General features: G+C 40.1%; 7 protein-coding genes across 10 annotated transcripts; 1 reads left to right on the plus strand and 6 right to left on the minus strand.

The window, feature by feature from the left end:
• Positions 1-11,772: 11,772 nt before the first annotated feature.
• Positions 11,773-14,903, minus strand: LOC146378615 (collagenase 3-like). The gene is made up of 10 exons (XM_084941486.1): positions 14,774-14,903; positions 14,363-14,610; positions 14,126-14,274; positions 13,842-13,970; positions 13,570-13,731; positions 13,320-13,440; positions 13,093-13,226; positions 12,830-12,989; positions 12,618-12,721; positions 11,773-12,444 (listed from the first exon to the last, which is right to left on the minus strand). The coding sequence occupies exons 1-10, from the start codon at positions 14,870-14,872 to the stop codon at positions 12,335-12,337; spliced, it is 1,416 nt and encodes a 471-aa protein (XP_084797612.1). The 5' UTR covers positions 14,873-14,903; the 3' UTR covers positions 11,773-12,334.
• A 10,982-nt stretch (positions 14,904-25,885) lies between these two features.
• On the minus strand, positions 25,886-29,707 carry LOC146378616 (collagenase 3-like). Its single transcript, XM_084941485.1, has 10 exons — positions 29,578-29,707; positions 29,167-29,414; positions 28,930-29,078; positions 28,650-28,778; positions 28,378-28,539; positions 28,128-28,248; positions 27,901-28,034; positions 27,638-27,797; positions 27,426-27,529; positions 25,886-27,252 (listed from the first exon to the last, which is right to left on the minus strand). The coding sequence occupies exons 1-10, from the start codon at positions 29,674-29,676 to the stop codon at positions 27,143-27,145; spliced, it is 1,416 nt and encodes a 471-aa protein (XP_084797611.1). The 5' UTR covers positions 29,677-29,707; the 3' UTR covers positions 25,886-27,142.
• Positions 29,708-31,325: 1,618 nt separating this feature from the next.
• On the minus strand, positions 31,326-39,270 carry LOC146378617 (matrix metalloproteinase-18). The gene is made up of 10 exons (XM_084941489.1): positions 39,116-39,270; positions 36,824-37,089; positions 36,270-36,418; positions 36,032-36,157; positions 35,524-35,685; positions 34,370-34,499; positions 34,112-34,248; positions 33,832-33,991; positions 32,053-32,153; positions 31,326-31,672 (listed from the first exon to the last, which is right to left on the minus strand). Exons 1-10 carry the CDS (start codon positions 39,245-39,247, stop codon positions 31,539-31,541), a joined length of 1,497 nt encoding a protein of 498 aa, XP_084797615.1. The 5' UTR covers positions 39,248-39,270; the 3' UTR covers positions 31,326-31,538.
• A 10,772-nt stretch (positions 39,271-50,042) lies between these two features.
• acer3 (alkaline ceramidase 3) lies at positions 50,043-59,060 on the minus strand. The gene is made up of 11 exons (XM_084941492.1): positions 58,915-59,060; positions 56,849-56,959; positions 56,635-56,687; positions 56,445-56,497; positions 56,117-56,198; positions 55,983-56,018; positions 53,659-53,717; positions 53,427-53,528; positions 53,015-53,119; positions 52,887-52,932; positions 50,043-52,773 (listed from the first exon to the last, which is right to left on the minus strand). Exons 1-11 carry the CDS (start codon positions 59,015-59,017, stop codon positions 52,720-52,722), a joined length of 804 nt encoding a protein of 267 aa, XP_084797618.1. The 5' UTR covers positions 59,018-59,060; the 3' UTR covers positions 50,043-52,719.
• A 1,287-nt stretch (positions 59,061-60,347) lies between these two features.
• On the minus strand, positions 60,348-64,588 carry serpinh1a (serpin peptidase inhibitor, clade H (heat shock protein 47), member 1a). The gene is made up of 5 exons (XM_084941507.1): positions 64,390-64,588; positions 62,590-63,213; positions 62,404-62,502; positions 61,287-61,519; positions 60,348-61,206 (listed from the first exon to the last, which is right to left on the minus strand). Exons 2-5 carry the CDS (start codon positions 63,185-63,187, stop codon positions 60,904-60,906), a joined length of 1,233 nt encoding a protein of 410 aa, XP_084797633.1. The 5' UTR covers positions 63,188-63,213; positions 64,390-64,588; the 3' UTR covers positions 60,348-60,903.
• Positions 64,589-68,079: 3,491 nt separating this feature from the next.
• On the plus strand, positions 68,080-98,581 carry gdpd5a (glycerophosphodiester phosphodiesterase domain containing 5a). Of its 4 annotated transcripts, none has more exons than XM_084941494.1 (17): positions 68,080-68,369; positions 74,353-74,527; positions 84,057-84,160; positions 84,535-84,628; positions 84,708-84,767; positions 84,860-84,958; positions 85,795-85,888; positions 86,173-86,318; positions 89,423-89,505; positions 89,766-89,916; positions 90,198-90,428; positions 90,727-90,872; positions 92,021-92,168; positions 92,515-92,597; positions 94,038-94,052; positions 95,438-95,550; positions 96,286-98,581. In XM_084941494.1, the coding sequence occupies exons 2-17, from the start codon at positions 74,411-74,413 to the stop codon at positions 96,375-96,377; spliced, it is 1,776 nt and encodes a 591-aa protein (XP_084797620.1). In that variant the 5' UTR covers positions 68,080-68,369; positions 74,353-74,410; the 3' UTR covers positions 96,378-98,581. The 4 variants fall into 4 exon arrangements, with proteins under 4 accessions (XP_084797620.1, XP_084797621.1, XP_084797622.1 ...); XM_084941495.1 differs by having other exon boundaries at positions 90,198-90,419; XM_084941496.1 differs by lacking the exon at positions 94,038-94,052.
• Positions 98,582-98,717: 136 nt separating this feature from the next.
• Positions 98,718-109,873, minus strand: samsn1b (SAM domain, SH3 domain and nuclear localisation signals 1b). Its single transcript, XM_084941493.1, has 15 exons — positions 109,611-109,873; positions 108,385-108,519; positions 108,139-108,182; positions 108,008-108,048; positions 107,811-107,891; positions 107,380-107,456; positions 105,184-105,301; positions 104,715-105,103; positions 102,275-102,352; positions 102,027-102,152; positions 100,488-100,620; positions 100,090-100,241; positions 99,602-99,790; positions 99,343-99,493; positions 98,718-99,022 (listed from the first exon to the last, which is right to left on the minus strand). Exons 1-15 carry the CDS (start codon positions 109,632-109,634, stop codon positions 98,832-98,834), a joined length of 1,929 nt encoding a protein of 642 aa, XP_084797619.1. The 5' UTR covers positions 109,635-109,873; the 3' UTR covers positions 98,718-98,831.
• Between the last annotated feature and the right edge of the window lie 33,655 nt (positions 109,874-143,528).

Below are 143,528 nucleotides of genomic sequence, written 5' to 3' on the forward strand. Positions count from 1 at the left end.
CAGGGCGGAGCTCACCTGTGGGCTTCTGCCCTTGGTCCACGCACCTGGTCGCCATCACGCACCTGTGGCTCGTTACGAGAGTGTTCCAGCTCCTTTATAAGACGGCAGCTCTGTGTTTCTCGTGGCTGGACGGTTGCCGACCCGCATTCCCTGGACCAACCCCTGTGTTTCCTGAGTGATTGAGTGTGCGAGGAGTGGAGTACGTCATCGTGTTTTCTGTGGAGTGTGGAGAGGAGCGTGAGGAGTGGACGGAGTGCGTGTGGACTTTCAGCGTCTTTTCCCTTTGTGTGTGGACCCCCGGAGCCCGGCTTCCCCCTCACCTCTGTAAATAGATCACCTGGTGTGCTGTAATAAAGATTCTTGTGTTTCCCAACTCAGAGCCTGCGCGTGTGTCCGTTCCATCCCGCTGTGACACTTGGAGGATGACTTTTACGCTGAACATTATTACAGCATCAGGAAAAGACTCCTCACGCCGCGTTTCATTCCTTCCATTCAACGTCTCCTGATCATGTATTCACAGCCACCGAAGGCGCTGTACAGCACCGAGCACCTGAAACACGGACAGTTTGTTGATATTGTAATCAAAAATACAGCCCCGGGGGGGAGGGGGGGTATTTTAAAAATGCACCTCCCTATTGCGCATGTCCCTAAAAGGTATGGCCTTCCAGATTGCCTCAGTTGTATCGTGAGTGTAATTTCAAATAAAATAAAATAAAACTCCGAAGCGTCTGTGTTCTGTATTCTTCTTCTTCTTCTTCTTATTATTATTATTATTATCATTATTGTGATTATGCTTCATTTTTATGTACTGGGGTATCAATGACCCCCACGCTGCCGCAGCAGCTTCTGTGCGTGGCCCCCAAGTGCTACGTTTTCTTTCCCGATCCCCTGACGAACCCATTAGAATCGCTCTGGGGCACTCTTCGACCCCAAATGATCGTTCTGTTTTTTTCATTTTCATTCACCTGTCTCTACTGAGGGTGGGGTACTTTGGGACCCCCGGGGTCTGGGGCTGCCCCGAAGGGGAGCACAAGGGTTAATTGTGTTTGACTTTTGCCACCAGTGCTCACCATTATGCAACACAGGTGCATCACAATGATAATATGTTGACAAGATGTGTCTAAACAGGTGAAAAGTGCTCATGGTTGTATGGGGTGGCTGTAGCTCAGGTGGTAGAGCAGGTCATCCACTGATCGGAAGGTTGGTGGTTCGATTCCTGGCTTCCCCTAGTCTACATGCCAAATATCCTTGGGCAAGATACTAACCCCAAATTGCTCTCCGATGCATCCATCGGAGTATGAATGTGTGTGAATGTTACCTATGAAGCACTTAGAAAGATGTGCTTGTGCTTGTGTGAATGGGTGAATGCATAAGTTGTGTAAAGCGCTTTGAGTGCTCAGATGAGTAGAAAAGCGCTATATAAGAACCAGTCCATTTACCATTTACCATGGTTTGAAACAATGGATCCAAAGACATGCAAAGCAAGAGTTTGAGGAGGATGAGGAGGTCTAGGACACCAGGGAATGAGGAGGAGGTGGAGGTAAAGGAACATAATTGCCCATTGGCTTATTGTAAATGTCCCTGGTCAGCAAGGAGGGAATGTCACTCTGTGCGCAGCCATCAGCCAACGAGGGTTACTCCACTGCCATGCCATTTTAGGACCCTATAACACTATGCTTCTCGTTGCTTTTCTTGATAGTCTGAGACAACATATGTTCCAGCGGGACTGCAGGGAACCAGCACAAACCAGAGCAGCCCCACTACGTTGTTGTTTGGGATTACGTTAGCTTCGATTACATTGCTATGGTTGATGACTGGTGTTCTAACATCTTTCTGCCTGCATACTCTCCCTTTCTAAACCTGATAGAGGAGTTATTTTGGGCATGGCGGTGGAAAGTGTACGACAAAGAACCATATGTCCATGTGCACCACCTCCAGGCCGTGGAAGATGCCTACCTTGACATATCAGTATAGACCTTATGGATTTGTGTTTACTGTTTTGGGAATACGAGGCATAGTTTCAAGAAATGTGTTTAAGCAATCAAGAAAAACTGTAATCAGCTACCATCTCTCCTATGGATTCTTTAATGTCTACAGTCTCAGATCAACACAGCCCTGCCCTTCAGCACTATCAGCAGCAGGAGCAGCAGCCAACCCCTCAACAGCAACATTGTACCTAGGGCTGCCACAAACGATTATTTTGATAGTCGACTAGTCACTGATTATTTTTGATTAGTTGACTAATCAGATCATGCATCGATTGGACGTAAAACGTACAGCTTATTGCACCAGCAGCATCTGCTCTTATATAACTATCATTAGCTTACAGCTTTAAGTGTTTAAGGTATGTGCTAACTAAAAATAAAGACAAGATGATATTTCATTAAATTGTAATGAAATCTGCAGATAGTTTCGGTGAAGTTTATGAAAATATGTTAAACGTTTATTTTGTGACCCAGAAAGAATAATAAGAGTAATATTAAAACTAACTAGCTGCCGCCATTGTTGGAAACTGAGCAGGGCCGCGCTATGAATTCTGGGACACAGCTGCTTCTTCTTCAGGGTTTAACGGCAGCTAATTCTAATTCCTGAATATTCTTTTTTTTTTTTCTTTTTATGTGATGAGAAAGAAATTATTTTACATCTCATCACAGCTTTCCCTGCTTCCCAGAGAACAGATGTTGATGTTCCAAGGTCATTATAGTCTAAATATAAAGTCCACTCCTTTTATAAAATGTTGAATAAATTCTTCATCTTTGAGCAATGATGTATTAATCTCCAGTTTTTACTTGGTGGAATGTTCTTCTGATGTATTAGTGTTAAAGATAGAGGAGCATGATCGCTGACAGCTATAGGGTGTATCTCGGTGTCTGAAATGTCACTCAACAGTGAGCTGCTGACTACGAAATAATCGTGATGAGAGTAGGAGTGATGGACATATGAGAAAGTATATTCCTTACGGTTGAGGTGAAGGGAGCGCCATGCGTCGCCAAGACCAAAGTCGCTCATATACTGTTTGATTATATTTGTGGACTGCAAATTGTGCTGAGTTCCTGCTGTATTGAGCCTATCCATTTCTTCATTTAGTCCAAAGTTGAGGTTGCCCCAAGAAGTGCGCAATCTGGGTGTTCAGAGAGTGCACTAAAAAAAAAAAATTGGAAGAAGCTATGTACTTACAATACATAGCTTTTTGTTAAGTATAGATAATTTAATGATTAGGAATCTACCCTCTGGATCTATAAATGTGAGTACTGAGAAATTAATATCTTTATGTATTAAAATTGCTTCTCCCCTTTGTCTAAAGTTGTAGGAGGCGGAGAACACAGTGGGAAACTCAGGTATTTTAAGTTCATTTATAGCTGTGACAGGTCTGTTTGTGTCTTGTAATAAAACAACGTCTGCCTGTAGTTTTTTAAGCTGGTTAAATATTTTAACCTCTTTTCTCTGGAGACAGCTCCATGCACATTCCATGTGACAAACTTTAGTGCGCCCATAGTTTTATGCGTATAGCTAGTGATGCACGCTGCATGCATCGGGTGAGGACAATGGAAATACATCACTCGTTTGTAAATAGAAAGAAGAAAAATGTGTGGCGAGATGCTCCATAAGTGTCTTGAAACGGCTGTGTGCAGGCAGGAAAGGACCCAAATGCAGACTCATACACGGAGACGAGACTTAAACTCAAAACCAGCTTTATAAGAGGAAACACCTGGGAACCACGGCTGGCACAAATTACACAGACGAGACTAGGAAGAGCAAACACAACATGACGCACACTGACAAGAGACTATCAAAATAAAACAGGAAGTACTGGAGGGAGAGAGAAAACACAGAGGAGCACGAGGGAGAGAGAGGCCATGACGAGCTTGGGAAAATAGATAAACATGACGGAATAAAACAGAAGGAGGGAAAACAAGGCACAAAAGCTCACATCACTATTTAAAGACAGACACACAGAGGGAGACACAAAGGGCAAAGACACAAGGGGAAATCTAATCAACAATTCTAAACAGAACAACCCAGGTAATATAGAATAAACAGAGTGGACCTCAAACATAAATAATAAGACAAAATGACAAAAGACACAAGAAAACTCAAAACACTGGTCCATGATAATAAGTCTGATTATGTGTGTGCATATTAGCTAATATGAGCAAGTGTATACACGCTTGAGTGTGTGTCTGTGTGTACTGTGAGGCTGTTGTGGATATGCTGCCCTTGAGCGTGTGTGTGTGTGTGTGTGTGTGATTGTGCTATGTGCATATGTAGAAATGGAGGGTGTTGTTTGTGGCTGCGTAGGGAAACAGGTGATCGAAAGGAGAAGGAAAGAAACCAAGGAAAGGGTGAGCGGGAGGGATGAAAGAGAAAACTGAACAACAACAAAAACAAAACATTGTATTTAATGCATTAACGGAGAATGACGGAGTTTTATCTGCTATAAGACACTGAAATAGCAAATTGATATTAATAAGTTAAACAGGTGTTAATGCAAGAGAATATAAAAGGAAAAAAAAGAAAAATGTAGTAGATTTTTATCTGGAGTGAAGTCAATACAACCACAGAACAGTGCTGGGGTCGCGATAGATCTTGTCCGTCCACGTAGAGCCAGTCCCACAGTGATGACAGCACGGGAGCTCTTTTGAATGAAGCTGAGTCAGACTGGGGACAGGACCTTGTGTGGTTCCAGGATCTCAGGCAAAGGCCTGAAGTGGCATAGGTTTTGAGTTCTGAGTCCTCTTTACTGGAACTAGAAGGTATGATTCGATCATTGGGACAACTGCTCTTGGTGCAACCTAGGTCCCGGCTGAAGACCAGAGGTGACCGTGCCTTTGCTACTGCTGCACCCAACCTCAGGAACAATCTTCCAGCTGACATTCACACACCTGAATCTATTCAATCTTTTAAACTACAATTGAAAGCTTATTTATTTAATCTAGCATTCCTGGCTAGTTAGAGTTTTTATTAGGTAGGATTCATTGTACTTTGCAATTGCACCTATATGCAATCGTAACTTATATTATTATATTACCGGTATAATCTTCCAGTTGATATTCCCGTGTCGGAATTATTTGATCTTTTGAATTACGATCAATAACTTATTTATTTAACTTAAATTTTTTTCATCTGGTAGTGTTTTTTGCACTTCACTATCGCATCCTTATGTAATTTTAATTTTATGTAATTTTATTTTTATTTCCTACTATTGTACTATTGAGAAGCACTTTGGTGTACCTCTGGTCTTTAAATGTGTTATATAAATGAAGTTGTATTGTATTGTACTCTTCACTTCACCATACTTCTTCTTTCGTCGCGAGCCGCCGCTGCAGGCCTGGGATTCAAACAGCAGAGAAGGTGGTGAGCTGGAGATTGGAGGAGTGAATGTTGACAGGGAGAACCCTCCCATTCTGATCACCGGAGACTTGGACGAGGACCAAGCAGTTGATTCATTTGGCCAGAGTCACGTGATCAGTGACGTCATTAAAAAGCTTCATTAAATGCTTTGGTACTTGATTCAGTGGTTTATAAGGAAGTGAATCATTTGCGGGATTTGTGGAGTTTTTTGATGGTGAGAGACAGCAAACCAGTGATTATTCTGTTGAGAGATATGCAGCCAGCCAGGGTGGGAGGAGGTTCTGTCATGTGGGAGTATTTTGAGTTGATTTTGGTCACAACAGAAGCATACTCCATAATGTGTTGTGCATTATTATATGTATATTATATGCAATTTTAATCTATTGTATTTACCAACATCAAGAAGTCACAAGCAAAGAAAGACCACACCATGGCACAAGGAAAGTTTATTGATGAAAATTATTTATTAAACAAATAAACATAACAATTTCTTCACCCCCAAAAATACATGTTCAAAGCAACACAACGGTGGCCCAACATCAGATAGAACTGTTGTCAGAGTTATATTGTTGGATTGTTATATATGCTTAGAAACATATAATCATATATGCTTAGAGGTATATAATCGATTGTATAATGACAGGATGTCTGATCCTTAGTAGTCTACAAAGACTCTGTGTGCGTTCCAGAGCACTCTGGCATACACACACATCCTAAGGTCATGAGAGAGGTCGTACCTTCTTTTTCTGATTTATAGTATAGGAGGACACCTACTCTGTGTCTGTTTAGGTGAACTGTTGGACTCACAGGCGCCAGCAGATCATTCACAGGGTCACATCTTGACACACACACACACAGACACACACACATACCTACACTACACACAGACGAGGTACTCTTTGTTCACACGTACGCCTGTGTAAGATGTCATATGTTAATGAACCTATGCATATTCATGTAACCGCAATAAAAGGCAGTGCTACAGGGGAGCTGACTGAGAGTGACTGGGGTTCGAGCGGCAGGAACAGTGCTCGTCTCAGTCATCTCCCTCGTGCACAAGATCACACAAAGAGCTCTGGTGACTTGCGTCTTGCTTTTGCTAGTTGCAGTAAATTGCCTCGGCTGTTCCAGCAACAGGTTTGTGCCAACATAAACCTAACAACTGTGAACTCCACTCTGTAGCATGGGCAGTCATAATGAAGCAGTTCATTTTATTTTGTGGATTCAAGCTGCTCTTCATATTTTTGGCCACCAGATGTCACCAAAGACGACTGTGTTGAAAAGCTTTGAGTAATGAACACAAGCTTCAATGCTTCAGAAAGCTTCATTTGGCCATCACTAACACTGGGAAGCTAGAAAACTAGAAACCTGAAAACTAGAGACTAAGGACGAAGATCACAGGGCGCTCGGAGGAAAAAACACAGTACGGTAAGGGTACGACGCAACAACTAACAGCGAAGCAAAGGACTTAAATACACAAGCATGACAATGAGAGGATTGGGAACAGGTGGCAACACAGCTGGGACAAATAAGACCTAATGAGACAAGGGAAGCAAAATCAGACACACTGCACACAGGACAGGGACTATCTAAATAAAAGAGGAAACACACGACAGGCACAGAGGCACGCTCTTGACACTGAATAGGACAAACACGGAGCACAGGGACAGGAGTAACAAACTGCGACATGAGACACAACTAGGGAGCAAGAAAATAAACATGACAGAATTAAACCTACACTTAACATCAGGGGCACAGGAACAAAACCCAAGAACTAGAAATCACAAAACAGAAAAACTAGAAAGCTAGAAATACAAGACAGGAACTAAAACACTAGCAGTCATAAACCACGATGAACTCAAAGCTTATTAATAACCAGTGTTGGGTAAGTTACTTTAAATTAGTAACTTAGTTACATTACTAGTTACTTCCATCAAAAGTAACTCAGTTACTTCAAGTTACTCGTTACTTTCAAAGTAACTAGTTACTAGGGAAAGTAACTTTGGTTTTATTCAGACTTCTCTTGTTAATGTGTTGCTAACTGGATACCCAGCAAGAGTGCCAGTCTTCTAGCTTGCTTACTTGCCACAAGTGCACTGTGCCACCTAACCAAAGGAAAAAATTATGTGCATATTTCCACGAGAGAAATCCCACGCCTGGACCGTCGTTGACCACCGCCATGATTCTAGCCTACGTCACAGCGTCCTGTGCGCTTTTTACATCCAACACAAAAACTGCAGTCGTGGTGCTTTTGATTGTACTCAGAACTCAGAAATTCTGCCTTCCGAATAGGAAGATGTAGGTAACACCAGACTGCAGATGAGTTGCATACAGGGCTGGACTGGGACAAAAAATCAGCCTGGGCATTTTGACTATAGACCGGCCCACCATTATAGCAAAAATCATAAAGCCTTTGAATGAAAACAAACACTGTTGTGACAGTGATGTACACTGTCTTGATGGTATATATGTATCAATCTATCAATCGTTTGTTGTAAGACTCAGATAATTATTTATTAAAAGCTAGACATTTGAAATGAGAATAAGAAAGTATTTCTTTGTGCCCCCCTCTCCCTGTTAATACCCTACCTGCCCCCATGGCAAAACTTTGCTAGACCCGCCCCTGCACAGTTACCAGCTGTCAGCTACATAGAAAAGGATCCTGGTGTTATTTATCTCTCAGAAACAGTTCATAACTTCCCTTCAACTCATTCATGTTAACTAAAAGGTAAACCTGTTTCTCCATCACCTGTTCAGCTCTGATGATTCAGTAAGGACATCTCCTGGTTTCATCTGGTTTCCCACTCACCAGATATACAAACCAATATCATGACCAGCAGCTTTACAGCTGTGGCTCCAGCAAACATCAGCTGATAGTAGAAAGTAATATTAAATAAATTCTAACAACAGCTGATCAAACGTGCTGCTGTTGTTTAACGTGACATCCGGTGGTTTCCTCTTTCTGGCGCAAAGTGGGCGATAAACAAACAAGAGGGAAAAGCCGATCAGCTGATCATTGATCAGTTTCATGATTAAAGTAGCAACAGGAGAGGGAGGGGGAGAGAATGAGAGGAGAAGAGGCAGCTGTGCAGCGTAAACACAGAATAACTCCAGCTTTGTGTCTTTTTCATTGTAGCTGAAGTCCGGGACAAACTGTTCCTTTTCACCTAAATACGAAACGCGTAATAATTTCTCTGAATATGAGACGATTCCGTTTTTTAGGGAACGGTTGGCAACTCTAATAATTAACCGTATGAACAAAATAAAGTTCAACATCAGTAACATAGCACCACCCAGCTGTATAGAAACCCCGTCATGCTAGCTAGCACGCAGTACGAAAAAGTCAGCACAACGAAAATAAACTCCAACTAAACTTGGTTTATATCTGACCCAGATAGACTGCAGGTCATAACTTCTTACCTGAAGTTCAGTTCACCTGATACTCGGACCGGTGGCCGCCTCGGGTCTCTCCTCCTGCCTCCCCTTTCTCTCATGCACCTGCTGGCCTCCACCACTTGCTAATGTTACTGAATCTGTGGAAGCTCCGCGATAGCCACCACACGAAGTAACGAATAACGAGCCTATCTAAATCCCAGTAACGAGTAACGCGTTCCTGATTTTGGCATAATAACTAGTTACCGTGGTCGTTACCACAATAATAACGTAGTTACTGTAACGCGTTACTTAATAACGCGTTAGTCCCAACACTGTTAATAACACAGAACACAAAGCACTGGGTCACGGACCCAGGACGGTGAAATAGCTTCAGTGATAAATCTTTGTTTTTACTTGTGAACTATGTAAGCTGAGACCAATGAACTAATGATCACGGTATTCAAAATCAAAGCTGATATTTTCTGAATTTTTCTCTCAATAGTTATATGGTGCATCTATTTTTATATGATTTTACTGTAGTTCAGCCACTTCCATTATGAAATAATTAGAACTTAATTTGAATAAAAGTACTCAGAATGACTTGTAATATTTTTGGTGATCCTGTGACCTTCCCTCATCACATCAAAATGCTGACATATCATTTGTGTTAGCATGCTTGTGTACTAGCTAAAGCTATAGGGTTAAATGTGATAATTATTTTATTTTTTATATACGCTAAATATTAAGCATAATAATATGCTAAAGTCACCATTATCCATTAGCATAAAGCTGTAATAGTTTCAGGTGTAAAACTTGCAGATAGTTTTACTATTACCATTTTACTTACTTATTTTTCTTTATTTTCTGACTATCACTTCCTACATTTTTACAGAAATATCTCTATTTGTATAACTGCATTATCAAAACAGCTCATTACTTTAGGTTTAAGATATTTGAGGTGAGTTGTTTCCTGTCACTGTGCATCTATAAACACCAACTCTTTCAGTGTAGTTTGCTACATATATCTGTAAGTCAAAGGTGCAGCTGCTGTATTTTGTCTACTTATCTAGTCCAGTGTCAGGCTTCACCAGAGTCATTCATGCCTATTTAGCATCACCAATTAACCCAACTCCATGCATGTCTTTGGGCTGTTGGGAGGAATTTGAAGTACCTACAAAGGGAAAAGATCCCAGGATGGATCTAAAAATTATAACCTTCTTGCTGTGAGGCAATAGCTCTAACCACTATATCACTGTGCTGTCACTGCTGAAGTTCTGTTTTTGCACATTGTGAAGCAACATTTAAAACAAAACAAAGTATGCTAACGTTGTGTTATTCAAAGGCTGCTTGAACATAAGAGGCACTCTAGTGCAGGCTACACTTGTTAGTTTGGCGTAGCTAATTGTACTGTTGTTGGACTGATTCATAACAGCTGAAATACAGCAAAAATACAAATTGTATTCTTTTCTGTTGTGTAATTTTATTATAATATGACCAACTGTGTTTCAGTTAGCTAAAAATCACAGGTCATTTACTCACCGGAGGGTTGGTGGTTCGATCCCAAGCTCCTCCAGTCTACATGCCAAATATCTTTGGGCAAGATACTAACCCCATGTTTCCCTCTGATGCATCCGTTGGAGTGTGAATTGGAGTGAATGTCAGATAGAAGCACTAAAAACCTTAGATAATGTGCTTGTGTGAATGGGTATGATCGGGTGAATGCACCAGTTGTAGAAAGCACTTTTAGTACTCAGTGAGAGTAGAAAAGCGATATATAAGAACCAGTACATTTACCATTTAAAGTCCTTTAATTTTTTATTTTTATTTTTGAAATCGACAGTGCACCATATAATCCGGTGCGCCTTATGTATAAATTCTGGTTGTGCTTACTGACCTCAAACCGATTTTATGTGGTACACAGCGCTCAAAAATCTGTCAAAAAACATTTTAAAAAAAATGGTAAATGGTCTGTATTTGTATAGCGCTTTACTTGGTCCTAAGGACCCCAAAGCACTTTACTCTATACACAATCATCCACCCATTCACACACTGCTGATGGCAAGCTACAGTGTAGCAACAGCCGCCCTGGGGCGCATTGACAGAGGCGAGGCTGCCGGACACTGGCGCCACCGGGCCCTCTGACCACCACCAGTAGGCAACGGGTGAAGTGTCTTGCCCAAGGACACAACGACCGAGACTGTCGGAGCTGAGGCTCGAACCGGCAACCTTCTGATTACAAGACAAACGCCCAACTCTTGAGCCACAGTCGATCAACAAATTTTAGTACAACTTTGGTAAGCTACGAAGCCACACGCTTGATGGATTGTCGGAGCATTATGGCTACCGTAGTCAGGAGCCTCGCGGAGTAATCGGGGTCCTAAACTCCGTCCATTTCAGGTCCCAAAGTCAAACAAACACTGCGGCATCACTGAGAGTTAAAAACTGTCTAAATTCTTTCATCTTTAATAAAATGATCAGTGTTGCTGCTTTACCAGGCGTAACAATTAAGTTTAACATCCAGGCATCCATGAAAACAGAATTTATTAAATTTAACAGAGTTAGAAGTTAGCAGGAAGTTAGCTCGCTAGCTTCCACCTAAACATGATATAGCATGTTAAGACTGAGAGATTTCTGAAAAAATTCAAACGTACAGCTCTGTTATCACTTCAAACATAAATGAAGACAGAAAACTAAACAGCAGTGACGTTTGTAGGGTTACTGAAGTTGGACTAGCTGGCATATAATGATGTGCAAAATTATCGCTAGTGACACAGCCATGTTAGAATAACATAAACACAGTGAAGCTGGAGGATGAACGCTAACTTTTTTCCACTCGATAAAAGTTAACGTGAAGGTTCCTGATGGTTAGGGACAAATGCAATCGCATGGCAGGATGCTTTAAACGGACCAAACTTCAGTCAGGAGAACAACTGAGATAATCCATCCACAATACGAGGTTAGTCATTAATATACTGCAACAACACGGGAATAGAGCTGCTGCGACAGAATTCAGTATTAATAATTCAATGGTACAAAAGTGGAGGAAGCAAGAAGAATGAGTTGAGTAAAGTTTGACTTATCTGACTGCTTTGTTTGCTTAATGCGCCTTATAATCCGGTGCGCTTTATGGTCCGAAAAATACGATACTATTACTTGAGTAAAGAAGCAGTTCTTCAACCTTTGCAGGAAGATCTGTACTTATACTTAAGTTACCAGTGTGTGTACTTTATCCACCTGTGGTTGTAACATTGTAACACAACAGTAACACATTTAAAATGTGCTTATTGATGATGTCAATTTATTTTTACTGTACTCCATTTGACCTTTTGTGTACATAAATAGGTCAAAACACAACAATGACAATTAGCGAGCGGAAAAATTAAATAATGAGTGTGACATCAATAAAACAAAATAAAAAGTTATGGTAAAGCTTAATAAAGTTAACATAACAATAACAGTATTAAGTACATACGCTGCTGTTAACTTTTTAACAATAAAATTAAATATCCAAAAATATATTGACACAGTTACTCTTCTTTCTTTTTTTTTTACTGTGCCTTATTTAGCATTCAAAATCTTCCTTAAGCAAGTTAGAAAACTGGCTTCTCTAGTATTTGGTGCAGGGCAAGAAGTAGCTGTTGCTCAGCACACGGTACAGCCTCCCGCTCCACATGGCATACTCAAACATTTGTGGTCCACTGTAGAGGTAGGTGTACCCTGCAGAACAGAGATGCTACATGTTAGTGCTGCATAACAGACCAGAGGGATTTTTAAACATGTTAAAATAGCAATCATTCATTACATGTAAACTCAAAAGATAAAAACAGAAATATCAAAAACAGAAGTCATTGTCTCGTTTCAGTGGTCTTCAAGCCTGAATTGCTGCTCACCTCCTTGCTGCAGAGCTGCAGTCACTTTGGAGGTCATTCCCAAGAAGGTCTCATCCACCTGTTTGGGGAATCCTTTATCCATCTTCTTTGTGGCCTCATTATAACTGGGAAAAGAAAAATGTATTTAGATTCATCTAACATTTGTAATACAACTTGTAAGCTGCTGTATGGAAATCGGTTGCCTAATTTTCTCAGGTCTTAGTGGAACACACCTGTAGTATTCACTGCCTACAAAGAACAGAGTCTTCCCACTTTGTTCGTCATAGAGGGCCGCATCAACTTTCTTCACGGTTTTGGGCAGACCAAAGCTGGATATTGGTTTAGGATAGCCACTTACAAGATCATAGCCGCTGAAAGCCCACACCTTCTGACCTGTCAACAAATAAGAAGTAGACTTTATAGTAAAGCTATGTAAAGGCACAAAAATGCTGACTTCAAAGGAGTGCTGCATTAGGTGGACACTGGCAAAGCATACCTTTAAAAAGTAAGACACGGTCTGATTGTTGGCTCTCATAAGCAGCATCAATGTCAACAGGAGCATCGGGCCAGAAATTTGTGATGAGAGTTTGCTGAGGTGTGTTGCTCTGAGGGTGGTTGCGCCAGAAGAATCTGTGAAGACACACACAGAAAATGTACATTAATGTAAATGATCAGTCAGCAAATCTCAGTAGCTCAGGTATTCATGCATTTATTTTGTGATACCTGTCCTTGAAGAAGAGCATCTCTCCTCGCAGTGTGGCAACAGCATCCAAAACCATCGTTGAATCACAGGCATCAGGAGTAGTGGGGGCTGTAGGTCCAGGCATCTCTTCGTCATTTGGACCTGGAGGTAATTTAATAAATATCACACTGTTGTAAGTTGTAAAATTATTTATGCACAGGTTCTTCTAAGATTTTGGTCAACTCAAATATTTTTAATTGAATAAAACCAAAAAAAGAATTTAGCACTCACCATAGAGGGACTGGATGCCATTAACGTCATCCCGGGGAAGAACATAGGTGTCAGGGTTACTGTATGAGTACACTGGGTACATGAGAGCACCGGGGTCATTGGAGTGAGACAAGCCCAGAGAGTGACCAAATTCATGGGCAGCAACCATAAAGAGGACGTAGCCTGAAGTAGAAAACACAGAATGACAATTGGTTACAGCTAAGGATAACTCAGGTCGCACGCTACAGAGTAATAATTTGGACACCACAGTTCATAAAAGTAAACAAACTTACCTGTGTTTGAGCGGAACGTGAACGTTTCATCTTCATCAAAATGGGCATCCCCTCCAATGCCAGCACCGGGAGCAAATGCGTGGGCGAGAGTGCCATCAGGGCCATCAAAGGGGTAATAATCACCATGTGCTGTTAGAAGATAGTAGTTTCAGAGTTGGCCAAACAAAACACAGACACTAAAAAAGCTTAGTGTTCCTGACTGATAGGTGGGATGGTCATGTCTTGTGCAATAATACAATAAAAACGTTCAGTGATTATATTACTTAGTGTGTTTTTAGACTCACCCCGGCGACCAAAGGAGATCATAATATCAGCAATGCCGCTGTAGATCCTTGTGAACGTCAGTGGAGTGACTTTGGCCCACACCTGCAGAGCTTTGTCTATGGACTCATCCACCTCTGCCACAGACATGTCAGGTGTGTAGTTCTCTATCCTGCAGAGCACAACAATATCCAAGAAAATCATTAGTGTGGTCACATTTTCTCACGTTGTGTGTTACGTTGTGTCTTTAGATCATTCACCTGTATGTGAGGCTGTTTTTCTCCCATTTAGCGTTGTTATCAAAAGTGGAGAAATGAGCGACCTGTTCATCGGGAACCCCACAGCGGGGCTTCTTCATCATGGCCAAAGTGTCAGCATCCAGAGACCCGGTGATCTGGAGACCAAAGAATCTCTGCATCTCAGCCAGCTTCTTGTTCAGTGGGCTGATGCCCCTTCTGACAGCTGGACCCTCCTCCTCTGTGAGGTTGAAGAATTTCTTCAGGTAGTTCTGGAAGAGAGAAATATTCAGAGCTTTACACTCAAATATCTGTCAGCATGTTTAAGCTCAAGAAACAAGACAAATAACAACATGGGATGGACAATTAAAATAATCACAACGTTTGTCCACTCTGGCCTATGCCAAAAAATAAAAAACAGCCAAGTACACATACCTTTGCAAAACTTTCATCTTGCCCAGTAATCTGAGATACTGGCATGCAGTAAACTGCCACTGCCAGACCAAGCAGAATGCTCAGAGTCCAAGTCTTCATGCTTCCTCGTTGTGTGCAACTTGTGTCTCAGTGCTGTGAGAAGCTGTTATATAGGCTGGAGTTTGGATGTGTTGAGTAACTACCTGCCGTCAGTGACTAACGAAATGCTCCTTTTATGGTGAAGAGGGGAACTCTGGCTTTGATTGCTCATGACGGTGTTACATGTACAAAAAAACCCAAAACACTGATGTTGAATCATTGTTGCAGTTTGCAGAGGAAATTGGTCATGAGATAATGTTTAGAAGAGCCCCAACATCTGTAATTATCAGAGTTTAGTTCATTTGATTTTTATTCAGATCTGACTTCCATATCCCACAGTGTGAAGAAAATCAAATTGATTTAATGATTTTATGAAGCTCACAGAAGCTCAGCTTTCAACTTTCAAGTTCTAGAAATAAAATTAAAACTACTCCTATTTTCAAGCTCTTGTGCAGAATTGACTTTATAGCTGATGTAAAGCAGATTTAAACACATATTTGAGGATTTTCTTTGTGTGTATTTGTTCCAGAATTATTACTATTTTTTATCACTTTATTGTAATTTTGTTTCCAGAGCTAGTTTCCTTCTTAGCTGTAATTATTTAAAAATTCATTTTCTCAGTGGTAAATGGCCTGTATTTGTATAGCGCTTTACTTAGTCCCTAAGGACCCCAAAGTGCTTTACACTACATTCAGTCATTCACCCATTCACACACACATTCACACACACATTCACACATGGTATTTGGTATCTGTATTTAAGAAGCTCAGAACAGTTATCACAGTTAGATGTTCTTGTCTCATTAAACACTTTCACCTGTGTTTTCTTGTAATGGATGTGTTAACATAAATTTAATATTCTGTCAAACACTGCATTGAGGAATTGAAAGTGTTTTTTTCACTATACACACTTTGGTTTTTGCACGATCCAACATGATTCCAAATGAAAAGAAGTATTTTGCCAGGAATTGGTCATGGAGGGTTTCAAGTGCTGCACATCACATACAGGAAAGGATGATTAATGTTGACTTTGCGACCATTGTGCAACCACATCTTCTACAATGAGCCACCTTTTGAGGTGCGCGGAACAAACCCGTGGACCAAGCTGAAGTCTATTAGCTGAAGTTCTTGAAAAGCCTGTCCTTAATGCACACCATGTACTTTAAACATGTGCCTCACACCAGAGCCAAGACAAGATCAGATTCACTTTACTTTGAGTACTCCAGGAGAGTAGAAAAGCGCTATATAAGAATCAGTCCATTTACCAGAAACATTAAAGTCAGTTTATTCTACACATTCAATAGTGCCCAACCGCATAACATTTTGGAAACTGGAAACTTTTTTTTTCTGTGAGTCGACTGCAGGTGGTTATTTTCCACCTTACCTGTAATTATCCCCAAACACTTTGTGTCAGTGTTACACAATACTGGACACAGGGATGAAGAGTTTTGACTTTATAAAGTAACGTTCAGCCTCAGGTAAATTAGGCAACAGCAGTAAAACGAGACATTCACTCACACACACACACACACACACACACACAGACACACACACACACACACACACAGACACACACACACAGTGAATATGTTTTAATAGAAAAGCAAAGATATCTTTTTTAATCAGGAAAATTACTATTTTTCTTTGCTAAGTAAAAAATAAATCACTGATGGAACGACACGCGCTTAAAATAAATGTTACGTTTGGCTGAATAGCTCTATATCACATGTTGATGTTTGTATAGAGAGATTTAAAATTGAAATTAGCAGCAAAATTAGATTAAAACACACATTTCAAATCACAAAAACTGTACAAATTCCAATATTACATCACTGTATTACACACTGAGGTAAGACTAACCACACACTAACCACTTCTCTGTTTTATACATTGTGGTCATTACTGCCTTCCTTCACTTCACATTCCAGCAGCTCATTAACACGACTGATGGAGTGCACACGTTTTAAGTTGGAGTCGTATTTGTAGTCCAAGTTTCCCTTGAAGAAGTGCACAGATCCTGTGGGGAAATCAATATTCATTTAGAATTTGAAACTTAAAATGTATTGTGGCAAACTGTGTTTGCTGTATGGGGCAAGGACTGTCTGTGTACAGTACATTCAAAAGTATTCATAATGAAAAGGTTTAAGTACCTTGGATAGTACTGCCTTGGTTATAAACCTTTATACCTTACATCTTTTTTTTTACTCTATGTCTATATGCAAGTATTTTCCAATCACAGTTAGTGAAGATATTCTATTAATCTGAGAGTCAAACAGCAAAGGAGCAGAAAAATATCAAGTGTTAGTGTAAATGTACTGTAAATTTTGTTGGATTGAATTTCTTTTTATGAGAAATTGACATTTTAAAGGGCTGTAAAAGAAAAGTGATGTAAGTACCATCATAGAAGACAGCAGCATCTATAGGCATTGGGATCTCTGGCCACTGCTCCTCAACAGACATTGGTGATCCCTCCATCAACCTTTGTTGCTCGTTGTACCTACATTATCACATATAATAATAAAATATAATAGTGATTTTAGAAAAGCAGAGATTTCCATGGGAAGTGTGATAAACTACATGACTACTTTACTTAAAGCACCCTTTTGATGACAAATAGTCAAGTTGGTGAAAGCAGTTGATTCTGCAACCACTTGTAGTAGAGATGTGTAATTTTGTATTACATCAAAGCGTAAGCAGGAAGCCTGTCTGGTCTAGACTGGTTCTCACACAATGATGTTCTGTTTCTATGTGAGAAATAATAACAGTACTCACACATAGCCATACAAAATTCTTTAAAGTAAATTTTACTTTTTTTTTTTTTAAGTTTTCAACAGAAGAGGACAGTCTGGATCTCACATATCTGATTGCTCTTTCATCTACTATCAGGAACACCCATCTATGTAAGATGCCAACAGTGGAAATAGTTTCCTGTCATCTCATTGCATAACGGTGATTCCAGTACATAAACATGTCTCACACCTCTCCATCTACATCAGTCAGTAAAGATGAAATGAAATGGTTAAAGATCAGACAAGTCTTGCTACAGTCCCGATCAAAAGTTTAAGACCACTTGTGAAATGGCAAAAAAATCATACTTTGCATATTTCAGTTTAAGCGTTGTTTTCAATAAATTACACGCTCAAAAAATGTTTTGTCTCACTCCCATTTCTTCTTGCTGCATGCAGAAGCTCCACTTGGAACCTTATTAAGATCCAACCATGCAAAATATGATTTTTTGCCATTTTACAAGTGGTCTTAAACTTTTGATCGTGGCTGTATATTGTTTTTAACTATTTTATGTATGGTGATCTTTCACGTTTTGAAAGATGGCTAAAATTTCATGTATATAGTAGAACAATAACACTGAGTAAAGGTTAACGTATATGAAATGTTATTTAGGATACAAAATGTGTCATAACACATATCACAATATGATGGCTATCACATCTGAGTTAGTTATGATACAATTCATAGTATAACACATAGAAACATAGATAAACATAAATAACACCATTACTAATGATTTATAAAGCCTTTAAATTTCAATTCGCCTACATAAGTTTCACTTGCCATGAGTAAGACATATATTAGTAATTATCCTAAGATCCATGCATAGTAATATTGAGAATCCAGATTGTGCAGATGGTTTCACATCATCCTGCCATTAATAGACACCAAAGGGAGGACAAGACTTTTATGGTCCTTGGATATTTCAAATATAAGTAATAAAGCAGCTTTTTAAACACAGATTTCTATCTACTTATATTAGTCAAGTGTGGGCGTGACACAGATATAGACACACACACATAGTGAATATGTTTCAACATAAAAGGAAAGATGTTTTTTAATCAGGAAAATTACTATTTTTCTTTGCTAAGTAAAAAATAAATCACTCTGATGGAACGACACGAGCTTAAAATAAATGTTACGTTTGGCTGAATAGCTCTATATCACATGTTGATGTTTGTATAGAGAGATTTAAAATTGAAATTAGCAGCAAAATTTGATTAAAACACACATTTCAAATCATGAAAACTGTACAAATTCCAATATTACATCACTGTATTACACACTGCGGTAAGACTAACCATAAGTTAGTCTTACTAACCGTAAGACTAACTTATTTATTTAACTTAGCATTGCCGATTAATTAGTGCTTTGTTTCATCTGGTAGTGTTTTTTGCACTTTACTATCGCATCCTTTTTATTTCCTACTATTGTACTATTGAGAAGCACTTTGGTGTACCTCTGGTCTTTAAATGTGTTATATAAATGAAGTTGTATTGTATTGTACTCTTCACTTCACCATACTTCTTCTTTCGTCGCGAGCCGCCGCTGCAGGCCTGGGATTCAAACAGCAGAGAAGGTGGTGAGCTGGAGATTGGAGGAGTGAATGTTGACAGGGAGAACCCTCCCATTCTGATCACCGGAGACTTGGACGAGGACCAAGCAGTTGATTCATTTGGCCAGAGTCACGTGATCAGTGACGTCATTAAAAAGCTTCATTAAATGCTTTGGTACTTGATTCAGTGGTTTATAAGGAAGTGAATCATTTGCGGGATTTGTGGAGTTTTTTGATGGTGAGAGACAGCAAACCAGTGATTATTCTGTTGAGAGATATGCAGCCAGCCAGGGTGGGAGGAGGTTCTGTCATGTGGGAGTATTTTGAGTTGATTTTGGTCACAACAGAAGCATACTCCATAATGTGTTGTGCATTATTATATGTATATTATATGCAATTTTAATCTATTGTATTTACCAACATCAAGAAGTCACAAGCAAAGAAAGACCACACCATGGCACAAGGAAAGTTTATTGATGAAAATTATTTATTAAACAAATAAACATAACAATTTCTTCTCCCCCAAAAATACATGTTCAAAGCAACACAACGGTGGCCCAATATCAGATAGAACTGTTGTCAGAGTTATATTGTTGGCAATGTTCCCTCTAAGCTGCGCACGTGCGCAATTGCGCACTGCTGGCACAGTCTCTGTGCACAGAAATTCTGCGTTGCGCACAAAAAAAAAATCTAACCTGAATTGAAATTAAAATGAAATCTTTTGGAGATGTGAGCAGGACAGACGGAAAAATTGGGGACTTTATACCAGTTTTTAAATTGTGTTGATAGGCCACGTAAAACCAGAGTTGTGATAAAAAAAAATGCAATGTTTGGTTTCCTTCCTGAATACTGTCGTTGTTTATATTTACTGCGGGAAGAAACGGTTAAATCGGCGTTTTATAAGAAAAAAGGCTCGAAAGCCTGTGAGGAAAAACAAACCCCAACCCCCTCTGCCTTTCCTATTCGTCCAAAAAAGTACCATGTCCACCAATCAAAAAATGATATGGCAACGTGCCATCTAGTTGTTAAGAAACGGGGGAAGTTTTAGGAGTGACGGCGGTGTTTTGAGATGTGAGAGATTTGCGACGTTTAGCGCAAATCTTGTGTAGTTAGTGTGTAGTGTAGTCAACAGTTTTGTTGTGTGTGTCAGCTGAATGTTACAGGTGTTACAGCAGTGATACATCTCCTGTTGTCAGGCCTGCAGGTATCAGGCTGTTGTTCTCCTTTATCTCATAGTGGACAGAAATTATTTTTGGAGTGGCACAAATAATTTGTGTGGCATCAGATTTGACGCAGAACAGCTGATTGTTCTGTAAATAGTTTGAAATGTTTATTTAAAAATGCCTTGGCTGCATTTAAAAAAATAGCTGCAAAAAACTTTGTTTGCCAAACTGAGTTACTTTTTTGAAGAAGTAACTATATAATTAATTGCCCAGCATTGGTCATTATATACTGTATTTTGCAGACAGAGAGTTACAGACTCTCTCCCAGACCACAGACTCATAGTCATAATACAAGTCAGAGCTTTATAAAAAAAAAGAAAAAAGAAAAAAAAAGAAAGTTGTGTTTTCAAATTTGGAGTTCAAGTTATTTTTACTTCCAATAGTGTTAACATACTACACAGGTCATGAACAAGATTTTTTTTACATTTTCATTGTAAGTGGGCTAAAGCAGTTAATTAAAAGTAGTCTAACGTAAATGTAAATGCTGTAATTTGATTATTTTAATAAACCATGAAACTTGGATGGATTTGATGCCGGCGTGACCACAGTGCACACGTCTGATGTCGCTCACAGTGGTCCAAGGGATCGCTCAGGGAGTTTGTGTGTTCGCTCAGACACGTGAAAAATTAGAGGGAACATTGATTGTTGGATTGTTATATATGCTTAGAAACATATAATCATATATGCTTAGAGGTATATAATCGATTGTATAATGACAGGATGTCTGATCCTTAGTAGTCTACAAAGACTCTGTGTGCGTTCCAGAGCACTCTGGCATACACACACATCCTAAGGTCATGAGAGAGGTCGTACCTTCTTTTTCTGATTTATAGTATAGGAGGACACCTACTCTGTGTCTGTTTAGGTGAACTGTTGGACTCACAGGCGCCAGCAGATCATTCACAGGGTCACATCTTGACACACACACATACCTACACTACACACAGACGAGGTACTCTTTGTTCACACGTACGCCTGTGTAAGATGTCATATGTTAAGGAACCTATGCATATTCATGTAACCGCAATAAAAGGCAGTGCTACAGGGGAGCTGACTGAGAGTGACTGGGGTTCGAGCGGCAGGAACAGTGCTCGTCTCAGTCATCTCCCTCGTGCACAAGATCACACAAAGAGCTCTGGTGACTTGCGTCTTGCTTTTGCTAGTTGCAGTAAATTGCCTCGGCTGTTCCAGCAACAGGTTTGTGCCAACATAAACCTAACAACTGTGAACTCCACTCTGTAGCATGGGCAGTCATAATGAAGCAGTTCATTTTATTTTGTCGATTCAAGCTGCTCTTCACATTTTTGGCCACCAGATGTCACCAAAGACGACTGTGTTGAAAAGCTTTGAGTAATGAACACAAGCTTCAATGCTTCAGAAAGCTTCATTTGGCCATCACTAACACTGGGAAGCTAGAAAACTAGAAACCTGAAAACTAGAGACTAAGGACGAAGATCACAGGGAGCTCGGAGAAAAAAACACAGTACGGTAAGGGTACGACGCAACAACTAACAGCGAAGCAAAGGACTTAAATACACAAGCAGGACAATGAGAGGATTGGGAACAGGTGGCAACACAGCTGGGACAAATAAGACCTAATGAGACAAGGGAAGCAAAATCAGACACACTGCACACAGGACAGGGACTATCAAAATAAAAGAGGAAACACACGACAGGCACAGAGGCACGCTCTTGACACTGAATAGGACAAACACGGAGCACAGGGACAGGAGTAACAAACTGCGACATGAGACACAACTAGGGAGCAAGAAAATAAACATGACAGAATTAAACCTACACTTAACATCAGGGGCACAGGAACAAAACCCAAGAACTAGAAATCACAAAACAGAAAAACTAGAAAGCTAGAAATACAAGACAGGAACTAAAACACTAGCAGTCATAAACCATGATGAACTCAAAGCTTATTAATAACACAGAACACAAAGCACTGGGTCACGGACCTTCAGTGATAAATCTTTTTTTTTACTTGTGAACTATGAAAGCTGTGAACTATGAAAGCTGTGAACTATGAAAGCTGTGAACTATGAAAGCTGAGACCAATGAACTAATGATCACGGTATTCAAAATCAAAGCTGATATTTTCTGAATTTTTCTCTCAATAGTTATATGGTGCATCTATTTTTATATGATTTTTTTATATGATTTTACTGTAGTTCAGCCACTTCCATTATGAAATAATTAGAACTTAATTCGAATAAAAGTACTCAGAATGACTTGTAATATTTTTGGTGATCCTGTGACCTTCCCTCATCACATCAAAATGCTGACATATCATTTGTGTTTTGTGCAAATTAGCAAGCGTTAGCATGCTTGTGTACTAGCTAAAGCTATAGGGTTAAATGTGATAATTATTTTATTTTTTATATACGCTAAATATTAAGCATAATAATATGCTAAAGTCACCATTATCCATTAGCATAAAGCTGTAATAGTTTCAGGTGTAAAACTCGCAGATAGTTTTACTATTACCATTTTACTTACTTATTTTTCTTTATTTTCTGACTATCACTTCCTACGTTTTTACAGAAATATCTCTATTTGTATAACTGCATTATCAAAACAGCTCATTACTTTAGGTTTAAGATATTTGAGGTGAGTTGTTTCCTGTCACTGTGCATCTATAAACACCAACTCTTTCAGTGTAGTTTGCTACATATATCTGTAAGTCAAAGGTGCAGCTGCTGTATTTTGTCTACTTATCTAGTCCAGTGTCAGGCTTCACCAGAGTCATTCATGCCTATTTAGCATCACCAATTAACCCAACTCCATGCATGTCTTTGGGCTGTTGGGAGGAATGTGAAGTACCTACAAAGGGAAAAAATCCCAGGATGGATTTAAAAATATAACCTTCTTGCTGTGAGGCAATAGCTCTAACCACTATATCACTGTGCTGTCACTGCTGAAGTGACACATAACACAACGTTAGCATAACAAAGTATGCTAACGTTGTGTTATTCAAAGGCTGCTTGAACATAAGAGGCACTCTAGTGCAGGCTACACTTGTTAGTTTGGCGTAGCTAATTGTACTGTTGTTGGACTGATTCATAACAGCTGTGGTGTTCATGGTGTCATGGTTCTGGGTACTTGAGTTTGTGGATATTCACGTTCCATTCATTAATAATACCTGATTCTTAGTTTGCTTATTAGTTACATTTTCTTCTTTATGTATTTTCTTAGTGTATTTCTTGTCCCAATCTCATTTGTCAAATCCGTTTTGTTAAGTTCAATTATGTCTGCATTTCACTACTTAGTTATTACTTCTCACTTCTTGTTTTTTTTGTTTTTTTTAGAATCATTTATCTCTTGTATTTCACTTTTATTCTACTTGTTCTGCTACCCTACATTCCTCCATTTTACCAAGTGGATCATTATGGCCTTGCCATATTGGTCCATTTGATTGACCTTTATTATAATTATGTATTTATTTTACAAACGGGACAGACATGACTGGGGGATAGGACAGGGAGAAAGAATGAAAGAAAGAGAGGGAGAGAAAGAAAACCAGAGGGGAGAAGAGACGGTGAGAAAGGGGGGAGGAAAGAAAGAAAAACAAACAAAACACCTGGATCACCTGTATGGAGAAAAAAAAACAGAAGAGAAATCAAACAAAAAAAAGAGCAACATAATAAAAACAGCACCATCACAATAAACTAGCTAGCAGTAGATAACAGTAGATACTAAACATTAAACGATATTGTGCAGCACGCAAGATAGACAGCGCACAATGTGCTTTGAGGCAGCAGCCAAGAAAGGTGTAGTCTGCGTCTGTGAACACCCGTGTGTACACCTGTGTGCACACCTGTGTGGATCAGCACGCTTGTATTCCAAAGGTTTCTCCATGTAACGATCTGCTACGGAGTGTGGGGAGCCATAGCCCCGTCCCCCAGGGCATGAAGCAGGTATGGAGGAGATCCAGGCCCCAGATATCCAGAGGCCCCAGAGTACGAGGACCCGAGGAGGACCACCAAAAGGGGGGGAACCGTGCCACCCTCCTGGGAAGAGCTGAGTAGAGCCCCAAACGAGAGGTCACCCAGCAGCTACGGAGTAGAGGCCAGAGGGGGTTGCAGTGGCGTGCCCGCGGGCTCTGCCGGCAGCCAGCTGTGCCAGAGAGGACCGAGCTTCAGGCCCAGAGGCCTGAGGGCACCCCACCCCCCGGAAGGGGCCCAGCCGGGCCACAGGCGCCAGGCCCCGCCAATCGGCCACCAGGAGTGAGCCGGTACATACATGAGCGCCCAGCCCCAGTCGACAAGGACCACCAACACACCAACGTCTGAGGGCATCAGCCACCGGCAGGGAGTGTGGTGAGGGGAGATAGGCCTCCGTACTTTGGAGGGCCTGAGATGTACCCAGAGAGGTTGAGTCTAAGACCCAACCTGACATATAGACACAGACGAACAGGCGCACGTGGACACAGACATGCATTCCCACCCCCATATACACAACCAAATACTCGGCACTCACCCAACGTGTAGACAGACACAAATAGACACTGCACAGACAGTCGCACTCCCCAAACATACTCTATATCCCAGGTCCAGGTACCCCCGCCACCAGAGGGGCAAGCCGCACCTAGACCCAGGAGATGTAACCCTTCTCTCTGGGGTGGAGGCAAGCGGACCACCTCCTTATCTGCAGTAGCAGGGAGGCCCCGCATCCCAGACCCCAATCTGACGGCCAGCACCTCCTCCCAGCCCCCCAGCCCTGACGGCTAACAGAACCGGGGTGAGTGAAGACCCCAAACCTCCCTACGCCCGCTCATATGTAGTGTTGCTGTGTGCTGTTCTAAAGTGCATTTAAAACACAGGAGAGCATGGTTCCTGCTTCCTCTCAGAGAGCAGCACGGCTCCTCCCGAAAACCCTTAGTGTCTATATGCATTTAAAATTGAGGGTAGGGCACCAGCGCCAGAGGTGGGTTGGAATACACCGACCATCCTCTGGATGCTGTAAAACGTGCCCACCCCCAAGGCCCTATATGTATGTGTTATGTGAGAGTGTGAGTAATGTGGGTGTCTAGGTTGCAGAATAAAATTGAGGCACAGGCGACCAAATTCACACTCCATTGGAGTGTGAATTTGTCCACACTCCAATGGAGTGTGAATTTGAGTGAATGTCAGATAGAAGCACTAAAAACCTTAGATAATGTGCTTGTGTGAATGGGTATGATCGGGTGAATGCACCAGTTGTAGAAAGCACTTTGAGTACTCAGTGAGAGTAGAAAAGCACTATATAAGAACCAGTACATTTACCATTTAAAGTCCTTTAATTTTCTTTCTTTGTTTTTTGAAATCGACAGTCCACCATATAATCCGGTGCGCCTTATGTATGAATTCTGGTCGTGCTTACTGACCTCAAACCGATTTTATGTGGTACAAAGCGCTCAAAAATCTGTCAAAAAACATTTTAGTATGACTTTGCTAAGCTACGAAGCCACAGGCTTGATGGATTGTCGGAGCATTACGGCTACCGTAGTCAGGAGCCTCGCGGAGTAATCTAGGTCCTAAACTCCGTCCATTTCAGGTCCCAAAGTCAAACAAACACTGCGGCATCACTGAGAGTTAAAAACTGTCTAAATTCTTTCATCTCTAATAAAATGATCAGTGTTGCTGCTTTACCAGGTGTAACAATTAAGTTTAACATCCAGGCATCCATGAAAACAGGATTTATTAAATTTAACAGAATTAGAAGTTAGCAGGAAGTTAGCTCGCTAGCTTCCACCTAAACATGATATAGCATGTTCTGATGTACAGCTCTGCTATCACTTCAAACATAAATGAAGACAGAAAACTAAACAGCAGTGACGTTTGTAGGGTTACTGAAGTTGGACTAGCTGGTATATAATGATGTGCAACATTATCACTAGCTACACAGCTATGTTAGCATAACATAAACACAGTGAAGCTGGAGGATGAACGCTAACTTTTTTCCACTCGATAAAAGTTAACGTGAGGGTTCCTGATGGTTAGGGACAAATGCAATCGCATGGCAGGATGCTGTAAATGGACCAAACTTCAGTCAGGAGAACAACTGAGATAATCCATCCACAATACGAGGTTAGTCATTAATATACTGCAACAACATGAGAATAGAGCTGCTGCCAGAGAATTCAGTATTAATAATTCAATGGTACAAAAGTGGAGGAAGCAAGAAGAATGAGTTGAGTAAAGTTTGACTTATCTGACTGCTTTGTTTGCTTAATGCGCCTTATAATCCGGTGCGCTTTATGGTCCGAAAAATACGATACTATTACTTGAGTAAAGAAGCAGTTCTTCAACCTTTGCAGGAAGATCTGTACTTATACTTAAGTTACCAGTGTGTGTACTTTATCCACCTGTGGTTGTAACATTGTAACACAACAGTAACACATTTAAAATGTGCTTATTGATGATGTCAATTTATTTTTACTGTACTCCATTTGACCTTTTGTGTACATAAATAGGTCAAAACACAACAACAACAATTAGCGAGCGGAAAAATTAAATAATGAGTGTGACATAAATAAAACAAAATAAAAAGTTATGGTAAAGCTTAATAAAGTTAACATAACAATAACAGTATTAAGTACATACGCTGCTGTTAACTTTTTAACAATAAAATTAAATATCCAAAAATATATTGACACAGTTACTCTTCTTTCTTTTTTTTTTTTACTGTGCCTTATTTAGCATTCAAAATCTTCCTTAAGCAAGTTAGAAAACTGGCTTCTCTAGTATTTGGTGCAGGGCAAGAAGTAGCTGTTGCTCAGCACACGGTACAGCCTCCCGCTCCACATGGCATACTCAAACATTTGTGGTCCACTGTAGAGGTAGGTGTACCCTGCAGAACAGAGATGCTACATGTTAGTGCTGCATAACAGACCAGAGGGATTTTTAAACATGTTAAAATAGCAATCATTCATTACATGTAAACTCAAAAGATAAAAACAGAAATATCAAAAACAGAAGTCATTGTCTCGTTTCAGTGGTCTTCAAGCCTGAATTGCTGCTCACCTCCTTGCTGCAGAGCTGCAGTCACTTTGGAGGTCATTCCCAAGAAGGTCTCATCCACCTGTTTGGGGAATCCTTTATCCATCTTCTTTGTGGCCTCATTATAACTGGGAAAAGAAAAATGTATTTAGATTCATCTAACATTTGTAATACAACTTGTAAGCTGCTGTATGGAAATCGGTTGCCTAATTTTCTCAGGTCTTAGTGGAACACACCTGTAGTATTCACTGCCTACAAAGAACAGAGTCTTCCCACTTTGTTCGTCATAGAGGGCCGCATCAACTTTCTTCACGGTTTTGGGCAGACCAAAGCTGGATATTGGTTTAGGATAGCCACTTACAAGATCATAGCCGCTGAAAGCCCACACCTTCTGACCTGTCAACAAATAAGAAGTAGACTTTATAGTAAAGCTATGTAAAGGCACAAAAATGCTGACTTCAAAGGAGTGCTGCATTAGGTGGACACTGGCAAAGCATACCTTTAAAAAGTAAGACACGGTCTGATTGTTGGCTCTCATAAGCAGCATCAATGTCAACAGGAGCATCGGGCCAGAAATTTGTGATGAGAGTTTGCTGAGGTGTGTTGCTCTGAGGGTGGTTGCGCCAGAAGAATCTGTGAAGACACACACAGAAAATGTACATTAATGTAAATGATCAGTCAGCAAATCTCAGTAGCTCAGGTATTCATGCATTTATTTTGTGATACCTGTCCTTGAAGAAGAGCATCTCTCCTCGCAGTGTGGCAACAGCATCCAAAACCATCGTTGAATCACAGGCATCAGGAGTAGTGGGGGCTGTAGGTCCAGGCATCTCTTCGTCATTTGGACCTGGAGGTAATTTAATAAATATCACACTGTTGTAAGTTGTAAAATTATTTATGCACAGGTTCTTCTAAGATTTTGGTCAACTCAAATATTTTTAATTGAATAAAACCAAAAAAAGAATTTAGCACTCACCATAGAGGGACTGGATGCCATTAACGTCATCCCGGGGAAGAACATAGGTGTCAGGGTTACTGTATGAGTACACTGGGTACATGAGAGCACCGGGGTCATTGGAGTGAGACAAGCCCAGAGAGTGACCAAATTCATGGGCAGCAACCATAAAGAGGACGTAGCCTGAAGTAGAAAACACAGAATGACAATTGGTTACAGCTAAGGATAACTCAGGTCGCACGCTACAGAGTAATAATTTGGACACCACAGTTCATAAAAGTAAACAAACTTACCTGTGTTTGAGCGGAACGTGAACGTTTCATCTTCATCAAAATGGGCATCCCCTCCAATGCCAGCACCGGGAGCAAATGCGTGGGCGAGAGTGCCATCAGGGCCATCAAAGGGGTAATAATCACCATGTGCTGTTAGAAGATAGTAGTTTCAGAGTTGGCCAAACAAAACACAGACACTAAAAAAGCTTAGTGTTCCTGACTGATAGGTGGGATGGTCATGTCTTGTGCAATAATACAATAAAAACGTTCAGTGATTATATTACTTAGTTTTTAGACTCACCCCGGCGACCAAAGGAGATCATAATATCAGCAATGCCACTGTAGATCCTTGTGAACGTCAGTGGAGTGACTTTGGCCCACACCTGCAGAGCTTTGTCTATGGAGTCATCCACCTCTGCCACAGACATGTCAGGTGTGTAGTTCTCTATCCTGCAGAGCACAACAATATCCAAGAAAATCATTAGTGTGGTCACATTTTCTCACGTTGTGTGTTACGTTGTGTCTTTAGATCATTCACCTGTATGTGAGGCTGTTTTTCTCCCATTTAGCGTTGTTATCAAAAGTGGAGAAACGAGCGACCTGTTCATCGGGAACCCCACAGCGGGGCTTCTTCATCATGGCCAAAGTGTCAGCATCCAGAGACCCGGTGATCTGGAGACCAAAGAATCTCTGCATCTCAGCCAGCTTCTTGTTCAGTGGGCTGATGCCCCTTCTGACAGCTGGACCCTCCTCCTCTGTGAGGTTGAAGAATTTCTTCAGGTAGTTCTGGAAGAGAGAAATATTCAGAGCTTTACACTCAAATATCTGTCAGCATGTTTAAGCTCAAGAAACAAGACAAATAACAACATGGGATGGACAATTAAAATAATCACAACGTTTGTCCACTCTGGCCTATGCCAAAAAATAAAAAACAGCCAAGTACACATACCTTTGCAAAACTTTCATCTTGCCCAGTAATCTGAGATACTGGCATGCAGTAAACTGCCACTGCCAGACCAAGCAGAATGCTCAGAGTCCAAGTCTTCATGCTTCCTCGTTGTGTGCAACTTGTGTCTCAGTACTGTGAGAAGCTGTTATATAGGCTGGAGTTTGGATGTGTTGAGTAACTACCTGCCGTCAGTGACTAACGAAATGCTCCTTTTATGGTGAAGAGGGGAACTCTGGCTTTGATTGCTCATGACGGTGTTACATGTACAAAAAAACCCAAAACACTGATGTTGAATCATTGTTGCAGTTTGCAGAGGAAATTGGTCATGAGATAATGTTTAGAAGAGCCCCAACATCTGTAATTATCAGAGTTTAGTTCATTTGATTTTTATTCAGATCTGACTTCCATATCCCACAGTGTGAAGAAAATCAAATTGATTTAATGATTTTATGAAGCTCACAGAAGCTCAGCTTTCAACTTTCAAGTTCTAGAAACAAAATTAAAACTACTCCTATTTTCAAGCTCTTGTGCAGAATTGACTTTATAGCTGATTTAAAGCAGATTTAAACACATATTTGAGGATTTTCTTTGTGTGTATTTGTTCCAGAATTATTACTATTTTTATCACTTTATTGTAATTTCGTTTCCAGAGCTAGTTTCCTTCTTAGCTGTAATTATTTAAAAATTCATTTTCTCAGTGGTAAATGGCCTGTATTTGTATAGCGCTTTACTTAGTCCCTAAGGACCCCAAAGTGCTTTACACTACATTCAGTCATTCACCCATTCACACACACATTCACACACCCATTCACACACACATTCACACACACATTCACACATGGTATTTGGTATCTGTATTTAAGAAGCTCAGAACAGTTATCACAGTTAGATGTTCTTGTCTCATTAAACACTTTCACCTGTGTTTTCTTGTAATGGATGTGTTAACATAAATTTAATATTCTGTCAAACACTGCATTGAGGAATTGGAAGTGTTTTTTTCACTATACACACTTTGGTTTTTGCACGATCCAACATGATTCCAAATGAAAAGAAGTATTTTGCCAGGAATTGGTCATGGAGGGTTTCAAGTGCTGCACATCACATACAGGAAAGGATGATTAATGTTGACTTTGCGACCATTGTGCAACCACATCTTCTACAATGAGCCACCTTTTGAGGTGCGCGGAACAAACCCGTGGACCTAGCTGAAGTTCTTGAAAAGCCTGTCCTTAATGCACACCATGTACTTTAAACGTGTGCCTCACACCAGAGCCAAGACAAGATCAGATTCACTTTACTTTGAGTACTCCAGGAGAGTAGAAAAGCGCTATATAAGAATCAGTCCATTTACCAGAAACATTAAAGTCAGTTTATTCTACACATTCAATAGTGCCCAACCGCATAACATTTTGGAAACTGGAAACTTTTTTTTTCTGTGAGTCGACTGCAGGTGGTTATTTTCCACCTTACCTGTAATTATCCCCAAACACTTTGTGTCAGTGTCACACAATACTGGACACAGGGATGAAGAGTTTTGACTTTATAAAGTAACGTTCAGCCTCAGGTAAATTAGGCAACAGCAGTAAAACGAGACATTCACACACACACACACACACACACACACACACACACACACACACACACACACACACACACATAGTGAATATGTTTCAACATAAAAGCAAAGATGTTTTTTAATCAGGAAAATTACTATTTTTCTTTGCCAAGTAAAAAATAAATCACTCTGATGGAACGACACACGCTTAAAATAAATGTTACGTTTGGCTGAATAGCTCTATATCACATGTTGATGTTTGTATAGAGAGATTTAAAATTAAAATTAGCAGCAAAATTAGATTAAAACACACATTTCAAATCATGAAAACTGTACAAATTCCAATATTACATCACTGTATTACACACTGAGGTAAGACTAACCACACACTAACCACTTCTCTGTTTTATACATTGTGGTCATTGCTGCCTTCCTTCACTTCACATTCCAGCAGCTCATTAACACGACTGATGGAGTGCACACGTTTTAAGTTGGAGTCGTATTTGTAGTCCAAGTTTCCCTTGAAGAAGTGCACAGATCCTGTGGGGAAATCAATATTCATTTAGAATTTGAAACTTAAAATGTATTGTGGCAAACTGTGTTTGCTGTATGGGGCAAGGACTGTCTGTGTACAGTGCATTCAAAAGTATTCATAATGAAAAGGTTTAAGTACCTTGGATAGTACTGCCTTGGTTATAAACCTTTATACCTTACATCTTTTTTTTTTACTCTATGTCTATATGCAAGTATTTTCCAATCACAGTTAGTGAAGATATTCTATTAATCTGAGAGTCAAACAGCAAAGGAGCAGAAAAATATCAAGTGTTAGTGTAAATGTACTGTAAATTTTGTTGGATTGAATTTCTTTTTATGAGAAATTGACATTTTAAAGGGCTGTAAAAGAAAAGTGATGTAAGTACCATCATAGAAGACAGCAGCATCTATAGGCATTGGGATCTCTGGCCACTGCTCCTCAACAGACATTGGTGATCCCTCCATCAACCTTTGTTGCTCGTTGTACCTACATTATCACATATAATAATAAAATATAATAGTGATTTTAGAAAAGCAGAGATTTCCATGGGAAGTGTGATAAACTACATGACTACTTTACTTAAAGCACCCTTTTGATGACAAATAGTCAAGTTGGTGAAAGCAGTTGATTCTGCAACCACTTGTAGTAGAGATGTGTAATTTTGTATTACATCAAAGCGTAAGCAGGAAGCCTGTCTGGTCTAGACTGGTTCTCACACAATGATGTTCTGTTTCTATGTGAGAAATAATAACAGTACTCACACATAGCCATACAAAATTCTTTAAAGTAAATTTTACTTTTTTTTTTTTAAGTTTTCAACAGAAGAGGACAGTCTGGATCTCATATATCTGATTGCTCTTTCATCTACTATCAGGAACACCCATCTATGTAAGATGCCAACAGTGGAAATAGTTTCCTGTCATCTCATTGCATAACGGTGATTCCAGTACATAAACATGTCTCACACCTCTCCATCTACATCAGTCAGTAAAGATGAAATGAAATGGTTAAAGATCAGACAAGTCTTGCTACAGTCCCGATCAAAAGTTTAAGACCACTTGTGAAATGGCAAAAAAATCATACTTTGCATATTTCAGTTTAAGCATTGTTTTCAATAAATTACACGCTCAAAAAATGTTTTGTCTCACTCCCATTTCTTCTTGCTGCATGCAGAAGCTCCACTTGGAACCTTATTAAGATCCAACCATGCAAAATATGATTTTTTGCCATTTTACAAGTGGTCTTAAACTTTTGATCGTGGCTGTATATTGTTTTTAACTATTTTATGTATGGTGATCTTTCACGTTTTGAAAGATGGCTAAAATTTCATGTATATAGTAGAACAATAACACTGAGTAAAGGTTAACGTATATGAAATGTTATTTAGGATACAAAATGTGTCATAACACATATCACAATATGATGGCTATCACATCTGAGTTAGTTATGATACAATTCATAGTATAACACATAGAAACATAGATAAACATAAATAACACCATTACTAATGATTTATAAAGCCTTTAAATTTCAATTCGCCTACATAAGTTTCACTTGCCATGAGTAAGACATATATTAGTAATTATCCTAAGATCCATGCATAGTAATATTGAGAATCCAGATTGTGCAGATGGTTTCACATCATCCTGCCATTAATAGACACCAAAGGGAGGACAAGACTTTTTTTGGTCCTTGGATATTTCAAATATAAGTAATAAAGCAGCTTTTTAAACACAGATTTCTATCTACTTATATTAGTCCAGTGTGGGCGTGACACAGATATAGATATTCTTTTGCTTTTTTCCAACTGGAATCCTGCCTTTTAGATTCTTCAGACATGTTTACAATCTTAAACGTGAAGTCTGATAAAGACAGCTTTTTTTCAGTTCCCAAGAACGTAACATACTTTCACAGATAGCCGTTTTACTACAGCTGAGGTTTTTTCAGAGGATCTGGTAACTGATGTTTGCTGCATTGTGAAAACCTACAAATGGTTTTAAAATTCAACCAATTTCTGTTATTTGTATTTACTTCCTTGGATAGAGTGAGTGACATCAGTGTATTTGTACCGCTCTTTTTTATTTGTTCTGTGTGAGGCTGCCACCAGTAGGTGGTCAGCATAAAGACTGAAAACGGGACTAAAGAGCTTTATGATCTTACATACCTCCAACACTCGTCACCAGTGAAGAACACAGTATAGCCCTCATCTCTGAAGTGAAGAGCAGCATCTACAGATTTTATTCTGGAAGGGAAGCCCAAGGTTGAGATGCTTCTAGGGAATCCTTCCTCAAGCTTTAACTGCCTCAGCATCCAGTACTGATTACCTGAAACAAAAACACTATAATAACACATGTTCACATGTATTTTAAATCTACTGCCAGACACTAAACCAATGGTTTTGTGGATGTTTTTTGTTTTTTTTTTACCCCTTTTTGTGTCTTTACCTTTAAAAAACACAACGACATTTTCCCACGTATTCTCATAAACAGCGTCCAAGTTGGCCGGTACAGTGTCTGGCCAAAGACTGCTAATCAAGGAGACACGCGTTTCATCAAATTCAGGATGTTTGCGCCACATAAACCTGAAAAGTAGGAAGGCTATCTCAAATGAATATTCAGTTTTTCAGTTCAGTTTTCCTGTAATCCTCGGACCAAAGAGACACACAGAGAGAATTATGTCCAAGACTGCACAGATTTACATACCTGTCTTTGAAAAACAAAACTTCCTGTTGTAGTTGTGTTACTGCATCAAAGGACAAATACGGATCACATTTGGTAGGTGTTTTTGGAGGAGGCCTTTTTGAGGTCAGTGAAGTAAAATTGGGATTGACTCCTGTACACAGCAGAGAGGAATAGAAAAGGACACTTGATTACCCCTGAAAATAAAATTTTTTAAAGGAACAAAGAAAACAAAGAAAAAGGAAACAAGAATAAAGAGAAAATTACTTGAAATGTTTGTTTTACTGTTTCTGTCATGTTTTACACCATGACGTCATTTTGCCATAATGATTTCAATCCGTCGTTCTTTAACCAAATTGTATTTAATCTTATAAGAAAACAAAATAAAACAATTGTTGTAGTTGTCTAATAATGTCTAAGACTAATAACAATAATAATAATAATGAGGATTAAAAAATACTTAAACTATTCAAAAGAAACAGAATAATCTAAAATATAACATATGAACGGATATTAAATAACTGATGGTGGCCAGTTTATAATGGTTTTGAGCAAATCAATATCACTGCAAGTTTTTGTGACACATAACAAAATTAAGCTTATGTGTGATTTCACTAAGGAAGATCTGTAATCACTGATCTGGCTGCTTTACTGGGTGATGAGCTTCTGTTCTGTTGTTTACATGTCTACAGCTTTCCCACACTGTCAATCTCAATATTCATGTTCTTAATCTAATCCAATCATCTTCTTGCCTGCCTCCTTCGAGCCAATCAACCTCTGCTTTTAGACCCTCTTTCTTACAACCCACCTCCTCCCCATCTCCATCACAGACACATTAACCAGACCTCCATTCAAGCCGGGGGGGTCCTGTTCTAACATCTAGTCTAATCGCCAAATATATTCATTTCTCTATTTCAATAAATTATGTTCAATTCTTCTAAATGACCTCTTGTTATTGAATTATTGCTGGATTGGATGTTTAATGCAAAACCAGCCATAATTCTTGTGGCTGTTCTTTTGTCAGTATTATTATTATTTTATGTGCAAATTTTCCATTTTAAAACTTCAAAGTTATTCTGAGGCTAGCGGGCTTTGCTTAATATCTTGTAATGAAACTGCGGCTCATGGTAAGCAACATTTCTGAGCTCAAGCATCGAAAGTATCCAGCAGCAACTCACCATACAGTTTTTGGATGTTTTTGACATCATCAAAGGAGAGCTGGGGCTCATAGTTGGGGTCAAAGTTATATGCTGGGTACATGATAGCTCCAGGATCAGATGAGTGGGACAAGCCAAGCGCATGGCCAAATTCATGGATTGCCACAGCAAACAGGTTGATACCTGGAGCAGGAGCGCACATCATGTTAGTACTCGTGTGATGCAGGAAGGCTGTAACACAAAAGTCCCACCCATGTTTCACTAAATCACTCCGGGTTAGGTCAAATTCAGTCACATTCAGTCCACCAAATATGTAACTTCTGTAAAGTGCACTGTATTTCAGTCATACAGCATCTTGACAATAAGCAAACAATTATGACGCACAAAACACACCTGCTGCTGCTTTATTACAAAAAGTTCATAAGAATGCAGGTACCACGTTAATTCTGTCTAGCTTCATGTTCAGAGAAAAATTTGTGACACATGTTTTTAAATTGTTGCTTTTTGGGGGGTTTTGCCCTGGTAATACCGGTAGAATTAAAACTCCAGTCTTCATCAGAATCAAAGTGGACATCTCCACCAATGTGAAGCCCAGGCATAAAGGCGTGAGCCAGGACTCCTCCTCTGCCATCAAAAGGTGAACTATCATTATGATCTGCAACAACACAGGGTGCTATTATTTTATTATTTAGTAAATCCTTTATGCCTCGCTTTACCATCTGCTTCATTATTATACATGAATGAGGAGAACAGTCTTCAAAGCTTACCTCCACTATAGAAAAAGATGTCAATGTCAGCCACGGTCATGATCCGGTTGCGAAATTTCAGAGGTGTGACGTTGGACCACAGCTTCCATGCTCTTCTAAAGACTTTCTGAGCCTTCAGTGCTGGGATGGGGAGTTTCTTGCTAACTGTTCTAATGATAAAAATTCACCATTAAATGGATTCACCTTTACTGATGTGACATATTGAATTTGAATGCTTTTTATGTTATTTTGAGAGACTGACACTCTTAAAATTCTGAACAGTCATTCATGGTATTCAAGCACTTAGCCCTTCTTCAATCTGCTGTCTCCTGCCATAACATAGCTGAAACCTGGTAGATCATTTATTACCCTGCTCTATTTTTTAACCAGTACTGAGTACAAACCAGTACTGAGATTTATAACCAAAACAGCATCAGACTCATGTTTGAGGCTAACATTCTGATCAGCCTCAGCTGTACTTTGTTAACAGCTAAGCTAGTTAACGCTGTGAACGCTAATCTTGTGAAGTGGCATTTACCATATTGACTACAGAAATCAGTTTTATTGTTTCTAACCTGTAGCTGATCCTCTTCTTCTTCCAGCGAACTGTTTCTCCAACTTGCTCCACATCTGACAGTCCACAGCGTGGCTTCTTCATCACTGCTAGAGTCTCTTCTGTGAGCTCTCCACTTGGAAGCAAACCAAAATACCGTTGCATCTCCTGCACCTTTGTCTTCTTATCACAGGATCCGGTTGTCGAATCATCATCTTTACTTATGTCGGTGGTCCTCTTCTGTCTTTCTGCCTTGGGCTGGTAGCCATAGAAATGCCGCAGATATTCCTGAAGAAAAATAACTGGTATTGCTAAAGTAAATCAGTTGAAATAAACATCTTTACTTTGCTGTGAAAAAGTGTTTCCCCCCTTCATCATTACCTTTTTTTGCATTTTTGACACACTTAAATAACAGTTCACTTAAAGTTATAACACACCTGCCCATCACGCCTTAGCTGCTGCTAGCCAGTGTTAACAAAACTTTCTATGAAGTGGATCTGACACTGCGGTGCTCTGAAACTTTGCAAATATACTCTCATATGATGTGAGAATGTGGCGTCATTTGGTGAAGCAGACCCTTCTCAATTGATAAACCATACACTAGGTATAATCCTTCATATGTTGAAGTTCTGTTCTCCTCCACCTTTGGGGTATTACTGTATGTGGAGTATGTGGCTAGTCTCTAACCAGATATATAGGATGTGATTAGGAAGAATGACGATGTCAATCATTGCCACTGTATTCAAGATGGTGGGGCAACATGGTGGCTTCCACAAACTGGTGCCCACTCCTGGAGGAGTTAATTCAGAATGTATTGCTGGTAGTTACACACTAGTCAATGAATATTTATGAGTATAACAACCTGTATTGTATTTTTAACAACTGAGTTTATCATTAAAAAACTATATTTTGTATTCACCTATTTTTTTGTCTAACATCAAAATTCATTTGATGATCTGAAACATGTAAATATGACAAATACACAAAAAATAAGAAATGATGGCTGGGAAAATGCTTTTTTTCCATAGCACTGTATAAAGTACAAATGTTCACACATTGCCATTGTTGCTGTTGAGGAACACAAATGCGCAACCAGGCCTGAAGTAACATTTTTACAGTAAGAATTCCAGAAATGTTCTCAGACCTTTAATGATAGCACCGTGCAGAAACACTTTAGCACTCATGTAACTGCAGGTGTCAACATCAGACACACTCAGACTTACCTGTGTACAAGTACCTGTGTTTCATACTCTGCCTCAGTAGAATCATTGTTATTAATATTATTAAAACTCCATAGAAGGACGCAGGAGCACACATCAAATTTATCTTTAAAATTGGTAGTAAGTAAATGGTTCATAAAGGATTTGATAAAGATGTCTTTTAAAGTTTGTTTGAAATAAAGCGTAAAACTTTCAAATGTACTTCATAAAATAGTAAAAATTCTGTTATTGAAATCAGCTTCAGCATGAACATGACAAGTGTTCTAACAGTGTTATTTATTCACTGCTGCTGTCTCCTGACTGCTTGTGTTATCTTGCAGTCAATGTTTTCTTCAGAGGTGGTTCACAGGCATTCACAGGGCACCCTCATAAAGAATCATTATCAGTGCACCACATTTTTCCTCGGGCGAGGCATCAAAGGTGAAGAAGACAAACCAAAAATGAATTAGTTATCCAATCAAGTCACTATATCAAAGAGATTTCTAACAACTTATTATTTAAAAGAGAGAAAGAAGAGTTGGTTGGTTTAAGTCATTAAAATAATTAACTGTGTGCAATAATCTAAAACTATGATCTAATTATATATTATGAAGCCGACTCTATTCAGTTTATTAAAAAAAACTTAAATTCAAGTCCAGGCAGGATCATTTATCAATATTAACTTAACTAGTTTCTTAACTAAAAAGAAATATAAAAAAAATATAGTAGAGCACAGATGTACAGTATAGTATTACTTGAAAAAAGTGTTGATAGTATAATCTGCACAAATTGTCAGTCAGGTATAACTGCATGTCCTGCCCATACACACTGAAATTAGGTTATTGACTTTCTTCACAAAATGTCAGTTTGATAATGTTTTACTCCTTGAAATACACAGTGACCAGGCCCCACATACAGCAAATTCCTACAAGCAGCAGTCAATATTGCACTTGAAGTAGACAATAAAGTGGGGTTCCAGATTAAACCCCTCTATGAATAAAACAACAATATCGCAGTGCAAAGACCTACAAATATAGCAGCATGCCTTCTTTTCTTTTTTTTTTCTTTTTTCTTTTTTGTTACAGGGATCGTATCCTTCCAAAAATGCACAATACCTCTGCAAACTCTTGGTCAGCTGCAGATGGTCCAGGAGGAGGTTTCTTTGGCAGATCTGCTATCCGGAGAGGCAAAGCCATCATTAGAGTTTGGCTGGACATCACAAGAGTCAGGAAATAAAACCAGAGCATCTTGTTTAACTGTCAAGTATCCCAGCAAGTCAGTATGTGTTTGAGATGCACAGCTGCTGATATACAGTGCTGTATGCAAAGCTGTGGCATGGGTCACATGTTAATTATGTGCTCTTGTCCCAACAAGAACAGGAAGGTGTTTCAGTACACAGCATGGTATTCCAGAAAGTTTCTTCAAAGAAACACCAGAGCCCTTATTTATAAAGCTTCTCAGGAAAGGGTAGGAAAACAGTCCTAACTGCCCAAAATTCTTTTGTATTCATTCTGCTTTTTTATCAACATTCCTGCCATAGTAGCTGCTCCTATCACATCCTGCAAAATTAAAATCACAACGGATGCTACAAAGATTAAATTCAAAATTCTTTAGAATGACTCCGTTAAGCATAATCTTGCTATGGTATCTGCATAACACTGTCCATGCTACAAAGAAGAACTCCTTTCAGTTCCTGAGTTGGATAAAGTTCCAGGTAAAGCTGTTCAAATCTGAGACGCTACTACTCTCATATCATATCTCATATCTGTGTAATTTGTGTATATACTGTATATTCGGTGTATTTATTATCTCACTCTTATTGCCTGTTTATGCCCTGTCCTTATCTTCAACGTCATGCTGCTCTGTTGTATGTTAACTGCCCCTTGGGGATAAATAAAGTCTTTCTGATTCTGATTCTGATATCACCACACTGAATAGGTTTTACTTGACTTGCCAGGGAACCAAAGCATCATGATTGGACAATGCAAATTATTATCCAGTTTTTCTTGTCCATAAAACCTTACACATATTATAATATCATTTGTGTGTTTTCTTTTTGTTTAATTAATCCATTATCCATGAATTTGCATATTTGAAGCGCTACGGAACATCCATTTAATCATCGCGGTTAACCGAGAGTCAACAAGAGGCATGCATTAATTATAGTACTTACCTTTACTGAAATGTCTGCCAGTTGGAAAAACAGCTATGCTGTTATCCTGCATTGCTTTTATTTTTGTGCGCATGTCTCCTTTAAATAAAGAAAATGATAATGATGTCACAAATAAGACAATAAATCAGCTGAAGTGGAAAAAAAATGATGTGAATGTAAGGACATGTATAGATTATGTGTCATATTAAAATTTTTGGCTAATGTTGTTGGAACATCAAGCTGACATTTTAAAAGGATTAACAATTCTGAAATAAAGTCAAATTTAAATGCACATGTCACTGTCAACGGGCGCCGACTGTGCGAGAGCGTGAAACAGAGGTGTGGACACAGAAGGAGGCGGAGCAGACTTAGACCAAAAGCAAACTGTTTTATTTAGGCCGGTAAACATGAAAAACACAGGTGAACACAGGAGCGACAGCTAACCTGTAACCAGTACTGGGAAACATAAATAAGATAACTGTGACTAAACATCATAACTGTGATAACAATGACTCGACGTGGTAACACAGACGTTGTGACAAAGACAGAATAGAACACAGACTAAATAAACACAAGGGGAGATCAGGGGAAGTGGAAACACAAGAGGAAACAGCTGACACAAATGAACATAATGACACCACAGGGGAAGTGTAAAAGTAAGCACATTCAAGAAGGGAACACTAGACTTTCAAAATACAACAAGAAACACAGAGACGTAGGCATGGGAGCACAAACTAGACAACATTAAACACACAGGCACGAAATACATGACAGACCACCCAGAGAAGACCAGAACAGACTTACAGAAGAGGACATATAGATGGACCTAAACTAGAATAGACTCATCTAAAACCTAACTAATAATGCAACACCAGAACTACACATATATTTATAAGAAAACACAATTTACAAAAAGCACTCAAAATGCTGGGTCAGACCCAGCCCCTGACAGCACAAATGTTTGAACAGTGACTCAGTGTTTGGTTGATTTTGATTGCTGTTATCTGCTGATGTTATTGTGTTGCCACAAGATAACGCTGGCTATGTGGATACGTTTAGAGTAATTGCTTTCTTGAGAAATTAGTGTAGTGTAGTCTGAAATGGGCGCCAAGTGTAACTTGACCTGGAGAGCTTTGCACAAGAATTCCAATGTGCATGGACTGTTGGTCCTATGCGCCAATGGCAAATAAAAATCTTGAATCTTGAACTGGCAGAGATTCACAGGACAGAAGTGATGAAAAATGTTTTGCTTCAGGTAAGCATTCAAAGGGGAAGACAGAGCAGAAATAAATTAGTCGTCTAATTCAGTTATTATACTTACTTGTTCATTTCTCAAATTTTTACTTAATTGAGTTTCGTCAACAAAAATACGTAACTGTTCCCCTGTAATATTAGAAAATTTCCTGGCAGCTCCATTTGCTCACATTAAAGTGTTATTTCACAGTGTCTGTGACTGCAATCCAATAGTTCCTTATTGTAACTTTATGTTACAATGCTTTTAGCGATTTGCTTTTCATTTGACTTTATTTCAGTGTTCAAAGTGGAGTCTCCAGTAAGAGTTTATTATAACTGCATGTCTTATCCCCAATTTCAGGTTTCTTGCTTTCTTGAACAATAACAGTGTGCGAGTTTGGCATGAGTCAGTCACTGCTTGCATCACACACGACTCATTTTAAAAACTGCCACTGTTGACAGCAGCACGTTTCTTGCTAAATATTGTTCTTGGCCCCATAAACACTGGAAACCACGCACCACAGTATAAACACAAAGCAACAATCATCAAAGTACTTCAAAGAGTCCATACGATACTAACAACAAAATCAATAATTGTAGGGCTATGATTATTACTTTTGATCATTTAAATACATTTTGCAAGCAATTAATGTGCAGTGATATAGTGCTGTTATTACAATGAAAGACTGCAGCAGCACTTACAATAAATTACTGACAATGTTGTTATTTTACAGTGTATCTAGTGTAAAGTGTCACAGTATGATACTGTCAGCTGATTGTTGTCATTGTAGTGTTCTTGCTTTGTTTTTTTAAACTGTAACAACATATCAGCTTTAACATAACTGCTTCACTATGTGCATCCCATAATTATACTACTGCCGCTGTATTCATTTTAACAGCTACGCTGAATGTGAACACAGGCCGGATGTGATTCATCACTACAGTAATCTTGGCTATGTTTGCACAATACCAGTTAAACCCTAACACAGGGACACTGGAAACCACAACACACATCCATGGGAGTCAGAATGTAAAAACTAAAAAAATAACAATAATAGTTCTATCAGTGTTTCTTCTTTTCTCATTATTTTTTATTTAAGCCCAGCTGGAAAAGTTAAAATATTATTCATGAACAGACATAGAACAACTGCACATGTATTCAGTAATAAAAAGTGTGTCAGGTTCCTGGATGACGTCAAAGCCAGCAGACTTGCTGGAGGTGCTCTCAGCTCTTTTTAGCTGTTGGGCATTTGCAGCAACTCAGGCATTCCCAACATGAGTCATCTCGGCTTGACAATGCCTCACCCAGAAGTAATCTGTGGGACGCCCACCTGAACCGGCACCACAGCCACCATGCCAGCCAGCTTTTGAGGAGCAATTACTGAGTCAGAGGAAATGGGAAACTTGGGAAAAGTTGTCTGTGAAGGTTCTCAGTCATCCAGGTCATCGTAGTCAAAGGAGCTTGCAAAGAAAAGCGTCTGGACTTCTTTAAGTTACTTGAAGACGTTTCACCTCTCATCCGAGAAGCTTCTTCAGTTCTAAGGTCAAATGGTGGAGAGTCCCAGATATAAACCTAGTGGGAGTATCCCCCCACAGAGGGGGACAAAAGGACCCCCTGATGATCCTCTAATCGCCTGAGCCAAGGTGTGAAACTGGGTGTGGGTCCCAATCAGCCAGAGTTTCGGGTGTGTTCATTGTGAAACCTGGCCCCACCTTATCATGCGAATTCCTGAGGTCAGATGGCCCAGGATGTGAGTGGGCGTTAAGGCGTCTGGGAAGGGATCTCAAAACTGGATTATAGATGGCAGAGAGTTGGTGTCGTAAACCCCCGCCTCTGTTCAAAGATGGTCGCTCACAGTGGACATAGATGGCTTCTTTCACTCCTCTTTCAAACCATCTGTCCTCTCTGTCCAAAATGTGAACATTGGCATCCTCGAAAGAGTGACCTTTATCCTTAAGATGCAGATGGACTGCTGAGTCTTGTCCTGTGGAGGTGGCTCTTCTGTGTTGTGCCATGCGCTTGTGAAGTGGCTGTTTGGTCTCTCCAATGTAGAGGTCTGGGCATTCCTCGCTGCACTGTACAGCATACACCACATTGTTAAGTCTGTGTTTTGGCGTTTTGTCTTTCGGGTGAACCAGTTTTTGTCTGAGCGTGTTGCTGGGTCTGAAATGCACCGGGATGTCATGCTTGGAGAAAACTCTCCTAAGTTTTTCTGATACACCGGCTACATAGGGGATGACAATGTTGTTGCGTCTGTCCTTCTTATCCTCCCTCGCTGGTGTCTGGTCTTCTTTTCTGTGCCTCTTTGCTGACTTTTGGGAAAAGTTGTAAATCACGCTCATTAGGGCTCGATTACACATCATGATACTGGCTCAGATATCTTCTTGCTGTCCCCACAGGCTTAAACCTCTTCTTGTTGTTCTTTGGAAATATCTGGTGATTGATCCTGATTTAAAGTTAGCCCTTTGTCTAACTGATAGTATATAACATGTGTTACGAATGCATGGTGCACATTCTGTTGCGCATGACTTTGAGAAAGATGAACATATGGAAATAATTTATAGTTCTTTCTTTCTGACAGTATAACAGAGACTATTTAGAACTATCTGTATTTATTTAACGTCAGCTATTAATATGAAAAAGAGTCTTTGAAACTTGAAAGAAACAGAGAAATTATACATCCCAGCCAACAGGATAAGAGTGGGAATTTTTACAGACTGCTCACTTCAGTTGAGTGGTGTTTTCGCCTCTCTGTCACCACACTAGTGGTGCCAGATGTATCCATAAAACTTAGTGGAATTCCCCTATGGGTCTTTTTACAGCTTATGATGAGGATAATATGACAGTTTCTTCAGTAACATTCCACATACCACAACCCAACTGAAAATGAGCTGACTCTAGAAGGATACCTCAATACCACAGTGTTTGTGGATGATACCCAAACACTTATTGTCACAACGGGACTGCACGGACTCACGAGCAAGCTCTAAGTTTTGAAAACACAAGTCTTTATTACAGCAACACCAGGTGATCTATTTACAAAGGTGAGGGGAAAGCCAGGCTCCGGGGGTCCACACACAAATGGGGAAAGACGCTGAAAGTCCACACACACTCCATCCACGCTTCACGCTCCTCTTCACAGGAGCCCACAGGTGAGCTCCGCCCAGGCAGAGAGAGGAGGGAGAGAGCAGGAACAAAAATGAAAATAAAAACATATGTAGCCATACTGAGCCGACCGGGTAGGCACAGGGACCCTGACACTTATTCAGTGAAGCTGAAGTTGTAATTATGACCTGAGGTTATAGTTATGTTGTAATATAGAATATAACAGTCCATTCAGAAGTGTCAAGCAAAGCTGACCATCAAGTACAATGCAGTCAAATAAATGTGGGCACACTGACCTACTTGCGTGCTGTTAAATATCAGGATTTAACTCATCTTCCTTGCAAAATTAATTTAAAGAAAATGGAATTAGATGTATCCAATTTAACAGTAAGAGGTCTTAGACAGTTAAAATATTGGGCAAAAGACAACATCAAAGAAGACACTGTTCTGGCTCGGTATTTGGACAAGGACATTTTTGGAGTTTCCTCATTAGTGTGTTTATAAATCAAAGAAAAAGTGAGACTTTGTGCCAGGCCTTAACTACATCCTCACTCAGTTTGTGCTTATATCTGGATGGGTTGTAAAAGTGTCCCGATATCAAAAATCAAGGGTAATGTGCAGAGCTTTATTAACTACAGATATAAAGTTAATGAGTCATATCCTGAAGCTATGTGAAAGACTTGTTGAATCTAGGTTAAGGAGAGAGGTGACAATCAGCAAGCAGCAGCATGGCCTAATGCCAAGAAAGAGCACTACAGATGTGATGTTTGCCTTATGAGCATTGATGGACTATAGAGAAAGTCAGGAGTAGTTGCACTATGTCTTTTTGGATCTACACAAAGCATATGATAGGGTGCCAAAAGAAGGACTGTGGTAGTGCGTGAGCAAGACAGGAGTGCCAGAGAAGTATGTGAGACTGGTGCCGGACATGTTTGAGGACAGTGCTGAGGTGTGCGATCAGAGTGACAGATGGGTTTTCAGGTTGGGCTGATAACATCAGAGATCTGCCCTGAGTCCCTTCTTGTTTGCAATGTTGATGGACAGGCTGACAGATGAAATCAGGCAGGAGTCTCCACTGACTATGAGTTTCACAGATGACATAACAAACCCTGGTGAAGCTAGGGAATGGTTTTAGAGAGCCTGGGGAGGTGGAAGTATGTACTGGAGAGAAGAGGAATGAAATTCAGCATAAGTGAGATAAGATTTTCACCGTGAGTGAGCAGACAAGGCTGAGATGACTTGGACATGTGCAAAGGAGGGATAGTGGATAAACTGAACAAAGGATGGTGATTATGGAGCTGCCAGGCAGCTGAAAAATAGACCTCACAGGAGGTTCATGGATGTAGTGAAGGAGGATATGCAGAAGATGCTAGAGATTGGTTGAAATAAAGGCAGATGACTGACTGAGGCAACCTGTAAACACAAAAACAAGAAGGTTGCTTTTGAGGTATGTTTCTAGGTTATTGTTCATCTATACTGTAAAGTGTTTTCTGAACCTGAATTTGAGCAAAACATAAACTTCCAAACTGACTGTGATACTTCCTATGGCAGACACAGCATAAATAAACTCCTGTGAGCCAGTTCCATTGGAAAGGATATCACATCATCACACTGCCCATACAAGTTTGATGGTGTGATATACTTTAGATCGTCTTAGTATTCGGTAGTATAGAATTTAATCTTGATTTCTTCCTTACAATGTTTTTGCATGACCAATCTGACAGCTTATGTAATCTTGCCTTTCTGTTCTTGAGTATTGTTTGTGTTTTGAGGTAAATTGACTGTAGTTATATTTATAAGGAAATCTCTCAATTTCTGACTTTAGTTGCCTTCCATGGGATTCCTGGCCTAGTTTTCCTGAGCTGCCTTTTAATGAACAAATCAAAGTCCTGATTAGGCCTTGAGTTAAGTTTATGCTGCAGACAGCTGTGTTTGTTTGTTTGTTTTTTGTTTGTTTGTTTTGCCCGATATTGGTCTTTAATTCTTGCCTCAACACATTTTGGAAACTCATGTTTCACACTTTGCATCAACTCGGGTCCTTTCATCACCTTAATGTATCATGAATTAAGAAGAAAACTTGTCACAGTTGACTATCATTGTCATATACTAGGTTATGTTAGTGTTTACATTGAGCCGTGGTGTATTGCGGCTTTACGCCATCTGATATGCTTTTGCGGCAGGGTGGCCTAGTGGCAGTTTTTTTGATGCCGAGCACATGTTCAATAAAGCAGCGTTATAAGGAGAGCTAGCGAGTGGCCATTCTACAATCATACTTCGTAACTGTCAGTTTTCCAATTACTCATCTGCAGCCCAGCTGCCAATAGAGCAGTAGTCCATGTATTGTGGTGTGCTACACAGTCAAAATTATAATAATTGTGTCACTGTCACCTTGGACATGATTATATATGGCAACGCCACATCACACATCCTGTACTATCCTAAATAGTCCTTCATCAATTGCTGACCTTTTTAGAGACTAATGGAATCAGTGAGAAATTCTGGGTTTAAACCGCGCCACAGTACCGAGACAGCGCTATTAAGAGTTTTTAATGAACTGCTTTTAACTGCTGATTCAGGGCGCTCAGTGGTCCTAGTTTTATTAGACTTAACGTCGGCTTTCGAAACGGTTGATCACAATATTCTCCTGGCAAGGCTAGAACATGTAGCTGGACTTATAGGTAATGTCCTTTCATGGTTTAAATCATACTTATCTGAGAGGTCTTTCTCCGTCACAATGAGGAAATACTCTTCCTCTTCTGCCCCTTTCCGTTGTGGTATCCCCCAGGGCTCGGTGCTAAGTCCTACATTATGTTCTTTGTACATGCTGCCCTTGAGACTCATTTTCAGAAAGCATAATATCTCGTTTCACTGCTATGCTGACGACATCCAAATCTACTCCACCCAGAATCAGGATGTCCAGTCCTCATTAGTGCCTTTGTTCAACTATCTGCGGGAAGTTAAAGATTGGCTATTACAAAACTCTCTAACTCTAAATGAAAATAAAACGTAAATTATTGTTTTTGACAGTCCCATTCCCCTGGACCAGCTAACTAATACACTGGGGTCTTATGCCAGCCATCTCTCTTATACTGTTAGAAATCTTGGAGTGGTCCTGGACAGCTCACTCAAGTTAGACAAACAAGTTGCCTCAGTTGTGAAAACGAGTTTTTACCAGCTACGTCAAATCTCCAAAGCAAAGCCCTATATTCCACATAAAGACCTTGAAAAGCTTATCCATGCCTTCATTACTTTGAGACTAGACTATTGCAATTCTCTGTACACGGGCCTCCAATTCTCTCTCCTCCAGTGTTTGCAATTAGTTCAAAATGCCGCAACATGCCTCTTAACTGGCACCAGAAGGCATGATCCCATCACCCCAGTTCTAGCCAATCTACACTGGCTCCCTGTTAAATACCATATTAAAATCCTTTTGTATACTTTAAAATTTTTAAATAACCTGGCACCCAGTTACCTAACAGGCCTTCTCAACGTGTAGAGCCCCAAGAGAGCGCTCAGATCCTCTAACCAACTGCTCTTAGTGCAACAAAGGCCCCGACGAAAGACTAGAGGGGACCAAGCTTTTGCAATTGCTGCACCCAAACTCTGGAATAATCTTCCTATCGATGTCCGCATGTCAGACTCCATTCAATTGGAATCTAGCTTTTGAAGCAAATTAGTTTGGACTTCCACCTGGTCTGCAGATGTGCTGTGTAACTGTAACTATAACTGTTTTTAAATGTTTTTAACTGTTCTTGTTGCCTTTGGTGTAATCTGCTTTGCTACCTTGTGTGAAGCAATTTGATGGACACTGTCCTTTTTAAATGTGCTATAGCAATCAAAGATTGATTGATTGGTTGATACTGAAAGTCAAATTCCTCCGTGTAAACTACGCTGAGAAGAAAGACAAGTATCTGTTTTGTTTTTGTTGTTGTTGCTGTTTGTTTTTTATGGACACATTTGGGCTGTGTGTTACTGATCAAGCACTTAGCGCGTACAGAGCAGTAAAGAAAAGGTGAAACCAGCTTTACACTAAGTTCAGACACTTTATTCAGAGATGCCGTTTTACATTAATATTACTATAACTATGCCAAATTTTTATGACATGTGGCTGAACTGCTTTTTTTGGCGCATGCTCTGCCACATACAAACACAGACACACACCTTTATTAGATTTCTGGAACCTGTTGGCACTTCACTGAAACAGGCTCAAGTGACTAACAAAGGACTTGTTGACTAATGGAGCAAATCAGTGACCTCAATCAGCGCAGAAAAGTGGTGACACATTTTGAGATTTGTCACCTTCTTTAACCCAGACCAAGCCTTCTTTTACTATTATGCCTTACACAGAGGTACAATAACAAACATTCTTCCTCAATGTACTGAAAGGTTTCTCAGCTTCTGCATAGTTTGGGCTGTCAACATTTGGTCATGCTGTGTCAGCTATTACATGTCTTTTATTTTATGAGGTTCCATTTTTTATATGCCATGTTTTACATATCAAAAAATGATTTGAGAAAAATAATCAGGTCCTTTCCAAGTATTAACATTAGCTCAGTGCAACTCCAGATGTACAACAACACATGACCTATTACACTATGCGGTTATTATTTAACAAAAAATAAGCCAAAATGCAGAAACAGTGTGTAAAAAACTAACTTCACCTTTATTGTTTCCATGGGGTAACTGGCAGCCAGGTGGTTCTCATCACAAGCATTACAAAAGCAGACGTTTTGGCAGTTTGCTGGTCTGAAGCATTCAGCTGTGTGTTACCACAATGCCAAGCAGGAAAGACACCAGTGATGATCTTAGAGAACAAACCCCTCAGTGCTCATTAATCTGGAAACGGTCATTTCCAAACATTTTTTTGGAAATTGTTTTTTATTTTAAGTCTTTCATTTTACAGAAAAATAATTATCCCAAAGTCAGACAAAGTGAAAGTGAATGTCAAAAAATCCATGAGCGACATGTTAAAGTTTAGAACGTTACACTAAGACTGATCAAAAATAACTTGTTTGAAAAGGTTGCCAGCAGAAAGCCTCTTTTCTCCCAAAAAAAGAACAGCATGGCACAGCCTCGGTTTGCAAAGTAACATCGGATGTCTGACCACATAGCACAGAAAAACATGGGGTGGGCATGATTTGGGCACCTTGCAGTCTTTTAGTCCACCATGATCTCTGCTATATAACAAAGTATTCTAGAATCAAAAAAGGTTGTCAAACAGTGACAAGCGAAGTTTAGCCAAAACACAAAAAAAACAAAATGTAGCAATGACAAAGTCCAAAACTCAGCCTCACTGAAACATGTTAATGCTGCAAAAGGTGGTTGTGCAAGCTACTGAATAATGGGGTGTACTTCCATATTGTGTTTTGTCCTGATGACAGTGTTTAATATGCTGTGCATTCTTCACCTGAGGATGTATTTACCACATTTTCCAGTGTATATGCGTCACAGTAAATTACTGCTTTACTCTAGGGTTGAATGACTCCAACCGACTCACTAACAACATGCCAATAACACACAATACTCACGATCCACATGGTATATGGTGATGGAAGTTTGACATTTCTTTTATTTGACAATACATGACACCGTAAAAGACTGGCACGTGATCAAAGTACAACAAAAACCATGGCAGAATTTGCTCTTCTTCACTGCAAATAATCAGGGGAAGGGCACACTGCAGAACACAAACTGAATGGTTTATCACAAACATCAAGGCAACTCGGATTACACTGCTAGGAAAACGATAAGGCACCTTCTTTGACACCTGATCACCCATACTGATGAGCAACGTTTTCAAGCTATATCATACAGTGATGTTTCCAAACACGCATGTGGACAACGGTAATACTTTTCTTTTGTACATTGTGCTTGCGAATGTTTTTCTAAGACTGGGTCTGTGTACTTATTAGACCCAAGCATGAGTTGGTGACACAGCGTTTAATTATGACAACAACAACAAAAAATTTGAATATACTACATGTTGTCTCAAGATCCAGTGCACAGCAGTTGAGGCCACAGAAAATGCCAAAGAATCTCTCACTACTGTAGCGTTGTGCATCTTCCAGTTTTACATACATCTCTATGGTTTCACAGTAACCAAACAAAAACATTGGAAAGAAAAAAGCCCTTCATTTCACCACACAAATGTAAGCATTGATCCTAACAGCCAGATCTAGAGCAGATAGGTAGTTCTTCATACACTTAATGACAAGCTTGGCAATGTCTGAAATATGCTGGAAATTTACAGCCACCTAGTGGTTGCATGAGAAACTGTATCACAAGGCATCTGTAGATGTGTATTTGCACAATTTGCCTCGTCATTATAAAGTCATGTTGTTGTTTTTTAAATAAAATGTATTGTTTGGCTATAAGTTAAAAGACGGGACTTTGGACACTTAGCCATATTACTGTTCTTTAACATAATGATCAATGAACATTGAGGGGATTATCCGGTCTTTAAGTGATGGCGTGATGAATCCTGCTTCCGGGCCCAAACTACTCTGCGTTTAATAAGGCTTTTGTGTTTTTTACATGTTTTAATGCTTTGTATCTTGTTCTATTTAATCGCAACAAGCTCCTAAAAATAGTCAGTGATCATTGTCAGCCTCTCTCTAATCTAATCATTAATCAATCTAATCATTTTAAAGCTCAGTTTTTAAAACCTTACGATGTAACTACAGCCCAGCCTATGCAGCAGTATATTAATGACTAACCTCGTATTGTGGATGGATTATCTCAGTTGTTCTCCTGACTGAAGTTCAGTCTGCTTAGAGCAGGGGTAGGCAATTCCAGGCCCTGTACATTGGTTCAAGGACACATCTAAAACCTGCAGGGACACCGGCCCTCGAGGCCTGAAGTTGCCCACCCCTGGCTTAGAGCATCCTGCCAAAAGATTGCATTTGTCCCTAACCATTGGGAACCCTCACGTTAACTTTTATTGAGTGGAAAAAAGTTAATTTATCCTCCAGCTTCACTGTTTATGTTATGCTAACATAGCTGTGTCGCTAGTAATCAGTGCAGTGGAGTTTGGGCCCAGGCACGGCTAATGACTCAGACTTAAAGACCGGATAGCTAATGCAGAAGGAGATATTTAGCAAGCCAGAAGTGGACAAGTCCAGTTCTTCATTCACCGCAGCTCATAAAGATGTAACAACTCAGACATGTTCCAGTCATTCACTTGGTCCTTTGATTCACTTTCAACAACTAAAGTTCTACTGACAGACTTTTAACTAGTTTCACTATCAATGTTTCAAGTATGACTGTCCTGTACTGTATAACAACCCTGAGGTAGTCTCATTATGGTTCCACTACACCTACCCCCGTGGTGGCTGTAGTTCTTCATAAAGCACAAATTAGTTCAGAGTATCGCTTTAGCAGGAAGAGGAAGCTTTCTGTCTGTTCAGAGAAACTGGAGATGTAGAAAGTGATTTGTCTTGCGCCATGCACCAGGAAAAATCTTAACTTTGTCAATAATTTTTTTGTTTTGTATGAGCACTGAACTATTAAAATACCTCACACATCACACGTGTGTTTTGATTCCCAGTGTAACTTAAAACGTTAGAATACTAACAAAAAAAAAAAAAAGGGAATGAGTGAGCAACTATGACGAGTCGAGACATCTGAGCTACACCGCATCAGATTTCTAGCTGGCATTTACTCCATTTGTAGTAAGCATATCCCGAAACTACATTAGGGACAGGATGTGCTGTAAGTAGTGTTCTCTCAGCTACCGATAAGCAAAGTACTCTGATCTATACTTGCTACTAACAGGGATGCATTTGAAGGGGATTTAAACATTCACAGGACTGAACATACAAAGGCAATGTCATGTGACTTTTGCATTAATGACACTCATTTCCCCATTCCCAAACCCTACCCAAGCTAAAGTCCAAAACCCTTTCAGCATTAGTCACTTCAACAGATCACTTCATTGCATCCAAAATTAATAACCAAATAAAATACTACACTCCAATAAAATTACAGAAAAACTAGTCTAATAAATTATGGTGATTAAAAAATAATAATTTCTTAGAACTGATCTCAGTGCTATATTGTACTTAATCCCCACAGCGCAGAGCTGAAGGGTCCCTGGGGTGGTGTCTTGGGGCCCACCCTCCCCCTGGCTGGGTCTCCCCAGCAGCTGCAGGGTGACATTGGCAGGTCCCGGTGCCGAGGATGTCTGCCTTTGGCAGTCACAATCCTTCGGTTGGTCCCCTTTCCTTCATTCAGCTTGTCCTCTGTGGTTCAATGTGCAATGTGGGCCACACTCCACATAGAAACTGTACAATGTTAAGATACAGCCACAGGTCACCAGTGAGATAACAAATATTCAACCAAACACGTGACACTACATAACATACACAATATCCTGCAGACAAAGAGTTGGGTGTACCTTTACTTTTGGCCTGTACTTGAGGTAGGTTGATCTGATCTGCAAGCTAAAAAACAAGAACAATTGATTTGAATGCATGTGGACAATAAACCTCACTGCAGCTGTAATCTCCTGTGACTGAAGCTTACCTGAAAAGTATGTGTAGGTAAGACCCCAGACCTGTAAATATGTGCCACCACGCATGGAACTGTGTTACCACTCCAACACCAGGGGGCAGTGTTTGTCTACTGGCTCTGGGATTCAAACGTAAGTGTTTACCCAACAACTCGAGACATTAACAAAGTGAAACATTTTTATCAACTACAACAAAAAATGATAATAAATTGACCCAAAGATCGTGATTTAACACATGCATGGACATTTAAACCTAAACATGCATTTTTTTTTTAGAGGAACAGTGTCGGCTGGTTTGATTGCAGTAACATTGGAGTTACAGTTTATGACTTTGAAGTGAACACTTTTACCATTGCAACTGTTAAGTGGAGAATAATTAACTTGGTTCTCAGAATTTCACAATTAACCTTAACTTCCACTACTCACCTTAAAGAGTCACAGAAGATATTGTCGATGTTCCAAAGAAGGAAACCCAACAAAAAGATAGCTAAAGAGGTGTAGAACAGTGGCTTGTGCCATGGGTACACCCTGAAAGAAAATCAAACAACAACAACAAAAAACACCCTTCAGCATGTTGTTGCCTTACTGAATATTAATGAATACCACGTCTTTTGATATGTTAATGTTTCTTATTTAATGGGCTTTGTGGCAAACTTACCATGTAACAATGAAGATAGAACGCAATACTAGGCAAGCTACTAGAGCACCATACATGACCTGGAAACAAGGGCAGGTGTTTGGGTTTGAAACAGAGTTGGATCATGCATGACATAGATACAGATACAATCTTTCAGTAATTATACATTTCCACTGAGTCAGCAGAGTTCAACTGACAGGAAATTCCTCCGATGGAAACAGCCCGAGCTTGTGCACAACAAATAATAACACAGCTTATTAGCATATGATGTTGGTCATGTAAAATCTCCTTTCATCTAACATTTTTGTTTTCTGGTGTTTCATGCACATTGTAGCCAACTGCTAACCTTCTGTGATATAAATCATTTGAGCTTTCTAATCAGAATTGTCAGCAGTTTTATTTCTGCTCAGGAAGCGGCATATCTGAGAAGTTCCTTATAATCGAAAAAGAACATGCAGCCAGAAAGATTTCTAATACTAAATGTAGCCAAGCCCAATAATCATATTCAAGTTCTGTTTCATGTTGGCTTTAGCTGAGCTGTGAAAAGCATGGACACATTTATTAAAAGGTCTAACGCTGCACTAGCTTTGTGCAGGGATCGACCCTCCGCTCTAACTCTGAGCAACAGCTGCTCACCAGAAGGCAGAAAAAGCCTGTCGGAAACAGAAGTCTGTAAATGTGTCACGAACCCAATCATAAAAAGGTAATTTTAGCATTTTTCATTAATTTAACTGAAAAACAAATGGGAACAACTTCTGTGTTTCCAACAGTCTGCTAGTAACACAGTGCCTAAAGATACAATTTAAAACAGGTTCTTTAGGTGTCAGGTGTCTTTTTATACTTGAATGATCATAGGTCATTTTTTGTTAAGCTGATAAAGAAACATTTCCCTGAAAATGGTCAGGGACAACAAGTCGGTGACAAAGTTAAACTTCGAAAGACCTTCACAAAGCCTGGAGAACTATTACTGAAGAACAGTTCAAAAAGTTATACATCTGGTTCCTTGAAAGCAAAATATAAAGAAATTAAGGGTGGCTCAAGACTTTTAGACAGAACTGTAACTAACAGGTAATTGAGGCCCATAATTCAGGACTCACTCATCCCTGTTAGACTGTGTTGTGTTTGACCTGTAGCATTATTGACTTGGCTCTTTTTTAACAACAGATAAAAAGGAACAATATTGTAGTAAATTAGAATATAAGTAAAGAAAGGAACCAGTATATACAGCTAGGTCTATAAGTATTTGGACAATTCTAATTCTATTTTTTCTAGTTGGAGGTTATACAGAGCTCCGTATACCCTCCACAGTGGAATTTAAAAACAAAACAGCCTAATGTGATTCAAGTGCAAACATTTAACTTTAACTCTAAGGCTCAAAAATATATTGACAACTGGCTAGCAAGCTGTATCAGGTAAAGATATAAGAATTTAGTTGATTTAAAGTGTTCAAGTGTTTTCACTGGAATGGTTAATATGAGGTCAAAAGAAATGCTGATGCAAGTGAAAGAGGCCAGCATCAGGCTGGAAATACTAAATAAACCAGACAGATAGGAAAAGCTCATGGTCCACAGCATACTACATCATCTGTTACATTTGGTGGAGGCTGTGTATGGCTGCCAGTGGAACTGGGCCAGTAGCAGGCCTGGGTTAATTACCATTTATTATTATTACTATTACTAGCAATAGCGGTAGTTGTAGTAATAGTATATCACTGTCAAATTTTTGAGTAAGATTTAAAATTAAAGCAAACATTCTTCAGCTGAGCAGCACACAACTGTTAACTAAACTGACATCATGTTTCTGTGTATGTTTATGGATGTGTTGGCTCACCATGCTAGAACAGAGGGAGTGTTATCACAACCACTACAGACCAGTGTGATTAGTAAACAAATACAGCTCCAAGGACTAAACAAAGGCCACTTTGTCACATTGTCCTTATTGCTGTAATACAGCACATTACCTGAGACTATAACAGGTACAGACAAACACTAACAGAAGCCCTACATAATTGGCTATGCTTATCTTTAATGGTTTTTAGGGTTAGGCGTATTAGATTTATCTCCTTCCTGGCAACAAGTGTTTGACGTGTTTAATGCCACAGTTAAAGGTTTGGTTCTGTTTCAGGGCTCTGGATCATTTTTCTTAATGGTACACTTGAAATTCCTCTGCTTTGGTGTGAAATGCTGCCATACATTTAACACCCACAATGCACCAAGCTGAGTTGCATGCCGCATGCCGCATTGGCAAGCTCAGTGTTTACACAAGCCAAAGAAGACCTAAGGCACCCTAATTGCAAACAATGAGCAACATGAGTCAGGTGAACATAATGCAAAACACTCCCTTACCTGGTGAAACACTGGCTCCTTCCACTGCAAATATACCTACACAAGTAACAGTCAACAGGGACAGGACGATCGTTAATGCTTTCTTCCTGAGTTCAGTTTCAGAGTAAACTGGTAATGAAAACATGTATACTCACCACAGTGACTGAGACACTGAAGATAAATAATATTGCAATAGGAAATAAACTGACACCCTTCTCCTGCTTGAAACACTCATATCTGAAAAACAAATTAATATTTATCTTTTATATTGAGCTTGATAAGAAGAGAACCAAAGGGCAAAGGGCAAATATAAGCTGAGCTAAAATGAAAGTGAAATCTAGAAACAAATCTTCAAAAACAGGCTGGTTTTTTTTAAGGCATCAAGTCATCAGTAAAGGATTCACTGGTTCATTTTACAGTGATACTGGATTTGTTCTCAGGTGAGCGCTGCAACAATTGATCCAAAAAGACGAAGGCACTTACATACAGTAGACAAAAACGCAGGTACTGTAAATCATAGGCAACTCATCCAGTAACTGCAAATGACGAGACAGAAAAGAAAAGAAACACGCATTACTACATCACTGTGCAAGCAAGCATTTGGTCAAGTAGCAAATGCTCATGAGTTCAGTTTATGCCCGCTTTTGCTGACATGTTCAGATTTGCAGCCCACCTGCATCTCATACAGCAGCGTCATGTGGAAGCACCAGGAACCAACACCAACAGCTTGGGTGGGGGGGGGAAGAGTACACACAAGACACAAAAATTCAAAGTTAGGACATTCGGCCGGAGGCGTTTGCTGTAAATACTGAGCCACTGCTCTCAATAACTGTCACAAGCACGTTCTCGCAACAATCACAGCATTAATGCAGAGCCAGCGCACCAACCTGCCAGTCCGAGAAAAGAGCAGATGTAGCGGGACTCGAGGCCGTCACGGAATGTCTGGATGGCCCCGTAAATGGGAGGGAGAATCATGATCAGGTTGCTGACAGTGTTCCCTGTCAGCAAAGACAGCATAGATAAATGAAAGTCGGATGACATGACCTTTAAGATAACTGCACATCTCTGAAAAGCTCAGAGAAAACGTGACATGGCCGCAACGAGTGTTATGCATGGTATCGCATTACCAGGGTTGCAGCGTAAAATCCAAAGGGTGCACAGCTATAAAATCTCTATTATACGACTATTATATGATATAGCAGCATTAGCACTAGGATTCGTTTATTTAAACTGTACAAATATGCAAATAGTTTGAATTTAGACTGATCTGGATTTTTGCTTCTTAGCTAGTCAAAACTGAAACTACCTGACCCCTTTACTGACAAATTAATATGACACCTATACACTCAATCCTGAAATCACATTTTTCACACAGCATGTTACAATCTTGTGTTTTAGATCCTAATCCATATATTAGATCCTAATCCAGATGAGGGCGACCTGTAGTAGGGTTGTAGTGGTCAGTTCTGATTCAAATGATTCAACCAATTACGCCGAGCAAAACTATGCTTGATATACAAATGTGTCCTCTGACTGAACCGGTGTCACTGTTCAGTCAGAGAACCTCCCTCCCCCCATAGGTCATTAACGTGTGCATGGAGCACTGCTTGCACATCATCTAGTCCACAGGGAACCTGACAAAACAGAGCTCAACTCTGAACACAACCTTGCACTTTCTGGGTGTGGCTATGTATGCACTGAGGCGTGGAAAACAATCAGACTTAACAGGACATTGCATTGTTTGAAAACTAACTTACTAGGATCTCCAGAAACCAGCATGCCTTTATCTGCAGATTTCTGATTAAAGCCACCAAAATATGCAGATTTTAGTTACTGATAAAAACTACCCATACCAGAAGTGCAGTCTACTATAAAGGACACACGAAACTATAGCAGAAAACCTGCAGCTAGGCAGATGTGTGTCAGACAGAAGAGGACAGATGACAAAGGAGTCCAAACTGCAAGGCTTAAGTTCACTTTGAGCCAACTTTGAATCAACTGTTGCACCATACAGTAACTCTGAACACTGCTGACAACAGCAAGTGAACCTTTTCCCTTCAAAGGAAAAGTACTGTAACAGTTATACAATGTATTACAATGAACTTGCTGGACACATGGATTTTGCACTGTGTCACACATGACGACAGTCATTTGTATCACTTTATGTTACAAACTGTAGCCATGAACTATTAATAGGCTGGGTAAACATTTGTGTTTGCTGCACAGGAATGGGTCATTCTTCTGTTCGCTTTTGTTTGTCTAGAGTAAATTATTTCGAAGAGTTTTACTGTCTCCTTAATGAAGGTTCAAGCCTTTGTCCTGTCATTTCTGCTGATACAACAGCTTTTTGATAAGACTGATGGAAACAGCGGTTTAATCTAAGATTACTGTTCCAGAGGAACAGGTTTTTTTATCGGTGAACAAGGCAGAGAGGCGCCCTGATAATGTGAAGGGAATGTTTTATCAAGTTTCCAGTGGTGTCCGTGACTGACTAACGCACTGTCTTACAGGAAGAACACGTTCAACAGCGGACTTGTAACACAAATGGCTGGCAACGTGAAATAATATGAAGTGAGCCGTTTGTGCTGAGCTGCTTTGCATACAGGTTTAAAGGTTGTTCGATACGTGTAGCGAGTGCTGGCTAGCGTTACGATGCACAGAACAGGTTGACAATATATCCGCTGTAAACAAGGTATATATTTCCTCATTTACTTACAGCTCCGGTAGAGCAAACGCCGTACAGATTAACGTTTACACTACACGGAGAAAATCGTGTTATTAGACGAGATAACACAATAATAGATATGCACTAAATTACAGTTACACCAGTTCTTCCTATGTTTACCTTAGAGGGGCGAAGTACTACGACTCTCCCAGTCTAAAGCCTCATTAAACGAACCCCCAAATTCACCGTTTTTAGAGTAAATGATGGTGCGGGCAGATTTTTACTTACAGAATTCCGCGATGTAAAAGGACACGACATAATTTTCCTCACACCAGTCCAGTGTTGAGGTCGGCCGCCCCCAGTATCCTTGCCTGTCTATCGAGGGAGCCATGATGAAAGAGGAGGAGGCTGTAGGCGCTAACGGATTTGTAGTCCCATCATAGTGCACGAGCGCTCCGCGAGCCCTCCTCCACGCGCGATGGAGAGGGCGATAGCGAGAGCCAGTTGAGCTGCTGTTAAAAAAACACACGAAAATACACACTACAAATACACAAAAGTGAAAGCACACCCTGAAGGTATTAAAAACAAAGGTTTCATGTAACGTATAAGTGCACATTTCGTATATATTTTATATATTTTCTTTGTAAATATGTAAACATCATAGTACTTTTTAAACTTGTAACCTAAAAAATATTGCAATGGCAAAATGCTATTGCTGGTTCACTCCATAAATATACACAATTCCACCATTCTACTACCAAAAAAAAGGTTAGGGTTGGCATGGTGGGCTGTTCTCTTCCCGTACGCATTGAAGTGTGGACTATATTAAGTCATAGCAACAATAAACAGTATCAAGACGTTATTACTACGTCAGCAACAATTAGACAGAAATGTGTCACACAGCTCAAGCAAAGAGGAACCACTGAACGATACAGTCTTAACAAATTAGTAACACAATGTAAACAGTGTGTATAGTGACGATAAAACAATCGGCGGGGTGGGGGGGACTGATACTTCCACTGTTATATAAATCTCTACATAGCTGTTTGTTTCTATATGAAAGGCAGAGCAATTAACCACCCGTTCACCATTGACTTTAAGTAAGCTACAGTGCAATTAATGTTAAAGAACTGTGTTCACTATATTAAAAATGGCAGGCACACACTGCAACAGAAAGGAAATTCTTTTGTCTAATTGTTATTTTTCCTTGTGCATGTGTCATAAATACAGATGGCCTGTAGGTGGTGTGTTGAGCTGTGCTGTGCTGTTGACAATGACAGTGTTTATCTTTAGTACTGATTCTTGCATGCTTTCTTAGGCCCTACTTACTTACCTAACCGGTTTTCTAGCCAATCAAATGATGGATCATCCATTAATTTTATGTTTTGGAGCAGTTGTTATTAGGAAATTGCTGATGTGACGATAACCATGTCCTGGAGCAGCTGCAGCAACCACGTGTTTATACCAGAATATTTTGTCAAATATTTAGTTGAGGTCTAAATATCCTAAGTTTGTGCATTCAGAGGCCAGGTCTCGTCCCCTTTGAAGGTAGAGCTGTCCAAAAGGCTATATGATCACCTCCAATGGAATTTTCCAGTTGTTATATCCTACTAAAACTCTGCTCGCCTAAGGCCAAATTCCTACTCTTGACAAGCAAACCAGACGTTATTTAGGTTACAAAGTAAAGGGCAGCATCCTAAAATAAGGATAAAACCTGCTAGTTCTTTTTTTTATACTTTTATTGTAAAAACCGGACATTTAAAACAGCTCAATCATATTTTGCATTGCTAAACCATGTGCGCACAAATCGAACTGCATTCAGGGTGACTCCAAACAAAGACAAGTGGACACAAAAAGGTAAGGAAGCTTGTAGGATGTGCACATTTTACATAATTTTTTAAGACTTAATGACACCAGAAACCTTTTTCGTGCACAAATTCTGATGTTACTGCTACTTTATTAAAACAAAGTGTGCTTTAACAAAAACTTTGATATGTCATACTTAATGTAAGTATTCAGTCCATAATGTGACATGCCAACATACAAACAAACACACACACTGAAATACTAACAACTGTCCCAAATTCAAAGATGTGCACATCGCCTCGTACAGTAATTACAAGACAAATGTTTAAGTTGTGTATTATGGAATGTTGTTGCCATGTGACATAAAAGAGTGCTCTTACACAGTATCAGATGTACTCTTCATTTCTCAACATGCTGCAGTATAAAATCTACACTCATGATAACAGCCAAGCATCTAACTTACACACATGGTTACAGTTCATCTCTCATCTTTTCACCCTTTGGTCGGACCATCCTGCCAATGAACAAGATGGAGCTTGTTTTCTGGTCCTTTACTAGGAAAATAAAGGGGTGGTCAGCGTAGAACAGTTTAGGGTTTTTCAGCTTGTCTGTGCCAAAGATACTGGTATCAATTTCATTTCCATCAGTGTCCCATTCCAAAGCAGAGGCGTGGAACACACTTGACAAGTAGAGGTCCTTCTTCCCAGAGATGTTGGAAAAGTCAGCTTTAGATTTGTCCACAGCCTCGGTCAGGCCCAGCTCCTGGAGGTGTTTCTGAGGAGTAACATGAAATGTTTATAGTGACAATGTAAAAGAGTGTTATGTGGTAAGGCACAAACTCTTAAATTGTTTACCTGCAGATCATGACTGACTTCCATGCTGACTTTGGGCAGAGACACAGCTATAGCTGTCTCCTGTAGCAAACCAATCCATTTATCCACCTGCTTCTTGGTCAGCATCTTTTCCAGTCTATCCAAAGGTTCCACATGGTAGGGCATGATGAATACCACAGTGGACTTCTTATGAGATAGAGGCATGCTCAGGATAGATAACTTATTGTCTTTGTCATCATAGAAGCCAAAGAGACCTGATGAAACAAATTAATTACAAATATCATCAATCTGTCCATGCACTTTAGAGAGTCTCTTAAAATTTCTGCTGGTTACAGTTTTCAAAAAAAGAAAGTGTTACATTTATTACTCATATTTAGTTTTGCATAATGTTGGATATTGAACTAGTAAATGCACAGCTGTTAACCACAGTTTTTACAAACTCCCTAGATAGTATATACTGGAAATTGTTTCTGTATAAATGGGAAGAAATAATCTTACTGTGCCTGGCATTTGTAACTACTCAAACCATTTACTAGTGAGTTGAAAATTCAGCGAGTTATGATCATTTTTTTTTTTATTGTGAATCAAGTTCCTATCTACAGATACAGTATGATAATAATATCTCCCCAGACATTATTGCAGTTATTTGGACTCATCTCCCCAGTAAACAATAGTGAGAAATATCAGATTTACTCATAAATATCTATGTTTAATTAACATGTGTAGTGATCTTAAAGTTGTAGTAGTATCAGTAATAGTAGTACCTATAAATACTTTCACATTTTTCGAAAAAGACTGATTTTATAGGTCACTGCACTTATGTTTTAGCTGAATTTGGCATAAAGACTAAACAGAAAGCTAGCTTAGCTATGCTAGCTAAAAATCCTTCTACCGGAAGTTTTGTGGCAGAGACTTGATGTCTCTATTCAAGGCAATGAGTCCCTAGTCACTCCCTCATTCACTAGTGAAACATGCACATGTAAAGAGTGGAGTTATATTGTTTATGGGTTTGCGGGTGCTACTTTTTCAAGCCCTGTGATCCTCTGGAGCAGTAACTTTTTGATTTTCCCAAAATGTTCTACCATTCCTAGTCTCAAACTGTGTTTCTGAACAAGCTGATAGGAATGTCTCCAGCTACCTGTGCGATGCATCATCTGTACTGAAACAGTGTAGCTAGGTGACACCATGAATCCACGGTTATCCACCATCTTATGATGGAACTGCTCATCCCAGTGACCTGAGAGAAAAAACATTCAGTTAATTTTAGGTGTCTTTTAGGGAACAGTATAGAATACTACATGTATACACAGCCTTATCCACTCACATTTGAAAAACATGGCACTGATGATCATCGCCCCATCAGTCTTTTCTACATTCTTGGTCACCTCAGGCAGTTTGCCATCAGTAGACTTGGCTGCCCATTCGTTGATGGAGTTCACAGCACTCTTCTTGTCTCGGAAATTGATCTTTGAGTGCTCACAATTATAGTGCTTTTTGCTGCTTTTGACAAAGTCTTCCACAAAAGTGACAGAGCTGGGTCCATACAGGCGGTTGCTAATCTTCCAGGTGATGTTGCGAGTCTTTGGGTCGCTCAACTCTATGAGCAGCTCAGCCAAACTGGGGTGGAGATGCTCATCTTTAACTTTAGCTACATTCAGGATGGTTTTTACCTGAGAGGCAGTGGAGGCCTTTCCCCCAAGAGCCACAAGACCCAGAGAGGAGGCCACGACGACAGGGGAAATGATAATGTTCTCTACATTTTTGTCTTTTACCATGCTCTGGTAGACACTGAAAGCCAAATTGGCAGTGCTGTCAGCCAGGATGGTGGCATGGTTACTCAACACTTTGTCTTTTGATGTGGAGGTTGCTGCCGAGGCTGCAGTTGTCAGAAGGACGAGAGATACGAGGTTTGTTGCCCACATGGTGTAATGCTACTAAAAGACAAAACCTAAGAGAAGACATGAAGACAAACAGTACATACTTAGGGTTTACTCTTGAGATTTAGAAGATGCAAGCTGTGGTAGGCTAGTAAGTGTGGTTTAGCCCAGCGGTCCCCAACCCCCGGGCCTCGGACCGGTACCGGTCCGTGACTCTTTTGGTACCGGGCCGCGAGAGTTGAGGCTCAGGTGTGAAATGTATAGTTTTCAGGGTTTTTATCGGTTTTGAGCATTATTTTGTCATCGTTTTTATCGTTAACTCGGTTTTCCTGGGTCTTTTCACGTGTGTTATGAATAAATCTTCTTTTTTCGGTACCGGTAGCCTACTAGTTTTATTTTGTTGTATTTATCCGCGACACCTTAAAGGCCAGTCCGTGAAAATATTGTCGGGCATAAACCGGTCCGTGGCGCAAAAAAGGTTGGGGACCGCTGGTTTAGCCCATGCCATTTAAAACAGCTCTCTCTGTGCAAACCTCAAGCAATGACTTGTATAACAGCCACGTAGGCAGCTTCCGGGTGTACTGTGTCTAAGCCAAAACATTGGTCTGCAAGATTTGAGTTGTTCATGACTTGGGAGTGGGAAAAAACTTAACATACATAACATTTTCTAATGGAGGACTAAGTCTGGTTGATGCTCATTGGTTACTTGTGGTGAGGGAAACGTGGCCACTCACTGACGCATGACACACCCCTACAGCTAAAGACGCGTGTTTTAGAGCAGTTCATGTACATACAGCGAACGTGTACTTTAGGGAGGACAGGCTTTATGCATATCACCACTTAGAGATGTAGTTCAGAGATGTTTACATCAGTCTAATTGAGCAGGTCACAAGCAGTTCATTTTTCTGGACATGTGACTTAGTATGAATGACACTGGCATTTAAAACATGTAGATAAAAGAAGGAGAGGCGTCCCTTGTTACAGATTCAATCAGGTCAAAAGGTGTAGCCAACTCCCTGAAAGTCTGGACTGTCATGCAGTTCTAGTTATGTGCAGCAAACAGTTGCTTTGCTTTCGCACTACTTGGAGGAACTACATGGCTGTAAAGGAATCTTTAACCATGTTAAAGATAGACAGACTTTTTGGCCTCTTTTCACATGCCTGGACATTTCCCACCAGTTGATGGACGCCCTCTACTCTCTCCCTCCCTCTCCATGCTTCCCGTGCTGCGAGCACATTCATCTTACCTTATTGGGTCCTTTGAATAACTCGGCAGGTTTATCGTCAAGCTGCTTACAAAAAGATCCCCCCAGCACTGACCTGACCGGTATTAAGTGAAAGTATCTGATGGCAAAGACAGAAGTGTATGAGACGATTTCCCAGGCCCCAGAGCATGAAAATCTCTGCCCTGGAATCAGATTTCCAGGCCAGTCCCGCCCATGTGGATGAGTGGGTGAAGAATCCTCACCCTCCCAGGTCCTAAAGCCTAAAACTTTATTTCACAGAGAGTAATCAAACAGTTAACACTTAAATACTCAACTTACCATCTCATGACCTCTACTAAAGTTACTCCCCATGACTAACTGTATAAGACCTCCCAATCATTAACAAAATCTGCATAATATATGTTGTACTTTCAGTAACAGAGAGGAGTCTGGCTGAAGAAACCAGTATGCATAAATATAGTCCTGTTTATGTGGTAGCTTCATTACTGTTCTTCTTCACGATAAAACGACATGCCTGCCAGCGCAGGTATTTTTGCCATAGTGGCAATTAACTGTCTTTATAATAATCTCAGTATTTGCCCCCCCCCCCCTCAACTTTTTTCTCTCTCTTCCTCATCCTGTTGTTTCCTCCTCTGTTGCATGATTTGAAAGCCGCACAGACCACTGGGAAGCGGAATGTGGAGAACACCACTGAATACAACAGGAAGTTCTTTGAAGCAGTACAACTGCAACTAAAATCAACATTAACTAGATATAACTTCAGGGTACATATTACACAATAAGAAGACTGACTGTCCAGAAAGTAGTTTGGCAGGCTTTAGCACTTTAGTATTGCTGTAAGTGGTGAACTCTGTACACAATACCGTCAGATTAAATCTGCAGAGATGGTCTGATTTTCAGAACAAGCTTCACTAAATACCATATCTGATTCTTTCTGATAGCTGTGTCAGTAGTCAAAACAGTATTTAGGCCCCATACTGTCTGAGTAGCTTTCCCCCCCATGAATCCTTCCTTCTTCCTCGTGTCATGTGCACTCTCACACTCCCACTTCTGTTGTTTAGAAGTGGATCAGACAGCAGGAAGTTACAGAAGCAGTGGAAGCACGTCCGGTATAACACTCTCCTTGTGCTTTTACAGCACGCTGTTCTTTCTTGGCAGCGTTTTTCAATATGAATGTTAACATTTGAATGTAGGACTGAAGGCCTGAAGGTTTGCAGAGAGACGCGGTCATATCAATAGGTAGATCACCCTCATTAAAACATTGCTATTTTAAATACAGAAGCTGAGAAAGTCCTTACAACTATCATTTTTATTACCATTAAAATAAGACAGGATAACAGTAACTGTATCTTTCTCGTGTTTGAGAGACTCTCTTGTTACAGCTGTTGAAATAATAATGTAATAATAATAATAACGACAAAACTCAGAGTTGGCAGAGTTGTACACCAGATGCTCTTACTGATGCAAACCTAAAGGGGATTTGTGTCTCTGGCTTGAATCAAACCAGTGACCTTCCGCTTGTGGATTGAATGTGTTACGACTAATGGCGGCAGAAAGATTTCAAATTGACATTCCTTGGTACTTTCCATGGCCACTAGAGGCCAACAAAGAGCTAGTTATAGATAGGAGATGAAAATAAATCCTCTTATTAAGCGTTCCTGCTGTCACTGCCACTACAACCACTTACTCAGCACAGTTTTGTTAATTCATTTCTATACACAAAAACGTGTAGTAGGTTTTCTTTTGTGTGTGTTCGTGTGTGTTCGTGTGTGTGTGTGTTTTAAGCATCACAAATATCAGGCTTTACAAAATCCCTCTCATGGCATTTGTTCACATTCCAATAAAGTTCTTGTCGTCCTCAACATTTGGTTAAAAACGCTGCACCTGAGCATGCATTTCATGTGCAAAGAAGTTCTAGCTGAGGTACCTTCATTGCCACTGCTAAATTGCCAAGGATTAAAGGGATCTTATGTAATTATCCAAAGCTAAGGGTTAATCTCTGACTGCTGGGCCTGGAATAGCCAGATCTCTTACAAGACTTTACTCATCTCCTCTCCCGCTTTGCCAGGTGTTGAGGTAAGGCACTGCTGCCATAGTCCTCTGTGGCCGTGTACATAATTATGTTCATATTACAACAATCGTTCCAATTGTTTGAACAGTCTGAAAGGAGAGTGGAGAGAGGAGCACTGGTGTGTTTCATTCCATGCATCTCTTTATGCTGAGAGCCTTTTCTGAACACTTAACCTTACAAAGGCTTTAAAAGGAACTGAATGATGTGAGAAATGTAATGCAGATGCAAATGTTGTGTTACTTTCTAGTTTTTGCTGATAACTCATTTTATCAGTTAGTTTTACAGTCAGTCTTAGCAGGAATTTTACAAATGGTAAAATAGCAGGGATGGGGAAAAATGGTACAATTACAAGAATGCTTATGGCTCCCTACTTCTGCACCTGCATGTCATCCTTTGAGCCTGAGATCTGGCGGCCGCCCGACCCTGACCCTGCTCTCTGGTAAATTCCAGGAAACGTGGACATTTCCATGAGCCTGATGCCACGCTTCCCTCCTTGGCAACCTCAGCACCCTCCCCTGCAGAGGTTTAATTAAGTTATTTCTCTTACTATGAGCTCTTATCTTGAGCCTCCTTTCCTGAGATCTCCACCCACACTTAAAATGTGCAAATGTCCCTCAACTCCCTGAGAAATGTGAGATGATTCCTGTCACATTTTTCCTCTTTGTCCAATGATCTCTCCCAGTAACCAAATGTGTGCATCTTGGTTGATTCAAGATACCTTGTCGTCCCCTTCTGCATCTCCCTCTGCCCTCAGCAAATTCTAATGTGTTACATTTTGCTTTGTTTTTTGTGTGCAGAGAAGAAGTAAAGATGCACATTTGTAGCCACACATTGTGAACAATAATCCTAAAGCTTGTAGTCTTAAAGTCCTCTGAAATTATTGAAGAGAATATTTTTACATAGTTTGATTTTTGCATCATTACAAAGTATTTCTTGTCATATTTATGGAAAGTCTGCATTAAAAGAAAACTCAATCTGAAGCCTTCTCAGCTTGGAATGAAGGACTATTTGGATGGTTTTCAGATAAAAAATTAAATTCATTACTGTGGGTTTAAAAATCTCAGATTTATTTCATTTGTAAAATGTAAATTCCAAATTTCTTATAAGGTGTTTTATATATAAGACATACACTATATATTTATATTACATATAAGGTATTATTTCAGTAAACCCCCTTGAATTAAAACCGAAAACCTGAACTTTATTCGCATCTTGATTGTTTCATTTAAAATCCACAGCAGTGATGCACAGAGGCAAAACTACAGACACTGTAAAACTTTGTCCAACAGATTATGGACCTAATTGTTGTTCAGATAAGAGGATTTTTATATCCAGCACATTTGGCTATTAGCATTAGCATTTTGGGCTATCAGTTGCCCAAAAATGTGCAGCAAATTTCTCACTGGGATCCACTGACCGGGATCTCCAAGCCCACTCAGAGTGAAAGTGCTGCTCAGGTCCACTTACCCGACAGAGAGAGAGAACTTACCCCACTGCAAGAAATATCCCACATTTCAACAGGTGCTGCCGTGCATTGGTCAGGTGTAAAAACTGCGGAGACAGGATGTTTCTTGCAGTGTGGGCCACAGTTCCGCCCACGGAGTGTCACAGGGATTACAGTTAGTATTCACTCTGCTATGAACGCTAATGTAGGTGCATCTGTATCCAAGCAGAGGCAAGCCTTTCATTTATTACAAGGGTTGTTTTTCACCTCTCCTTTCCCCATTAGCTCTCTTGTCCGGATATAAAACACACTGATGCCGCTGCGTCTCTCAGACTGACGCTCAAAGTAACCTGAAAGTCTTGTGTGGATCCATAAACTGCGAAGAGACTGCGTTATGTCAGCATCCATGGAAATACTGACTAACTAACAGAGGGACTGAGACTTTTCCAGCAGTGTCAGTGAAAAACAGCCTGTAGTGAAGACGAGGTGAGTGTTTGTGCGCTTTATGGGATTATTGACGTGTAAGCCAAGTGACTGCTCCTCAGAACTGTCACTTGCATCGCTTTGTTTCTGTTGTGTGATCAGTTGGTGACACTAAATTGAGTGATCTGTCCCGTTTGTCTCCCACAAATAATCTATTTTTCCAATACATGCTCATGTTAATTTCGTATAATTTCGACACAGGCACAACAGATTAATGGCAGATGAGGGAGCTAAAGATGAACATACAGTCTGTGCGTGATATTAATCGAGTAAACTGTAATGAATTGACAGGCTAGAGCCAGAAGTCCACAGGTAAATACTTTCAAACTATTTGGATAACTGAATAATTAATTGATCCCAGCGTCCCAGTTATGGCACATTACTTTAATAGAACTGGAAGTTGCTGCAAGAGTATTTGGAGATGTCAGGCAGGCAAATTATAGCCTTTTAAAGACTTTCATGGACAAAATGATTAAATGATCTGAACGTCAGATTAATAAACAGTGAAAATAAGAGATTCATGTCTAACGGACATTGAATTAGGTATGAAATATTGTACTGTCTTTACCTTCCAATATAAGGCGACTTTAGAATGTGAGGCGACTGTTGTTGTGATTTGGGGCTACATACATACAACTGAATTGAATGGAATTCTTGAAAGCCATTGGACCAGGTTTAGTAAATGTTGTGAGACTGTAAATTACAAAACTGTTATGCTAATTTTTCCCAAGTGAAGCTTTAAAGTTACAACATCATCATCTATCAAACTTCATAAACTTTAATTGCACCTGCTTCTTTCTCTTTGTGCTTCCAAATGTGAGTGGTAGACATATCTGACCATCAGTTTTTATCTGTCGGTGTATCCTGGCCATCCTGCAGCATTACCTCCGTTATTTGTCACATTTAAATCACATTTAACAAATTAAAGACTGCCTCATGAGACTAGCAGGTGCTGCTTGGATAGGAGAACTAGAGCTCACTCTAAAAGATGTTCCAAGTTTTTCTGATCACCTGATGATCAGAGCTGACTTTATAGAAAGCTCACTGGTTACCAGAGAGGCTTTGTTTCTAGCCCTTGCCCCGCTCCTCCTTCTTTTGAGTGCATAACAAGTATGTGACACTAATGGAAATTCTATTTTGGGCAAAACCCACTGAAAGATTAGGGTATTATTAATGAATGCATATATAAATTTCATGAAGGAGTGAAGAATGGAAGCTTAAAAAAAGGAAACAGTGACTGAGATAAAGGGCTAATAATAGGCAGATATGGTAGAGGCTCTGTGGCAGTTGGTGGATTGAGATTTAGTGGATTATTGTATTGTTATTCAATGAGCGCATGTGTCCAACTTAACAGACAACCTGTGGCCTCACAGGCTTCCAGAAAGTAACCAAGCTACTTCTAGAAGCTGAGAGGAGTAAAGTCCTCTCAGGTGAAGGGAATGTGCATGGGAGAAAATTCGCCCAAAGCCATCTGAAAGGCTGGAGGGAAGGAGAGCTGATGATAGAAGGACCCGGGTGCATTACAGATTTAACATGAGACGTTTTCAGGCTTGTGCTGTACTGAAACAATGGACACGCTGTGACACACAGTAATATGTAACAGAAGTTAAAAGAAACAAGAGAAGTTTCATTAATATTTAATAACATATTAGACCAGCGAGTCCAGCAGCACAGCACCTGCTGCTGTAAGTATCAGCAGGATGCAGCTGCTGTAATGAGCTAACACTGATGACTCATTACAGCCCATTTTCTATAGACAATGTCATAAACCACACTGCACTCCTAATTATCATTTAACTAGTGAAAATAACTAGTAGTGAGTCAATGCAGTTTCATCAGAATTTACATTTACTAGTCAGGACTGTTGTTGTGTGCTTGTTCACACTGGTTTTACTCAAACTTTAGTCAAACTTTCACTGCAAACATTTAACTGAAAGAGTATTCAAAGCTGTCTGTTGTTTCCCCTTGAACGATGGTTAAAGTCATTATTGTGGGACTACGTTACCTGTTGCCTGGCTCCAGACCTTTGAACGTTTCATATCTATTGAGATTACTGCTTTTATCTTGTGTCGTGTCACAAAACAGCAATTTTTAGGTTTAAAAAAATAGATGAATAGATAAATACATAAAATATAAAATAAAAAGTCTGTCCAATAAGTGTCAAAGCAAATGGTGAAACACCCCTGAAAACAGAGTAATAGCAGAATTCAGGTGAGGCTGCTCATCAGTGTTGGTCTCTGTTTTAAATCGAGTGAAAATGTGTTTCCACGTATGCCGTGTCAGAGTGAACTGCATGTGATATGCTGACAATTCTGTCTGTCATCAGGCTACTTTACTTTGGTTGCACCAACTCTACCTTTTGTTGGAGCTCTGTTAGGATATCTTTTGTTCTGCTGAGCATGGCATTTGTTCTTTGCAATGATTAGCTTGGTCAGAAATATCAGACCACAGTGCTTTAAGCCAGACATCAGCCCATAGACTGTGACATGGGACGTTTTTTTATTACAGGTTTTGAAGCCTCGGTGTTATCAGCTTTTCTTTTTCTTTTTATTTGATAATTTTTTTAAAATAAGATGTTGGAGGGCTGAGTTATCACAAACGGCTCGTGACCTGAATTCATAAGATGAAGGTACCTGCTAATTAGTGCTAAGTAACAGACCAATCACTACTTTTGGTTACTTAACTTTTCCAAAGTGAACCCCTTTGATATATTATTTGTTATATAATTACATTAAAAATGTTCCAAACGGCACCAACACCACAAACTAAGTAGAGAGGCCCAGCTCGGTGACTTGAATTAGTGGAGACAGCTGTAAAAAAACAAGAAAAACAAAAAGCAGTATTGATTAATTGAGCTGTAAGTGGACATTAGAAGATGTGCAGTTTTTGTTGCTTTCACCGTGGATTAGTTTTCTGTTCCCACATCACTGCTGCTTGTGTCAGAAACAGTTTTCCCTTTTAGCGCACGTACTGAGGCACCACTTCTTCTTGCCAGCAAAGTTTTATTTCCTTATGCCCCGTTTATGCCTATGTCACATACAGTATGTGGGTGAATATGAGAAGAGAAAGTATAGTAATTCTGTCCTTCAACCCTCTGAGGTCCAAGCCATCATGGGTGGAAACCCTAACCATAAATAAAATGCAAGGAGTTATGGAAAATTTTGGAATGTCAGTTGCAAATTATTATATAATTTTCCCCCATATTCCTGATAACTGTGAGAGGTGTCTTAATGGTGTCCAAAGCTATGAGGAAATATTTTCTCTCTAAAGGAGGGTGAACTCACTGAGAAACTGCACCCAGAATCTGACCGATGTAGGCCGTCCTTAGTTTACTTCATAATGATCACAGCTCTGTGATGATAGCACCATGGTGACGCAGACAGACAATAGGCTAACCTGGCTGGAATAAGCCCACTGTGATTTCAGCTCCAGTTGGCCCTTGTCTGAGGACAGGGTGAGATTATGAATGCTGGAAATCTGCCAGCGCAAGCCTTCTTCAGGCCTGGGAGTTTCCATGTAATAGCCAGGCAGCAATGAAAGGACAGAGATATGCGAACAATTTCCTCTTTAAATACTGTTTATAGTTTTAAATTAGCAGTAAATGGTAGGCAAATATTCACACTTAAACACTGAGAAGCCCTGAATACACAGCTCACAGTCCTTGGCGTAAGACACTTTCATTACTCAACAAGTATAGTTTAATGGGGGGTATTATGCTGGCTCCAGCTCCACATACAGTTGCTGAGAAGTTTACACAGACTCATCATGGACATGAATGTCATGGTAATTTGCGGCTTTGTTGAACAGCTCTTTCCTGGAATGACTGTAAAGCATGAATCTTTAATATAATATGATCTCTAATCTAATCTCTAATTTCTCCACAACGCCTATTAACCTACTGGTTAATAGGCGTTAATGCTCTTTGTCATCAATCTCTTTGTCATCATAAAAAGAATTGGTTTTGGTCTTTTGAACTCATTGAACTGACCAATACTCAGAGCAAAGGGAAAGTCCAAGAAACTCAGTGAAGATCTACACAAGTTGGGAAGGTCTGATGGAGACATTTCTAAATAATGGCTCCATCAGACAGACAATTATACATAAGTGCAAGACATTCAGATGTGCCATAGCTTTGCTAAGGCCTGGAAAAAGACTCAAACCATCTTCTCAGATGAGAAGCAATTGGTTTATGCATGCAATGAACCGGAAACTGTCTGAACACCAGTGTAACTGTCCACTGTGAACTCTGAGTTTTACGTTGCTATGTGTGCCAACCACGAAAGAAGCATCAGTATAATCTGGGACTGTTTTCTTGCCAGTGGTACTGGTGCTTTCTACAGAGGAGACAGACAAAATGCACACACTTAGACACAACTGCGACACAACAGGACAATGATCCCAAACGCACTTCAAAACTAGTTTTGAAATAGATAAAGCAGGCTAACATTAAGATTCTGGATTCTTCCTAAAGCCACTTAAACTCTGTTAAAAAGAGGACTGTGTTTAAAACTTAGTTCCATGCCAGGAACCCCAGTTAAATGAACTCTACCAATTCTGCCAAGAAGACTGGTTAATTAACCTGGCAGAATTATGCCTAAAGCTTTTTGGTGGCTGTCAAAAGTACAATAAAAAAGTATGACTTGTTTGAAAGAAGTCTTCTAAAAAAATCTATGTTGAAATCAACTGATTACTAAAACAGCATAAAACTGCATTCATAAGGACTACAAAAAGGTCTGTAAAGCTCCATATTCAGATACATCGAAGTATTAAGGATTTAAATTATACATTTTGACCCGTTGACCGTTAAGCAGTTATCAGTGGGACATCTGGCTTGAGATTTATAGGCAGTGTGAGAATCTTGTAAGTCTTTTGAGAGGCCACTGATAAAGCTGATGAATGCAGAGGGCTCTGCTCTACAGTCGCACTTTCTAGGAATCTTTTCTAAGACTGAAATGACTGAATTCGTTGTTTTATAAAGCAGGAGAATGACCCTATCCATTGGGCTGTACACCTTTTGAAGAATAGGGTCATTTGTAGGACCCAAATCCTGTATTATTTGGATATTTATTGAGTATTTGGTTTGAAGTTTTGGGCGTCAGATATTCACTTTATAGTTGCTCACTTGGAGACTGTTATTAGATTTAAGCACTTTTTATACCCCTTTATCGTTACAAAAGGCTTACTGCTTCACAACCACTTATTCCTCTCCTGGGAAAATTTATATTTCTCTTTCTCTCTGCTGTGACAAACCATCTGAAGACATTTCATTCTCTAGAGCACCAATGTTAGGTGTTTTATAAACCTAAAGGGCCTAAGATCACATGCTTAGAACATAAACCTATTCCCAGGATCCAGGTTTAATTATAGATAGAATTGACACACCTTAGGTTACCTGTTTCATTATAGTAAATGGAGGTTATTCCATGGAGAAACCATCTGAAAATTCTAATTAAAAAAACCCGGAAAAATGCGACAAAGAGACCAACTCCTCGAGAGCCTTAAAAACAGCGCTTTCTATGGCAGCATTTTTAGCTAGCACCAAAGCAGAAAGATGTTCTCTGAACCAGACGTGAGTTGAGTGCAACACGCTGTCTCCTTCTGACTCTTTTTTTACAGATGTTCAAGGGCTCAGACTATACCACACAGACATGTGGTACCAGCCTTCTCAGTTCTATTTGCCACTCTTAAACAACCATAAATCCTCACATGTGTAAAGACTGACTCAGCAACTGTAATTCATGCACCATATTATTATGGCTGTATGAGACGAGACTTACTATTGACTGGTGTATTGACGGTCTCTCACAGGTGTTGTGATTCCAAACAGGGTGCAGGGCTGTCAACATCTTCTTGTTGTTTTGTGAAAATATACCTCAGCGACATGACATGACACGGCATGTTGCTGAAAAGGGTAATTACATATGTGAAGTCTGAGCTAATGTCTGAAGGCTTGTTTTGTTTAGTAACAGTTCTTATTCTTCTTCAGGGTTCCCAGTCCTGTGTGGGATGTTAACAGACTGGTGTCACGATAAGGCTGAAGGAGCATGGTGAAACACCAACCCTTACAGGTCTATGAGAAGCAAGTCTTTGTCTCCTTTGTCACTGGGATCTATGGTTGCCGCTGGAAGCGATACCAGCGTTCCCAGGATGAAAGCTCCAGGGTAAGAATATAGCTCTAACCATAAAGTATGGATGCTATAATAATAGTTAGAACATTGCAAATGCTGTCTTCGAAGTGTGCTATCAACAACATGACCTTTGTGCAAACCTTTATGTAACCTTATTCTAATATGCCAATTATCACATAACAGACTGGTAATGACATAACACAGTCCTGCCTAGGCTGCACTGACACTGAGCACACCTCCGGCATAAATGAACTATTTTCAATGTTGTGGTTTCTAAGGCCAAATAAGTAGATCAGGCTGTCAAAAAGGTGACTACACAACGGGAGCCTAATATGTAATGTTCATCTAGCGTCCTGTTGTATTTATACCCTTATCACCCTTTATCTTTAGGCATTAGTCATTGTTAAAAAATTAAAAAAATTTTGACAACTTTACAGGCAATGTAATTCTTTTTTGAAATTCCAGGAAGTTCTTTGAATATGAAGTTCAAATCATGGTTTGTACATACAAACCACATACGTACAAATACCTAATGTGTATTTTCCATAAATGTGCAAAAGCACACTGATGGAAGCAGTATAGAGCTTTTATGCAGACTGAATAGCATCTGCTGAAGACCTTTCAGACTCAGTGACTCTTATATCTTGTATGGATGAGTTATCAAGTGCATTATACTGTACAATCCATGCACTCTCATCCAAAGTATGGTGTATGTCGAATTAGTTGCCACTTAAAATGATAATAATTATTAATTGTTATATATTACTAAAAACTAACACAATCTTAAACTAGCATGTATTCTTAATTGTCTCACTGGCATCTTCCTGCTCAGTGTGTCAAACGGGAGTTTGTTTGTGCCTTTGGACACCAGGCTCAGTGAATTAGAGACCCAGGTCTACACCGCTGAAAATAATCCTGTAACTAGCCTGACCCCAGTAGCCATTGTAGCCAAAACCAGTAGCTTTGTCCCGGTTAGCTGTCCCTCAGCGTGTCGTCCAGAGTGAGGAGGCGTATTCCATGGAATCGTTTACATTTCCACTCAGCTTTGTCAGGTTTGGCTGTGTGGCAGGCAAGAGTAGGACCCAAATGCAGAACTCATAAAGGGAAGAAATGAACCCAAAGCAGCAGCTTTATTTGTTGTGTAAACCAGCGGTCCCCAACCTTTTTTGCGCCACGGACCGGTTTATGCCCGACAATATTTTCACGGACCGGCCTTTAAGGTGTCGCGGATAAATACAACAAAATAAAACTAGTACCTGTACAGAACAAAAGAAGATTTATTCATAACACACGTGAAAAGACCCAGGAAAACCGGGTTAACGATAAAAACGATAACAAAATAACGCTGAAAACCGATAAAAACCCTGAAAACCAAACATTTCACACCTGAGCCTCAACTCTCGCGGCCCGGTACCAAACGACTCATGGACCGGTACCGGTCTGAGGCCCGGGGGTTGGGGACCGCTGGTGTAAACGAACTACAAAGTACAAAGAAACACTAAAAGAAGCAAACAAAAGATAAAATAGAAACAAAGACTCTGCCAACTAAGGAGCTTATGACTTGATGTAAACGAGAGACCATGAACCACTCCCTTTAACACACAGCTAATGTCGAGGACTTGAGAACAAGCAAGAGAAGACAGTGGACTAAATACACATAATGAGGGGATGGGAAACAGGAGGGAAACACAGCTGAAACGAATCAGATGTAACGAGACAGTGAGGAAGCAACACTGGATACGCTGAACACAGGACAAGAAACTATCAAAATTAAACAGGAAACATGAGACATTCACTGAATGCAGGGAACAGAAACAAGAACCTAAGAGCTAGAAACTAAACAGAAACTAAACAGAAACTAAACGCCTCCTGAAAACATGAGAACCATACCTAAGACAAGACATGAAATTAACCATGAACCTAAGAATCACAGCTAAATGTTTTTGACAACTTTACAGGCATTGTAACATTTTTTGAAATTCCATGAAGTTCCTTGAATGTGAAGTTCAAACAGCAAAATGTCCAGAAACTAGAAAACATGGGGTCACAGATCCAACGCCATGACAGGCTTACTTGTTAAACTGCAACAGGCTTTTGTGGGGTTTTCCATGATCCACTGAGTTTTTCTCATTCACTCATCTCTTTTAACTTTCTATATTTATTCAACAGGACTGTGTTGAATCATTAGCAATGATTAAACTGTGGCTGTCTCTCCCATAGTTTGCCTTTCATTTGCTGTCATTTGGTCCCCTCACCTCGAAAAGGTCATTTCAGATGGGTGCGCCTCTCTGAGCCTGATTTTGCCAGAGGTTTCTTTCTGTTAGAAGGCAGTTTTTTCTCCCTGCTGTGACCAAGTGCTTGCTCACAGGGAGTTGTGTGATTGTTGGAATTTCCATCTAATATTGTAACAGCTTTACATTACAATTACAATTACATTTTTTTATTCCTAAAGGCTGAAGATAAATCTATTAGCTGCTGATGTCATTCCACTTTTTTTCAGTTGAATTCCTAAGAGACTTCTAGACCAAGCCCTAGTAACTGGGGAAAACAATCTTCACTGCAAAGCAAGTGATAGAATCAGTGCAGTGTTGGAATGTGAAGAGCAGAGTCAGACACCCAGCTGTATTGGATACCCACTGGGCAGCCACAGCTCCTGCTGCTGGATGTCGTCTTTATCACAAAGAGCCAGTGGCTCACCCATAAATTAGTCTATTTACTGAATGTGTGAGCCGGGCACTGATGATGTGCTGAGCAAGAGGATAAAAAACAAGCCCACAGCTGCCTCTCTCCCCACTCTGTCTCATTTACAAAGCTTCATGTAGTGACACACACTGTGCTTGAATATAACTAGAGAAGTTTGAATTTATTAAGTTTAAGGCTGTCTGCTTAGTCTGCTACACACGCTTTGATTGTATTTTGTTGGTAGACAGTCTTTCGATTCATGAACTTCTGTTTTGTTTAGTTTTTTTACTATGGGCTCTCTGAGTTTTACAATTTGACATGATTAAAGGTGTGTGAAGCAAAAATGTAATAGTAGGTATTAAATCATATTGGTGGAGTCTTTCTGTTCTCATTAGCCTCAGAAGGCCTGTGTTTCAGTGTAAAAGCTCTCATACCTGCCCATTAACATACAGCAAGGTTTGTTAAAAAGTAGAACAGTTAACATATTAATGGATTGCATTTATATAGCGCTTTTTGGGACCCCTCAAAGCGCTTTACAATACCACTATTAATTCACACACTGGTGGAGGCAGCTACAGTTGTAGCCACAGCTGCCCTGGGGCAGACTGACAGAGGCGAGGCTGCCATATCGCGCCATGGGCCTCTCTGGTCATCACCAGTAGGCGGTAGGTGAAGTGTCTTGCCCAAGGACACAACGACCGAGACTGTCTGTCTAACCCAACTCTTGAGCCACGATCGCCCGAACATTTAACTAATGAACCTGAGACCAAACCACATCTATAATGAGAATAAATATTAGGTGTACCCTGCCCAGACAGCCACATACAAATAAACATAGCTATGTATCTGGTAGCTGAAAATGATGGTGCTGGATGATAAAAATCAAAAACCTTATCTGAGTTAATCTGGCTGACATCCCATTAAGGATCATTTTTCAGCCTGTTAGCTATTTTAAGCTCCATCTGTGGAAGTCTCATTATGTCCTCTTGCACTTCTGCCTCTATAGCGGACGCTGAAACTCCTCCACAGTTTATCCTTCAGTTTGATTTAATGTTGCCTTTGATGTCGGAAACGGGACGTTTAGGCTAAAAACTGTTTGGTAGCTGAATGGATGTCCACGTGAAATTTGTGTCAGTTTGTAAGAGAAGAATTGTACAAATTTAAGGTTCATGGTGAAATTACAGAGCACGCAGAGTAAGTGATCAGAGCTGGAACAGTCTACCAAAATCATGCACACCGGATGGTGTCTGGACTTGGCTGAAAAGCTGATATTGAATGGTAGCTTTTAATTGAGCAAGGTCAGTGGTATGTTTACAGTTTGCTATACTGTCTTTGGCCAAAAGAGTTCTTGACTTTTGATCAGAATAATAAATTATAATAGTTTATATAATTTGCTTACTGTTTCTTTTTGTTTGCTCACTTTTTCACATTTTACCAAAAATCGTTGACTCCTCAGAATGAAACAACTGCTTTAAATTGAGGGGAAAAAAATAAAACCTGTTCTTTATTTGTATACAAATTGTTCAGTTTTCTTTTCTTTTTTTTTTTTAATTATTTTGAGGGTATATGTGTCCTTGCATTGTCAGTGACCATGTTCAGCTCATACTGGTCTGATATAGACCAGTCTGTAGTGTATATAAATACCTTCTCCAGGAACAAAAGGCAGTACACAGCTGTTTCACACCTTAAGGTTCACACTGCCTTGCTACCTACCAGAGTCCTCGAAGAGACAAAAGACTCTTCCTGTGGAGTTGTCTGTTTCCCCCAACTTCCCTACTAGACCCCCACCATTTGTCTTACTGTATGAGTGTGAGACATGTTAAAATCCAGTGGCACCAAGGTATCATACAATAAAATAATGTGATTAATACATAAGTAAAAGAAATTCCTATACATGCCCCTTCCTGATTTCTTATGTTTTAACATGTTTGTTACACTTACATGTTTCCAATTTCAAATGTTAACACAGATGTTCAGAGTAAATACAGATTGTAGTTTTTTAAATGATGATTTCATTTAGTTTGGGGAAACAGCTCTCCAACTTTACCTCATGTAGAAAAAGTCATTTCCTTCTAAAGCTAATAAGTGGTTTTGTCATCTAGCAAGAACTGCAATCGAGCATTTGCAATAACTAATAAAAAAAGCACTTGGGACAATTGTGTTGGTGACAGCTTTTGCTATAATATCAATAATATTCATATGAATATGGGATACTGTTACATGTTTGCATAGACTTTTGTGAAATATGGAGACACTCCTGGCATTATATGAGCAAAGGGTTTAGGGTTGGTGGAGAGGAGTGTGAAGATCCAAATGATCCCTGTCAGTGATGGAGAAGCTTTGATGAAAATATTTGGTAAAAAGTTCACCAGCATGAAGGAAATGAAGTTTCAAACTTTCCTTAGGAGGAGCCCAGCACGCCTGCTTAAAGAAACGTAAGTGTGCCGATGTGGATGCTTGCAGCGACTGCTGTATAGAGGCCATCCTGCTACACATGAAACACATCAGAGTCATAATTGTTATTTTAGTCACGTGTTTGTTTACTATCCTTATTGTTTTATCTGGGACTGTTTGCAGACATCTCAGAGAGAGGAGACACCAGCATCTGAACAGAGACTCAAACCAGCAACCTGCAGCTCCCTGCTTGGCTGCTCCAGTTTTCTCCTCACTCATGTTGCCCACCAGTGATTTCTAGCTGCCCACCCACACAGCAGGCTAGAATATGCGCTGAGCCTCAGCACCCAATACTTGGACAAGTTTTCTTTATTAAATAATGAACCAGACCCCAAAAAGTAAACAGCTGTTATTGCTAGGCAACGGGAGCAGCATTTGGCGATGCAGCACCTGACATTCCTGACCATGTGGGCAGAGCATGCATGAAATGGAATGTTTAGTAGAACTGTGCAACACAAGCACTTAGTTACAGCATGTTTCATTGTATCCAGACACAGCTAGAGACACATCTACAGCAGCATCTCTGTGCAGGACAAACGACAGTTGACGAAGAAAACATCGAAAACTTCACTTCACTCCTCTACAAAACGTTGGTTCCTTTGTTTAAAAGGCCAAAATGAATCGAGGGAGAACGAGAAGAGGATCGGCGAGTGCTTCACCTCACAATTCAGTACAGCTGATTAACCTGAAAGACGAATTTCAAATGATACAGGCTGAAAATGTCAAATTAAAAGAAGAGGCAGAAAAATCCAGAGGAGAAGCTAAAAATTCTAAGTTTGAAACTGAAATAGTATTGCAGGAATTACTGCATGTGGGTCTCAAACTTAAAGGAGAGAAAATGGGAAAACAACAGGCAGAAAATGAGAATGAAAACATGAAGAAAGAACTGTTGGAAGCTCAAAAAGCATTGGAGGAAGAGAAAAGCACAGCACAAGAAGCCAAAAATAAATATCAAACTGCAAAGAAGGAGGCAGGAAATGTGATACAAGAATTACAGGAGGTGCAGGAAGCTTTTGAAGAGGGCAAAAGGAAAATGCAGTTGGCAACACAAGAAGCTGCAAATGTAATGGCTGAAGCTGAAACACTAAGGAAGGAATTACTGCATGTGAAGCAACAACTTGAAGAGGAGAAAAAATGTAAACACGAGGCAGAAAATGAGATTGAAAATATGAAGAAAGAATTGTTGGAAGCTCAAAAAGTGTTGGAGGAAGAGAAAATTAAAATACAGGAAGCAAAGAAAGAAATGGAAGATACAAAGAGTTACACTGAAAACATGAAGAAGGAACTGATGAAAGTGCAAGAAGAACTTGCAGAAGAGAAAATTGAGGTGAAGGTATTCAAGGAAGAAATGATGGTGACCAAGAAAGACTGCAAAGACGCACTTAAAGAAATACGAAAGCAAAAAAAGGAAGCTAAAGAGCTCCTCAAACACAAAGGGAAACTGGCCAAACAGCAGCTGAAAGAAAAATTTAAAGATGCCGAGGAGCAGCTCAACAAAACCTTAAACGAACTGAAGGCAAAAGAAAAGCAAGCCGAGGACAGGAGGGGATTCTGGAGCAGACTGCTGAGAAAGAACTGACCCAGCAGCATCCAGTTTGAGGAGATCAATAGTTTCTTCCTCCTTCCCCCTCTCTCCACCTTTCTTTCACCCCATCCTTCTTCTTGGGACATTTGTTTGTTTTTTTAAAACTCTAATCTAAATACATTTACTGAAATTCAAAAATAAAATTGCCATAACTTGACCTCATGTTGCCTGCTTCTTTTCTTGTGTGTCTCTGGATGTAAAACAGTAACACACTTTCTGCTCTGTGTCTTTAATTGTAAATAAATGCAATATGTTTTCATTTTAAAATGCAGTGCAAAAAACTTCTGCTCTAAATCTTTTTTTTTTTTTTAGCAAAAAGCTTTTTTTTTTGCCTGTCGTGGAAGTTTTCCATTTAAATAAAGCCTGCAGACGAGCGGTGAGCGGTAGCTAACATTCTTTAACTGGCTGCGTTGCAACATTTAGGTAACACTCCCATGACCGCACTGCCACTTCCACAAGAACTGCTTCTCGATTTCCTTCCTTAACCCTTTCGTTTGGAGCTGATCTGACCCACTCAGATCAATACGTTGATTCCATTCAATCGATAAGCGATAGCTCTCACTCCACCTAGTTTGTATGTTGTTGTACATTTAGGTTTCCCAATATGAATTACCTTAAAAACAGAGGTTTGTGGTGTGGTGAAGTCAAGTGGAGTAAGAAGATCAGGACCTATAAGCACTGTCAGTGGATGGGTACCAGCAGTGCTAAATGGAGACTTGGAGGGATCTTTGAAAGCCATATATCACTCAGGAGAAAGCACCATGTGCTGGACAGCTAGACTTTAAAGTAAATTGAAACTGCACAATGAGAATGACTTGTTAAAGGTTACAAAGTGAAAACAACAACCAGGCTTTGGAAGAGTGGATGAAAGAAATACGTTTAATAGAAGCTATATAACAAAGAAGGTCTCTCTATTTCAGTTATTCAGTTCAGTTTTGTTTTCATATAAATAAAACAGAACAAATCAAGAAATTCCATCATCTTCATTACTTTGTCCATTAACTTCACATAAAATACTGTTATATGTTGTCTGTTGTACACTGATGGTACACTTGGCTTAGGCCCTTACCTAGGGCAATTTTGCCACGCTTGTCTCTATTACCATTTTCATTACCAAGGACTTTTCTCAGCCGGAGATTACTTCAGCTGCTGGTCACAACCCTTTTCTGACCCCATGGGTGACCCCTTAATCCTACCAACAGCGGGTGGTAGATTAAGGAACTAGAACCCTTGTCCAGCAAATATATGGTTGTTTTTTATTGAGGTGAGGACTGGATATTGCTTTGGATGCTGTATTTTTGTAAAGAGATCATTTTGACTCCATAACAATGACTCATAGCTTGGACTGCGTTTCCACGGGAGCACGAGGTAAATGTGACGTTGGCTCAGTGTCACATAGTTCTTTATTATATGCTCACTACTTTAAGATCCCAGTAGCTGCTTCACAAACTAAAAAGATCCTCTGGCTGTTGTGATATTTCCGCCTTGCTGTCATGTTTTTGTGGCCAAGAAGATTTTCACTGATGGATGGCATCTCTTCTCCTGGCTAAAACCTTTCACAGGCTTTTCACTGATGACTCAACACATTCATTAGTGCGGCCATTTGGTCTTTACCTGCACACCCATGTAATAATCTCTGAACCTCTTACATAAGCCACTGGAAATGGTGAGTCCAGGCACGGTGTGATGCAAAGCTGATCAGTGCTCAATAGGATCTGTTGACTGGCCTATCATACTCTACACCTCCCCTTATATGGAATTAGCTCCTTAGCCTGTTAACTAGTGAAGGGAAGAGTCCTTGACTGGCTGCTCAGGCTCTCCTCTCTGTTTTTGCCCCACATGCCCCAGCAAGCATGTAGAAAGAGAGGCCGTATTTCTCCCTCATTAGCTTCTCTTCATTGGTTTCCCGTCAAATTCAGAATTGAATTTAAAGTCCTTCTCCTCACATACAGAGTCTTGAATAATCAGGTCCTGCTATATCTTAAAGACCTCATAGTACCTCACTAACCTAACAGAGCACTTCACTCTCAGACTTCAGGCTTACTTATGGCTCCTAGAGTTTCTAAAAGTAGAAGGCGAGGCAGAGCCTTTAGCTATCAGCCCCTCTACAGTGGAACTAACCCTCTCTACTTTTAAGATTAGGCTTAAAACTTTCCTTTCTGATAAAGCTTACAGTTAGTGCTGGATCAGGTGACCCTGAACCCTCACTTAGTTACACTGCAATATGCCTTGGCTGCTGGGGGCTGATGAGTGTGTCTTCTTCATTCACCTCTTTTTACTCTTTATGTGTTCATAAACCATTTGCATTTAATCTCTGGCTCTCGTCCACGGTGCGTCTTTGTCCTGTCTCCCTCCCCTCACCCTCAATCGGTCACAGCAGATGACTGCCCCACGCTGAGCTTGGTTCTGCCAGATGTTCTTCCTGTTAAAGGGGAGTTTTTCCTACTACTGTGGAAACCCTGAAATATTTGGGTCTACTTATGTCTTTAACCACTGCAGTTTCCAAATGGGCCATTAGTTAGTTTAAGATCTATTCAGGTTCACAGCATTTCAAGCTAAGTGTGCAAAAAATGCAAAAGATTGAAAATTAATAACAAAAAAAGATGTCTTGGATCTTTTGGAGTTGCATATATGGTGACTGGATGAACATGATTTCGTCTAAGCAAGACTTTGATAGTTAGAAAGAAAAACATCTGTCAGTTTTAACTCTTCAGATTTATTTGTGTAGCACTTTTCAAAACCAATGTTACAAATGTTTCCCAGAAACAATGAATAAAAGAACAAATTGAAGGGAAATTATGTCCACATAGTCCACAATCAGCTGTTTGTGTCCTCTTCCAGTGGGAGTGTACGTGGTTCGTCATCCTGTGCAGCTCCTTTCTTCTGCTTCTCTTTTGGGGTTACTTCTGGTTGATGGCTCGAAATGATTTTAATGACTTCAATTGGTGAGTCGTTTTTTTCATTATATTACTTTCGCTGAAAAGCTGTTTAAGACTTGCATGTTTGGTAATGGTTGATCAAGGACAGCAGAGTGGTGACCTTACCACAGTGGGGTGGCAGCAAGCCCCTTCAGCATGTGTATTTTAAATAAATACCACGAACAAATAGGTTGATGCATGCAGGTAAGTAAATCCCACAGTCTTTCAGTGATGAGGAGTGTCCACGTGGACACTCTTTCAAGGATGAGGATGTACACATCCTGGACAGGGAGCGTCATGAGCGTCATGAGTGTCATGATGTCATGTGCAATTAAGGCAAATTACTCTATTTGACAAAACTGGATTAGTCATACCACCAACATTCGTTCTGTTCATTCCAGGCTGGTGTACAACCGTTCTGGAGAATGGAGAGATGAGACAATGCCCATCCTCGCTTCCACCACTGTGGGATTCAGCTACGTCACATTCTTATTGGTAAAACTCGCAAATGTTAGCAGACTTGTTCATTGATCAGTTAAGACATACAACTTAATGAATCTTACTCTTTTTGCAGATCTTAGCACTTTTCCACATATCTTTGGGCCAGCAGCTGAATCTCTATTGGGTTCACAAGGTACGGTGTGAAAAAACAATCCTGCCATTGATTTGCTCCTCTGATGCTTTCAAAGCAAAGTCAGGTTCATCGAGGTGTCTTTTTCTCCGCAGATGGGGGTGCTGGCTACACTGCTCACCACCATCTCTGGTGTCATTTTTGTCGATGACTTATGGGGAGACGAGTGGGACATTCTGCTGGCGTCACTGCAGGTTCGTCTACAGTTAACAACACTGTACTAAAAGTTGATTATATTCTCTATTTTTCCGATCCAATTGGCTAAAATTATATATTTAATGCTCCATGAAAATAATTCAATTGTACAAAAAACTGAGTTGAACTGCTTCAGCATATATTATTTGGAATTTATACTGGGATGGTGAGGTCTGCATTTTCAAAAACATTATCGCAAAAAAAGAATTTCCAAATAAAAAATCTCTGCACTGGATTCATGTTTCAAGCTCTGCCAGGTCTACAGGCAAGTGGTGTTAGGGTGAGGTGGGTCAAATATGGCCAAATATGCAAATATGCTCAATTAATTCTATGCAGTTTTCTGGATCAGATAGATAACTTTCATTACAAAAATATAAACATGTAGGTTTCATAAACATCTTCTCAATTGTTCTCTGATCGGTGACTTTGAGGCATTGATATGATGTCAAGTGTGTTACAGATGTCCTGTCCAAGTGTTTAGAATCCATATCAACTCCTCCCCTACTATTTGTTATTTAGTTAGTCCCCCTCAGCCTGGTTCTGTCGGAGGTTTCTTTCCTGTTAAAAGGGAGTTTTTCCTTCCCACTGTTGCCAAGTGTTTGCTCGTAAGTGTTCATTTGATTGTTGGTGTTTTCTCTCTATGATTGTAGGGCCTTCACCTTACAATACAAAGTTATTTGTTCTATGGAACGTAACATTTGATATATTCTCCTGTTCAATCATTATACTGTGTGTGTATTTTTATCATAACAATGTGGCAAAGCTTTGCTCTGATGCTGTGTAATGACTAACCATCCTTTAAGGCCAGCATTTCACATTTATGCTTTGTTATCAGTACACAGCACCTTTCCTGCATCTTGGTGCCCTGGTAACAGTGACAGCTTTCAGCTGGCTGGTAGCTGGATATGTTGTCCGCAGAGAGAAATCCAGTAAGTGCTGACTTGTGTTTCAAGTAAATATCATGTTGGGGATTGCTTTTGATTTCTTGTTCCTATTTGAAACGTAAAGTTGCATTCAGTATTATTTGTCTGTACACGTATGTCATTGTCTCATTTACCCTGCTTTAGTGGATTGTTTTTCCTTATTCAAGCAGCTGCCTGCACTCTTACCACCCATCAAAGCACACAAAGCTAACTACTGTTTGTTATTAGGAGTAGATGGAATGAGCTAAAGTTGCATTATTACACTAACAACCCTTTTTGCACTCTCTTAGATATCCAGGTGATGGTGTTGTTTATCTACATTGTAGTCCTCCTTGCTCTCTGTTTGGCACCGCTCACATTCACCTGCCCCTGCATCATGGACCGTCATAGCCTCAAACCGCGACCAAGCGTCATTGGCCGAAGAGGAGCTCCTATGGTAAGTTGGGGCTTTGCCAGACTTTACTACCTGATCCACTTAATTGTTCAAATCGGCTCTTTGTGGGAAAGGCGTGGCTGCCAGGAGTACCAAGTGTTCGGTTTTTGCTGGGTTCCACAAAGCTGTTTGGGTAATAACAAAGAAAGGAAAAAACAGAAAGAAGAAGATGCAAGAATTTTTCTGTACACTCTGTACAACAAATGCGGTGTATAGCTACAGAATACAAGCGATAGTGTCAGGCTCAGTGTGAGAGTGCGTCAGCAACATACTGTCATTTCACAGCTGGGCAGGTAAATAAGAGATGCACAGAGACGTTCAGAGCTGTGTTTGCTTTCCTTCTCGAGGCACACGCGCTCTACAAACAGTAGTATTCACAGATATGCCTTGCTTTCACCTCAGTGCAGTGTACCAAAACTGCACGTAGGTTTTAGATAAATCAACACAGACTAATATAAAATGCATCTCTCTCTCTCTGTAAGTGGACGCTCACATTGATCGTGCTGCTGCACATAACCCTCGTATGTAACGAACAGCATGCGTTGATATAATAATGAAGAACTCTTATATTTCTTCTGCCTGTCCCTTACTCCAATTGTAATGTAATTTATGGAACTAAACTATGATGTGTTGTGTAGGTGTCATAGAAAAACCAGGGCAATGTTGCTGAAATACCATTTGCACACATCTGTTTGAAACAGCCTTAACAATTCATAATTCACAGGACTGTTTACAGACTAAATAATGTATCAGTTTTGCAAGGTGTATGTCTGAGCCTGTCATCATTTATATAGAAACAAAATACAGTAAATAAGTTAATGTGTGATTCAGGTTTAGCTCAACTACACCACATACTGTACTGTACATCTCAGTGTTATTATCTCCATCACGTTTGTGTGTGTGCGTGTCATTCTGTCTGTAAACATGATAGCTTGAAAAGCTTTGAATGAATACTGGTAAAACTTTGTAGGGGCGTAGAGTTGGGTCATGGTAACAATCCATTCAAACTTGGCTTAGATCCTCCAAGGTCTTCAATGACAACTTGATGATTTATTGGTCAAAATTTTACAAAAAGCCTTAGAACTATTATTAAACTATGATTCGGTTTGTGCTCATGGAGCGCTATAATTTGTTATGTTATTTGTATTTCATACTTAAATCTTTTAGTGTTTTTGCAAATGAGTTTATGTCGCACTCTAAGGACCTGACATGTGGGGTCCCACAGGGTTCATGATGGAGTCAAATTGTTGAATGTTGTCATTGTGTTTCTTAAATTTGTAAAGTCTTAGTTCGAGCAGCGGGATCAAAGACATTCCTTTGTCTCTGACCACCTCTCCAGCTACTCTGGAGCTGGGGGAGGCTGAAGAGGCTTCATTATAGGCACATCCTATATGAAAGATCTGTTTCTTGTGTTGTAAGCTTCCTGTTTTTATGATCCTTTTGGTGAGCAGGAGGTCACACCTATGACACACACATTCTCACATACACACACACACACACACGTTCTTGCACATGCATACACATGCATACAGGTGCTTACACATACACACACATAGTGCCTTATCTTTTAGAACCATTGGGGGGTTTTATGAGGGGAGGTGCTTGTGTTGTGTAAACTGTAACTGTCATGGGAATAAAAGGCTACGAGGAGGGCTGCTCTATGAAGAAGTTGGTTTAAAGACAGGTGAGGAGCGTTGAGCCCCAAGAGCCTGGTTCCGACCAGTCTTCCATCGCTAGCAAGTAAAAGACCGGTTGAAGATGTTCTGTCTTGTTTTTGTCCTTCACAAGAATAAGTCTCTAAACTAGCGGGGCCTGTGGAAGCGCAGACCCTACAGTTCAGTTCTGGGACCTTTTTCTCCTGTACATGTTACCCCTAGGACTTACCATTAGGCAATTCCCTGATGTGTCTTATCACTTCTATGTTTCTTGATATTCAGCTTTACTGCTCTTTTAAGCCGATGGAAGTCCATAAACTGTCTTCTTGAATAAAATGTTTAGCTTCCATTAAACAGTGGCTTGGAGACAACTACTTGCAGTTGAACTCTGAGAAGTCAGAAACATTAATTATTGCCCCTGACAGCCAGATATCTACAATCAAACAGCATCTTGGTTCTCTTAGATCATCTGTTCACCCGAGCCTCAGGTATCTCGGTGTTGTTTTTGATTCTGCCATGTCTCTAGAGCAATACTCTCAACAGTTAATTAGGAACTGCCTTTTTCAGCTTAGAAATATCTCCAAACTGTCTAAATCTGAGTTAGAAATGATTATTCATGCTTTTATTTCTTCTCGTTTAGATTATTGTAACAGTCTTTTTCTTTGTTTGAGCAAAAATAATCTTGACCGTCTCCAGTCAGTCCAGAATGCTGCGGCAAGGCTTTTAACAAAGACACGAAAAAGAGAGCACATTACACCAGTGTTACGCTCATTACACTGGCTTCCAGTACATTTTAGAATTCATTTTCACTTAATACAGACCTTTAAAGCTTTGAATCGTGACGCTCCTGTCTATATTTCTGATGTTTTAGAACCTCACGCTCCCTCTCGCAGCCTGAGATCATCTAATCAAAGGCTGTTGGTTGTCCCCCGAACATGTTTTAAAACCAGAGGTAACAGATCTTTTAGATCTTTTAGAGCGGTGGCCCCCAGGTTGTGGAATTCTCTCCCTCCATCTTTACGTTGCCTGGATTGTATTTATTCTTTTAAGCATCATCTTAAGACTTATTTATTTAGACTAGCTTTTAATTAGATTTGTGCTGTGTGTTTGATTGTGCTGTTTTATGTTTATCTGTTTTATATTATTGTGAAGCACTTTGTGGTTTTGATCCTGTGAAGAGTGCTATATAAATCAATAAAGTAAGTAAAAGTATTATCTCTACATATGAGAAGAATGTGAGAAAGTTGTGATATTAACATTTAAACATAGGATTGTGAAAATAATGAGCTGCTTGGCTCATAAAGAATTTTTGATGACTAGATTTGAAGGGAAGGAAGCCTTTTGCACAAGTCGAACATAATGTTTTTATAATTCTATTATTTCCTCTTGGTGTGTGTTTTGTGCACACATCAAGTGACTGACAGTAGTCTTTCTGTGATCTCTTTGCTCTAGCTGGCTCCAGAGAACACCGTGGTGTCCTTTAACAGAGCCCTGCAGCATGGTGCCAGCTCCTTGGAGGCTGATGTCACCATAAGGTTATAAATCACACATTCATTTTTGTTTGCATTTAATGCATGTAGCTTGTACTGAAGGTCCACATATGGATCCCATTTGACACGCAGGTTGTGTGGTAGAAATAATTACAGTTAATGGGAAATTACGAGAGAAATGTGTGATTCAGATCTGTTGCCCTTCAGTGTTTGGTGATTATTAACACATTTCGCTGCTGCTTTTTCATTTAAACTGCGTTATGTTTAGTTTTCCTATAAATTTTAAAGTGCTTTACTTCTTCCAGTGTCGATGGGGTTCCCTTCCTCATGCGAGACCACACTCTGAGGCGGACCACAGATGTCACTAAGGTGTTTCCAGCCAGACAGTATGAAGATGCCTCCTTTTTCAACTGGACAGAGATACGCTCTCTCAATGCAGGCCAGTGGTTTTTGGAGGTACTAAAATCCACTTCATCTAAAGCCACCTCAAGTCCATCAGCTCTAAAATAATTTTTCCCCTAAAATAGCAAAACTGTGTGTCTCATTTTCCTTTTAGAATTTAAGGGATTAAGATCTAAAATCTGCAGACGTTTTAAAAATTTTCTAGAACATTTTAGCAAAAATAATTTAATGCCGATTTCAAACTGCTACAATAAGCTGCATATAATGTGGAAAGATAAACAAATATGCTCCACCTCAGTGTCTACCTCGCTCTTGCTTCTTTCCTCTGCTTGTAGAGTGACCCCTACTGGACAGCAGCCTCACTGACAGCGAAGGAGCGGAGCAGAATAGGCAACCAGACGGTTTGCAGTCTGGTGGAAATGCTTCGTCTGGCAGCCAAGGCTAACAGCTCCGCGCTGCTCAACATTCACAAACCTCCACCAGAGCACCCACGCTACCGCAGCTGGTTCATGGACACGCTGCGGGCTGTGCAGAAAGCGGGGATTCCCCTGAAGAGGGTGAGGACTGTAGGTCCCTCCACAATAATCCTTAAATGAATTTAGCTGTTGCCTGTAGTAGTGTTCCCCCTTTAAACACACTAAATATTAAATATCATAAATATTCCAATAAGGAATTGATTCTGTGAATTGTTGTGACAAATCTTTCGTCCTTAGCAAGTGTGACAAATATTTTAATTGTTTTCCTTAAATACTGTATACCAGTGTATGACAGCTTACGATATTATAATAAGCACCTTCTCGCAAAGCATTTAAAACTACATTTCATCTGATCTGAGTCTTTCCATGTGATATGTGTTTGTCCCAGGTGACGTGGACCCCCGACACAGACAGGGGGAGGGTGCGAGGGCTTCACCAGACCACAAGTGAGAAGCTGTCAGTGGAAGCGATAAGGCAGAGAGGAATTACAAGTCTGACCCTCCACTACAGCAAGGCTAGCCACAAAGAGCTACAGTAAGAGCAAGCAGCTGCTACTAAGCAAAGGAAAAAAGGCTCAAAAGAACCCTAAAGAAATGTCAAAGGAGGCGTTTTGTGTTATTTTAAGCAAAATTTAAAAAAACGACAAAAACAATTTACAAACCTAATTGTTTGCTTAACTCAGGGGTGGGCAATCTCAGTCCACGAGGGCCGGTGTCCCTTAGATCTCACCTTGGGTCAACACACCTGAATCACATGATTAGTTCGTTACCAGGCCTCTGGAGAACTTCAGGACATGTTGAGGAGCTAATTTAGCCATTTAAATCAGCTGTGTTGGTTCGAGGACACATCTAAAACCTGCAGGGACACCGGCCCTCGTGGACTGAGATTGCCCACCCCTGGCTTAACTTGTCCTGTATTTAAAAGGGGAATTAATCCCTGAAACAGTTAAATATAGTTAACACTAAAGGGAATATCTTCTGACTGGTTTTGGATTTAAAAAGCTCACTATTTCTGCTCGAGGTTTGCTGCTTCAAGTGACATTTGCCAGTACCAAGCTCAGGGCTCCAGGGCTGAAGAATTACACCAAAAATGACCTAAAAGTGCTAAAATCTGAACTTCCTGTAGTGGTTAACGTTAAGCTGGCTCCAAAGGTGAGTCAGTCCTCAGAGACTCTCATGTCAAACGATCCATTTTTACATCATTAAAAAGTGGTAGAGTTAGTGCCCCGTTCATTGACAGATGTAGCAGTGTTGCAGTCTACTGGGTGCTGTGTCTTCTACACATTAAACAGGAGAGTTAAACTGCCAACTACCTTTGCTCTACAATGTTAAACTTGGAGGATGTATCCTACACAGCACCTAAGAAAGTTTTCTTTGAATTAGCAAAAACTTGTTTTATAAAAACAGGACAGTCTGGTCAATGAGCTACAATACCCAAGTAAGCCCAGCACACTTCTAATTGCAGAATTACACTGTTATGGTCCTTGAACACAAGCTCTACCCTCCTCTGGGACCTCTGTTGCAGCTTTAGATGAAACAAAGTCAGCTTCACGATGCACACAATATTTTCCAGTGGCTGCAGAATGATAAGAGGTGAATGTTGACAAGGGAGTAAAGAGGTGAAATGAAGTGGACCTCTCTTTCTCTCTTTTCAGTGCTGACTTGTATTTTTCTTTCCCCCAGGGAGTACCTGGCCAATAATGTGAGTGTGACTGTCTACCCGGTGAATGAGCCCTGGCTCTACTCCATTCTGTGGTGTAGTGGGGTGCCTTCTGTGTCTTCTGATGCCCCCCATGTCCTCCGAAAGGTGCCTTATCCCATCTGGCTCATGGTAAACAGCTCTCCGTTCTTTCAATAGATGCAACACACACACGCACAGTGCACAAGCAAACAAGGTCACACATCGAGATGAAAGGACAGCAGGAGAGCGGACAGAGACTGACGATGGCCCAGCAAGACTTGAGGGCTAAGGCGCAGAGAAATATGAGCCCAGCAGCGGGCTTTAGGTGCACTGTGACATTAGAGAACAAAAGGACCCTGGCAAAAAAGTCTGAGAAAATCTAAGACACAGATCTGAAGAAAACTGCAGCCTTACTCACTGCTCTAGAAGACATCAGTGTTTATGGGGACCTCTGATGGCAATGAGCAGAAACTACTCTTCTTCTCCTGTCTTGCAGAGCCAGAGCGCTTACAACTTCATCTGGATGACTTCAGATCTAGTGTCCGTCGCCATAGTCATAGGGGTTTTCTTTTTTCAGAAGTAAGTACAACACATACATGTAATGAACAGGGACTTTAAACACAGTATAACGCAATAATAATTTAATGAATACCAGCCAAGTGACGCATGCATGCTCCATAATACATGAGATACCAGCCTAAGAATGGTTCTTTACAAAGACATAGATGTCTGGGTGATGACAGCAGATGATTTACGGGACAAGAAATATTACTGCTATTCTGTTAGTCCTATAAATGAATGATTGAAACAATTGGGTGGGAAAGGAGTACAGAATTCCCAATACAGCGGTCCCTCGCTATAACGCGGTTCACCTTTCGCGGCCTTGCTGTTTCGCGGATATTTTTTTTTTTTCCATTTTCCATGTTTGTTTGTTTTTTTTCTTACAGCACATTGTGTTCTGCGTCCTGATTGGCTGTAGACCATCGTCAATCAATCTCGTGCCGTGTCTCCTGTACAGTACAGAATGTCAGCTTTACATACATCTGCAATCGCTAGCAGTGTGACTCTGTGCTGTACTGTATGTTGTAAGTTTTCTCCCCATCAAACACACCGATGCCGACGAAACGTTTTGCACCGTCAGAGGCTCCTGCGGTGCCTTTGGTTTCATTCTATAATACTGGACTTATGTTTCTACAAGGTTTGAACTTTGAGAGTTTAAACAAAAGAAAAAGTGTGAAAATGTTCGTGCCTGTCTGAGAAAAGTGTATAAAGTGTGTAGTGAGAGGTTTTACAGCCTTAAAGCATCTATAATAATTGTAAAAAATAAAGTTGGCTACTTTGCAGATTTCATCTATAGCGGGTTATTTTTAGGATGTAACTCCTGCGATAAACGAGGGACCGCTGTACTGAATTATTTTAATAATAGTATTATTTTATGTTAAGGTCACTATCTAAAATGACTCATGGTTGTTAAACATTATACAGCTTTTTTTGGTTTTTCTGCCCCCAAAATGGAGATTAATACAATTTTATTTGCAGTGCAGAGTTTGAAATGAAACTAAAGAGGCATTAGTAGAGGGCCCTGAGAAAACATTCATTTGGGTAAACTGGATATGTGACATCATTAGATCAGTTTTGTGTGTGGGAGTATAGTTGTTCATAATAATCACTTCATTTACTTTGCAGTTTTGAAATGTAAAATTCAAACCTCTGAACGACTCGGTGTGTCTAAATGTTTGTCGGTGTTGTGAATGCATTCACCGTGTTAACATCAGCCAGGTTGAGTTTGAGTTGAGCCGTGGCTTTGTCTGGTCTGCTGCTTCGACACTGACTGTTCATTCTACTCTTTCTTTTCTTTCTTTTTTCTCCTTGTCCTCTGGGTATTTCCATGTTTCTTCTCCATTCTACAACCTCTCCCTGTCTTACTGTTCTCTCTTTCTCCTCTGACATTCTTTCTTTGTCCTGTGCTCTACCTGATCTGCATGCAACCTTCCTCTGCTGCCCTCTGGCATCTGTCAGCTATCATATGATCAGGTAACTGCTATGTCTGCCTTGGCCTTTGTTTCTGCCTCCTTGTCTGTCCTCCTTGTGCTTTTTGCGCCCAACACCCCAAAGCTGGTCCCCTTCCTATCTTTCACTGCACTGCCTTGCCTTTTACACTGGGGGAAGTAATTATTTGATCCCCTGCTAGATTTGTACGTTTGCTCACTTGCAAAGAAATACAGTCTTTAATTTTGTAGTAGTTTCATTTTAACGGAGAGAGAGAGAATAGCAATCAAAAACAGAAAGTTACAAATGGATTTGTATATCACTGAGTGAAACATCCTACAGCGCATCTAGAGTTTTGGCTCGCACTGACTGGCTGTGTGCACATGTGTGCACACCTCCTTCCCTCAGCCACAACACTAAGATGGGTCATGATGGGTCTTTCCAGCATCAAAAACAAGTCCAAGGCAAGTGACTAAAGAAGAAGCGCATTACGGTCATGTGGTGGCTTCAGTCTCCAACTACAATAAACTTACTGCTTTTGCTTGCCAACAAGGGTTTCTCAGCCAAATACTAAGTGTTGTTTTGCTTGGGGATAAAATACTTAATAGAGTCAGTGACATGCAGGTCAATTTATAACTTTTTTTTTTTTGATTGTTGTTTGATATTCTGTCTCTCTCAATTAAAAAAAACTTCTTTAAAAGTTGATTCTGTTCATCTGGATGTAGAGCTTTCAGTGAGAGAAACGCTTATCACTCATGCGAGTGACTGACTGAAGAAGACATTCGGATGAGAGTGGGATTTCTTTACCTGGATGATCGAGCACGGATCAACACAAGTGCATTTCTTTGTAACTGAGCGAACTTACAAATTCAGCAGGGCTTCAATAATTATTCTAAGTGTATATATTATGTGTAAAAATATTACTGAATTAAAGGATGTCTTGATCAGTGTTGGTCAAGTTACTTGAAAAAAGATTACTTCCCTAAAAAAGTAATCCAGTTACTTTACTGATTACTTATTTTCAAAAGTAATTAATTACTTAGTTACTAACACGATTTACAACCTGAATAGGTGATAAAGTGATAGATCTTTCAGCCCAATTCTACTTTTTCTGCATAATCCATCATACAAAATGTAATCAAATGGAAAAGTCTCTTTTTAAAACTTGTTCTATTAGTTTTAATCTTTTAACTTTAAACTTATTTTCTGCACATTCCAGCACATAAAATAAAATATATTTTTGTGTTTACACTCACCCTTTCGGTAATCTAATTACCATTTCTGCAATAGTAATCCCTTACTTTACTCGTTACTTGAAAAAAGTAATCGGATTACAGTAACGCGTTACTGCCCATCTCTGGTCTTGATAACAGCTGCAGTTGCTGCCTTTCATGCGATGTAAGAATCTATCTGTGTGTGTGCTGTAACAGGTGGAGGATGAGCGGGATGCAAAACTATAACCCAGAACACATCATGTTGAGCGCTGTAGCGCGAAGGTCCAGTCGTGACGTCAACATCATGAAGGAGAAGCTCATATTCTCAGGTGAAGCTTAGAGAGCAGTCGCACATCATCACAACTTATCGAGTCAGCTCCTGTGGGAGGCACACATTGTTTTTATTATAGCCTGTAGAGATTTGTTTATAATGCGAAAACACACCTTCAATAGCAAGGCAAGAGCAGCAGCAAAAGAATGAGCTGTAACTCTGTTTGTCTGGGTTTAAGTGGGCTATGTTTTTGTAAGCTGTTCGTTTAATTTTCATAGAAGCCCAAGAATGAACTTCAGAGTTTTTTGTATCGTAGCCTTTGAACCTGGTGGATTAAAAAAAAAAACACTTTTTGTTTGTGGATACTGTTGTTGGTGTTAATTTGGCCCATATTTACCAAAAGTCTTTGGATTTGTGATGACCTAAACTTAATTCTAGACCAGGGGTGGGGAACTCCAGGCCTCAAGAGCCGATGTCCTGCAGGTTTTAGATGTGACTTTGATCCAACACAGCTGATTTAAATGGCTAAATGACCTCCTCAACATGTCTTGAAGTTCTCCAGAGGCCTGGTAATGAACTACTCATTTGATTCAGGTGTGTTGACCCAGGGTGAGATCTAAAACCTGCAGGACAGCAGCCCTTGAGGCCTGGAGTTTGCCACCCCTAGTACACCTATTAAGTACAAGTACAGCTAACGCGCTTTGCCCATACGTGTTCATGCTGTGGCCTAAGAACGATGACTGAAGGTGACTTTGCAGTGTGTATGAATCCTGTTTGTTGTTGTTATTTCCAGAGCTTAACAATGGGCTCAGCAGTACAGAGGAACTTTCTCTGTATCCCGAGAATGGCTACGTCAGATACTCTCATGGAGGCCTCAGTCGCTGACCAGAACAGCCACAGCTGCAAACTTGAGTTTGACATCAGAGATCTGACACGTCTTCTTTCATCAGGGTACTGATCTGCTGAGCACATATCACGTTTAAGTCCTGACAATTAAAAGTTTTCCATTTATGGCCTGTTGCTTACTTTTCTTAATCTTCCATCATAATTGTCCACTGGGTAGTGATTTCTCCATGATGACAAACTTGGGAGTGTTTTAATATCATGTATTTGGGGGTTTTCTCAGTTGTTCCATGTACTATCACCAGTTTCAGCCAAATTCTTCTGATAATGTTAGTCATTAAAATTTCTGTTCTAAGAAGATATTTAGTTGGCTTAAATTACCGTATTTTCCGGACCATACGGCGCACCAGATTATAAGGCGCATTAAGCGAAACAAAACAGTCAGATAAGTCAAACTTTACTCATTCTTCTTGCTTCCTCCACTTCCGTACCATTGATTCATTAATGTTGAATTCTCTGGCAGCAGCTCTATTCCCATGTTGTTGCAGTATATTAATGACTAACCTTGTGTTGTGGATGGATTATCTCAGTTGTTCTCCTGACTGAAGTTTGGTCCGTTTACAGCATCCTGCCATGCGATTGCATTTGTCCCAAACTATCAGGAACCCTCACGTTAACCTTTATCGAGTGGAAAAAAGTTAGCGTTCATCCTCCAGCTTCACTGTGTTTATGTTATGCTAACATAGCTGTGTCGCTAGCGATCACGTAGCACATCATTATATACCAGCTAGCCCAACTTCAGTAACCCTACAAACGTCACTGCTGTTTAGTTTTCTGTCTTCATTTATGTTGAAAGTGATAGCAGAGCTGTACCTTTAATTTGTTTCAGAAATCCCTCAGACAGAACATGCTATATCATGTTTAGGTGGAAACTAGCAAGCTAACTGCCTGGATGTTAAACTTAATTGTTACACCTGGTAAAGCAGCAACGCTGATTATTTTATTAAAGATGAAAGAATTTAGACAGTTTTTAACTCTCAGTGATGCCGCAGTGATCGTGTAACTTTGAGACCTGAAATGGACGGAGTTTAGGACCCAGATTACTCCGCGAGGCTCCTGACTATGGTAGCCGTAATGTTCCAACAATCCATCAAGCGGTGCGGCTTCGTAGCTTACCAAAGTCGTACTAAAACGTTTTTTGACAGATTTTTGAGCGCCGTGTAGCACATAAAATCAGTTCGAGGGTTAGTAAGCACAACCAGAATTCATACATAAGGCGCACCAGATCACTGTGGATTTTTGTGAAAATTAAAGGATTTTAAGTGCGCCTTATAGTGCAGAAAATACAGTATTTAAAATCTGTTTACAAAAGTTAAAATAGAACACGAGTTTATCATTGGCTGATATGTGCCTGTGGGGTTAATTAATGGGCAAAAGCTCTCAAAACATTATGGTACCAGAGTTAGAAAGGAATTCTTATTTTATTTATTTGTTTAATTTTAGCCAGTTATGTCAACATTTTTTAAAAAAAAAAAGAAGAAAAGATTTGAAAAAAAAATCCCTGATTAGTCTCACTCATACTTATAAAGCTGTACAGCTGGATTGTTCCACGACACTTACCTTACTCTGGTTTTATAAGAGGACACAGACTGGAGAGTTGTCTTTACATGTTTCTATTGTAATTCCCCCTCTGAGAGGACTCGGACTTATTTGAAATTGTATATTTTATCCTTGCACTGATGAAGTGTGACAGACAGAATAAGGCACATGTGGAAACCTGTTTCCTTGCTAATCTAATCTGCCTCTGCCTCTTCTATTACGCCATGATTGTTTTTTTCTAGACGTATCAAGTATTATAACTTTCACATGGCTGCCTTTTTGTTAGAATATTTTCATCTTAGTTTTATAAGAGGGCAAAATGTTGAAGTGACAACTACAGATTTAGCTACAGGTGAGTTGACTGTTCAATAAAAGTGAGAAATTCTTGAAAAATTATCTGTTTTGTGGATTCTTCTTGAGTGAGACAACAAACTTCCATTCGTGTGTTTTGGGTGCTTGACTGCAACTTTTATTTTTATATGATAGTCATTATGTTAATATCATGTGATAATTCTGGATTTTTTTTTCTGCTGCCTACTGGTTAGAGTTACCAGGAGGAAGGCACGTTTTACATGCGTATATACACTTACCAGGCTAAATTTCACATAGTTGTTTACCTTGATGCACAGACCAATAGCCGCTCAGTTTGTTCGTTTTTGCCATTTGCACATTTCATGGAGTGTTTCTCTCTCATTTCCATAAAAATGGTAACTATGGTGAAAAAAATTAAATGGTTTATAAAATATCTTACTTTAGAAATCAAGCCAACACATAGCGGAGGTATTAGGTCAGAGTGTGCCTTTTATTGTATGTTTCCATGTTTCACAGCTGTGGGAAAAACAAGTCAACAGCAACAGAAGAAATAAAACAAGCATGTCAAGGAATACTTTTCTCTTATTAAGCCGTGACGTTGGCTGGTAAAGCATGGTCAGAGAGAAAATGAAGGTCTGCTTCCTCTGTGATGCTGTCAGGGCTGTCAGATGGCATGGGGCAGCCAGAATCTCTGGGGCAGTTACTCACATCTGCCTTCATGTTCTCAGTGGAGCTCTCGGCCTTTTGATCAGCTTCATTCTCCAACTGACAATCAGCTGCAAAGTAGAGAAGACTGCTTGGTCGCACGTACTGCTGCAGAGCTGAATTGACGAGCAGTCGGTAATCATTCAGTCACTTTTATTTCTGTGAATTAGGATCGAACAGGTTATCTGTCTCCTTTATTCTTAGAGCTACTACTCAAAGACCTGTTGTCTTTAATCTCTTTAACTTTGGTACCTTTCCAGTCTCGTCTAGGAAACAATTAATGTGTCTTGTTCTTTTTCCTTTCTGGATCCAAACATCCCAGCATATTTCTTTGTGGTTCTATTATAGCACATCTGTCCTTCAATGACCTTGTCTGGGGTTCATTACTCACAGCGCAGTTGCTGCAGGGAGTTGACAGCAGCGAGCAGACGCTGCCTGTGCTCTGGATCAGTCACATTCAGCTCCATCAGATGATTCTCCCTCAGCCTCATCAAGTCGTCTACAGTTTGGTAACCACCCAGCTGCAAACATGTGGAATATTCCTGAAAAAGAAAAAATGGTACCGTTCAGAAGAAAGCTGAAGGAACAGCTTCCTGTTGGAAGGATGGTTGGGTTACTACATGAAATCAGTTCAAATAAGAGCAAAATACCTCAAGACTGAGACGCTTCAGCACTTCCTGGACAGTTGATTTGTGTCTCACTCTGTGGATTTGTGTTTCCAAGTTCTCCTTCCTCAGTACGTCCACATAGATGAACTTGAAATTTCCTATTCTGCCATTCAGCATGCCTGTCCATATTCCCATGGGAGGCTTGGTTATGATGTCAATGACATCTCCCACCTGAGTAAAATCATTCCATTTTATTACATTTCTTAATAGATAATAGTACGTATAGAACATTGATAAAGATTCAAACTTTAATCTCAAAGATATGGGAGCAAAGACCACGTTTTGGGCCAATCATTGTTGAGATATTTCAGAAAGGACCAAGGTGATAAAACTGTAGCCAGCATGGCTCAAAATCCAGCAGAGATTGCCCTAAAATTAGCATCTGAATATCAGTCATAAGTTAAATCCACAAATATCAAAGATAATATAGTAATATAATAATTTTCCATTTGCTTGCCGTACTTGTTTACCTTGAGTTTGAGGGACTCGGTGTCGTATGGACTTGGCACATACTCTGTATGGACTCTGGCTCTGCCACAAAACTGTCTTGTGCATAGCAGATCGTCCTCTAGCTTCAGACTGTTTCTGTTACTGGAATAGTCTGACCCACTGGTGACTCCACCTGGGAAACAGAACACAAGAGGCTTCAGCAAAGGGCAGCAGAATTAAAATGCTCATCCACATTTCAGTAACACAGCAGCACAAGTGTGAGATGGGGATTCTGTTTTTGATATGTCAGCGGTCAGTGTAGCTGGACAAATTAGTGCATCAGAAGAGGGGTAATAGGATACTCAGAACACAAGGATTGCATAATTCATTGGGTTGTGGTGTGAAGGATGCGCTTGGGTCTGTGCCCAGAGGTGCTTACTTGAGGAGCTTTGTCTGCTGTTGAGGCTGTAGAGGCTTTCCAGAGAGATACTGGACCTATGGTGCGCTTTAGTAATTGGTCTCCCATGGTCAGCATCCGTCTTCTCTGCTTCACCTTTCTGCATGTCTCTGTTCTGCACAGTAAAAACATTCATTCGTGTTGTTATCTCCTATGCAGTATATGCTTTTGGTTCTCTGTCATGTTCTCTGTCGATTTTGTGCCACAGAAATTTTAGGATAAATAAAAGACAAAGCTAACCAAGCAGAAAGCTGAGTCAGGGCCCTAGGCTGCTGTGTTTGATTCCTCGTGTGTCTGAACAGCTCAGTATCCCAGACACGCCAGCTCCTCTGGCAAGCAAAATACCTAATTCTGCAAACACTGCTTTGCTTTTTATAGCAGAAGTCCAGGAGCTGTGCGGTGAGTTTAATCCCCAACTTCCTGTGCTCAGCTTTTAACATCCTGTTTCTCTTAGTCTGAAATCTAAATGAGTTTGGCTAAACTGTATACTGCACATCATCTTTTAGTGATTTCTTTAAACTGCACTTTTTACAGGGTGCAATGGTTGTACTGCATACATGTCAAAATGATTAAAAAAAACAACAAGAATTGGGTACACAAGTGTACATTTTGGGGGATTTTATCTTAATACACATGGTCAAAAATACATATCCATACAACCCCACTAATCGTCAGTTAGTAACCTTTAGCAAGTTCCACCAGATGCTTTTGGTAGCCATCAACAAGCGTCTGAAATAATTTGGCTGGATATTTGAGGTTGTGGTCGGGGCTTGGGGAAAGTCATTGCAGAAGCTCAACTTTAGCCTTTAACCAGTTCTGATATGAGTTTGGGATCACTGTCTGTTGGAAAACACAGTTGTGTCAAGTTTCAACCATGTAGCTGCAATTTGTGGTGAAGTTGAAAAATTTTGAGGTACTCCTTGTCCTTTATTATTTCATTTACTTTGTGCATTATACCTGTACTACTGGCAGCCAAACACAGAATAATGCTTGACAGTGGGGACAAAGCCTCATCTTTACACTTCCAAACATACGTCTTATAAGTATCTGGCTCCCAGCATGTGCAAATCTACAATTCTCTTTTTTAGATCTTCACTGATTTTCTTGGACTTTCACACTGTTCTGAGTTTTGGTCAGTTAAATAAGTGATGTGAAGGTAATCCTAAAGAAACTACCAATAAGTACTGATCACTATGCATTCATCGTGTGTCTATGATCAATGCAAAGAAAAATTCTGGGGCACTAACAAGAATTTAAGTTCCCTCAGAAGGCTAACCTGGCCCAGCATTGTCCAATCATACTGAGCTGAAAATGTTAGTAATGCTAGCTGATGATAGGATGTCATTTAATGCATTTAAACAGGAAAATTATTTTCATATTGGAGTGTGAAGATGTGTTTCACAGCTGAGCCTGGATAACTAGATCATTTTGGTCCCTCTCCTACTATTGTTTGTTATTTCATTACGTGAAGCCATGAAAAAATTTCTGCATTAACACAACATTTGCAGATGCATGACATACAGAGATGATAGTTTGTGTTCCCTCTGGTGAGGCCTCGATGTGTTTCCTGTCACTCTGAGATAGATGTTCCAGCTCTGTCCTCCGCACTCTCGATGTGGTCAGCTCACCGTTCTGCTCCCGCGTTCGCTTGAATAACAAAGCACACTGTAAACAGAAGGATCCAACACAGCTCCTGAAAATAAACATTTAAGAAAGTTTGAATCCGTAGATGAACGAGCTGGCAGGACGAGGAGGCTGGGCTCTCTTACCAGACAACTTTCATTATCCTGTGGTTTCATTAAAGGCGAGTGCTGTCTTAAGGCTTCAAATCTCTCAAACCTGGTCAACTGTTTGAATAAAAGACAGATTAAAATGTGTGTTTTCTGGTGGGCAACATGAACACCAACAATATAAAGCCTGTGTTCTGAATTAGGCTAAACCCTGGAAGCTACACAGCTTGCAGAAATGCTATTTTTGTTGTGGTTGGAGTTTCTTAAATATACATTTTACAAGTTATTAATTCCATGTGCTTATTTTTGATCAGCTGCATATATTTCCTAAAGTGTCACTGAAGCTGGTGAAGCATGAAGCAAAGCATCCTTTCTTATACCGGTTGCCCATTAGCATCAGCTTAGCAGTAATTCGATGCTGCTCTCAGAAATCTGTTACTGTGTGTGTTGGCTAATTTCCCAACAAGGACGTAAACTGAGCCCTCGCTGTCATGCACTGAGTGGTTGGATAAGCACCTCTTAATACCACATACAGGAAACAAGTATAGTAAGGCAGATGTTTCTGAAAAGTAAATATCTGCCTCTCCTAACCATCCTGCTGCTTCATCAGTACTGCTCTCTGAACTATGTGCTCTGATGTATGATGTTGAGTCTGATTTCAGTCAGTAATTTAGCCACATTGGCAAAATTATATTGCTGTAGTCTCGAGAGTCACTCTAACGCAATTCTAAAGAACCACTTGATAATTTAAATGTAGGCTGAAGCTACTGAACAAGATTTGTGGTTACTGTCACAGCCTGAGGTGCTGTGTGGTAGACTTTAAAAATCATTCATTACTAGTTTCTTGATTGCATCACGATCTCGGGTCTTCAATGAATGTGTCATGTGTGTCATTATAGATTTTTGGTGTTGGCACAGAGGGAACTGAAAGATATCTGAGAGTGTTTGTAAGTCTGGATGCAAGCTGAAGCTGTTCAAAAAACTACACTAAGTTGCCAAATTATACGGACAAATTAAGTCTACACAGTCTATGTCTAAAACGAGCACAGGCTAATATGTTGCAGTATTAGAATAGATTAGGTTTACTTAAATGACAACAGACTGTATAAACTGCAGAGTGATAATATTCTTTTGATATTGTGAAATTAAGCGTTTCAGTGTACACTACTGATAAAATTGTATGTAATGCTACTATCACATCAATCACAACATGCACATTAACAACAACAAAAATGAATTGTGGAAATCAAAATAGCAGCAGGATCTGCAGGTTTAGGCCTCAGTGGGAGTCAAATGGCAAATCTACCCTACCCACAATGCAGTGCAGCTTTTTCCTGGTTACAAACTTAATGTGTAAACATTACATACTGAACCAGACACTTTCAACACTGTGTGGAATCCCTTCATAGAAACAGTCCATTATTGATTTATTTTAAAATTATGATTATGATGTTTTGAAGAGCTAACAAAACATTAATGATAACTGAGGCTGGAAATTAAAACCAGTGCTTAAAAACCTCCTGATTTCATTAAAACAATGATGAAACACAAGCGCTAGGTGAAAATTTCAGTTGCAGTTCAGTTAGCTTAAATGTTCCCAAAAGAGCCCTGAAGCACATTTAGAACGGCGAGCCCTGCAAAGCACAGAATAATGATACTTAGGAGAGCTGGGAGGAGGAAGTAGGTATCTTGGATTGGTTTGCTCATTCAAACAGAAAGCTGCATTGGCTGACAGGAAGACATAACGCCATCAATGTATCTTGATGCATGCTCAATCATCCAGGTAAGGACATCACAATTATGGGGATTTGGGGGGTTTCCAAAAATATAAAAAAGAAAAAGATATTTAAATTCATAATCATTTAGGGAAAATTACATTTGATAAAAAAAATTCTGCCAGTCTGGTAAATACTTGTACCACTGTAAGCTACTAGTTAGTTTAGCATAATAATGGAACAGGGAAACTGCTATATTATACCATATGCTCCCAAATAATCTGGTATAAGGACTTTAAAACACAACTTGTTGTTATTTTTATGGGTTTAATTAAAAAAAAACCATTATGCTTTAAGTTAATAATTATTACAAATTATTAATAAAGTTAATGATGCACCAATGTTCTCAGCTAACGAGTTGCCAGGAAGTAAATAAGCCGACCTTCTAAAGTGTTTGTATTCATAGTCCAGTTGCACTGAATTGGATAAATTACTCTAGACTTTCCTAAAGAGCTTTTGGTCAAGTTTCAAGTCTTATTAAATGCAAGTTGATGTTCATTGTGTAAATTATGGTCTGGATATGATAGTATATAATTTAGGACATGGCATTTGACTACGAGCTGTAATATCCTGGCCCATATCACAGATACTCCCAATCAAATGTTGTAAGTTCCTGATTTACAGCTTTGTTTTCTCTCAGTTGCTTAGAAGCTATTGATAATGTTTCACTGATGGATGGTAATAGTGACAAGGTTATAACTTACAGTGTTTTGGTAGAGATGCAAATCTGTGATGGAGCGGATCATTTGGGGAGGAGACAGACCCGACTGTTTTCTATCCAGCTCTGTCCAGTGTACGAGGGTCTCAAAACTATCCCATTCTGTGGTCTGTGGCAGCTCACAAAGTCCATGTCGAGGTTGGTAGCAAGTCTGAGAGAAGAAAGTCTGTGGATAGTCAAAAGGGCTCCACAGGTAATTTCCAACCCTTGTGCTCCAAGCTTCATCCTCCTCTGGATCTTTATGGAGATTCCTGGCGTGTTGCTGTAACAGCTGCTGTGGCAGCGGAGCAGTTTTGGAGAGCCTCCTCTCAGTCTTCCTCCTCCGGCCGATGCAGGTTAGGACTGAGTTGTTGTTGCTCACAATTTCTGCATCTGCTACATGAGATCACCAGATATTGCATGCATTATAAACAGATTCATTAAAAAACTGGAAAACATCCTCACGAGTAGCTCACCGTTACTCTTAGATGTGCTCTTTCCCTTTCCACTTTTTGCTTGCACAAAATTTTGTAATTTCCTTAGTCTTGCTGTAGTTTTTATTGATTCCGATGCATCAGCTGATGTCTTACTCTCCTAGATTAAAGCAAACAAAAACAAATGCATACATTCAGTGCAGTGTACAAATATTCAACACCAACCATGTCTCCAGAACAGATAGAACAACACTAAATACTAGATTAATAGGGTTTTTAGTTGTATGAGGTCTTCCACCTTACTGCCAGTAAAGTACAGTACTTTCTATGTTTAACAATGATTTACTTCATGCTAAACGACTGCTGCCGAATCCATTCATGTTAATTTTCGAATCATACTAAGAAGATTAAAATCTGTGGCCCACATTGTAATTTGTTTCAGTACAGCTTTGATTTGAATCCACTATATACAGTTTAGTCAGCTATATTTATAACACATATAGGTAATATATATATGATATCTCTACACTGGATCAATGGGTCCCACCTGCCTGGCTTTGCTGACAGCCTCAGGATTTTCTCAGCTGTTCCCCAGCACTATGATTATAAGACATGACAGCGTGGCTGGTAGTGTTTCTAGTTTGTAGAAACACTACCAGCTGCATCGTGGAATATCCATAAATCACTACTGTTCCTCCAAATGAAAGCGACATCTGTGTTAAAGCACCTTTTTTGCATTGAATTGCTGGTACACCTGACATTCAGTTTGAGGCTACATCTCATTCCCACAAACAACTACAGGGCTTGAGATCATTCCAGTGATCTTGGTATGCTCATTTTATACAGCAGCCAAACTGCTGCTTCCTCACATCTGCCCAAAACAAGGAAAAAACAGTCAGAGTTGGTCAGACTAGTGTGCAGGTGTGACTGCACCAACTGCATGTCCCGTTTCCAGGTTTTCAATTTTTGCAAACTGTGATATTTTGACTCGCTACTGCTTATGTGAACGTGAGATCTAACTGAGGCTCATTCATTAGACTTTGTCCCATTAAACCTCGGGGTGACACTTTTTAATAATCTTTATAAATATGTGTGTATTTTTTACTGGTACTGATTACACAAATGTAAGGTATTATTTGGATGATATTGTAAATTTACAACTGGTTTATAAAGATGACTGGTTGGGGGTCATCTGCCTGAGCCTGGTTCTGCCGGAGGTTTCTTCCTGTTCAAAGGTAGTTTTTCCTTCCTTCTGTCACCAGGTACTTGCTCATAGGTGGGGATCTTTATTATAAGGTGTTACAATCTTCTGGATTAATTAAATCTAAAGACTACTTTGGCATGTTGCAGTTACAGTCACTTAAAGCACTGAAGGGACAAAAACTCCATAGGTTGGTAACCACTGGAACAACTGCTAAAGTAAAAGATCCGAGCATCTCCTGCCTACGTTCCAGTTACATCATTCAAAAAGTGTAACCGTGGTGTACACAGGTCTCTTTTGATGCATATGCTGCCTCATTGTGTATTTGGTTTTTGTGTGATGTTAGCAATGTTCCATGCTCCACTACCTTATCAGCAGCTGGCATGAAATGCGGTAAACGGTATCAAATTCAGGTGTTCTAAAGACCTCGGGGAAGATATAAAAGGTCCTCATAAAGGAGATTAAAGATTAAAGAGCAGATTACAGTGGACTCTGTATCTGATTTGGTTGACATACATTTGACCTCTCAGAGATTTGTTTGAGATGTTGAGTTCTTACCTCCGAACCTACGAAGCGTATCTTTTGTTATAATTTAATTATTATCTGACAGATGTATTATATTCTTATATCTTTATTGGTACTTTACACTGTTTTTATCAAATCCCCCTTTTTCCTTGGTTACATAAGCAGAGCGTGGATGGTGAGCAAAGATAAACATGCACAATCGTTTTGCTCACATGCACACATGGCAAGTGCACAAACATCCAGGAATGCCAGGTATTTGTAAGCCTGTCTGGCACTCCTGGGTACAGGATTACGAGACCTTTAACTCTGCCATCTCCACAGCTCTGCAAATAACTATCATTTGTGATGCTAAAGTGATTGCCTCCTTATCAGAAGACGAGTGTGAGAGTACTGCCCTGTGTGCTCTGGCTCCATTTCAAAATGTAATCATTATAGAGAGACTACAGAGTTGTGTTTTCATGGCTTTTGTCTTATACTCATCATAAATGTGCTGTAAAGTGATGTGGTTGTACCTGAGTAGTCTGTGTCCTGTCAGACCTCACGTCCTTCACTTTGTCTTCTCTTGTCAGTTTGCTGCTGTCACACATCTCTGCAGGATCAATCCACATATTGCATAATAATTTATTCACCTTAATTTGTATGAAGTCCAACAATCAAGTGAGTAATGCAGTTTAACAAATTGCTTTTCATCATACATATTGAAGAGGAGCAGATTCTCCTTACTTTGCTATTTTACCCCAGCTATTGCTGCCATTGGTAAATTCTCCTGTAATGCATCAACTGTTTGTTAAACCTCACCGGACTTTGGTTTCTACTAAGTGCTTTGTTTTAGGTGATGTTGGAATTTTATTTTATTTTTTATTATTACGTACATATTTTTATTACACACACACACACACACACACACATATATATACATATATTTTTTTTTCTTTTTTTGTACCTTTTTCTTGGACTTTCATTTGATGAAACAAGTCCTTCTTGTCACCACATGACAACCAGCAGGTATGATGAATATCTGTTTCTGCAACACACGGGGTGGAGAGGGAAGAAGCTGTCACATTGTAGCCGTATAGAAAGGTACAGCTACAATTAGAAATAGAAATGTGAACATCTGAGACGTGGTCCTTTTGCACCAACCTAACATTTCATTGTCCAAGGCTGATTTTGGCACGCATGATCTAAAATCACAAGTAAATAATTATTGCCTGAATGAAATTTAAAATTGAGATAAACTCAAGATAATAATAAAAAATATATGTAAAACTCACCTTTTGCTCTCTCTTTTAAACTTCATCTTTCCCAGGGGTCGGTTCTTGGTAAAACAAAGAACACAACTTTTAGTAAGCAAATGTGCACAAAAGTTGTGAACACATTTATTCTGTGTGTTTTGCATTGTGTGTTTATAAGTTAAATGTAACAGTGAACACATTAGATCATCTGTATCCAAACACAAGGTGGAGTGAACGTTTGAGTATTTGATTACGTCTATAAAAGCTCAGAGGCAGCAGACTTACGGAAGTAATTGAAGGATCTGAGCCGCCCCAGTCAGCATTGCGCCTCAGAAGAACAGGACTGCAGTGGTACTTGGGCAGGACTTCCCTGAGCTTTTGGTTGTTTGCTGGTTCATACATGCTTTCTGTGGAGCCCTCCTAAACAGAAAGCCAGCACGCATGTATACGGCAGCCGTTGTTAAGTACTGTAGTATTTGACCCACCTAAGAACTTTAATAATAATCGGGACAAGTTGATAATCAGTCACAAGGCTAACAAATAGAGACAGACAACCATTCCCACTCACAGTCAGTTTAGAATCACCAGTTAACCTGTCTCAGTCATTGTCTTTGGATTGTAGGAGGAAACCGGAAACCCAGAGAGAGAGAGTACAGGCCCCAGGCGGGATTTGAACCTTTTTTGTGTACGCAGGTTAGCACGGGGCTTCCTCTTTTTGCTACAGGCTATGCAAAAACCACTCGTATTAATTCAAACAAAATTCAGTCGTGGATACAAATTTTGGTGGCCGTTAAGTTACGTACGGGCTAACTTAAAAAATAAAAATAAATAAATGGGGAACACATTACATTCCCAGAGAGATGATGAAATGAAAATATTATATTGGAAAATCAAACAGCTGCTCCATGTGTGCTGATGTCTGTTTCGTTCAGACTGACCCACCCGTTAAGGCAACAATAGGGTACATGCAGACATATATGCACTATTCATTCATTATAATAAGATAATATAACATTTGAAAAAAGTCATCTATAGATAGAGTTACTGCCTCCTCGGTGTGTGAGATCAGCTACACCATATAATGTTCCCACTCATGAAGGTCTCACTTCCAACAACAAATAAAATTTGACACATGATGATATCCCAGCTCCTTAATATTAATATTTATTTTATATGAAACATCAAGACCAACTATAAGCTCATCTGTTGATATGATAATCAATTTTCTAACACTGTTGTAATAATGGAATCATTTATCCAACAAAATGCACAAAATGCAGGAAATAGAAGGATAGTAAAGAAGAAAAAGACTGCATCAAAGAAATCGGAACGAATCTTGGAGGAAAGTTGTTTGCTGTATTGTGTCATCCCGCAGAGAGACCTGTCAACGATAATAACATCAGCAGTGTCTCCCATAAGAGTACCATGACTTTCCTCTGTTCACCAGTTCCTTTAAGTGTCTCCTCACAGGCTAACCTCAAGTTTAGAGCAGTTCAAAAGATGAATCTTACCAGTGTGAAGCAGAACAGGTTCATGGCTGATGGTCTGGGTCGAAGACAACGAAACCAAGTGGAGACAGGCTTAGCCTCCGGGTCACGTAAGCACACTTTCACGCGCCATCCTCCATGTCAAACCCACACAAGCACACTACCACAACCCCGTGATGCAAAGGCTCACGCAGCCCCTGTGCTGTCTCCAGCCTGTGGCCTATTCCTAGAGTCAAATCCCTCACGTAATCCAATAGATGCAGTGAGCCGTTGCTGTCCAACGCTGGCCTCAGAAAGCATCAGGACACCTGTAGCAAGAAGACAATAAACCACACAGGCTGCCTTTGTTTTGCTCGTGTCTAAAATGATTATGATAATGACTTCATGGAGATTATGTAATCGCTGAGCGAGGTTAAACTTCCAGTGACCTTTTTTACTCAGTTAAAAAGTGTTTTGGATGTAATTCAGGCAGAATATCAGGATTTATCGCATTATCAAATGTGTCTTTATGTCTGCACACATGCTGAAGTCAAGCATGCTTTACACAGATGGCAATCACTTAGGTAATACTTTAACCTTCTGTTACTCAAGTACGCAGCTACAATTCTATTTTGATTTTATTGTACTCTGTTTATTAGGAAATGAGAAACTACTTACTGTCATAGACATCAGAAATATGGCATTTTTTATGGAAGCGCACATGTGCAATACTGGGAGCTGTGTGTGTCTGTGAAATTTCAGTCCAGTTTGTTGTCATTTGTCCATCAGAGATTTTTAATATGCTACTTATGTAACAATATATAAATAATCAAATAAATACAGCAGATTTTGGTAAAACCAAACAACAGCTTTGCTTTTTGTCACAATCAGCAGGAGCTGATTCTTTGTAGAGAGAATACTAGACTCAAATGCAGACCAAAAACAGGGCGTGAAACGTGACTAGAACAAAAAGTGAGCCGTTTGTTGTGGCTGATAACAAGAGTACATAAACAAAGCAAAGGCGAGCAGGGCGAAAACTAAACTAGAACCTAAACTGGAAAAACTCAACTATGATAACTGTGACAAAAACATGAACATGATTCATAACAGGTGCATGTGGGAAACTATGAGAATAAACATGAACATGACCTGAACAGAATCATGAATTACCTGAAACTTGACATGATATGAAGGGAAGAACACAGACAACCTGACAAAGACTGAATGAAACACACAGACTCAATGCACACAGGGGAAGTGGAAACACGTGGGGAAACAGCTGAAACAAATGATGGGATGAGTCACAGGGGAAGAGTAAAACTTGAACAAAGAAGCACAAGACTTTCAAAATAAAACAGGAAACATGGAGAGACGTAGACATGACAACACAGGCTTGACAACATAAAACGAGCGGACGAGAAATACATAACAACTAGCACAGAAAGCCTGTCAATTAATAATAATTCTAACTCCACATTATCTTCAAAATATAACAAAAGAGATCAAAACCAACTGAAATCACGGGGTCACAGACACTTTTCTTTCCTCTTGCATTTGCTTCCTGTCACTAAAGTGATTTTTAAATTTTGATTGTTTTTTAAAAGTATTTTATTTCTTTTCCCCGTGTTACTTTTGTACTTTGTTGTTTCATTGTATGTCCTTAACTAACAGTATTAGTATAACTTTTCCAGTTTGTCTTTCTGTCTGTGCCATCACCTGGTGACGTGGTGAAAAGAAATATTAGTGAAAGTGTTGTTTCTTACCAGGCTGTTGAAAAATGGACTACTTCCCCTCTGAATATCAAAAAACACTCAGTCCTCTTTTGCTAATCTATCATCTGGTGGGCACTCGCTCACTGCTCTCAGCTAACAGTTCTTTTTTTTCAAAGACCCCCAAAACTGACAAATATCACTGCAGCCCTTCTTCTTTCTCACAGTGTCACTGAATGAAATCAGTCTATAATAAAACAGCTTGGACCTTAATAAAACCCAAACAGGCCTAATGCTGTTCACTGCAAATGAAGTAGCTACAAAGCATATTACACAAGTATGTGATAAATCAAAGGTACTGCTGTCTTCACAAATTAAACACTAGGCTAAGTCATTTTCCAGATAATTGAGCTATGATATGGAATATAAGTAAGGGTTCATTAAAGATTTTTTTTTTTTCACTTTCTTAATACATTTGGAAGAAATGGAATAGACAGACACATCAGGCCTGGATTACACCTACACACACAAACAGGTGAACCCAGGTGCATGAAAACGCCGTCACATAGGAGAAAGACCTAACTGATTTATTATTGATTTCTATTGAAAGGGCTGTGGACTGCCAGCAGACAAGAGGAAACCACACGTGATGACTTGGCTGATGACTGAGAACTGGGAAAGGCAAGTGTGTGCAGAGATAGAATGTGAAGGCAGAAGTTTGAGAGAGATGCTGATGCTGAAGAAGTGCAGCATAACAGAGTGGAGCAGGGCAAGCTGGCAGCAATCAAAAATGGAGACTGCTGGAGAGACTACAGTCTGGCAGCATGTTTGAATACAGAGGAGTTGTTCCAGTATAGAGTGTGTTTACTGCCTGGACCTTGGAGATATAAATCTGTAGGAATGGCCTCACGCAAAACAGTTCCACCTTAAACAACAGTGCTGATGCATATTTACAGTCATATACAGGCAAGTGAAAAAGACACTTTTCACAGGACTCTATACAGGCCTATGTAAAACTAATTACATATCTAAGGTGTGCAAAGTTTGATTTGTCTTCTGAACAGTGTTCTTTGGACAGACCAAAGTGGAGATGTTTGGCCATAAAGTACAGAGGGATATTTGGCAAAAAAATCACCAACAACAACAAAAAACACCTCATATACAGTATTAAACATAACGGTAAAGGAATAATAATGTGTTCTTGTAGCCACAGTGTTAGGAAACCTGGGTTGTCGCCCCAGAGTTTCGAGTTTTCATTATTGTTGAACTTTGATTTGGGCATTATTTATCATTTCTAGTCTTTTGGTTTCTTTTCTGCCTTCTGGTTTCTGTCTGTGTTCCTTAGTTGCTCTGTCTCCCCTGTCTGCTGTATCCCCTTGTCAAGTCCGCGTCTCTGTGTTCTGTTTCCTGTTTTACTTTGAAAGTCTGTGTCCTATGTTAAAGTATCTGCTTTTGCCTCCCTTGTCTTGTTAGGCCTGATTTGTCCCATTTGTGTTTCCCTCCTGTCTCTCATTCCCTGACTGCTCCCTCTGTGTATTGAAGCCCTGTGTTTTCCTCTGTCCGTGTTGCGATCTACCCTCATCCTATGCTGTGTGTTCTGTCTGCCTGTGTAAGTTTATTTGTATTCTCAGTTTGGTTATATTTGAGTTCAGCATTAAAGCTGTTTTCAGTTCATGTTTTTGCCTCCGAGTGTCTCGAGTGTCTGCACATTGGGTCCTCCTTTCTCCAACTCCTGCCTGCACACAGCCCTCACATGACACACAGGACCTGGGCATCTTGCAGTCACCATGAATTCCTCTTTATACCAAAATATTTTAGAGTCAAATGTAAGGCCATCTGTCTGACAGCTAAAGCTGGGTCCAAACTGGCTCATGTTTGGGACAATTATCCCAAGCAGAGGACCGAATCTATAAAAAAAGAAAAGAAACAAGGTGTCAGACCTCAATCCAGTTAAAATGCTGTGGCAGGATCTTAAGAGAGCTGTAAATAAACGAATGCCTGAAAATAACATAGAAAAAAAGAAATATAAATAGATAAAGTCATACAGACAGGGATTACTCCAAGTTGCTGGTAAAGGTGGTTTTACGTGCTACTGAATCATTGGGTATACACTTTGTTTTTCACAGGACTGTATCAACCAGCCAGGAATATGTATTTTTTTTTCTACAACACTACTACTTTTACTTTTCTAAAAATATTTCTGTGATTTTGAATGGAACAGGGCTCCATTTAACAGAACAGAAATACAAAAAAGGTGAAAACTAATGAATTAGAAATGTCAAAGAGAAAGAAAATCAGGAGGAAAAAAGCATAATTTCAGTAGTTTATCATACTGTATGAGACGGGGGAGCTTCACTGGCATGAACCTATTTTCATAACTGTGCCACTTGCTTCACTCTGACAAATCCCATAAATCCTTAAATATAAACCTCTTATTCCTGTCACTCCTTCTCATCTATTCTGAGGATAAACATCGTTTCAGATCTTGAGGTTGGTCTCATTCTCTGCAGGTGGCTGTCCCATGGAATTAGCTTCTAACAATGACGTTGTTACAATTACTACTGATGTCTGGATTTAAAGCCCCGTCCCCCGTTGCTCCACGGTACAGTTGTCTGCGACTTCTCCTACCCTGCTGTCTTTTTGTCTCTCATCCAGAGATAAAGAAGAGCTTTCATGTTGCTGTGATCGGGGCTGGGCTGAAAATTAGGTCAGAAAATGAGGACAATATTTCTCTGCTAATAAGAAACAATGATGCTACTCACAGTTTGTTCTCTTTTCAGAAAGAATACTGAAGAATCTTGTAGAACATTTACATTTTAAAACCATTTATTTTATACAGATAGTAACGCAAATCAGATCAGTGTAATTCTTTTAGTTACAGTTCACAGACTGCAATAAAGGCTTTTCCTGATGCCCAGCATCATCTTCTTTCACACCAAGCCTCTGCATGTCCTCCTTCACTACATCCATGAATCTTCTCTGTAGTCTTCCTGTTTTCCTCCTGTCTCGTGGCTCCATGCTCAGCATCTTTTTTTCCAATATATTGACTTTCTCTTCTCTGCACAAACCACCTCAGCCTCGCCTCTCTAACTCTTTCTCCAAACTGCTCAACCTGAGCTGTCGCTCTGAAGTACTTGTTTCTAATCTTGCCCATCTCTGTCACTCTCAATGAAGAGCAGAACATGTTCAGGTCTGCCACCTCCAGCTCAGCGTCCTGTCTTTTTTGTCAGCACCACCATCTCCAAACCTTCTCCTTCACCAGGGTTAAAATCACCTGCCCTCACTACATCTTTATTGTTACTGCTGTTTAACTGTATAACTGTTTCCCTCTTATTTACACACCTGTATTGTGTCCTGCTTTTAATGAAGCTTATGTGTAAGCTGGGTGTTCCTGGATTTTTTTCTGTTAGTATATTCTTCACATTACTTCGACTTTCCCACACTCGTTGCTCTAGAGCAATAATTGCCTTGCCCACCTTCTCCAAGCCAATCAGCATCTATTCTGCATGGTTTAAATCTCAGTGCTCTTTCCTCATTCTGCCATTCAGGCTCTCGCAAACTGTTTATAATATCACGGTCCCGTGTCTCTCTGGCTGGCCCACACTGGCAGCAGGGTTTGTTTGTGTTTTTCTCTCTCCCCCTGTCGCCTGGGCGGAACTCGTTACGGGTTCCTGCCTTTGGCCTACACACCTGAGAAGGATGAGGTTCACCTGTACCTCATTTGCCTGCCACTATTTAAAGGGAAGAAGCACGCTACTCATCGCTGGATCGTTGTTAGAGTCACGTTAGTGAAAGCCTGGTTAGAAACCATCAAAAATGAATGCCTAATCCTAACCATATTATCTATCATAATCTGCGTAACCTATCCATAACCTAATTGTACCCCTAAAACTAAAACCACATTTTGAGCCTCAAAAAAGCCTTCAAACTTGTGGGGACGGCATTTTGTTACCTATGGGGACAAAATACCATGCCAATTTTCTGTCCTCACAAAGATGTCTAAACATGTACACACACACACACACACACACACACACACACACACACACACACACACACAGATATATTCCTCACTTTTTCCTTGCTGTTGTAAGGGTCAGCTCAGTGAGCATGAAAGCTGTTTCCCATCCTACTTCACACTCACCCAGTTGAACGCACTCACACCTGGGAGCACCCATTCAGCAACAATCTGGTTTCTTTAGCACGCGTAGATTACAACATGTGCCTTGCACCTGGATTTGGATGCTTGCTACAGAACATCTGCCACAGGCAGAAGGACATTTGGTGTAGAAATCGTGGTTTAGAGTCTTGAATTTAAACTGTGTCACTGATCTATTTTGCTTTTTTATTCTCTTCTCTTTCTCCTGACCTTCCAGCCAGCTGAGACAGATGACTGCCCCTCTCAGATTCTGCTAGAGCTCCTGTTAAAAAGAAGTTTGGAATTTCTTCCTCTCCATTGTCACCAAGTGTTTGTTCAAAGGGGCTCATCTAATGTTGAAGTTCTCTTGGTGGTGTTGCAGAGTCTCAGTACTCTGAGATCAGATCAGATAAGCCGTGTTGAACTTTGTACTTTACCTCTCTGACCTGTGACCAGGTGAAACATTTGCTGTGTCATGAAATAAAACAGATGACATAAAAGTCGCAGGACTGCAAGAATCCTCTATCAGAGAAGACTGTCCCCAAACTCCAGCAACTAATCAGTTCCCAGATGTTTATGGCCACAGTGGTAAACACAGTTTTCTGAGGTGAGCTGCTGCCATCAAATTCAAAGTTTTAAAATGTGCTAGTTTTGACATCGGATGTGTTTTCTGTGTTCTATTACAAAAAGGAAAAAAAAGGGCTATAAGACTTATAAGATTTGCAAATCATTACATTCTGTTTTTTTTTCTTTTTGTTTGTTTGTTTTTTCAGTGTCCCAAAGTTTTGGAATTGAGTCAGTAAACAAAACAGAATTCACAAAGTTTACCGAGTACAGCGACGTAAATGAGCACCCCTCCAAATGTCTGATGAATTGTTGGTGTAACTGAAATTAAATTGTATCGTATCAAAACAAAATATTACTGCATAATAGAGATTTTCTATCTGATTACTAAAAATCTGTATTTACAAACAAAAATTTTTTTAATCTTCATGACTTTTTCATTTGACCTTTATATCAGATTTATTACCTCCAGAAAGGAGGTTATGTTTGTGCACATGTTATTCTTTCTGTCTGTAAAAATGATAACGTAAAAAGTTTAGACTAAATTCCGAGAAAACCTCGTAAGGGTGTAGAGTGGGATCATGTTAACAATCAATTAAAATCTGGCGTATAGTAGCTTATAAAGATTTAAAATATCATGTAACATTTGACCTCTGACCTCTCCTTCAGGGCCAATAGATTGATCTGATTTAATAATCCTATATACAGCTATGTTAAAACTATGTCTCTTATAGCCATTGTTTGTATTGACAACATATAGGGGATGATATACGGGGATTCTAAATATCGCCTTACTTTGGACCCCTGACCTCTTCTTTGAGGTTGAAAAAGGTCAAACTTTCATAAAATGTCTTTTATCTTTAAAACTATGTTTAAAATTCTACTGCTTTTGTTTGTATTGGCAACATTTAGAAAATTATGCTGGTATGTGGGAATTTTAAATATCACATTTGACCTCTGATCTCATCTGCCTTTCTTTTCAAGCTGACACAAAATGTGTTCTGTCTTTAAAAAAGTATTGTCAAGAAAAAGAGAATGAGCTGCCTAGTTAGTTAGAAAGATACCGTAGTATAATATTATATAATGAGCTTGAAGTTATTCATGTTCAGGTATTTACAAAGCTATTATCCATTACCTACTCCTGCATAAAGTTTGTGTATTCAAAGCAAACATCTGTCATGCTACGCTTATCTGATTTGTACTGCACTATAAACTTATTAAAGTACATTTATAAAGAACAAAGAAAACAAAATCAAGTTTACTAAATACAATATTCTTCCCATAAACAGAAATACTGCCCAGAGAGTGAGAAACAACAACTTTTTTTAAGCTGTTCTTATATAGTGTTACTATTTTGCACAATGGTGTGAGCTATGATTTGTAATGCTTTGATGTTGTTTTATATGGACTCTTATATGAATATTAAAGCTTAAACACATCAAAATGCAGCTTTTAGCCATTTTCATCTCATGTTGAATATCTGTGTATTGCCCTCTAGTGGAACAAGTTGGGAATGCACCTTCAAAAATTCCCAACCTCAGTAGCTTTAATCCTTGAATCTTCCAACCTAATAATCAGCAATGACAAAAATAGCCTTTGTTGTTTTTTTTGTCCGGATGAGGCTCGAGCACAGATTTGAGATCAGCCTCTGGGTTTTAGAGCACAATCTATCAGCAGTTATAAGTGTTAAATGTAACATTTTAGCCATTATTGACTGTAGCTGAGTGAATAAGGAGCAGTTTGGTGTCTGGGTTTTCTTATAGCGAGAACAGAGAGATCTACATCTGAAAGCAGGGTCTAATTAACACGTTAAATCACCGTGATTCACATTTTCAGTCACTCTGCTGCAGTCTTCTTGTTTTGTGTCACCACATTAAACTCTTCTAGTAAAGTCATGTTCTGTAGAGCTCACTGGTACAGTGTGTAACAAAGCTGGCACCACCCTGGCTGTTTTATGTTGCTCCTGCAGGTGGCAGTATCACACCTACTCATTCCACTGCAGCTTTGAGCCCGTCTCAGCGAGATGGATCTCACAGCCTTCTGCTGTTATAAGTGATGTTCAGAGAACATCTGAGGAGTGTATCTATCTACTTTATTGTCCACTATCTTAAACCTTTTTACATGTTTTCTGAATTATTGAATAGCCTTGGTCTTGCAATAAGTTATGCAACCCACTAGAATCTTGTAAGAATGGCTGTCGAGGGATCTTATATTAACTGCATAAATTTTATCCAATGCAGCAACAGTTAATCCTGAAAGGTTTAATTAAACACTGTAATTCTTCTTTTGACAGATTAAATATAATGTGATCCATCAATTCCCATAATATACCTTCCACTGTGTGTAATTATTAAAGATTAAATCCCAGTTACACCTTCAGCCTAAACCTGCTGCTGCTGTAGGTAAAGTTTGATCTCCACTTGCAAGAATAACACAGAGTTCAGTTCTCACTCACTCAGACATGTTCATCCAAACGGGGAATGGAGACCACAGCTCTGACCCGGCTCCCAGCTTCTGGTTTTCCCGGCATTCCTGCGCCGACCTCTGACCCCAGGACGCATAGAATCGCAGCCCAGAGGCTACGACCTTGTGCCCTTTATTGTGACCTTTTGAACTTTCAACACCCCACAGCCAAAAAGCGAAACACTCTGTTCCCCTTGGAATAAATGACCTCTCATCCCCTTGCCTGGCAAAGGTATGCGAGTTTGCTGACCTCGCTCAACCTTTCATTAGCGCTTCCTTTTATTACGCCGCTTCCTCCCTGCTGCCTCATCAGCAGAGCGGGGGATGGCGGAAGGAGGGAGAGGTGGAGAGGGAGCAAAATGAGAAAGAGGTGGAAAGCAGAAGAACAGTGGCAAAAAAAAGAAAAAGTAATGCAGAGACAGCGAGAGGCAGAGAGGACGAGATAGGGATACAAAATGAGAGCAGGAGATAGAGCCCAGCTATGACAGATTGGCAGCATCTGCTGGGTTGACTGAAATGTCACCTTTAAATGGCTTCCCTGTCCTTGATGCCGGACCTCCCTATCTGATCTCTATTCTCCTTGGGAGTTGTAGTTCTGATGACTTATATAGGACACAAAACAGATCTCTTACAAAATATAACCCCTGTTCAAGATAAGCTTTCGGCACAAGGCAAAACAATTTCTCCTGCCTCCCGTGGCGCTGTGAGTTCTGCAGAAATGGACCATTTGAATGTTAGGTCAAAGGTCGTTGTGTCACGTATGAATAAGATAATTGGATTTTGTGGTTTGCTGATACTCCAAGCTTACCCGGTGATGCAGCTATTCACCCTGACAACTGTAACTCATTTCCTGCCGTTTTGATCTCACATGATATAAAATCTGTTCTCCTGAGCACGGCTGCTACAGTAACACCTCTGCTCATACTGAGCCTATTTAGCTTAAATGTTGCTGAATACAGCGGTCGCGTATGTGCTGCTAAACACAACAGTGTGAGCTTTATTTTAATGCTCCAAATATTAAAAAAAAAAAAAAACAATATAGGAAAAAAGCCCAAAAAGCATACTTCATGTAAATATCATGCAGCTAAATCCGCCTCAAGGTGAGAGCGGCACATACACATCTGGAAGGTGGCACATCTTGTTAAGTGTCACTTGACATGAGAAGCAGCTGACATGTGTAAGAGAAATGTGCGTGTGTGTGTGTGTGTGTGTGTGGGTGTGTTCACGGCATCACAGGGGGTGGGAGTCCATAGCATTTTGGGGCTAAGTCAGATCACGCTGACATTGTCTCCATGTGGTGGCTTGCCGCAGGGCACAGCAGTACCGTACTTGATGTCATTTCTATCTTAAATGTCACTCTCAGTAAGCCCATCACCATCTATTGGCTCGTGTCCCTGGGGCCACGTTCACCCATCAACCTTACAGTATTCGAGCAGAGGAGAGGGCAGCCAGAACTCCTCTCCGGCTCTCTTAAGATCGCTGTTTACTGCTCTTTTACATAATTCATCGTGTCACTGTAGGACAGTAAACTGAGAGATACACTGAGAAAAATATAATGAGGTACAGCAGACCTAAGACATCCATACAGTGTGAAATTAGGTGGACACTTGATGTTTGCTGACCACTCATACTGTTAGCCCTAAAGTGACCCTTGATCCAGAGTGACCCAGGGGTCATGCACGGCCTTTATATGGTGACAGCAGGGCTAATTACCTACACTGTGTGTCTGTGAGAGCCATAAAAGCAGTTATGGCTGTAAGATGACAAAGCACTGTAAGCTGGTGTTCAGTTACACATGCACTACGGCGAGAGGCGGGGTACATCCTGGACAGGTCGCCAGTCTGTCGCAGGGCCAACACACAGGGACAGACAACCATTCACACTCACATTCACACCTAGTGGCAATTTGGATTTTCCAATTAACCTATCCCCACAAGGAAGCCGGAGTACCCGGAGGGAACCCACGCAAACACAGGGAGAACATGCAAACTCCACACAGAAAGACCCCGGCCTGATGGTAGAATTGAACTCAGGACCTTCTTGCTGTGCAGCAACAGTGCTAACCACCGTGCCACCGTGCTGCCTATCTAAAGAACCAGTAGAAGACAAACAGGAACCTTTTACATGTTTATGCTTTTATGAAGAAACCAAGTTGTAGTTTAAATCTACGCACATCTCATTAAATGTGCTGTATCTCATGAGGACTTTGAGGTGTCTAAAGTCATTGAGAAATAAAATTCTTCATATATGCTCACATTCCTGGCATGTAGAGTTGACTGTTATATAACACAAACTTGTAGCCATAACAATAGACAGCTTCTAATATGGATGATACTGCAAAGAACAGCTGATTACATGTTTCTAAGGTCCCACCACTACCTTGTTGGTGATACTGATACAGCTCATATCTTATATTAACCAGTGTGGAATCTCGTGTGACAATTTTTCACTTTAATGTAATGGTGTACTTGGTAACAGATGGTCACTTTCTGCCCAAAATCCTTACATGCACCTCTTAGAACTGGAACACGCAGAGAAAACCCACCAGAGAGAACAAAGGACCTTGAACCCAGAACCTTCCTGCTTGCAGATAAAAGTGCAGAATTTTGCAGCACCCGTCAGCACACGGGGCAGGAATACAGTGAAACTTGTCAGGATGTCACCACAGCAGATGGATTTGCATTTATGATTTCACACAGATTACTCCGGATGACGCAATGCAATGTATCCAGGCTTGGGATGTGGTGCTGTTCAATGTTTTACACACTCTAACTCGATGGATTTAGACATGTAGACGTGGTCAAGAATGAGGAGGTAACGTGATTTAAACTAAACCTACACTTTACACAAGCTCGCCAAAATTTGACAGCTGTAGCCTGGTGAGATAAGACTCCAATGTGAAGATAATAAACATGAAAGCACGCTAAGTGTGAGCATGTAGTATAAGTACCTTTTATACTTTTAGATAGACACTTGAAAAGTTACCTCTAGGTCCAATAATGTGCCCTTTGAGGTGCATTCATATAGATTGAAGCTGTGTGCATGGAAAGTGAATTTTACTGTCCCCTTATTTTTGAGAATGTAGTTTTATATGAGCATCACATTGATCTGTATCAAACTTAACACAGCTGTTTGCTAGCTCACGATAATACATCATACTATAATTATTTTACAGCTTATTATGGCAATCTAAAAAAGAAGATGTAAAACATTCAGAACTATAAGCTTTCACGTTAGTTAAGCAGTCCGTTCCACATTCACACTTTTATTTGTCCTCTACAAAGGGCTGCTCCTACATTCACATTGCATCAATTCCTGAATAACACCAGTGATCAATTTATCAATATTCCCTCCTGTTGTAAGTTGGCTGTGATTGGATGGATATTTCCTAGCTATTTGTGTGTGTTATTCATAACAGATATGGTTTTCAATATGCAGAAGCACGAGGCTCTCTGTACAATTGTCTTTGTAAATGTGGTTCAGGTCGACTGTCGTGAAAACAGAATTTGGTGATTTGTATCATTGTTTAACCCTGCAGGCTGGCTGTTGGGCTCTGATGGACCTATTTTCATTGTCTGCAAATAGAAATGATGCTTGATGATGATCTTGATATGCACCGTCCTTGGCTTTTTTTCTTTCTTTCTTTTTTAGTAAAGAAAGGACATGTGACTGAATGTATAGTGTGCAACTCCTGAACACATTGATGTGATATATGTAGGACCTATAAGAATGATCACAGTGTGAGGAACTGTAATATTACAAATGAGCAGACTGCACATGAAGGTGTAGCCTCATGAAGGTGGCATGCCCACCCTATGAGACCAAAAACAAAAAATCCCCATGACATGAGAAATTTTATATTGAGAACATGTTAAAGGTTTGGATTAGGGTTGGGGTTAGGTAAAGATATGGTTAAGATATGGGGTATGGTTAAGAAGGAGAAGTATGGTAAAGGTTTGTACACAGGAAATGTGTTTTCTTTAGATTTTGAACACAAGAGCCATCATCAGGCTCCACACTCTTTCCACTGTGTAGTGTGTGACAGTACAGACTGAATCAAAGCTGGAAAAATTGTTATGTTTAAAACAGTAAGAGCTGTCTGCTCACAAACACACTCTTCACAAAACTACAAACTAGATAGATAGATAGATAGATTTCAACTGTATTAAGGCTTTAAGTCATATAAATATAAATATTAAAAATGTTGTTCACTCATCCTAAAAGACTCTTGTAACCCTAATGAAGTCAGCAGTTAAATTTGTGTAATAAGTAACCAGGGCAGACTGACACAATAAATCTGGGTGGGACATCACACACTTCTTGTAGTCAAATTAATTTTCAAATAGCAAATAAAAATGCATTTTAAGACTGAAAATACAAAGATTAAGAAGATGAGGATCAGTACAAAATATTTCAAAAGCTATACAAAACACAATGATTAGCACAACATAACAAGGTGGTCTTCATTTTCTCCCAGGGAGAGTGCGAGAGAGTGATGGCTATCAGAGCTGGTAAGAACACTTTGTATTGCTAGCAGGCAGCTAGCTAGCAATACTCTGATCAGAACAAAGGAGCACGAAGGCATAAAGTTAGCACTTAACAGGTAACCATTATATGCAACTATTTGGCTACAACCTCAAGAGGTTGTTTAGACCCCTCAACCAAAAAAGAGTGTAAGAGTACAATTTTAAGGAGTGATTTTTCTTGATCATGTGACCACAAATACGATTGAAGAATGCTAATTTTGCTTCATAACAAAGTTACCTGCTGCAAGTTTAAGTAAGCAGATATCTGTACCAAATGTATAAATATGATTTAAAGCCCAAAATACAGACAGTTTAACCTAACAAAGCCAACGGCTCATGTATCATGTATGATGAATAATGCATGCATGCAATTTTCAGAACTAATGCATAATTGAAGGCATCGGCTGGAGCAGATAACTTTTCGTAGCACAAAATAATCAATCAATACTTTTCCCCAAGCAGAGCGATGTGACTTAAGGGTGTTTACGTTTTACTGTAAAATTCATGTCATAAGAGTGTCTGTGTTTTTATTTCACCACTTAAAGCAGCTGGGCCGCACAGCTCAGCTAGCGCTTTCTCAAAGGCGCAATAATGAAATGCATCCTTACATCTAAATATAGAACGCAATGAAAGTGGTGTCAAAAAACAAACAAACACAAAATAGATAATCCATTTGTGACCTATTTCTGTCCCTGTGTGAGCGCCATTGTTTGGAATCATAAAAATAAAAAATTAAAAAATTCCCTTCCCCAGGCACCTAAATATGTACAAAGCCCTCAGAGCAGACAAAGAGTTTGCCACTGTGGGACTGTGTGGAAATGAGGACTCCTGAGCGAGAGGCTTGTTCAGCAACCAACACCCCTCATAAAAAAAGATAAAAGAGAAGAACTGTCACTTATTATACCACCAGTGTGATCCCACTTCTAATTTTGAGATTCCCACCCCTACGTGTGCATCCAAGAGTGTGAAGCCGAGAGCATTAGTGCTGCTTCTCTGATTGTGCACTGGCACAGGAAGGACATTGTCACCATGTGTGTTTTTAATAGGATAGCAAAATAAACCTGTTTTCTGGTCAGCAATTAGCCATTCTTCTAACTCAGTGTAAATTAGGAAAAGCTCCAGAAAAGAGGCTTTGAAGGCTAGAAGAAGGAGGGGAAGACATAGACAGGATCTCAAATTAAATCCTGGTTCATTTTATTATTACTGTGGCTTACACTCGAGCTCCATCGAGTCCCCCTAACTCCTGTGTGAGCTGTGCTGCAGCGTCCTGTGCTCCCTAAACACCGCCAAGTTTCGGGTCTCGAGTCATCGCCTCGTTCCATGTGATTGCTTGTTATCAAATGTGTTTGCTGGCTTTGTGTTTTTTCTTTTTCTTTTTTTTTTTAGGCGGTTATGCTGCTGGCAAGGGGGAAATCAAACACCTTTCTCTCCTGACAAACCACAGAAAACTGGAGCCCCACCTCCCCCACTGCTAACTGCTGAAGAGCAATGCACAGATTTCTGATCGCGTCACGATTTGGCTTTCTGTAAAGGAGTTACAAACTGATTTCTTTAAAGTGATGATGCTGCAGTCAGGGTTTAGAAAAGGTGTTCGATCACACTCCAAATAAGGCCATCGCTCAAAGCCTGGTGGAGACAGTATGGACACAATGCATGTGATGTATGTCACTTGGGAAGTCTTTGGATAGAGGTTGTTCATAAAAAAGCAACTACATAGAGAGGCCTCAGGGGCAGGTGATGTGCCACTGTGATGCCACCTGACATCTTCCTCAGAGGTGTTTCAGGCAACAAATAGCAGGTCTGTCTGCTGTCAGCCTGTAGGCCACCTAGGAGGTCAGTCCTGACACTCTGCACCATGACAGCACAAGCGTCATCCCTCCCCCACCCGTCTTCTCGCAGTCCAGGGCAAGGCCGCAGCCCCCAGAATGCACCGTGAGCCGTCATGACCGATGAGGAGTGATGTCCGTGAGGAGAGAGAAAAATCCCTCTTTCCTTAAGGTGCAACAAAAGGTCAGAAGCCTGGTATCACTGGGAGAATTACTCACCACGCTGCCTACCTTGACATCGACAGAGAGCCGACCTGCAGGGAGCGAGTGAGAATGAGAGGAGGAGAGAACAGGTGGAGGGCCGGAGCGCGGCAGCAGATAGGTGGTGAGGGAGTAATGAGTTGGGGTGGGGGTGGGAGGGGGGATGACAGGGTCAGGAGGAGGTAGGGAGGCAGGCTGAGGTAATGGGCTATAAGAATTGTGTATGTGTGTCCTGATGTTTTGAAATTCCACTGTGCGCGTGAGCTCTACTCGGAGGTTAGGCGCGGATGGGTGGTGACGGTGGTGGAGGGGGTCGTAGAAGACGTCTTGCCCTTGCAGCACTTCATCACATTCAGTTTTTTAGCCACGCTTTCTGAACTTCCACTGCCTTTTTCCGCTCCAGTTGGCTCTCAGCGGACAATGCGATCAGAGTGTCCCTGCGTGTGCATTGTGTAAGCATGTTCCGCTCTTTAGTTAAGATGTCAGTGGTGCGTGCACCTCCCCAAGGTCACCACCCTAATGAGAAATCTCTAAGGACGCCTGTAATTATCAAATAACGAAGTGCTAAGCCAGTCAAATTGTGATAATTATTCCCGAGTTTACCCTTGAAAAAGATCTATTGTATCCCCACTTTCCCCCCCAAATTCTTTCTCAACCAAGTCTGCGTGGATGTCACACACTCGCAGCTTGTTATGGCTCGCCACATTGGAATTCTGAGACCATCTGCTAATTCATACATCCCCACTAATAGCTTTCTTTTTCCATCAGGGCTGTCTCACTATCTGACACAGTGTAGTTTTACAGAAGACGCCCACTCAATATTCAACAAAACACTGTGTGGCATTCTCTCAACCTGCCCGCCCCAGAACATAATAAGAATTTAAGCATATGAGCGCTTGGTATTTGACTGCTCTGGAGTCTGAATAGGCTGGAGGAGAGCTGAATGGAGGACTGAGATTGATCAGCATTGAGACAGTGGTTGTGCCGCTCGCCGAGTGTCTCAGATTTTTTAAGGTCACCCTCACTAAAGCCAAAAGGGCACATCAATTTTAGAGCCCTCACGAGGAGGCACCGCGTCTCCTCCTCGATCACTCAGCCCCCCGTGGAGAAACGACATCTGAAGGTGCACTTGATTTGTGTGGATCCCAGAAGCGTGCATGATCAGAATGAAGAATAAACAGGCACAACCGAGGTAAACAGATGGATACACCCCAACATCCGGTGCTACACGGCTTGCAACAACTGGATGGTGGCTGATTAGCAACTTGGCAGTTGTCAAAAGCAATATGGACCTTTCGTACTTACAAAATATAATACGTGTGGAGACAGCTGCATATACGTGTGTTTAAAAGTCAGCAAGGGATGTAGCTGAACAGTTGAACTTTTCTCTGCCAGATACTCCCACTGAGTTATAGTTCAGTTATCAGAACAAAAGCATGTTAAAGTCTTTATGTCATCGAGACAAAAAGACGGCAAAACAGTAAAAATGTTTGTTGAGCGCTGCCAGGGTGTTATATATAATGACTGTACTGAGTCAAAACTAAACCAAATTACTTTTAATATTTGCAGTGGGTTTCGGTGTAGTACGAGCATACGTACAAGAGCTTGTATCAGCATCAGCTGTGTCAAGTCAAGTACACTTGTTTGTAAGGGTTTGCAGTACAAGCAGGCATCTCATACAGCTACAGGAAGCCCTGAGGGGGAAGCACAGATAAGCCAGTCCCCAGCTGCACTATGTAAAGCTAAACTTTAAGTAAAAAAGTGAGTTTTTGACACCATTTAAAATTCTGTATAATTACATTTGGACAGCTGGTTAAAAAAAAGAAGGAAAAACAACTGGGAACATGGGACAACCAGTCTCCAGTAATAAACCTCATGACTGTAAGTGAATTTATCCATGTTTACAGGCAAATATATAATTGCATAAAGTGCAGTTGGCCTAGACATGACCTCCCCTCCCTTGAAAACAAAAAGGTTAAACATAGTGCAAAGCTGCTCAAAGTTCACATCCAGGAACGCACTTTTGGAAAGCGGTGCAAGGACAAAAACAATGAGGCGTTCATCCCCAAGACAGCTTCAGGGAACAGCAGTGAGTGGGAGGAGAGTGACAAGATAACATCACAAAAAAAAAAAAAAACAGACAAGAAGAGGGAGAATGCAGGCAAGAGCAGGAGGAGGAGGAGGAGGAGAGTCATCAGAGATCAGGGTGACCCTGCGCCACTCAGGAACATGTTCTGCCTATAAGCTAAGGGAGAGGCCTGAAGTTTGCCACCGAGTAATCTCTCCACTGTCAGTGTCCCGAAGATTCGGCCTTGACAGTGTCCCAGCAGCGCAGGGCCACGCTGCTCTCAAAACTCTTCCTGCCATGAGTGAAGCATGTTTTGGCAGAAATGTTTAGCCACGTCTCTGTGACCTGACAGGAGAGACTAGACACGCATACATAAGGGTGTTATTAAAGTCACCACAGGCTGACGATATCTCAAAACTAATATTTCTATGGTGTGTCAGAGCACAGGGAGATTAAGAAGCCTACACACCATCACAGCAAACAATGTTTGCTTGTATATAGGTGTGTCAGGTTTAATAAAGTCTATCTGCCAGGTTGAATATACCTCACCAAGATCTACAGGGAGGGAGCTGTATATGGTCACAATAGCAGTGTTAACAAATTATGAAGAAATTCAGCCTAAAGTAACATTCAGAGTTCACTTTGAGTGATGTTTACATGTTTCAGATGATGGGTTCATCCTTTCCCATTTTGCAAACGCTGTGGTTTGTTTGATTTTGTATCATTTTTTATAGGTGCTACCTTTAGTTTCACGATTAACCACATAAGGAGAGACCGTATGGCTATATTAAAATAAAATGTAAAAAGTCTGGAATTGTGTTTGGACCACGACAGATCTCTATAACACAGAGAAAAAAGACATACTTTGGCTGTTATGGGATGGATTCATGGCCTAAAGATGAAGGTGAAAATTTGACATGACAAGACTGCAATCATTTGCTTAATGTAAGAAAACAGGTTAAATATGATGATTTGTCTGTAAAGCAAAATCTAAAATTCTTCAGGGGTTGCAGACCTTCATGCTGCTCTCGAGGAAGCTGAACTACGGCATTATGCAAGATGGACAGAATTACAAGAAGATTACAAAGAAAACTGTTTGAAACATGTTTCAATAAAACCAATATTATGAACACATAATCAAATCGAGTCTTTAATCTTGAACCTTGTTAGAGCCAAATTGTATCGAGGAGTTGAATAAATGTGAAATCCTTCCTGATGCCCTGGAAACAGGCAGACTTGCAAACATCAAGGACATCAGGTTGTGTGAATTATGTGAACAAAAAAAGAAGAAAAATAGTCAGATTTTCTTTTATTTTCCTTATTGTGATGAAATAAGAATATTTTATAAAATGTCTTTTAAAAATTCCAAACCGTTTTAGTGATTTTGATGAGCTGCCTTTGTTTTTCAAAGCTTAAAGGACTTCAGGTTGGATTCTTCAGTATTATAATTTAAAACTTGTTTCTTTTTAATTATGTTTTGTAAGGTGATGTTTTATGCATGGCACAGTAATCATATCAGTCGATCATTCAGTCACCTATAGTTACTGACAACATTTTTTAAATATGTACTTTCATCCTGATACATCTGGATTACCTCCACTGTGTTTTTAAAGAGCTGAAATGATTGAAAATTATACTAAAAAAAAGACTTCTATAAATCACACATTTAAAAAAATCATTCCAATAAATGATTTTCATGAGTTAATACACAGCAAATCCAGCATGTCCAAATTAACACTGTCAGATTTGATTTCAACACTATTAAAGTGTCTTCATGGGTCCACACCAGAGAGTGTTAATTTAACTCTTTTTGGAGAGTTGGTACGTTAACTCTGATTTAGTGTTAAACACCAAATCTGTCTGGAGTTGATAATTTAACACTTACTAATGCTAACTAGGTGTTAAGAGTTTATATATTAACTCTCAAAGAGTATTTTAGTTTAACTATGTAAGAGTTATCTTCTAATTAATTCTAAAAAGCGGGAATTTTACTGTTCTGAACTTCTAGAAATTTCTTTTGGAAATAAACATTTACTAAAAAGACGCAATGGTTTTTGAAAAACATTTATTCTGAACTGTGCACCACAATTTCAAAACATTTTCTGAAAGATGTAACAATGTACATGTTCTCACTTTCATTAGAATTTTGTATATCAAAAGGTCTGACATAGGTGAGCTGGTAAATGCAAATAACAGCATTCTCATCACTTATTTCTTCAATACAATATGCATGTCCTTCATTCATCACTTTGTGGAACTTCAACGCACTTCTGCTCTCCCCCATATTCCATCTTCACAAGCATATCCTATGTGGAGATTGAATAAAAATTAGTTGACACTAATTAATGGCACAAATAATCTGGTAATCAATTGCAGCACAGTAAAAAAAAAAAAAGGAATCCTCTTTGAGCCATTACTTGTGTAAAGTATTTTCCCAAAAGACAAGGACACAGGCAACAGGTAATAGTGGACTAAATGTAAAACCTCAACCTTTTTCATTTTTACCTAAACCGTGTGCACAAAACTCTGGAGGGATCTAAATGCTAACGTAGAACCCAGTCAGGACATCTGCTACTGCTGTTTGCTCGTTTTTTTATTTTATGGGAGATCCTTTTCAGGCTTCAAGTAGCACCATTATACCAACATTTCACATTCTAGACATTGTTTTAGGTGTATTTGACCAATTGACTGAAAATTCACATGCAAGCTTTTTTTCAAGGCTGTGGTATTTGCCCGCAAACAATACCTTTCAGCTAGCTAAAACAGAATATTATGCTATCAGCGAGCAACATGGCTAATGCCTTTCACACAGCTTTGTCTCAACTCCAAAGAGTCACAGAAGTAAAAGCTAATAATATTACTACTAACACCAAAACATTTAACACTTTTGAATTTGCTGTGTACCACTGGGTGTTATTAATATACAGTCTTTTCAGCTCTAACCTGATTGTAAATGATGATTATAGTTACTTGTATTTTTCTAATCTGATGACGTAATCCTAGTTAGGTTCCATGCCCTCCATCACTACACAAGTCTGTTATATATATGGTCGATGTTGGATTGGACATTTTGTTTTCTATAAATAGAAGCATATCTAAGATTGAAACTGGAATCTTGGCATGCTGTTTTAAGCTATAAAGCATCCAGCCGTCTATCCTTTCCACTGCATTGTGAACATCCCATAGTCCTTACCTCTCCCTGTCAGATCTCTTTTAATTTAAATTCAGTATCTGAAGTTGCATATGATTATTTGAAATGCTCTTTTAGCCCACTTCTTCGAACTGTTGCATATTTATGCTCCTCTTTAAAGTTTTTTTTACACAATGTCTGGTAAATGGATTAAAAGCTGACTGTCTTCCAAAACATAATCTCATATACTTCATAGTTCACCTCTGCAGTACCCTCCCTCTGCTCCTATGCAAACTAATAAAGCTGCTAAAGCCAAACAAGGGCGGCTTAAAACGGATAACCCCAGCAGAAATGACTGGCCCATACTGACCTGATACATAAACAACATGGGTGCTGAGACCTGGGGACATGCTGAAATCTGTCTAGTTAGGATTTAATGCGGCGGCCATCCCTCCTTTGCCTGACCTCTCTGAAACACTGCTGACCTCTCCCTTAGGTCCTTTGTTAGTACAGCAGCTCTTGAGTGTATACAGTCATTTGCATTTTAGAGTTGTTAAACAAATACCCACCCATGGCTCCTTCTCCCTGTCACCCACTGTGACCCTCCACCCACTCTCTTCTCAAGCTGGCCAAAGGTAATGCAGTCATATGGTGCTGTGAGATGAGGGAGGGCTGCTCCAAATGTTAGTCAGAGGGAGTGGAGTCAGCGGCTGAATAATTTGTATGAGTAAAAGAAAGAAATACTCAACATAAGGGAAGAGTTGAAGAAGCTATCCAGCATCACCAACTTGCCAGAGTCCTCAACTTGACAGCAAATGACTCAAATGAAATGGAGTCATGTTGTTTCATTTATTAAAGAGCTCACTGCAGCACTGCAGACATGGACCTGTTAAACTATTGCAGTATCGAGCAGGGGCCGTGTGGGTTTGACATGACACATTGGGCGATGATGTCACGGACAGGGAAACGTGTTTTTGCCACTTGGCATTTTGGAAACGCCGTACGGCTAATGCTGTCACGGCCCGAGTGCGTGGGACTGCAGATCAATAGCACAGCTATTGGGTAGACAGTGGCAGTGCACTGTGGTGCAATCTGGGAGTTTCCTCTGGGGAGGAATAGGTCACATGGGGTACAGAGCTTCGGGCTGCTCATGTTGTTTAAGATGGGAGTACAGGCTAGTACTGTGTGTTTGTGTTGCAGCTGCTGATGCGTGAAATGGAACTCAGGTAGCTGGGCGGGCCTCGGGCCTTCGCTGTATCTTCCGCCAAGTGATTACTTTACTCCATTGATTTTTCTTCCTCCTCCACTGATCTGAGAAGATCACTGGAAAGAGAGAGTTAGGCAGAGAGAGACGGGATGGGGGGGGCACTGAGTGACCTAGTAGCAAAATTCAACGACTGAGAGCAGAACCTTGAGTAGCAATGCTCCCTCTTAGCCCGCTAATCTACGACTGAGATCCCTGCTGCACTCACAAGCCGTGTTTTGTAAATCCTTACAGATGGAGGCCAAACCTTTCCTATCCAAACATGTTGAGGAGCAGAAAAATGAAGCTGTATTTGATAAACGCATCTCCATCACATGGTCTTGGGAGAAGGTTGCATTTACTGCACATTATAGTTTGTTTCTTTCACGGTCTTATCTGTGTTGACCTGACAGCACTGAGGAAATGTATTCATGAGTTTTTGAAATGTTTATTTTATTTTCATCTTGCAGTGCATCTCTGAGACAGCACGTCATCTCCAGGTATCTAAACCATTCTTCATTTTCACATAACACAGATAACATGAACATATATGCAAAATGAGCATGTCAGGCCATGTGATGGCCAGTGATGGGTATAAGCATTACATAACTGCGTCACTGTAATCACATATGCGTTAATAAAACATATTTTACTAAATTCAATTAAAGTCACATGGCTTAGACTACATGCAGTCTTTCAATTTAATTCAATTTAATTTACTTTTCTTTATATAACACCAAATCACAGCAACAGTTGTCTCAAGGCACTTTGTAAGGTAAAACCCCTGCAATAATAGAAAGAAGCCCCAACAATCGCATGACCAGCTATGAGTAAGCACTTGGCAACAGTGGAAAGGAAAAACTCCCTTTTAACAGGAAGAAGGAATCGCCAGCAGAATGAGGCTCAGGGAGTGGCAAGCGTCTTAGTCATCACTAAGATGGCGCCTGTGTGTTTGGCATGCCGTCTATCGCTCTCTTCTGTTTGTTTTATTGTTTTTAGTCAATTTTGTGCAACATGTCAGCCCTACATTGTTTTATGATCGCCAGACATTATTGGAAATAGACTTATCTACCGAAGCTTTAGCTCGGTTTGGAAATGACAACCAAGGCTTTCTGCCTCCCGATTTGGAAGTAATACCACCTCACTGGCGCTCCTTACCATTGCCACTGGATGTGCGGAAGCGACGCAGGAGACGGGGTAACCGTGGAGGTCGCCTTGTCAAACTGAGACTCAGGATCTCTTGTTTTCCTCATGAGCTTCGCTCAATTTGTCGATCCTGCCCGCGACTCTTGGTGTCGTTGCGTGTTTTGGACCCGGTGGACTCCTGCTTGGTTCCTGTTGTGGGATCTCTCGAGAAGGGTTCTGCAAAACCCTCTCCTCTCCGACATCTGCGTTGGCATGGAGTGGACCGAACAAACCTCCGACTTGTGGATCTGGTTGTTACCGCCTCGGAAGCTCCCGAGCAAATTCCTCTCAGGTTGGGATTAATTAACGCCAGATCGGTGGCAAATAAGACATTCATTTTGAAGGAATTTTTCTCTTCCCATGCGCTGGATTTTCTCTGCTTGACTGAAACTTGGATTCCACCCGGTGAGTTAAGTGCCTTTTCTGAATTACTGCCGGTTGGCTGTGCCTTCTTTAGTGTTCCGAGAGTTTCTGGTCGCGGAGGAGGGCTAGCTGTTGTTTTTAAGGCACATCTTGACTTTAAGCAGCTATCCCCATCAACACGCCACACCAGTTTTGAACTCTGTTTGTGCGAACTGGGCCACTTGTCTTCGCTGTTGTGTGCGATTGTTTATCGGCCCCCAAAATATAATAAGGAGTTTTTATCCGAGTTCTCAGAGTTTCTTGCTGACTGTGCATCACGGTATGACCAGATCCTTTTACTTGGTGATTTTAATATACACGTCTGCTGCCTGGGGAAGCCCCTGGCTAAGGACTTTCTGGACTTAGTGAACTCTTTTAACTTTGTTCAGTCTGTTAAAGGTGCCACTCAAGAACGCGGTCACACACTGGACTTGGTTTTATCACATGGTTTATCTGTCCATAACGTACTCGTCGAGGATGCGGTGTTCTCTGACCATATGCCTATTTTATGTGATATTGTTCTTTTTAATCCTGTTCGATGTTATCGTGCTTTTGGCTCAGATACCGCCGAGCGGTTTTCTATATTGTTTGACCAATTTATTTCTTATCCTCCTGAGTTGTCCACCTCAGATGGATTAGTTTCTTGTTTGGATTCTGCTTGTAAATCTGTCCTCAACGCTGTCGCTCCTTTTATATTCAGACAATGCAAGCCAAAGGCTAGTCCTTGGCTAACTGATTTTACCAGAGCCGCTAGAAAAGAATGTAGAAGATGTGAAAGACGGTGGAAAAAAGATAGGCTGTATGTCTCTATGGAAGCTCTTAAGACTAGCTGGAAAGTCTATCAGAGAGCAGTAAAGGCTGCCAAGCACTCCTATTTTTCTCAACTTATTGCTGCCAGCTCGCATAACCCTCGTGTTCTATATAACACTATAAATTCTGTACTTAATCCGGAAGGCTATATTCTTTTGCACTCTTCTGCGGTTATGTGCAATAAGTTTCTTAATTATTTTGTGGAAAAGGTTGCTAGTTTGAGACCTCCGACTCTACCTATTGCTGACCCAGCCATGCATGGTTCTTGCTCAAGTCTGTTCTCTGCTTTCCTACCAATTGTTTTATCTGATTTAGAGAAACTTGTGTTGAATGCTCTCCAAATGATATTGTTCCTCCCCGTTTTCTTAAAAAGGTATTTCCTATCATCGGACCACACATTCTGAACATTATTAATACTAGTCTTTTGTCTGGTCAAGTACCTAGGGAATTTAAGCATGCAGTCATACATCCTTTACTTAAGAAACCGGGCTTAGACAGTTCAGTCATATCAAATTTTAGACCCATCTCTAAGCTTCGCTTTCTTAGTAAGATTCTGGAAAGGATTGTTTATACTCAGTTGATGGACTACTTGAATGACTCTAAATTGTCAGAAATCTTTCAGTCCGGCTTTAAGCCATTCCACAGTACGGAGACAGCCCTCGTAAAAGTTATGAATAACATCCTGATAGCGACAGACCGTGGTAAATATGCAGTGCTGGTCTTGTTGGACATGACCGCTGCATTTGACACAGTGGATCACGATTTGCTGATCTCCCGCTTACAGCACTGTGTGGGAATTTCTGGTTCGGCACTTTTGTGGTTAAAGTCCTATCTCTTAAATAGGACCTTTTGTGTTGTTGGGGTCGGCTTCATCCTCTGTGGCCCCTCTGCTTTGGGGTGTGCCACAGGGATCTATTCTTGGGCCATTATTGTTTTCACTGTACCTTTTGCCTCTTGGCGCGATTTTCCGGAAACATAAAGTGCCATTCCATCTATACGCAGATGATTGCCAGCTCTATTTACCTTTTAGTCATTCTGATAGTCTCCCAACTGGACCTCTGCTTGACTGCCTTACTGATGTCAAAGCATGGATGGCAAAAAACGTTTTAAATTTTAATGATCGGAAGACAGAAGCAATTTTATTTGGCCCAAATCGTTCTTCTCATACTCCGGATGTTGATCTTGCAGCTTTGACTTCCCAACTAAAGAGTTCGATCACAAATCTCGGAGTTAAAATTGATTATGCACTTACCTTTGATGACCATGTAAATGGGGTGGTAAAATCAGCATTTTATCACCTCAGACGTTTATCAAAGGTTAAGCCCTTTCTTTCCAAGCGTGACTTGGAAAGTGTTATTCATGCCTTTATTACCTCACGTTTAGATTATTGCAATTCTCTTTTAATAGGGGTTGGGCAGGGCACTTTGTCACGCTTGCAATTAGTGCAAAATGTTGCGGCACAATTTTTAACTGGCAGAAGAAAATTTGATCACATCACTCCGATTTTGGCCTCTTTACACTGGCTTCCAATTGAATTCAGGATCCGTTTTAAAGTCCTTTTATTGGTTTTTAAATCTCTAAATGGTCTGGCACCTGTTTATTTGTCTGACTTGTTGAAACCCCACGTCCCCACTCGTTCCCTTCGGTCAGCTGAGCAGTTGCTGCTTTCGGTCCCAAAGTCACGGCTGAAACTTAGAGGAGACCGAGCGTTCTCTGTTGCTGCGCCGAAGCTTTGGAATAACCTTCCTCTCCATATTAGACAGGCTACATCAGTGCCAGTTTTTAAGTCTTTGTTAAAAACCTATTTTTATTCCCTGGCTTTTAACTCTTTGGGTAACTGATTTTTTTTTTTTTTTTTTTTTTTTTTATTGCTATGTGCATATTAGTATTGTACAGCACTTTGGTCTACCAGGTGTGTTTTTAAAGTGCTATATAAATAAATAAATGATGATGATGATCACTAATGATTAAATACAGCAGTGGTGTGTAAACATGCTGAGAGTGAAAAGAGATGAGTGAAGAAGAAACGAATGCAGTTAGACTTCTGTGTGGAACATCTGCAGAGCCACATTTATGCTTATATCTGGTTCATTATGTATTGGTTTCCATGCGGTCACTTCCCAATGCTTTTAATATTTGTCAGGGGCTACTTTTCTTTAAAAAATGTAAATACCTTCTTTTAAATGCTCTTGGAATGCATTTAAAAATGGCTCGTTTCATGCACAAACATCCTGAGATCTCACTTCATGCTGGAGAATAATCGCCAACGTTTAAGGAGTGACAATATGTACATTTGTTCTAATTTAGTGCACTAAGTGATGTGACAGCAATCATGTGATGAGTCCAGTACCAAGTACCAGGACCAAAGTTCTACAAGCCCCTCTGAATGCAACTAAAGATGCATGAAACATGAAGAAGCTTGAGGGATTAACATAAATAAATACATTTTATGTGAAACATAAACTTTGGGCTGTGTCTTACTCACTTTCCAGGCAGGTTTGTGGTAATAAACCTGTGCCCCGTTTAGCTGGTTTGGAAGTTGTGCTCATATCGAAGAAGACAAAGCGTTAACTGTTAGCTTGTTAATTGGCAATTACACAGGCAAGGTTATAAAAAAGTAGGAAAAGTAGTGCAGCGAAGTTCTTTTGACAGTCAGAAGAGAAATAAAGATAAATGTGCAATAAATAAACTTTGTGTGCATTAAAAGATGGATGCATTTAATTTGATAATTATGTTTAATTGAGTCTAGGGGGAGGGGCATCTTCTGCCAAGGTCTCAGTCTGAGCAGAGGTGAAGTTGAAGAGTCTGTAATGTTGACACAGGTTGACACAGCAGACAAAGCAGACAGAGTCAAAAACACTGTTCTAGGGAGTGCAATGTGCAGTGTGAGGCTATGAGCCACTTTAATTACATCTTACTGTTTCTAATATCTGCAAGTCCGCTTGTCCGGTAATATTCTGTAATATTCTCCTAGTCAACCAACACCAACACAAGAGATGACAATGATTATGAAATGATTGAACTGCTTCTACTGTATATACATCATTGAGTGTTTGAAGATGCATATTAATCTTATTAAACACTTGCACTGAAATATATTACTTATTAATATTAAGGTGTCACTTCAGGATTTGATCAACTTTTTAGTTTCTTTAGTTTGTGAAATTTTGCAATAATGAATATAATGTATACTATGGTAGATCAAGGCTTAATCACAAACAGTCTGTACAAGTAGATGCAATTTATATGCCTTCATTCTTACCTCTAATATGTTCCTTATTTTCCCATATGCAATGTAAAGATTAATAAAATAAAAGTTAAAATTAAAATAGATTAAAAATAGCTTGATAAATACATGTACAAAGCTTTTATCGTTAAACTATGCCTGAAATATCTAAAGTTTGGTTTATATGGAACTGCCTTTTTAACTGTAGTACATGTCACTTTATTTGAATATTGTTAGCAGTACATTAACACTTATTACAATTATTTTGGAGTTTATTGTAGTGACTTTATTAAGCAGTGGACAATGTAGTCTATATTGGTGACAAATGATCATTTATAACAGCAGATCATGTGTGTAAACGCTCCGTGTTCTCAGGTTTGGATCTGGGTGTAAACAGCAGAAGTAGAGAGGGCACTAAGATGAAAAGTATAAGAAAGACTGAAATCGCTGAACAGAAAATTTCATTTTGTTGCAAGAACGGCACCTTTTCCAGGCCAGCTCACAGGGAAGGTCAAACGTAGCAATGTTATTGGAGCATCATTAGACAAGGAACCATGTAAAGGCCACTGTTGTAATTAAGACCTGAGACCTGCGCTTAACACTGCCACACTCTGGGTCTGGAGAGTGATAAGTGCTTGATCCTGATCAATAAGATGCACAGCCCCGTTGCCACTTGCAAAATCAATATTGTTTTATTTGCTGTTACAATGGGCTTGTCTGGTTGCAAATGAGCTCTGAGCCGCAGAGTTACTTTGGAAATGGAGACCTTACCCTAGACTTCTGGCCCAGTGCTCCTTAATGAATAGGCCAATAAAAGGCTGCACTGGTGACCTCTTCGGTCATATGCATGGGTGAAGTCCTAAAGGAGAAATCCACCAAGGAGGATGTCATCATCTTTACACACACAAACTTCAGCTCAAAAACGGTAAAAATAAATAAATAAAAAACTAAATGCAATGATTTGCTCATAAACGCATATTTTATTACAAACAGAACACAGAAAGCATTTCCTGGGAGTCCCATAGGCCTCATCCTACTGTAAATGCAGGCTTTTTAAGCAGTTGCTGATAACAAGCTCAATGGTCCTCACAGTTTTTTGCAGATTCGTAAAACCCTCCTCGTCTTTACTCCTAACTCTGCCTCTCTAAGATGCTCTTTTTATACCCAATCATGTTACTGACCTGTTGTCTAGAACCTAATTAGTTGTTTCTCCAGTTGTTCCTTTTTGGTACCTCTTATTTTTCCAGCCTTTAGTTGGCCACAAGCCATCTTTTTCCATCATTGCCGCCATCAAATTCAAAATAATTTTTGAATTAATAAACATCTGGTGTCAGTGTGACAAAAGGGGAACCTCTATCAGCTTTTTTAATATTTCAGTTTTGTATAATATAATGGTATATTTATATATTAGTGCCATTTGTATTATTAGAGCTAGTTGTTATGTTTTGTACTATATGGTATAATTACTACTATGAGTTTATGAGACTTGCAAAACATTGTATCCTTGCACATAGTCACTTTTTGCATTTTATGGCATCTGTGCAACACATATAGAGCAGCAGGAAGTCCCATTTGTGTAATGTCAGGGATGAAAAAGCACCACAACACAGTCTCAAGTAATGGATGGTATTGTAACCATTAATCCTCCTCATATGTGCTATATGTGAGTTAATCTGGATTAAGCAAACACGGATCCTAGCATTGAACCTAATTGTCACGATAGTGCAAAGATGAAAGAGAGGAACAATGATTTATAAGATAGGAATCAGCCAGGTTATGGATGGTTCTGGACAGTTCAGATAATAGAGAAAGAGGTCTAGAATAGAAGGTCATTAACAGACTCAACAAATCTGTTCATTCAGAGAAAAAGTACTGTGTCCTTCCACCAGTCGAATCATAGATCATGCTAATGCCCTGGCAGATTTCGCCTCCTTTCATGATTTGCTCTCTGCTGTTTAATTTTGGATGATATCAGCTTCATCAGCTCCCCCTGACGCACTCTTACATGTGCTGATTTCAAAGCAACATTGTTTCTGTGGGTTTTTTCTCATTCAGCTACAATTAAATGGTGGCGGAACCTTTTTTCATGGGCAGTGCCTGAACAATATCACAAAAACTGTGTCAGTGCATATGTTATTATCATTATGTGCTAACCTAAGAATTTGATTTAAAAGTGTTTTTTTCCTGGTTTGTTTGTTTGGACTTGGTGGAAATGCAGAATTTATTTATTTTTTTTAAACTGCAATATTTAATCCACTAGTCTAATGATTCTCTGAATCGAAACAATAGTAAAACTTACTTTAATAAAATAATGTGAGATAATGGTCTTCTTCGCCATCAAGGCTGGAAAAAAAGAACACATCCCCCCGCGTGCACGTGTGCACACATCCTCCAACCACACACACCCATATTTTGCACCATTGCAGTTTATATCACACCTCAAACATTTAGTAAACAATTAAGCAAATACAAGTAACCTGCAATAAATTACAGGTAGTAATAAAATAAACTACTAACTCTTTTACGCTACGTCCACACCTACACAGGTATTTTTGAAAACGCAGCTGTTTCGTCCACACGTAAACGGCGTTTCGAATCACCGAAAACTGAGATTTTTTTAAAACTCCTTTTTTGCGTTTACGTGTGGACGAGGAATACAGAGTTCGTCACGCAACGTCAAAGGTATGTGCCTTTTTTCACGTCACGCTGTGGCCACGTTATTGTTTACATGAGATGAATTGCAGAATGGCAGATAGAGACGAAATACTGTTAATCTGACTGTCTGCAGGTTTTACACGCTTACATATAAACACACAGTTACTGTCCCTCCATTTACAAAGGCAGAGGCGTCACGGTGTGATTATTTTACGTGTAGTTGTTTTTTCCTGTGTAATAATATTCAACATTGCTATCAATACATTTTTCAAAAAATGCCTCTCTGTGCAAAATAGGTTTAAAAACATAAACAACTGTGGGATCCTGTTTGTCCGGGATTTGAACCGAGGGAACAAATCGTGGCAGGATCAGCCTGATGTTATTTGTATCCCACTGTAACTTTACTGTATAAAGTATAGTATGTATATCTCCAAAATGTCAGGAGTAGTTAGTCATTGCAAGAAGTGTTTGTGAACTAAAAATCACGAATGGGGGATACTGTTTGTCCATGATTTAAACAACCCAGCACTGCTCCCGACGAAGGGAAAACCAGTTCTGCAGGGAGACCTACCTCGGCACTTGTGCAGGTGAAGCCAAAGGGCAGATTTGCTTCACCATATTTTCTAGTCTTTGGCTTAGAATGAAGTTGGTTTGGAAACATATTCAGCGATGCTTCATCTCCTGCTTTGCGTTTCTGTAGGCACCCGTGCTAGCAGTGTCCAAGCGTTCTGTTTTTTTTCCCCCCCTTTTCATCCCGCGCCCCCCCTGCCATGGCTCTGCGCCCCCTCCCCCCAGGGGGCGGGCCCTATACTTTGGGAAGGTCTGGCATAGACAAACATAGCTGCTATTTAGTGCTACATAACAGGCTAATAATACTAGAATTTCACTCACAAAAAATAAAGTAAAAACGTGTTTGGACCACACCACACACCAGTCCATGTCTAAGGTAATTCCATTAGAAATACTCTTAAAGGCGCCAGTAGTATTCACTGTGGAGAACTCCTGTTTAGCACCTCCTAGTGGAGGGGAGGCCTAGCAGAAAAAATATTAGTTACAGCTGTCTGCATTAGAGCGCCTGCCAACCACCAAAAGTTTTGTTATGGGGAATTTTTCCATCACGGCCAATGTACCAGTCTGCTTGTATTAAAGCTAAATTTAACCATGGAACCCTACTCTAAAACTGGATTTAAGAAATAAGTGTCTAAAGTTAACCTGATTAGAGCATGTGTAGCACCAACCCTGTACGTTTCAGTGCAGAATGTGATGCCACTGTGTTTGCTGGTTGGTTAGCTAGCGATAGAGCCAATAACCCAGTGGAAAACAAGGAAACTGAAAGGGAAGATACACTTGTTCGCCATAATGCTTGAGTTTGCAGAGTACTTTATAAATGAGGACTGTGTGGAGGAGAGGCTGAGCCACATGCTGAAGTCTAACACTGTCCCATCTAAGTTTGATTGTTAATTGATGATTGAAAACGCTGCACAAACGTAAAAATGCACATTCAAACATTTTTGTCATTTTGGGGCCTAAATGGTAAAATGCAGCATATTAGAAGGTTTTCAGGTGTTTGATATTTTTTAACAGATTCTGAAGATGACAGCTAGTAATATAACTGGTCACACAGCATGTGGATAACTCACACTTTAGTTTAAAATGAACACATGTGACATTGATAGATATTTTTTAGTTTTTTAGTAGTTATTTCTTTAATAACGGCTAGTGTGTTATCTATTGAACACTTGGTGTTTGTTTGTTAATAATGCCATTTTTGCATTATTTTGTAGAAGGATGATATATTTTGCAACCACTAAATATTAATGTGTTTGTCTACATGGATATCGGACCTGTAATACATGACTGATAACCCTGTCATTAGCTGTCTCCAGCGTCTGACAAGCGTAGGCCCTGTGTGGTTTTCAGACTCACCTTGTAGTGACCCTCCTCATGCAAACTATTCCAGGAAAAGGATAAGCGTGAAACAGACTGCAGCTCACCCTTGACTACGGCACCTTTTCTGCCACCCTCATCTGCCTGTCATTGCTTTGCCTCCTGGATTCTCCATTATCACCAGCACCCATACAATCCAATCAATAATTCTGCACCTAAGGCTTGTTCAGCCCTTGAAGATTTAAATTCTGTGCTTTTTATTCACACAGACTCCGGCAGCTTCATTACAGCACCATGCCAGAATATATCTGCGACCACTGCTGTAATGCTTTCTGTCCTCCTGCCGTAATTCACCTGGGTTTCACCTATGGGGCGCCATTTTGTCTCAGCCAAACGGCAGTGCTAATAAGGCTCCATAGCTCTCTGTGATTATTATCAGTGACAGGCACGGCCAGGCTACAGCAGCTCTCTACTGCCCCCGATCTACATCAGACGCTGTAGGCCACTTGCCCCTTTGGCTCTGGCCTACTCACCCTCTTGCCTGACACACCAGTGCACCACATAGGCTTGTGTAGGGGCAGAAGAGGTGCAGAGGTTGGCTGCTACTGGTGCCCAATGCACTGCCTGCTACAGCCAGGCCCTCCAAGGCCCTGAGGCTGTTCTGTCTGTTCAGCATCTCCCTTTAACCTTCATCTAGGAAACAATAAAACAAGAACAGAGTGGAGGAGGAAGAGGAGGAGGGAAAGAGAGGGTGTGAATTTGTGTGTGTGTGTGTTCGTGCTCAGAGAATGTGTGGGAGGAGATAGGGAGAGATGCTGTGGACATTTGACACATCTCCTTAAGCCAATGTCTACTTTATTAGCTTTGGCAGTCCTTATTGGTTGCACTAATCAAGTGGAAGGCAGTAGCGCTGTGTCGGGGGCTAACACACTGCGTGTGACAAATATATTATTAACTGGAGGGAGACGAGTGACCTTGGCCGTGTCACCTGAGGACCCCGCCGGCACTTGCTCTGCCAGCAGGAAACGACCTTCATATTAAATCCCCACAGAGGTCAATAAACTAAATAATTCACAAAGGTTATATGCTTTGCACTGAAATCTGCTAAAAGAGAGAGACAGAGAGAAAGAGAGGGGAAGAGGGAGGGGAGATGGCAAATCTTTTAACTTGTGAGCAGCTAAACGAGGACCGCTGTCCTTGTCAGAGTCTAGTCTCTTTATCATGGGGGGCGTTTATATGAGCGTGCCAGAGGACAATGTAAATCCCGAATCTCTCTCTATTTCCTCACTGCTGTCACTCTTCAATCGATCCGTCATTCTGTGGCAGTGGGAGAGCTGGTGGGGGTTGGCCAGGAGTTAGTGGGGGGTCAGTGATGTCTAATAATATGATAGGCTTTGTTAACATAACACACAGCGCTCTATTTATAACCACACTGAAAATCTGTAGCTAATTGATCTTTGCTTTAACCATGTCTGCAGAAATCTATAGGGAAAAGCTGTTGGAAATGCTATTTCCTGCTCAACATACACCTCATGCAGCTTTTCACAGTGGTGCATTAGGTAAAACCTGGAAATGAGTTAGTATTTTTGCACTTCTGGCTCCCATATCTACAATAATACATACAGACAAAAACCAACAATCATATGACCCCCTATGAGCAAGCACTTTGGCAACAGTGGGAAGGAAAAACTCCCTTTTAACAGGAAGAAACCTCCAGCAGAACCAGGCTCAGGGAGGGGCGGCCATCTGCTGCGACCGGTTGGGGTGAGAGAAGGAAGACAGGATAAAGACAATATGATTCAGTGCAGAGAGGTCTATTAACACATAGTGAGTGAGAAAGGTGACTGAAGAAGAAACACTCAGTGCATCATGGGAATCCCCCGGCAGCCTACACCTATTGCTGCATAACTAAGGGAGGATTCAGGGTCAC

The sequence above is a fragment of the Perissodus microlepis genome, chromosome 10 (genome assembly GCF_051167445.1).
Source record: "Perissodus microlepis isolate ML-2025 ecotype Zambia chromosome 10, ASM5116744v1, whole genome shotgun sequence".
In the NCBI taxonomy this organism is placed as follows: domain Eukaryota; kingdom Metazoa; phylum Chordata; class Actinopteri; order Cichliformes; family Cichlidae; genus Perissodus; species Perissodus microlepis.

Excerpts from the sequence above, each read along its gene's own strand:
- LOC146378615 (XM_084941486.1), bottom strand. The coding sequence starts at position 14,872 with ATGAAGACTTGGACTCTGAGCATTCTGCTTGGTCTGGCAGTGGCAGTT. Across the intron at positions 14,611-14,773 it reads AAGATGAAAGTTTTGCAAAG|AACTACCTGAAGAAATTCTT; the intron begins GTATGTGTACTT and ends TCTCTCTTCCAG. Across the intron at positions 13,732-13,841 it reads CACGTTCCGCTCAAACACAG|GCTACGTCCTCTTTATGGTT; the intron begins GTAAGTTTGTTT and ends TTTCTACTTCAG.
- LOC146378616 (XM_084941485.1), bottom strand. The coding sequence starts at position 29,676 with ATGAAGACTTGGACTCTGAGCATTCTGCTTGGTCTGGCAGTGGCAGTT. Across the intron at positions 29,079-29,166 it reads AAAAACAGCCTCACATACAG|GATAGAGAACTACACACCTG; the intron begins GTGAATGATCTA and ends TGTGCTCTGCAG. Across the intron at positions 28,540-28,649 it reads CACGTTCCGCTCAAACACAG|GCTACGTCCTCTTTATGGTT; the intron begins GTAAGTTTGTTT and ends TTTCTACTTCAG.
- LOC146378617 (XM_084941489.1), bottom strand. The coding sequence starts at position 39,247 with ATGCTCTGGTTTTATTTCCTGACTCTTGTGATGTCCAGCCAAACTCTA. Across the intron at positions 37,090-39,115 it reads CTGACCAAGAGTTTGCAGAG|GAATATCTGCGGCATTTCTA; the intron begins GTATTGTGCATT and ends ATTTTTCTTCAG. Across the intron at positions 34,500-35,523 it reads AAACATCCAAAAACTGTATG|GAGTCAATCCCAATTTTACT; the intron begins GTGAGTTGCTGC and ends TGCTGTGTACAG.
- acer3 (XM_084941492.1), bottom strand. The coding sequence starts at position 59,017 with ATGGCTCCCTCGATAGACAGGCAAGGATACTGGGGGCGGCCGACCTCA. Across the intron at positions 53,718-55,982 it reads AGGAGCCAGTGTTTCACCAG|GTCATGTATGGTGCTCTAGT; the intron begins GTAAGGGAGTGT and ends CCTTGTTTCCAG. Across the intron at positions 53,529-53,658 it reads TCTATCTTCATTGTTACATG|GGTGTACCCATGGCACAAGC; the intron begins GTAAGTTTGCCA and ends ATTTTCTTTCAG.
- serpinh1a (XM_084941507.1), bottom strand. The coding sequence starts at position 63,187 with ATGTGGGCAACAAACCTCGTATCTCTCGTCCTTCTGACAACTGCAGCC. Across the intron at positions 61,520-62,403 it reads ACAGATGATGCATCGCACAG|GTCTCTTTGGCTTCTATGAT; the intron begins GTAGCTGGAGAC and ends TTGTTTCATCAG. Across the intron at positions 61,207-61,286 it reads AAGTCAGTCATGATCTGCAG|AAACACCTCCAGGAGCTGGG; the intron begins GTAAACAATTTA and ends GTTACTCCTCAG.
- gdpd5a (XM_084941494.1), top strand. The coding sequence starts at position 74,411 with ATGGTGAAACACCAACCCTTACAGGTCTATGAGAAGCAAGTCTTTGTC. Across the intron at positions 84,161-84,534 it reads GATTTTAATGACTTCAATTG|GCTGGTGTACAACCGTTCTG; the intron begins GTGAGTCGTTTT and ends TGTTCATTCCAG. Across the intron at positions 89,917-90,197 it reads CAGGCCAGTGGTTTTTGGAG|AGTGACCCCTACTGGACAGC; the intron begins GTACTAAAATCC and ends CTCTGCTTGTAG.
- samsn1b (XM_084941493.1), bottom strand. The coding sequence starts at position 109,634 with ATGAACCTGTTCTGCTTCACACTG. Across the intron at positions 108,183-108,384 it reads CAGATCCTTCAATTACTTCC|AACCGACCCCTGGGAAAGAT; the intron begins GTAAGTCTGCTG and ends TGTTTTACCAAG. Across the intron at positions 99,494-99,601 it reads TGAAGCGTCTCAGTCTTGAG|GAATATTCCACATGTTTGCA; the intron begins GTATTTTGCTCT and ends TTTCTTTTTCAG.